At 48.9% G+C, this 140,343-nt stretch overlaps 5 protein-coding genes across 22 annotated transcripts in view; 4 read left to right on the top strand and 1 right to left on the bottom strand.

The window, feature by feature from the left end:
* LOC115615266 (peroxidasin homolog) overlaps window positions 1–11,403 on the top strand; it is a 44,520-nt gene extending 33,117 nt beyond the window's left edge. Inside the window, 16 exon segments of the mRNA XM_030503208.1 lie at window positions 1–34; window positions 1,822–1,930; window positions 2,680–2,837; window positions 3,859–4,388; window positions 4,390–4,641; window positions 4,643–4,804; window positions 4,807–4,914; window positions 4,916–4,936; window positions 4,938–5,368; window positions 5,828–5,962; window positions 6,599–6,807; window positions 7,606–7,720; window positions 8,055–8,084; window positions 8,086–8,146; window positions 8,485–8,602; window positions 9,921–11,403. The exon segment at window positions 1–34 is cut by the window's left edge and continues 123 nt beyond it. Of these exon segments, the coding sequence (XP_030359068.1) occupies window positions 1–34; window positions 1,822–1,930; window positions 2,680–2,837; window positions 3,859–4,388; window positions 4,390–4,641; window positions 4,643–4,804; window positions 4,807–4,914; window positions 4,916–4,936; window positions 4,938–5,368; window positions 5,828–5,962; window positions 6,599–6,807; window positions 7,606–7,720; window positions 8,055–8,084; window positions 8,086–8,146; window positions 8,485–8,580 (2,451 nt within the window). The 3' untranslated portion in view covers window positions 8,581–8,602; window positions 9,921–11,403.
* Window positions 11,404–13,020: 1,617 nt separating this feature from the next.
* Window positions 13,021–21,248, top strand: LOC115615265 (tyrosine-protein kinase Srms-like). The gene is made up of 8 exons (XM_030503207.1): window positions 13,021–13,696; window positions 15,944–16,065; window positions 16,877–17,043; window positions 17,938–18,076; window positions 18,666–18,824; window positions 19,768–19,949; window positions 20,118–20,274; window positions 20,647–21,248. Exons 1-8 carry the CDS (start codon window positions 13,341–13,343, stop codon window positions 20,838–20,840), a joined length of 1,476 nt encoding a protein of 491 aa, XP_030359067.1. The 5' UTR covers window positions 13,021–13,340; the 3' UTR covers window positions 20,841–21,248.
* Window positions 21,249–24,948: 3,700 nt separating this feature from the next.
* PPDPF (pancreatic progenitor cell differentiation and proliferation factor) lies at window positions 24,949–28,019 on the bottom strand. 3 transcript variants are annotated; one of them, XM_030503203.2, is made up of 5 exons: window positions 27,867–28,019; window positions 26,710–26,799; window positions 26,044–26,121; window positions 25,503–25,599; window positions 24,949–25,311 (listed from the first exon to the last, which is right to left on the bottom strand). In XM_030503203.2, exons 1-5 carry the CDS (start codon window positions 27,997–27,999, stop codon window positions 25,200–25,202), a joined length of 510 nt encoding a protein of 169 aa, XP_030359063.1. In that variant the 5' UTR covers window positions 28,000–28,019; the 3' UTR covers window positions 24,949–25,199. The 3 variants fall into 3 exon arrangements, with proteins under 3 accessions (XP_030359063.1, XP_030359065.1, XP_030359064.1); XM_030503205.1 differs by having other exon boundaries at window positions 26,710–26,792; window positions 27,867–27,981; XM_030503204.2 differs by lacking the exon at window positions 27,867–28,019 and adding an exon at window positions 27,394–27,524 and having other exon boundaries at window positions 24,954–25,311.
* A 5,434-nt stretch (window positions 28,020–33,453) lies between these two features.
* Window positions 33,454–47,137, top strand: EEF1A2 (eukaryotic translation elongation factor 1 alpha 2). The gene is given in 10 exon segments (XM_030503202.1): window positions 33,454–33,889; window positions 35,155–35,364; window positions 39,003–39,182; window positions 40,170–40,382; window positions 40,385–40,467; window positions 43,989–44,097; window positions 44,100–44,139; window positions 45,341–45,597; window positions 45,669–45,903; window positions 46,783–47,137. Coding segments are annotated over 9 exon segments (1,536 nt in total). The 5' UTR covers window positions 33,454–33,889; window positions 35,155–35,220; the 3' UTR covers window positions 47,058–47,137.
* An 11,433-nt stretch (window positions 47,138–58,570) lies between these two features.
* Window positions 58,571–131,748, top strand: KCNQ2 (potassium voltage-gated channel subfamily Q member 2). Of its 16 annotated transcripts, XR_003994009.1 has the most exons (18): window positions 58,571–58,956; window positions 81,043–81,133; window positions 82,326–82,452; window positions 83,548–83,723; window positions 84,798–84,923; window positions 87,700–87,810; window positions 88,472–88,567; window positions 89,278–89,372; window positions 92,390–92,419; window positions 96,662–96,730; window positions 98,632–98,661; window positions 103,934–103,987; window positions 111,194–111,417; window positions 111,989–112,097; window positions 112,600–112,731; window positions 120,373–120,496; window positions 121,216–122,891; window positions 126,440–131,748. XR_003994009.1 is itself a non-coding variant. In XM_032920277.1 (17 exons), the coding sequence occupies exons 1-17, from the start codon at window positions 58,661–58,663 to the stop codon at window positions 121,918–121,920; spliced, it is 2,646 nt and encodes an 881-aa protein (XP_032776168.1). In that variant the 5' UTR covers window positions 58,571–58,660; the 3' UTR covers window positions 121,921–131,748. The 16 variants fall into 16 exon arrangements, 14 of the variants coding, with proteins under 14 accessions (XP_032776168.1, XP_030359092.1, XP_030359089.1 ...); XM_032920277.1 differs by lacking the exon at window positions 103,934–103,987 and adding an exon at window positions 115,253–115,360 and having other exon boundaries at window positions 111,992–112,097; window positions 121,216–131,748; XM_030503232.1 differs by having other exon boundaries at window positions 111,230–111,417; window positions 121,216–131,748.
* The last annotated feature ends 8,595 nt before the right edge of the window (window positions 131,749–140,343 follow it).

Below are 140,343 nucleotides of genomic sequence, written 5' to 3'. Positions count from 1 at the left end.
TTCACCTCCAGCGCTATGCAGCTCACCATCACTGGTAGGGTATCTCCTGTGGTCCTCTCGAGTCTTCTCTTGCTCTTGTGTAAGTAGGGGATCTCCTGCATTGACACAGAATCACAGACTGGTTTGTGTTGGAAGGGACCTTAAACCACATCCAGTTCTAACCCCTGCCATGGGCAGGGACACCTTCCACTAGAGCAGGTTGCTCCAAGCCCCTGTGTCCAACCTGGCCTTGAACACTGCCAGGGATGGGGCAGCCACAGCTTCTCTGGGCACCCTGTGCCAGCGCCTCAGCACCCTCACAGGGAAGAACTTCTGCCCAAGAGCTCATCTCAATCTCCCCTCTGGCAGGTTAAAGCGTTCGCCTTGTCCTGTCACTAAATGCCTTTATGCAGACACACACAGAGGTTTAATGCACTCCAGGAGGAGCAAAGAGCATCTCCTAGGGGACGATGGAATCACAGCCTGGTTTGGGTTGGAAGGGACCTTAAAGCTCTGCCAGGTTAAAGCCATTCCCCCTTGTCCTGTCCCTACAGGCCCTTGTCCAAAGCCTCTCTCCCAGTTTCCCGTAGCCCCTTTAGGCACTGGGAGCTGCTCTAAGGTCTCCCCTTAAGGAGCCTTCTCTAGGCTGAACCAGCCCAGCTTTTCAGCCTGTCTCCAGAGCAGAGCTGCTCCAGCCCTCGCAGCATCTTCACTTTGAACGGATCTTTGAACATCTTCACTTTGAACAGATAACTGTCATTCCTTTAGCTTCTTTGCAGCCAGGTCCCTCACAGGCACGATGGGGCTGCTCAGTTGTAAAGCCCATCCACCTCCCAGCTGCTCCTCACTGTTTTCTCAGCTGAGCTGCTGTTCCTCCCTGCAGAGCCAAAGGTGTTGGCTTAAACCACCTCCTGCAAGCTGAGCTGTTGGCGTGAGCGTAGTTATTGCCTCTGCTGGGAGGGAGAAACTGATTAAAATGTGCCGACACGCTCTGAAGCCATTGTCTGACCGTAACCTCGCACACCGGGGGAGGCAGGAGGAGAACAACATTGTCTCTGCAAATGCAGGGTTTAGATGTTTACTCAGTCCCTGGGGAATGGGAAATAAGTCTCTCGTTTTCCAGCTACTGCTCCGTGCATTAGGGAAGCTGTCATGAATAAAGAGCAGTAGCTAGTCAAACCAGAGGTCAAGAGTGGGAATTGTGCTACTTGGAGGGTAAGGAAGAACTGACAAGGAAAAAAAATCCAAGGTGAGCAATAGGTGAAAAATATAAGTTAAAGGGCTAATCCTCAAGCACGCAGGAATAACCAGCATGGATATGGAGTAGTTTATGAGATTAATTCAGTATCACTTTCTATCCAGGGATTGCATGCAAGGAACTGAGACTAATCTGAAATGTCTTTGTTGTTTGGAATTATTCCTAAGATAATTTCTGTGATTTATTCATGGCTGGTACCTCATTTTCCAGCTGGCTCTTGCATGCACTGGGAGCCAAAGGGGAACCGGTTTGGTGAGCTGTGACAGAGGCCCTGGCTTACAAAACACACTGAATTTTAAGAATTCGTGTGTTTACTTCTGAAGGTATTCAGACAGCAGCTTGCTTTTTTGATTTAAAGTGATGTGTCTGATGTGTTGACACTGAACTTGAACTGAGTTGTTCCACAAATGGAAAATTAATTTAGGAGCAATACATTCAAGTGAATTTCATCACTTTTAGAAGTTTCCTTTATGGGAAGTAACTACATTCTTTTGGGTTAACCCACTGTGATTTTAACATTTTCTTTTCCCACTTTAACCAAAGTATATTTAGGATGTTTTGTTTTTGCTTTCTGCTTTGGAAAGCCACGGACGTCGGTCGGAGCGGCGACACGTTTGTAGCCACATCGATACGAGAAGCCATCAGCAGCGTGGACCATGCCATCAATTCAACACGCACGGAGCTGTTCAGCAAGTAAGTGTGTGAAGTGCCACGGTCTGAGACTTGAAACAGAAAAGAGATTAAAAAGGCAATAGATGAAGCTTTCTCAAACCTCATTTTATCATTGACAATCCACAAATGAAAGCTGCAGTATTGTTTGAAGTATTGGAGATGGAAACTGCATCATGTAAGGATGCAACAGAACTTCATACAGGCATTTAGGATTCTGGAAAAATCTGATACACAAATATCACCCTTTATGTCACTTATATCTGCAACGTAGATTTTGTCAGCTGAAGACCAGCGACAGCACATGGAAAATAATCAGCGTAGTCTTTCTATAAATGCCAGTGGCTTTGTGTAGGGAGAACAGAAGTAATGATATAATAGTTCTAACCATTTCCTCAATGAAAAATGACTTCTTGAGTGAACGGTAACTCCTCCTTTTCCACCCCAATGTCTGTTTTTACTGAAAAGATAGATAGTTTGTATTAAGCCCCAAACCTCTGGGTTTCAGCTGTTGAAAAGTGAAAAATAAATTACCATGGCAGAAAATAAAACAGAGATGCTGAGGAAATTAAATACATGTATTTTCCTGGGGAAAAATAGCCTTTCTTTAATCATCTGTAATACTCAGTGAAGCCACATCGATCTTGTGCACTAGTTTTGGGGTCAAACACCAGATGAGGCTTAAAGCGTGTCCCCTGCTGCCTACAGGGACTCGTTGCTCAGAACAGAGTCTATGTTCATGTTCCTGCATCATTTCTAACTCCTTAAAACAGGCGCCCCAAGACACCCAATGACTTGCTGGCTCTCTTCCGTTACCCCCGGGACCCCTACACCATTGAAACAGCCAGGGCAGGCGAGATCTTTGAAAGGACCTTGCAGCTGATTCAGGAACACGTGCAACAAGGGCTGATCGTGGATATGAACGTCACAGGTAGGAGAGATTTTATTTCCCGTCTTAACTTTGTGCATAGGATGAAATTACGACACTTTCCACTAGACCAGGTTGCTCCAAGCCCCATCCAACCTGGCTTTAATGATTCCTACCTTCCAAGTGGCAATGAGAACAACACTGCGATTTCTGCAGTATTTGGGTGCTGTAGCAGAAATGGGGGGATATCACTCTTCTGTCTCTCTACAACTCAGCTACAAACTCAGATGGGTTCCAGCCACCCAGGTTCCTTTTATCGAGGCAGGATAGCAAGCCACAAAGCAATGCAACACAAAAAATACTTAGTGAAGTCCAAGCATCCGGCAGCTGGACTCCAAATCTTACTAGCTGGGGGACTTTCCTTTCCATACAACAGACATTCCCCTACACCGCATGTTTCTACCTCTACGTGTGAATCAGCATGTAGCAGGCATTTATGTTTGGGGCCCACAAATACAGTTTTCCTGCCTGGATGGATTCCAGGGTGTGAGGAGTCTCTCTGCAGGCTGCAGGTCTCGTCTGGGCTGGTTGGACCGCCAGCCTCTCCTCCTCATTGCACTGTCAGCATCCACACAGCACAGCATTATTCAGCGCTTTCGCGTGGCGTAGCACCCTGGCAGTCACCCACAGCTTCCCTGCTGCTCGGCACGTAGGGTTTGGATGGTTGATAGTGCTCGAGGTTGCAGTAATACCTATATAACCCATGTAAAATAAACCTAGAATGGGGACTGAGACCACCTCCACAATTAGGTCTATAAGCCACAGCATTTCAGGTTTCTGTCTCTCTGCAGTTTAGTATAAACTCTTTCACCTTCTTTTCTTTTGTGGGGCTGATATAATCCTGTGCTTTGTTTGCCTTCCATAAGCTACACAGCAACACCATGATCAGAGACCTGGCCTTCCTGTGCCCACCTTGACAACCCCAGCAGTGTGTTTCATACAGAGCCCTTAGATGGGATGGGAGGAACCTGATGGCTACCAGCAGCGACGGTCTGACCTTGGTTGCTTTCCTTTTCCTTCACAGGCTATCGGTACAATGACTTGGTGTCCCCTCACTACCTGAACATGATTGCCAACCTGTCGGGCTGCTCTGCCCACCGCCGCACGCCGAACTGCTCGGATATCTGCTTCCACAAGAAGTACAGGACCCATGATGGCTCTTGCAACAACCTCCAACACCCGATGTGGGGTGCATCCCTCACAGCCTTCCAAAGGCTCCTCAAACCTGCCTACCAGAACGGATTTAACCTCCCACGGGGGTTTTCCTTGGCAGAAGATGCCAGGGACCTGCCCCTTCCTCTACCTCGCCTTGTCTCCACCACCATGATCGGCACTGAGACCATCACCCCCGATGACCAGTTCACGCACATGCTCATGCAGTGGGGCCAGTTTCTGGACCATGACATGGACCAGACGGTGGCAGCCATTAGCATGTCCCGCTTCTCAGATGGAGCACCCTGCAGCGAAGTGTGCACCAACGACCCACCTTGCTTCTCTGTCATGGTCCCTGCCAACGACCCTCGTGTGAGGAATGGGCGCTGCATGTTCTTCGTCCCGCTCAAGCCCTGTATGTGGCAGCGGGATGACCTCCCTACTGATGAACTCTGTCTACGCCAGGGAGCAGATCAACCACTTGACATCTTACATTGATGCTTCCAATGTTTACGGCAGCACAGAGCAGGAATCGCAGGAGCTGCGGGATCTGAGCAACCAAAATGGGCTGCTGAAGCAAGGCCAAATTGTGCCCAGCTCGGGGAAGCATCTCCTTCCCTTTGCTGTGGGGCCACCCACTGAATGCATGAGAGATGGAGAACGAGAGCCCTGTGCCATGCTTCCTGGCAGGAGACCACCGTGCCAATGAGCAGCTGGGTCTCACAGCCATGCACACGCTGTGGTTCAGGGAGCACAACCGCATCGCCACGGAGCTGTCAGCCCTCAATCCCCACTGGGATGGAGACCTCCTGTATCATTGAGGCACGGAAGATTGTGGGGTGCGCAGATGCAGCATATCACCTACACCCAATGGCTCCCCAAGGTCCTTGGGGAAGCTGGGATGAAGATGCTGGGTGAGTACAAAGGCTTACGACCCTAATGTCAATGCGGGGGATTCTCAACGCCTTTGCCACTGCTGCCTTCCGCTTCGGGCACACCTTGATCAACCCCATCCTGTACCGGCTGAACGAAACCTTCCAGCCCATCCGTCAAGGCCACATCCCCCTGCACAAGGCCTTCTTCTCCCCTTTCAGGATCATGCAGGAGGGTGGGATTGACCCACTCCTCCGTGGGCTGTTTGGGGTCCCTGGGAAGATGCGGGTCCCCTCCGAACTCCTCAACATGGAGCTGACAGAGAAACTCTTCTCCATGGCACACTCTGTCTCACTGGACTTGGCTGCTATCAACATCCAGAGAGGCCGAGACCATGGCATCCCACCTTACAACGACTTCAGGGTCTTCTGCAACCTCTCGTCTGCACAGGAGTTTGAGGACCTCAGGAATGAGATAAAGAACTTGGAGATCAGAGAAAAGCTCAGGAGGTACTGTACTGGCCTTGGAAGCATCAGAAGCCCTGGAAATCAGGCAGTGAAAAGCTTCTGCTCCTTCCAGGACACCCATCAAATAACCTCCCCAGATATTGCTACCCACAGATGCTGAGGTAGGGTAGTAGCTGTGGTTTAAGAACAGGGTAAGACAAATGAGGTCTCTCCAAGTGATCAGTCTGGTTCTGAGTGGAGTGTCATCAGGAGCTGCTGAGGTGCGGTTTGGGAGCAGATTGAGCCTTGAAGCTATTTTCCAGTGAGACCAAACTGCATCCTATCTACACTGGCTGCCTTTTTCCACAGCAGGCCTTTATCCCATTGTCCTTTAGATAAGACCTTATAAGTATTGTCCAGATGAGCTCCTCGCATACAAGTTCTTATCATGGAATCAGATTTGCATTATCTCCACTCTTTGATAGTCTTTTAACTTCTTTTTTAATATCTCTTATCCTGCAGTTTATATGGAACTACAAAAAACATTGACCTGTTCCCAGCACTGATGGTGGAGGACCTTGTCCCTGGTACCAGAGTTGGACCAACGCTGATGTGCCTCTTAACGACACAGTTCAGGAGGCTGAGGGATGGAGACAGGTATTGTCATCGGAGTCAACCCAAAGCTTTGGTATTCTCTTTGGTGGGATTTTCTTCCTACAGGAAGGAACAGAACCTGTAATTTTGTATTATTTCTTGTCTGATGATAGGAGGAACATTCCTCTGTCCAATGCATTTCCAAAAGGACTTGCCACAGTTACTGTCAAAGTGTCCTTTCATGATTTCAGGATTCTCATTTCACTGCAGGACACTGGGCACCATTGAGGATGTGCCAAATGTCTCCTGAAAATGCTAGGAAATGTCCTCAGGAGCCTCCTTCTAATTCCTATTTGCAGCTTGTGTGAATGAGACACGTCTTTGCCTGGTGATGCCCTTAGGTCAGGAGCATTGTTCACCCATGTCCCAACCTGCTACAGCAGAGCTGAGCTGCCTGAGCCTTGGGATTCCCCTGCAAGGGGCTGTACCTGCAGCTGGTGGCACTCTGGAGCTCCAACCAGCAGCTCATGGGGGTTCCTGGGTTCAGGAAAGGGCAGTCTGGGTTCTCAGCCACCAAAAGCTCCTTCTGAGATGTGTGGTGCTGCCAATAGATGTAGGTGAACTCTTCTCCCTCTCCCAGCCTCACTCCCCATCCTATTCTGCTATTCTGAGTCATGCTGTGATTACAACTCACTGCAGATTCTGGTATGAGAATCCCGGAGTCTTCACACCAGCGCAGCTGACTCAGATCAGACAGACATCCCTTGCTCGTGTCATCTGTGACAACAGCGACCACATCCAGCAGCTCCAGAGGGATGTCTTCCGGGTGGCATCGTACCTGCAGGGCATGGTCAGCTGTGAAGAGATTCCTGCGGTGGATCTCCGCTTGTGGCAGGACTGTTGTGAGGGTAAGGAAAGAGGCTGCTCTAGCGCTGACTGCTGTGGGGATGGCCCTGGGTGGCATTTGTCATATGCCATCAGGAGCTGGTTTCATGCTACACCATGAGAACTGTGTGTCAGGAAACGGATGCAAAGAGAAGAACAGACTGGAAGGGTCCAGAACAGACTAGAACAGAGCACAGTAGAATAGAAGAGTCCAGAACAGACTAGAAGGGAGCACAATAGAATAGAAGAGACTAGAATATTTCAGTTGGAAGGGACCTATAGCAATCATCTAATTCAACTGCCTGACCGCTTCAGGGCTGACTAAAAGTTAAAGCAAATTAGTAAAGGCTTTGTCCAAATGCCTTTTAAATGCTGGCAGGCATCGGGCATCCACCATCTCTCCAGGAAGCCTGTTAGCTTCATTGAATCTGGCTGAAGGTGCACCTAGCTGAGGGCTTCTGTTTCTGGCAGCAGCCAAGAGCTGAAGCCTGGGGGAAGAGATTGAAGCAGGATGTAGGCATGGTGATCTCCACTTCAGAGGTTCATTTGGGAGTGTGTAAAATGGTACCATTAAAGCACAGATCCTGCCATGGTCCCTTTATGTTGTGTCTGTGTGGGCACAGGCATCAAGTTGACGCATGGGAAGCCATGCATATGTTGCATACCCTGTTACACACCTTTGTTGTCTCCTCGCCTCCGGCATGAGAGATGTGTCAAGGATGGATGGTGAAGGAGGGCAGTGCTGCCTTATGCTGCCTGCCATCCACACAGTTCTGCTTTAAACACAAGTGCTCACTGCAGGTTTTCCCTTCCTTCCCAAGACTGCCAGACACGGGGGCAATTCAGGGCTCTTTCACAGCGGTTCCGAAGCAAGAGATCTCCTGGCTTCAGCTACCCAGAGGAAAACCCTGCCAAGCAGAAGCCTGCCTTGCCCAGGTGTAGTATCACTGCTTGTCTTACCTCTGTTCTATGAAGTGTAAGAATAGTTTTAATAACTCAGTTCCTTTGGGCCTTTGAAATCATCATTCTGCAGAGGTCTGGGGTCAAGGGTGTTGCAGTAGATAGATGCTGAGCTCAAAGTCCTCCAACACGCAGTGCAGAGCCCAACTCTGCTATTTAAACATCTGGGCTGAATGATTGGCATCTCTTGGCAGGTGAATTTGGGAGTTGGGCCCTTCTGTCTGCTGCTGATGTTGGAGAAGGCAGAATGATTGTCTCATCCAGGAGCTGATGTTTGCATAATCCCTTTCACTTTTATCCCTGACCCCAGAAATGAGGCACCTTCTCCAAGCCCTTCCTCCAGAGGAATCTCGAGTCCTTGTGGCTGAACTGGAGAAGACAGTTGCTTCCCTACGGAAACAGGTAAAACTTTGTTCTCCAGTGTTTGTCTTCAATAGAGTCACCCCAGAAGCAGGGTTTATCTTTATGCTATGGGCAGCCTTTGCAACTTCTATGTCTTCCAAAGAGCAACCGTGCAATCAGGGGGAACTAGTGACAGGTAGAGAAGAGGTGGAGTGGGGAGAGAAGAGAAGCCAAGCTCTGTTTGCTCAGCCCTCAACAACTATAAGGTAAAATGCAAGTTTAAACCTCAGTGAAGGCAGCTTGAGCCAGCACTTTCTCGTTGTGTTTGGGACAGGTTAAAGATTATCTATGCAATGTGCAGACTCCTCTTAGAGCTGCTGCTTCCTCATTCCCACCAGGTGAACGCACTGGAGAGCCAGCTGAGGTGGCACCATGGGAACACCAGCACGCATGGATGGGGGAAGAAGACTGGAGATAAATGGAGAAAAAGATGACCATGTTGCCTGTTTGTATAAGGTCAGTGTGTTTGTTGTGGGCTGGGGTCAATGTGGGGCTGCTGAGAGTGCAGTGGGGCACCTCCATAGACTTCACATGAGGAAGACACTGTTGCAGGAAGGAATGAAGCAACCTGGTGATGAATGGGACAAGATGTAATAGGCTCAAATGCATCAGGTTAGACACTCATTTCTACCATAATGATTAGTGACTCACTGGAATGGGTTGTCTGGGGACGTGGTGGCGTTATCCATTCCTGGAAGTCTTTCAAGAACTGGTTTGGCAAAGATGGGGAAAGACATAAGTATAGGATGGACTAGGTGGACTGGGTGAGGTCTCTTAGGCCTGTTCTCCTGGGACTCTGGGTTGGTTTCTTCTAACAACACTTAATATCCCAAAGCCCAAATCCAACAGCCTCCAAAGGACCTTTGTGGGGAGGGAGATATCACAGAGCTCAGTGATGGAGTTGATGAACTGGTTCCTCCTCCGGGTAGCAAGGACATCTGGGCAGATGGAGCAATCCATCATTTGCTTACATGCTGGCAGAGATTTCCCCCTCAACATCTGAGTCATTGTGCACCTCTCTTCTGAAGGCACCACTTGTTGGCTCAGCTTGAGCCAAGGGAGCGAGGCTGTTTAAAGCATGTTTAAAGTCACTGTCAACAGCTTGCCAGCCTGATGACTCCTGCTGCTGCTCAGCAGTGGCATGGCACTGCCAGACCTCTGGTCCCTGGTGTTTAGGGGCTCACAGAGCACAGACTGATCTCCTTTAGCCCATTTTCCATGGAGATGCAGCCTTGAAAGAGAGGATGAACAACTCGCTGGCACCTGCCAGTCTGGAGGAGGTGTGTAGTGGTTTTTATGTGTTGAAATGATTACTCCAGGGATGGGAGCAGAGAAGAACTGCCAGGCAGTCTGCCCTAGAAGGAGCATCTTCTGGAAGTTAGATTACAGGATAGGGCAAGCAAAGGCTGGTCTGTGCTGATAATCTCAGTAGAAAGCAGGAGGGGAAGGCTGTGGGCTGGCCACACTGATTTCCACTCTGATTTGGTCTGTTGGTCCTTATAGATTTTCCAGTTGAACAGCAATTCCCCTTCAGAAATTCAACATAAATTGCAGTGTGACATGAGTTGCCTTTTCCTTGCCATCATTTCAGGTCCATGAAGAGCACTCTAGGGTTTACAGAGTCCTTGAAATGCATTTCTCTGGGTATAAAGTGCTGTGGCTGTTTTCGTGCTGTGGTCACACATGCCCCAAACCTGCCAGACACTGTACAAACAGCTTGCTCTGCCTCCTGCTGCCTCCCATAGAGATTATCTGCTTTCTTGTGCCATTTCAGGTGCCCTGTGACCTGCACTCCTGCTCTCCACCACCCGGTCCAACCCACTCCTACAGGGCTCAGAAACAGCAGCGTGAGACCCCATGATGCTCTGCCTCCTCTCACACCTCCTGTACCACTCCCTGTCCCAGGATGACTGTACTTCTGCCTGTATTGAACCCTCTGCACTGACTGTCTACAAGCTCCTCACTCCTTGGACCTTGTCCTCCTTTTCCTCCTGGACCTCACAACTGCGCTCGTCACCATGGATGAGCTCTGCCCTCTTTGATGGTGATTTGATGCCACTTTCTTCCACAGTCCCCAAGAAATGGAGAATAATTGAAGCTGCTTTAGTGCTGTTCTGCTCTCCTCATCCCACGCAATGCTGTCATCATCCACCACTCCTTGTATGAAGTGTCCCATGGGCACCCAACTGAAACAATTCATTAAGAGGCAAAACCTTTCTCTGTGGTGCCGGGAAGCATCTGGAGAAATTGAGAAAAAATAAGTAACATTAAATAGAGATGAAAGCCAAAGCAAACCCTCAGCCATCTTCTCATGCCAATGGAAAGAGCAAGAGGAACCTCGGGGTCGTGGCAAGCGCCGTTTGGGCAGTCCCTGCTAGCAGCAATGAGGTGAACCCATGGTCTGGGGAAGTCTCCTGGCTGTTTGGGTGCTCCAGGATGGGATGGAAGAACCAGCAGACCACAGACACCCACTACAGACCACGGTACTTCGCCAGCCATTGGGTAATGGGTGGTGCATCCTCAGTTACGTGACCCTGCAAGTGACCTGCCATTAAATACCCAAAAACATTCTCCTTGGCATAACCCACGTTCTGCAACTTTCTGCCCCATTCGGGGTTTAGTTGGATTTATGTTTCTTTCCCCCAAATAAGGCTCTTTGCTGGAAGATATATTTCTAGTGTAAACATAACAGGACCTGGAACAGAACCTCCAATAATTCAGTGTAATGGACACTCTCATTAGTGGAGGGGAGCTGCTGGTTTCTGTCAGTACAGGAGAACACGATGTGCAGTATGTGACACAGATGAATGCAAAGTGCTGTTTGTGTTTATCGCTCCCAGGAGATCTGCGACTAAGCCAGGACTATGTCACCAGCTTCTCTGAACAGGTCTTCTGGTTTTGTTGCTCTTTGGAGGTGCTTTTTAGTGGTGCTAGAACTAAAGTCCCTGTGTATCCACCAGAGCCCCACATCTGTGGGCAGGGTGGGTTTTAACACATCTTTGTAAAGGGACTAAAGGGAAAATACTTGATCCATCAAATATCTGTGCCTGCCTTATTTTTCTCACTTCTGCATCCTCCTACTTACCTTCCCACACTGCAAGGACCAGAAACTGTTATGAACGTGCTTTTTCTTTTCTTCTGTTTAATTTTTAGGTGTTTTATAGTACCAAAGGGCTACAAAGCAGCAGGGATGCTCCTGGAACTGAATAGGAAATAAAAAGGAATAAAAAATAAAGAAGGTTGTGATTTATCAGCTATTTCCTGGTGTGGGGCTCTGAGCTCTGTGTGTGTCCTGTGCAGACGCAGGTTTGCAGTGATGAGCGTGTGTTATGCATGTCTGGGAAATTCAGCTCAGAGGCAGTATTTAGTCCTCAGGGATGTTTGTCATTTTGAAGCACTCTTTCATTTAGGTGCAAATCAAGATCTGAAGCTTTGCGTGTTCTAAATCAGCTGCGCTTGTCTATCCCTTGTACCACTAGAGAACCTGGCAAAGGTCAAGAAAGGTAAATCAGGCTCCAGTCTCCTCCTGCAAACCAGAAGTTTACCAAGTCCTCATTCAAAGCAGTAAGGCATAAATGTTCGGTGCTTGATCTAATCAGATAATCTCTAAATGCAAACCAAGCAGCCCTGCTTGGTTTTCCTCCTGACGGAGCATGACGTGAGGAGCAGACCTGTTGGAAGCGCTACACAAGGACAGCAGTTGGGATGTCCCTTCACTCTGTGTTGTAAAACCCTTCTGTGCTCCATCCTCTATTCCTCTCCCCATGGTGAAGTGGGAAAAATACCCTGAGAAATTGCAGGAAATCCCTCTCCAGGCGGGGGAAGATCTTGGGGGAATTATCCATACATTCAGGTGTGACTTTGGTAAGTAAGGAGCAGGTATTTTGTTGAAGATTCCCTTTTTCCCTAGTTCCCATCTGTGCAGCAACGTGCCGGGCATGCTCATGGAGCACTGTGTGCTCCTGCCCTCTGTCTGGGAGAGGGGGAAGAAAGAGCTGATCCCAAACCAGCTATTGAAATCCAGCTTTTGCAGGTTATTTGGGCATCGTGGGACACACAGGACATATCATGCCTTGAGCTGTTAACCCAGGGACGGGCCCAGTTTGTCCTTCAATCTGCAGCTTAGACCCTTACAATTAATTTTCCATTATCTCTATTTCTAAGCAGCCTCTTTCAAAACTCAACTGCGCACCCAGAATGAGCCACCCAGGCCAGTTACAGCCAGAGGAGGATCGAAACAACGGGCTCCAGGCCAGGAGCAGGGTTGCCAGGCACAAAACTCCCACTAATTAGAACAGTTAAATGACAAAACCCAGGCAGGGGCTGGGGGGGCTGGAGTTGGGGTTTCTCGCCAGAGCAGCATCTTCAGGCAGCTTAAAGTGCATGTGCAAGGTGGAAATCTCCACCCTTCGGCTGATCCATCAGACAAGGACCTGCTGATGGTGAGGGGGACCCATTTGTGCTGGAGGCTGAGCAAGCACCAAATCCTGGGTCTGGGAAGTGGATTCCTGCAATGAGGAATTAATGGGAGGAAGTAAATGCATTAGCCAGGTAACCTTGAGAGGTCACTGCAGACTAAAGGGAAAAAGGATTGTGTGTTACAAACCTCACACTATCCACCCAGCGACTATCCAAACCACATCTTTTCTAAGGTTATTCCCTTACTTCTGTTTGAACTCTCGCACACTTGTGGATGCAATTATTTTCCTATGGAAAATAGAACAAACCCAAACCCTCCCACACAAGTGAGATCAAGACTATTAACTGGAGTCAGCCACTTGTCACAAGAGCTGCTTGAAGAGCAGAGAGCTGTGTTTACCGGTGCTGTGGTAACAAGCAGGAGAGCATGCTTTACAGTAATAATTAAAGAGCAAGCAAAAGCTCTGCTCCTTCTTGGAGAGCAGCGAGCACAGCTCCAGCTGTGCCCAGCTCCCAGATGTGCCCGTGGGTCTGAGCGTGGGCCTCCCGCCTGCAGACTCGTCCCACAGCCAGACTCGTCCCACCAGAACAACCAGTTTCACTTTCAGGAATAGGAAGTTCTCTGGGAAGTGCCGGCGAGCGCCCAGACACGCGCCAGGGACGCGGGACGGCGGCATGAGCTGCCTGGCCAGCAGCATGAGCCCGGGATCACCCCTTCCAATGGCCTTGGGAAGCACAGTGGCATAGACCATCGTGTCCACCGCATCCTCCAGGGATGGAGCAGTTTGTCCGGAAGCGTTTGACCTTCCTGACATCCTTCTGGAACAAGCTCCGTCCCCGCTCCGTGTCGGAGAACTGCTCGCTGGGGTATCTTGGTTCCGATTCCGTTTCACTGCACTCGGAGGCGAACTCCATTCCCTTCATCCCCAAGTCCTCTCTTTTCATCGCTTTATACGCTTTCACAGCCCGGAGTGAGGAGGAACTGAGTGTAAGTGCAGGGGACAAACTGCGTGTCCTCAGAGAAGAAGGAGAGTATGTGTTTGCCCGGCGGCTGCTGGGGGAGCCAGCCATGGGCTATGTCCCCACTGCTTACGTGGCCAACCTCAGCCAGGGCACCTCTGCTCATCGACCGTAAGTATCTGATACTCTGGACCTGCAGGGGGATGGAGACTGGACCAGGGTAGCGTGTCCCTGCCCAGGGAATGCTGTGCTCACCCTCTTCGACAGCAGGAGTACAAGCTCCTCATCCCTGGTTCTTGCCATCAGTGGTGGTGGGACTGAGAGGGGATCTGCTCTCCCCTGGGCATCTCTGCTCCTGCAGTGGGGTGGAGGTATTCAGCACATCAAGCAAGGGTTGGGCGATGCACCAAGGGGCAGAGATGCTGATCCCCATTCCCGGGTGTATCACCCTCACATAGCATGGGGTGGCTCTGGGTTGGGATGCTGTGCATGGGTGCAGCTCCGAATACACGGGCTCCCGCTTGTTCCAACTCCTTCCCCTCCTGCTCTGCATTAAAGAGGAGAGAGAGAAGCTTGTACTTGAGCCCTGCCAGCTCTGAAGGGCCCGGGAGTGCAAGGAGAAGCAGTTTGGATTGGGACCTGCTGGGAAGCTCTGTAGGATCAAGCCGTGGTGGTGCTGCCGCCCGGCTCCAGCTTATCCAGGGCCGGGGGTTCCCCTGTTGGTGCCTCTCCCACGGGATACTGAGCTCGAGTTGACGTGTCAGCCCGCCCTCAGCTGGGGAAAGCCCAGGCTCATCATTGCATAAGGCAGTCTGGTCCTGACACGCTGGAGAAAGCGCCCCGAGACACGGCTGCTCCCTCTGCTCCAGGCCCTGAGTCACACAAGTGATGGGATGGGGCGGGTGTAATCACCCTGCAGAACCCTCCCAGTGCTCACCCTGTGCTTCCCAGGAGCAGGGGTGAAGGAAAGGAATAGGGGGAGCCTGGGAAGGGGCCCTGATGTGCAGGGGCAGTAACTGCAGCTGGTGGGATGGGAGAGGCCCTCCCTTGCTTGTCTCCCTGTGTGTGCTTTAGGGGAAGGTAAATCCAGTCTGTTTTGGACTGTGCTAGGATCACATCAGTGAGGACCATGGGGTCAGCTCTCTGCTTTCATCCCATTGCGCACAGTTGGGCAGGCTACAGCTGAGTGTGTGTGTGCACATGTATGTGTGCATGTGTGTGCACGTATGTGTGTGCACGTATGTGTGTGCACAACCCAGCCCCATCCCAAGGACAGGTCAAGGGGAATGCTATAGTGCAGGAGGGCAGCAATCGTGCGGCTCTGCAGCCGAAGGGAGCCAGGAGCACACAGACTGTGCGGAGCCGCAGGTCGGAGCTGGGTGGTAATTTGTTCAGCTGATGGAACCCCATCATGTATAATTTCCCGCTCAGCTCCTCAGACTCTGGCAATCTCAGCTAATGATGAAACCTTCGGCTGCTCGCGTCTTGGCTGTGCTAGGCTGGGTGAAGTGACAGGACAGGACAAGGGGAATGGCTTTAACCTGCCAGAGGGGAGATTGAGGTCAGCTCTTCAGCAGTTCTTCCCTGTGAGGGTGCTGAGGCGCTGGCACAGGGTGCCCAGAGAAGCTGTGGCTGCCCCATCCCTGGCAGTGTTCAAGGCCAGGTTGGACACAGGGGCTTGGAGCAACCTGCTCTAGTGGAAGGTGTCCCTGCTTGTGGCAGGAGGTTGGAACTGTGTGAGCTTTAGGCTGCTCCAACCCAAACCAGTCTGTGATTCTACAAAGCAGCCTCTTCCCAGTGTTGCCATGCATCCTGCTGAGTCAGGACCCAGCCACCCATCCTGCCTTTTTGTGCTGGAGATTAGGTGACAAATCTCAGAGCTGATCAGGCACAGGAGAGGGGCTTGGCTGGATTCTTCCTCCTGGCTTGGCATTGCTGAGGCCCCCACCAGCGCTGCCATATCTGGAGCAGCAAAGGGCAATTCCCAGGGGTGTTTTCATTGCTCATGGGCTTTGAGAGCTGGTTGTGTCCAGGAGCTGCAGGTCAGGAAGTGCAAAGTGTAGCTGTTGCTCTTGTGGCAGGACACAAGGGTGCAACACAACCAGAGCATCTACCATGCGGGAGCTGGTGGCTGGTGCTTTCTTTAATGGCAGGCTGTCAGCCCAGGTTTTGGGATGGAGCTGAGACCTGGCCATCTCAATACAGCAGTGACCAGATACTGCTGGAGAAAATCATCTACAGGCAGTAAGCTGCTATAAAATGCAATAAGGACCTGCTAAACCCAATCCAATCAAGCAGGCATGAGCAAATGCTCCCTCCATTCCTGGCTCAGAGGATGCTGGAGCCCTTGGGGTGGATGCAGCCCTGTTCGTGCACCATCTCTTTGCCCCACACTAACTCCTCTACTCTTCCCCTTAGCTGGTACTTCAGCAAGATCAGCCGGAATGAAGCGGAGCAGCTCCTCCTCTCACCTCCCAACCAGCACGGCTCCTTCCTCGTCCGGGACAGCGAGAGCAGCAAGGGTGAATACTCTCTCTCAGGTAATTTTATGGCAATTATCCAGAGCAAATTAGCACAGGGAAAAAGGAAGCTGCTGTTCCTTAGGGGCAGCTCCTGGCTTGGTCAGCGCAGGGTGAAAAACACGGAAATATGTTCAAAGCACTTTACAGCATCTTGTTAAAGTGACTTGGCAGCTTGCTAAAAGCGTGGGGAAAGCTAAGAGATGCAGGTATGGATTGCTGAATTACTGCGGCAAAGGAAAGTCCATTGCTCCCGTCCAGGCTATGAAAGCCATAAACAAATCACAGTGGCTTAATGATGGTTTCATGGCACCAACTCCCAGGATTTCATTCCAGCGGCTTTTGTCAGCTGAGAGTTGTCTGAAAATATGCTGCCACTGCAGAATACCAGGGGCTGGGCTGCTCCCACATACACACATCTGAATTCAGGGGATTCAGACCAGGCAGCGCTGTTGTCATCTGGTCTGATCCATGTGAAAACTCACAGTGAACCCCACATCCACCCATCGGTCCCTGGGGCTGTTGAGGTCCAGCCCAATCCTCCTCAAGCAGCAATAAGTGGTCCATCTATGGGGGATCACCTCCATTAATAAAGCATCATCTCTCTGGGACAAACAAGCCCTGCTCACCCATGGCCAGGAATCTTCTGAGCCAGGAGGTGGGAGCAAAAGGGACGGTGTGGAGTGGGATGTAACACTCCAGGGCCAAGTTGTGTTGCTTTAGGGTGAGTTAATAGAGCAGATGCCTGGAAAGGAGAGAGGGTCAGCAGGGAGGTGGGAATGGACTGGAGATGGCATGAGATGATTTTCCCCCATCCTGGGCTTCCCTGCAGTGCGCAACCACATGAAGGTCAGTCACTTCCGAATCTGCAAGAGCCCCGGGGGCAGCCTCTACATACAGAAGGGACACCCTTTCCCTGACATGGAGGAGCTTCTCGCCTTCTACGTCGAGCACTGGAAGGTCATCCAGAGCCCCTTGCTGCAGCCCTGCAGCCCCGCGGTGCGTACACCAACAGCACAGCTCAGCCGAGGGCCCTGGGATGGAAACAAGGGAAATTAGGGAAAAATAGAAATAATCAGTCTATCCATTTGGGATTTGAGCTGTATTAAGCTGAATTTATAATACACCCTTAGTGTAGCTGCCAGCTTCATCTTTTATCAGCCATGTTAAGGCTGGGCATGGCATTTAGATGTATTTGTGACCAGCCAAAAGGCAATGTCTTCTCCATCTCGAAGACTAGAAACCACGTTGTTACAAATCCCTTCAATACTGAATCTGGACGTATCTGCACTTCCAATTCTTTTTCCTAGACCACATTGCTTTTATATAGCTCTCCTGTCAATTAGCGTGGCAGTCATAAATCCAATCAGAGTATTAATCCCAAATTGCTGACTCATTTCCTGATTAGAACTCCATCCACCGATTATGACTTGGAAATAACAATTAAATACGTGAACAATGCTAGAGGGAAATGGAAAGGTAAGAGATAAAAGAAATGCTTAATGAGCTGAAGTCTCAATCAGCCATAATGTGCAGTAATATTCGTTTACTCATTATTATTTATTGGTGGAAATGGAGAAAAGCCATATTTGAGGTCTAATGAGGAGTGAATTATGACTTGAATTCCTGATATTTCATGTAGGCTCTAAAAACCTTCCCCCTTGCAGACATCGGCCGCCAGCAGATCTAATGCAGAGGATGCCCCACATCCTTTGTGCCCCCAGTGAACAATTAGCAGAGGGAAAAGCAATGCACAGGCTCAATACAGGTGGTGGAGCACCATGTCCTGCTCACTCCTCCGTGCCATGGTGGGCACCAGAAGCTGGTGCAGGCTCCACCAGCAGGTCCCGGTGCAGCCTGGCTGGTCTGAGCACCCAATGTCCGTGTTTGCAGACACCCCCCGAGAGGGACGGGTGGGAGCGCCCGCGCTGGGAGTTCACCCTGCGGAGGAAGCTGGGCGAGGGATACTTCGGAGAGGTGTGGGAAGGACTGTGGAGGAACACGGTGCCGGTGGCCATCAAGATCATTAAAGGTAGGTGGAGGAGCAGATGTCAATAGTGGCCAACTGGGTCTCTTGTCCATCGACACATCGGCCATCCCCTTTTGTTACCCAGTCCTCTTGGTCCCTGTGTCTTGTCTTGTCAAGTGAACTGTGGTACGACCTGGTAAGTAGCCACTGGACTAACTCTGTTGACCCACCTCAGTTTGGATGCCAGGTTGGATGGAGCTTGGAGCAACCTGCTCTAGTGGAAGGTGTCCCTGTCCATGGCAGGGGGTTGAAACTGGGTGAGCTTTAAGGTCCCTTCAACCCAAACCAGTCTGGGATTCTCTGATTCTGTTTATAAAATAGCTCCATCCAGTGGGTTTGTGATAAATCATGTCAAGTCAAATGGTTTGTGATAAGTCAAGTCCTGATGGGACTGTGATCCTGAAAATGAGATCCTGATGGGAAAACATCTCTTGTGTGTTGGATCTGAGACATAGGGTGTGCAGACATGAACTTTGAGAGCAGGGGTGGGCTGTGAGGAGGAAAAAGGTCTTCATCCCAGTCAGACATGCTGTGCTCCCAACATCCACATGAGAAAGCAGCTCACAACAGTCGCGTCGGCTTTCTCCCCCAGCTGACATGAAGGCAGAAGACTTCACTAAGGAGATTCAGAACCTGAAGCGCCTGCGGCATGAGAAGCTGATCCAGCTGCACGCTGTCTGCTCGCTGGATGAGCCCGTGTACATCATCACTGAGCTCATGAGGAAAGGCAACCTCCACAGCTACCTCAACAGTGAGTACCCGCACCGGCACCATGGGAGAGGGCTCTTGGGGCAGTGCTGCTCTGTGGGTGCTTTCCATGTCCCAGAATAGCCCTACAAACCCAAGTGGGGACCCTAAGAGTGAGCCTGGTTTCAGTCCTGGTTGGTAATGAAGAGTAATCCATGGATGCTTGGTGGAGATGGTCTTGGATGACCCAAAGACTCAGTCTGATGTGATCCTTTTGATGTCCATGTGGGCTGGGTCCGTATCAGTCCCTGGGAGCCCAAGTGTGTTAGTAGGGATCTTCATCACTCCATCCACCCATGATCTGCCAGCTCCCACCAGTGCACAGAAACCCCTCTGCTGTGTTTGGGCAGCTCTGCCTTTGTTAGGAATGAAATGGCCAAACCTGGGCTGGCAGCATGGTTGTGTTCACGTGCAGAGCTGGTACCAGGCCATGGTCACTCAGCCATCAGTTTATTTTTCCTGGCCTTTCTTTTCCTGACCCAGTAATCAGTCTTGAAGGGGAAACAAGACAAACCTCTTCCCAGCAAGACCTGTTTTTCTACTGGTACCCCCTCTCCTCCTCCACACTGACCTCGTTTTTGGCTGGGGCTCCAGCAGCATTTGGTGCTGGAGGAGCTGGACCTCACAGGTAGGACAGGTTGAGAGGCTTGGCTGGAGATTTGCATGGCAGAAGGTCACCTTTAGCTGTGAACAAGCCATGGATATCTGCATCCTTATTGCAGCAAATGGTGCTCTTCAGAGCTCACACCAGTCTCACTCCTGAGGAGCACATGGCTGTGCAGAACTTCCCATGCAGTACCACCACGATGTTTAGGCAGGACTTCCATGTCAAAGTTTTACACGTTCCCCTTGACCAGGGACACGGGACCAGATCTCCTTCCAAACCAGAACACCCAAAATAGATGTTGCTTCATTGCCCACAATGCTTGGTTCATCTGGGTTAACAGGTCCTGAAGGGAAGTCCCTGGGCACCTCCCACCTGCTCAACATCGCCTGCCAAGTGGCGGATGGGATGAGGTACCTGGAGGAGAAGCACATTGTCCACCGGGATCTGGCGGCCAGAAACATCCTGGTGGGAGAGGAACTCACCTGCAAAATCGCTGATTTTGGACTTGCCCGGCTCCTCAAGGTCAGTCAGTGGGATGCTGTTGTCCTTCCCATCACCCCAACCCACCAAGCTGCTCCATCCATGCTGGAGCTGTTCCACCACCATCCCCCTTCCCAGTCCAAAGCCTCAAAAGCAGCAGCTGTGGTCATGGGTACCACCCCTCATGACCCATCTCTTGTTGCCTTTCAGGATGACATTTATTCCACCAGCAGCAGCACTAAGATCCCGGTGAAGTGGACAGCCCCAGAGGCAGCCAACTACCGCACCTACTCCCTCAAATCCGATGTCTGGTCCTATGGGATTCTGCTCTATGAAGTCTTCACGTATGGACAGATCCCATATGAAGGTAGGACTTCCAGCCACCCTAGTGCCACTCCATCTACATGTTGGGTAGCTTGCACACGGTCCCTAAAAGCCAACACATCATGAATTGTTATATTGTCCCTTCCATAAAGGATGTGGAAGCAGCTCCTAGAGCCATGAGCAAGTTGTTGTCCACTTTGGGGATTGTTTAGAGAGATTTTCAGTGCTTGCAGAGTGGGTGCAGGAAAGTGGTGTAGGGGCTGGATGATCTCCTGTAGCCTCTCCTCTACCAGCATCGTGGTAGACACACATCATTTTACAGCAGCACAAGCTGACATCTGGACCCACTGTAGTTGTACTTTCAGAGCATCCTTTGGGAACAGCAGATTCAGAGGCATCTTCTCCTTCCTTGCAGGGATGACCAACCAAGAAACCGTACGGCAAATCACCAGGGGCTACCGCCTTCCGCGGCCCAGCTCCTGCCCTCCCGAGATCTACGGCATCATGCTGGAATGCTGGAGCGGCAACACAGAGGAGCGTCCCACCTTCCTGGCCCTGCGGGAGAAGCTGGGCTTCATCTACAGACGGCTGCTCAGCTCCCTCTCCTGAGGGACCCCTTCTAACCATCCTTCCTGCACAAAGCTCCTCCAGGCCAGCTCTTGCCAAGAAGCTCCTTCCTTCTGGTTTGCCCTCAAATAGGGCTCCAAGGAAAGCATGTCCCCCCCCAAAACCATGGTCCCTCTCGGTCAGGATGCAGGGAGGTGGGCCAGGGAAAAGGCAATGAGTGGTGGAGAACCCATTGCCAGTGCTTGGCTGTGTAGCAGTCTGGAATAGCCCAATGGTAGTTGAAGGCATCACCCAGAGTTTACATGGTCATTCAGGCAGCAGGGTGGGAGGCCCCTGCTGCTCCCCATGCCAACGTGAAGGTTTGCAGTTTGTGTTCAGTTGTGGCTCTGCTTGATTTCTCTTGTAGTGTGTGTCTGGTGTGTTCATCAATAAATGTGTGTGCATCATCCATTGCTGGATGCTCTGCCCTCACCACGCTGCTCCCCTCCCTGACCATGAACCAATGGTTTGCCACCAGTCCCACTTCTGCAACCACAGATAGAACCATCCTCATGTCTCTTTGGTCTCTGCTCATCCTGGAGTGCATTAAACCTTTGTCTGTGCCTGAACAAGGGATAGGACAAGGGAGAATGGTTTTAACCTGCCAGAGGGGAGGTTGAGATGAGCTCCGAGGCAAAAGCTCTTCCCTGTGAGGGTGCTGAGGCGCTGGCACAGGGTGCCCAGAGAAGCTGTGGCTGCCCCATCCCTGGCAGTGTTCAAGGCCAGGTTGGACACAGGGGCTTGGAGCAACCTGCTCTAGTGGAAGGTGTCCCTGCCCGTGGCAGGGGTTGGGACTGGATGAGCTTTAACATCCCTTGATTCTATAAAGACTGCTTCACCCTGCTTTGCTCTTTATCACACTCAGTGCAAAGCCAAGCAATGCTCCAGTGGCAGGGAACTCGATGTGCTGTGGCTGAAAGGCAGCCTGGGTGTTGGTTTCCTCTTAACAAGCCCATTTGGCCTGAAGACCAAAGCCATGTCGAGGTGATGGGCCGGGACATCAATGTTGCGTGCACAGCAGGGCTCTTGCAGCCATAAAGATATTATATTTACAGGTCTGGCTGCCACCAGATGGAGCTAAAAATTAAGCAGGAGGAGAAGGGTGAGCGTGGGGTGATGGGGTGTCGTGGGGAGCAGTGGTCCATGGCTGGGGTCCTGCAGAAGCTGCACCGGCCCCATCAGACATGAGACCCCAAAGCATCTTGCTCTGCTGTAGCAATGCCATGATGGGTGGTGTGGAGAGGGGACATGGGGACATCGTGCTGGCCACAGCAGTGTTTCCTTCCTCCTCCACTGCATTAAAAGCTGATGTGCTGCTTGGATTTGCCGTCCAGCATGGTCTGCTGGGTTCTGGCATTCCTCTAAGTCATTACTTGCTTTCTAAAAGTAGTGGATTTGGGGTGGGTGCCCAGATTTTCCCATCTTTTCCCAGGATCCCAGCCTGGGCAGGACACTGCAGCTTCCCCCCAATATCAGGGCTGCTATGGGGACCATGGGGAAATCCATCCCACAAAAGCAGAGCGCCAGCTCCTTCCAAACCCCTCTGGAATGGGCATTGCAAATGCTGCTGTTAGAGGCATTTGTCTGCTCTGGTTTCAGCCTGGCATTTGAAATCAGTGCCAGGCTAATGCGATGCCTTTGTGCTGCAGTTTGTTTCTATTTATAAGGGTCCACACTGGCCTTTGAAAGGGTGAGGGGGAAGCAAAATGCTGGAGAGGTGAAAAAAAAGCCCCAAGAAGCAAGAGAAGGCAATGAAAGGGAATATTTCTCACTCTGGGGTGCTGTGGGAGCTCAGAGGAGGCAGCAGGGTAGCACCAGGGCTGCTGCAAGGGCCGAGAGCAAGAGGAACACACTGACTGATTTAATCCCAAATATGTGAGTTACTCAACAGGGAAAACACGGGATTTTGTGGAGCAGAGAGGGGATGCCTGTCCCTATGGAGTTGGTGCTATGGGAGATGGGCGCTTGCCCCTCTGACAGCAAGGCTGATGGAAAGGGGGGGGATGCCTAGAGAGGGGTATGGGGTACAAGGCTGGCGCCATCACAGCAAGAGCCAGAGCAGCTCATCTAGAGCCCAGGAAAGCGCCAGGAAAACCAGGGATGCAGGATTAGTGCCTTTGCCCTGCCACAGCCTCCCCCGGGGTGCCTGAGGACAGTTTGACTCTGTGACCACGAGACCAACAAGCAAATGCAGTACTATTGACTTTACCTTTGTGTGTCCACACTTTAATCTGCAGCCCATGAGGCTCCAGGCTTTGTCTCTCCAAAATCTGGGGCTTCTGCTGGGAACCAGCAGTGGATGAGACCCAACTGCTTCTATGAAGGATCCTGGGAGTGAGCAGCAGCCAAAGGGCTTTGGGACATGGACAAGCGTGTTTGCTGGTACAGCCAGTGCCGCCTCTTGTCTTACTCAGAAAGTGAGTTTTTGCTTGATTTTCATGTGTTTTGTGACATTTAAAGGCTGCCACGTGCCTCCTGTGACACACAACCATGTGCAGCACCCACCACCACCAGGCTGTTTCCCAGGATCTAACCCATGTACCCAAGGCTGCTGACTCCGGAGACCCCCACACAGCCATTCCCTTTGGATGCACACACGGAGTGGGAGCAGAGGTCCCAGTGCTGCCCTGGCCCCTCATTGGGACAAGGAGGACACAGATGCTCTGCCCTGAGGACGAGGACCACAGCCTGGAGATGCGGAGCTCAGGACAAAGCTAACACAACACTATTCCTTACCAGAAACAAGGAGCAAAGCTGGACGTGACCCCGGATGCCTCTGCAGCATGTGTGAAAAGCGGAGCAGCCACGTTCCCTGCAGCTGCCTGAGCACGGCCTTGCCCTTCGCCCCTGCCCACACAGGTACAAAGTTAAAGTCATCGCTCAGGGGTCACAGAACCACAGAATAGTTTGGGTTGGAGAGACCTTAAAGCTCATCCAGTTCCAACCCCCTGCCATGGGCAGGGACACCTTCCACTAGAGCAGGTTGCTCCAAGCCCCTGTGTCCAACCTGGCCTTGAACACTGCCAGGGATGGGGCAGCCACAGCTTCTCTGGGCACCCTGTGCCAGCGCCTCAGCACCCTCACAGGGAAGAGCTTCTGCCTCAGAGCTCATCTCAGTCTCCCCTCTGGCAGGTTAAAGCCATTCCCCTTGGCCTGTCCCTACAGGCCCTTGTCCAAAGCCCCTCTCCAGATTTCCTGTAGCCCCTTTAGGCACTGGAAGCTGCTCTAAGGTCTCCCTGGAGCCTTCTCCAGGGTGAACAAGCCCAGCTCTCAGCCTGTGACCCCCAGCTGCAGCACCTAATGCGTGCAGTGACCATCCCATGCCTCCTGCTGGGGCTGAAAGCAGACCGGAGCAGGAGATTTGGCACCTTTAAATCAAGCCCTGCCAGGATTTTGTTTGCCTCAGGCAGGAATCCAGGACCTTGCCCCCTTGCACGCAGGAACCTGCAGGCTCTTGTTTTCCCTGTGCTTTATCAAGCAGCACTCCCCAGCTATCAGGCTAATCACAGAAGGGTCAAACTGACTAATTCCAGGCAAAAAATCAACCAAAGCACCAGTTACGGCATTACAGGACGTTGCCCAGCTGGGCTCTGGTGCTGCCATCTGCACCATGAGCTCCAGACTCACATCAGACCCATGAAACAATCCTTTATCTCTCCCCTCATTATTGAGGGCTCCTTTGGCAGCCCCTGCCCCATTGTACCAGCTGGAGATGGGTCTTGCAATCGCATTCCCTTGTTACTTTGCATCCAAATCCTTCCCCCAGCCCTGACCAGACCCAGTTCATTCCCAGACACTCATTCCCACCCCAAAAGGCACCGGAGCAGGGCTGCAATGTGCTTATGGAGCAAAACAAGGGCAGTGCCAGCAGGGACAGGCTGTGCAGCCAAGTGAGGAGGGAATGGTGGGGGAGGCATCTGCAGCATCTCCACAGCCCAGCCAGGGCTTGCTCACATGCCAACGCACACGCACCAGTGCATCACACTGGCACCATTGACATTACCAGACCCTGCTGCTGCGGGCACCGGCTGTGCTGTGTCCTGGTCCAGCCCCACCAACATCCACAGCATCACTCTGCTCTCCCACCCTGGATGAAGAACAACCCACAGAGGTTTAAAAGGCTGCTCAAGTTTATTAGTTGCCATTGTGCCAGTACGAGGTAAGTAAAACAAGTTACCATGTCCATGTGGAAAGGGCATCGTTACGTTGAGGAGTAAAAAGGCTGGTGTGGGAATCCTTGGGGGGGTGTTGCATTTTATCATCACAAAACATCACCTTTGCCTTGCAGAAGCCAACCTACTCTACGGGGGGGGAAAGGGGATGTGCCCGCCGGTGTGGGAGCAGCACCCAGCACCGACCCGCTCAGGCTGAGGGCCCGGAGCTGGGCTCACTCATGTGGCGCCTCCGTCCTGCTCCTGTGGCTGGCTCCAGGCCACAAGCCACTGGTCCTGTTGTCACCCGCAGTGCTCCAAGGCTGTAAGAGAGCACAGAGAGGGTCAGGGCAATGCCGAGGTGTTGTGGTGTTGCTCTGTGTTTATTTGTGCAGCAAAGGAGTGGGTGCTCTGAGCATCCATTGGGTCAGGATGCACCTCAGGGATGGCCCCAGCTGCCCTGGGTGCTGCGCTGGTGTTCCCAAGCATTATTCCATCCAAGCAAAGCACTCACCTCTCCGGCGACTCCGACACGGTTGTCATGGCTGGGTGAGTCGTCTTCCCAAAGAAGAAGCTGGCCCACCAGTGACCGGGATCAGATTTGGGCAGACCTGGAGGACAGTGCAAGGGAAAGCCCAGGTCAGTGCAGCCCTGCTACAACCCCAGTGTCATCCTGAGGCCTCTTGCTGTGGGGCCCCCAACATAAAAAGGATGTGGAGCTGTTGGAGCAAGTCCAGAGGAGGGCACGGAGATGCTGCGAGGGCTGAAGCAGCTCTGCTCTGGAGAGACAGGCTGAGAGAGCTGGGCTGGGGCAGCCTGGAGAAGAGAAGGCTCCTTAAGGGGAGACCTTAGAGCAGCTCCAGTGCCCAAAGGGGCTACTAGAAACCTGGAGAGGGGCTTTGGACAAGGGCCTGTAGGGACAGGCCAAGGGGGAATGGTTTTAACCTGGCAGAGCTTCAAGGTCCCTTCCAACCCAACCCAGGCTGTGATTCTATCATCCCATAGGAGAGGAGGAGTGGGATTTGCAGTGGAGGGGCTGGGATGGTGGCACTCACCCGGGGGATGAGGGATGACCTCCCCTGAGTACTCGGAGCTGCCGCAGGAGCTGTTGCTGGATGTGGAGCTCAGGCGCCCTGTGGAGCAATCACAGCCATCAGAGCCAGCACTGACCCTTGGCCATGCCATGGGAAGCAAAGCACGGCCTTGGTGATTAGACTGAGCCGTGTCACCCCGGGGACATGCACAGCATTTGCCCAGCTTTAGTCCAAGTGCTACACGCTGTGATCCATAAGGTCCCTTCCAACCCAGTATTCTGTGCTTCCACAAATCCTGTCACTGCTTTCAGCTCAAGAGGAACACTTTAATCCCCTCCGGTTTAGGCAATCCACTAAACCAGGAAGTCTCTCCCCTGCAGAGGTACTATTGCCCAGGCTGGTTTTGCAGCTCATTTCCACAACCTATTCCCATACACATTTGAAGCCATCACCTCCCCTCACCTACAACAATGGAAGGAGACTGAAAGACCCATCTCCAGCTGGTACAACGGGGCAGGAGCCCCAAAGGAGGGTCCGAGCACAAGGTGTGGGGCTGCTGGTGCCCCCCTTCCCCAGCAAGGAGCCTGCTAGCACTTATGGGATGCCAGCTGAAAGCTTCATCTCTGCTGCAGCCACATCACCCCAAGGCTGGCTGAGCACCCAGCCCACCCCAGCACCCATCCTTACTTCTGTAGTAGTTGTGTGTGGCCATGAGCGAGCCGCTTGATGGGATGGATGCCATGGTCCTGGATCTTGGATGTTGTGCAGATCTAAAACCTGGGAGCAAAGGGGCAGCCGTTACTGCAGAGTTTAAATGGTACCATTATGATTTCCTGGGACACGTACACCCGCACAGTGGCACTGCACTGGGTATGGAGGATAGTGCTCGCCATGCTACACATGGTTTAAATCCACAGCTCTAGAGCTCTGGCCAAGAGCTACGGCCAAAGCCAAAATACTTTCCTTTGCATAGGGCAGGGGCTTGGCAAGTTTGCACAGCACCTTCCCCAACCCCTTCCCTGCTGGGTGTTTTATTTCCTTGCAGAAATGCACTTCTCCTCCTTGTATCAACAGTTGGGAGTTATGAAATCTCAGGCGGGGATTGCGTAAGGAGCAAAGGAGTGTTCAGCTCGGGGCATATAGTGAGGGTTTTAATGTGAGGGATTCCAGCCCCAGCCTGCCTGCAGCAGCACCTCACCACCCCGAACTGGGACAAACCCGCCTGTCCTGCACCATCAAGCACAACGCAGTCCTCCTCCTGCAACATCCGCTTCCAGCACAGGCAAGAACATTCTCTCCCTGGCCCAGTTCTGAGCTGGGGAAGTATTTTCCCCCTCCTGGCACAAAGCACCCTCCTGCCAAGATGCTGACCCTTCCCGTGCCCCACGATCTGGTCCATTCTTCTCCAAACAAGCTCCAAGAAGGCTCAGCCAGCCAAAGGGAGCGTCTGCCAGAAGTCTGTAGGAGGACATGGAGCCGCACTGCCATCCGGAAGAACAGCGGAAGCACCGACATGGGCTGTGATCCGGATGCGGGGGGCACCCAGCACCCTCCCCACCACCCAACTCCTCCCCAGCTCCTCGTGAGACTTCCCCTGCTTTAACGATGCATGCACTTGTTAGGTGTCCCACTATAGAATGACCTCCACGTACCCATATCCCCGTTAATGCAATGATCCTTAATGGGGAAACTGAGGCACGGAGCCGTCTCCCATAAATTTCACCCCCAAGGGACTCGGTACACCCTTGCAGTTGATCCCTCCCAAACATCCCACCCCAAAATTGCTTCAGGGCGCCCCGTTTCCCCCCCCTTCCACGGAGGTTACACTACTGATGGCAGCGTACCTGGGCTGGGGCTGCGGCGGGGTCCGGCGGGCGGGCGGGCACTAGGGCCGCGGGGGCCGCTCGGCGGCGGCGCTGTGTCCTCCGCACCGCACGGCCTGAGCCGCGGCGCTTCAGGCCCCGCCTCCTGAACCATCCTTATATGGGTTCTGGCCGCGCCCCCTAGGGGCGCTCCGCCAATCGGGACGTGGGGGCGCGGCCGAGCACGCGCTTTTCCCGCGGGAAAGGGGACCTTCGGCGGCAACGTGGGCACGGCGCCGAGCACTGGAGAGGAGGACGTGGTGGTACCGGGGTGGGATGGGGGTATCGGGGGGGTGTCCCCTGTCCTGCCGCGGACACCTTCTGTGTCAGTCGGGTAAGAGCTGATTCAAGCGATAACGAGCTGATGTTACCTTTAAAATTAGTTGTAAAGGGAACAAATAAATGCCGATGTATTTGGAGGGGTTCTCAGCACTCTGGGCTGAAGAGATTTGGGACAAAATACTTGATTTCAGAGGAAAAAAGCCTGCAGCAAGGCCAAAATGAGGATGCTGGGTTATATCAGCAAGGGCATCACCAGCAGAGATAGGGATGTCATCGTCCCATGCTGCTCAGCACTTCTCCAGCCATCCCTGGAATACTGGGTTCAGTTTTGGTCCCCAGAAAAGATGTGGATGGGATGGAGAGGGTCCAGAGAAGGGCCACAAAGATGATCCAAGGACTGAGCAGCCGCTTGAGGAAAGGCTGAGTCTAGTTTCCCAAGACAAAGCCCGTCCTGGGTGTGTTGAGGAAAGAAAGATCTATTTCATCCATATTGATCAAGAATCAGTGGTTTTAAAAGCCAGCAGGTAATAAGATTTGGATTGATTTTTCTCTATTTAGAGCCTCTTGAGTTGACTGTGACTCTCCTTAGTTTGCTATTGAGTTTCTGGTTTCTGTCTTTTTGTTTTAAATCCAGCTCTCTGGGCTCCATGTCACAGCTGGCAATGGGCTTTTGTTACCTGCTGGTTGCATGTGCTATGGGAAATAGCCTTTTGTGTTAATTTTGTACTTGGCAGAAACATCTGGAAGCCAGCAAAGGTGCGGAACTGAACAACCTGCAGCCTCTGGACTCCACCAGCGATCATGGGACATCACAGATGGGTGTTAGTGAATGCTGGGGTACCCCAATGGCAGCCAACAAGGCTTAATGCTGCTACAGGATTCCCTCTGGGGATGTGACATCCCAATGGCTTCAGGAATTTCAATGGTGAGAACGTTACCCAACAGCCCCATTGGAGCTCCCCATAGTGCTGCAGAGCCTGGTCCTGCACACTGAGGGGTTTCCTGAATTCCCCCTGTGTGGAGGACCTTTCTCTGCAGAGGAAGGAGCCGGACAACCTGTGCTCAGGCTTTGCTCTCCTGCTCCTCCTGGCCTGCATTTCCCGGCTGTGTAGCTCAGGGCCAGGTTTGGGATGTGGAAGCATCCACCCAGCACAGGCAACTGCTGCCACCTATGGATGAAAAATAGCCCAAATATTCACCCCAGATCCTTCCTTAGGACCAGCTTCTCCTCCTTCCCCAGGGCCTTTGCAGCTTCAGAGGATGGAGCAGGAGCAGCTGTGAAGGTTGTGTTTGTACCAACACAGGTACTTGGGCATCTTCTCTTGTCTGCTCATGTTTAAGTTGAAAAAGGGGATGTCCTGGAAATGCAAGGGGAGGTTTTCCTTAAACACAGCACTTGAGGAGCATATTTTACCTGCCAGCCTGGGATATATGCAGCAAAATGACCCAAGTACCACCTTGGCAGGAGAATAAACCAAAGTCAGCTAAGCCTTAGCAACATCCTCTGCTTCTATGTGGTATTTTAATAAAGGACGGTGAGTTATTGAAGCCACTGAGTTACCACCGGAGGAATTTCACTCCATGACTGCATGTTGTCCAGCCATTATTGAATTGTTTTAAAGGAGAAGCTGTCCTGCTGTGTTCCCAGGGGAATGTGGGCACCAGGAGCTGCCTTTGAACCCATGGCTCCAAAGCTTCCCATGGCAGAGCTGAGGTTTAGGGGTTTACAGGCACCAGGAATGGGATGTGGCTGCCCTACAGTGAAGGGGTTTCCTTGTCTTGACCCCACAACTCAGCCGTTTGGTGGAAAAAGGGTTTCTGGAGGAGCATCCCCATGGCACACCAGGAGCCATGAACCATGGTGGGTCCTTGGGTGCAGCCTGCCCTGCACATGGTACACTGCTATCCCATTACGGGTGATACCAGACACCATCCTCAGCTGGCCAAGTGGCTGAAGGGCTTGGACATCTTGTTATCCCTTCCAAAGCTTATTTTTAAACCTCTGGCTCCAATTTAAAGGTATCAGCAGCATGTGCTGAGCCCAGGACCTCAAAATACTCCCTTCCTCCTCCTTCCCCTGGCTTTTGGTCCCATCATTTCTGCCTTCATCTCTCCTCTCCAGGTCTACAGTGTGAGAATGAGCTGAAAAACCTTCTGGTGTTCAAAGCTTCGTGAAAGAACTGGGCTTGTTCAGCCTGGAGAAGAGAAGGCTCCTTAAGGGGAGACCTTAGAGCAGCTCCAGTGCCTAAAGGGGCTACAGGAAACCTGGAGAGGGGCTTTGGACAAGGGCCTGTAGGGATAGGACAAGGGGAATGGCTTTAACCTGCCAGAGGGGAGATTGAGATGAGCTCTTGGGCAGAAGCTCTTCCCTGTGAGGGTGCTGAGGCGCTGGGACAGGGTGCCCAGAGAAGCTGTGGCTGCCCCATCCCTGGCAGTGTTCACGGCCAGGTTGGACACAGGGGCTTGGAGCAACCTGCTCTAGTGGAAGGTGTCCCTGCCCATGGGTGAGCTTTAAGGTCCTTTCAACCCAAACCATTCTGTGATGAGGAGAGGATGGTCAATGTCTTGATGTTTTGAGCTTGTCAGTAAATGCTGTAACATCTGGGTGCAAAGTCTCTGCAAAGCGTCCAAACCTGGTGTGGAAGAAGCTGGAAGCCTGACCATGGGAAGAAGGAAACCTAACAGCATTCCTCTCTTCTGCAGAGCTGCCCTTTAGAGGACAACTGCTGCCCTGCACACCTCTGATCTGCTTTTCCAATGACATGAAGCGCTGCATTTCCTCCTTTCAAGGAAAATATTGCTTTGCATGGGAAGAAGGAAGAAAATAGCAATTTATATCCATTCCTATGTCCTGCCCCGTAGTGAGAGCCGGGCTTCTGGAGCAGCATCAGGGCAGGCATCCCTTGGAATGTCTGCTTTGCCCAAACCCCCACCTTCAGAAAAGCCCTGATGCATTTTATAGTGACAGAACCACGAGTGCTCAGTTAGCTGAACATGTTACTCGCGGGAAGAAACACCCCCGGTGTGAAGGCAAATCCAGGCAGACAGCCTGGGGTGTTCATATCCCAGATACATACAAATTACCGGCACTGCGGATTCCTCACTCTCCCAGTCTCACTGTGCAGGGCCTCTCTGGGGGGGAAAAAATAGAAATCTCAATTATTATGGCTGGGAAAAGGGAAATTTTAGCTTAAAGCATCAGATATTCATTTTGGGGCTGTGGGGCTGGATGGGATCAAAGCGATGGTGAAAGGGGTATGAGGTAACTGCCATGTGAGTGCATCCTGCCCATTTCTTCTCGGGGGGATTCCTTTTTCTTGAGTGACCCCAAACTGTTTGGTGACGCTTTTTGGGATGGGGGAATGAAGCCTAAATAGGATGCATGGGAATCATTTCAGCTGGGACCTGTATCTGAAACCAGATGGATGGAGATGAGGCGCTAAAATTCAGCCGCCCTCAGATGTTGCCTGCTCAGGTCTCTACTTTTACATAGCTGAACACATAAGGACAGATTCCCACCATTTTCCAAGAGGGAAAACGGTTCCACTCAGGTGTGAAAATTGAGCCTGATGGTCCATAGGAACCACATGTGTCTGGTGGAACCACTTTCTCTGGGCAAACCACTGCGGCTTTAAGCTTCTCAGAGGCTGGGAATAAAGTGGCTTAACGGAGCCAGGATTAGCCAGGTCTGTCAGCCCCCTCTCCTGCTCATGTCCATACTATTTATAGTCCCGTGGGCCATCGGGCTCTGTTTCATCGTACAAGTAAAGCATGGTGCACTGCCCGTTTCTCTTATCCCTGCCTGGGAAAAGGGTGAGAGTTCAGATTCCCTTTACTGCAGAGAGGAGAGCTCCATCACATGCTCACATAGCTGGAACACAGAGGGATCTGGGATTTACTCCATCTCCACTAAGGCTGAAGCCGTCATTAGCAAATGTGGCCCTGTTGAGGGCAATTCCCAGGCTGCTTGTAGGTCTTGTATAAAAAGAGGACATTATTTCTTGGCAAAGCACTGAAATATGGATAGGAAGAATAAGGGATTCCTATACCCATCCCTCCTCTGAGTTACCGCACTTGTGTCCACCCCTGACACATCCAGACCCAGGGTAACTCTACTACCTCTATCCCAAAACAAGGCTGGGTCAATCACTTTAAATTCTTAAAGCCTTCCTCTTGGAAGTTTATTTTTCCTGGCACTCAGCGCATTTATGTTGCACAAGGAATGCTGCGTAGAAGTAAAAAAGATCTTTCCTATCATCTTTCTAAGAAAATACCAAGGAACTCTTAACATTCATAAAGAAATAAAGTCTCCCTTTAAGTGTTAATGAGAAGTCAGTGACATTTTAATCTACATGATGCGTAAGTTTTTAACCCTTGGACTATAAAGGTAAGAGTCCCTTCATAGAAGCACTTAAGAGTACCTGATTTAGCTGTTATATTCACTGGAAGAATGGTCTGGGCCATAAAATTGGCCTGGACTGTTACATAGCTTGATGCAAAATTAGCTTTCTTCTATATTTTGGGACACAGAAAATTTTGCATTAGCCTTGTGATTGTGCAGCTGACACTGGGATAAATATTCCCTGGTTTATGGGAAATCTGGTTTTATGCAAAGAAAGTTTCATGATGTTACTGAAGGAGAGTGCTTGTGGTTTCCTTGTCCTCCAAGGACTTGAATCCCATTAAATGAGATGCTGTTAATAAACCTTGAGCCTTGGGCAGCCGTTATACATGTTGCAGGTGTGTTCGCCCTGTTTGCTGTGCAGGGACCCCCCTCTCCTCACAGCACGTGTGGGAAACCAGCCCTTCTGCTCCACTGGCCCCTGAGGGCAGAGCAAGGGCTGGGGACTTAGTGGTCCTGGGCCCCCCTCTGATCCCAGCCCTGTCCCTTGGACCCTCAGACTGCCAGAAGGGGTCCAAGCCCCACTTGGCCTCCATCTACACTGCTCCCCCTGCACTTTCATCATATCCCCTGTCCTCAAAAAAGCCCTTCCTTCCATCTCCCTCTATTTCTCCATCTTCCTCCCATCCCTCTACCTCCGATCTCTCCACCTCCTCTATCCCTCCATCTCCTTCTTGTGCCTTCATCTTCCATTTCTCACATCGCTCCATCTTTTATCCTTCCACCTTCCTCCCATTCCTCTATCTTTCATCCTGTTATCTCCCTCTGACCTCTGTCTTCCACCCTTACATCTTCCCATCCCTCCATCTTCCACCTCTCCATCTCTCCTCCACTTCTCCATTTCTCCCATCCCTACATTTTTCCCATCCCTCCATCTTCATTCCATCCCTTTATCGCTCATCCTTCTCCATCTTTCTCCTATCCCTTTACTACCCATCCCTCCATCTTCCACCCTTCCATCTCTCCCCCACCTATCCATTTCTCCCATCCCTCCATTTTTCCCATCCCTCCATCTTCATCCCATCCCTTTATCACCCATCCTTCCACCCCTCCATTTCTCCCATCCTTCCACCTTCCCTCCCTCCCATTCCCATCCCCATCCTCCGTCTCTCTCTCCCCGCCTCGCCCCGCTCCCTCCCTTCCTCCCTCCTCCTCCCCCCCGGCGCGCCTCCTCCTCCTCCTCCCCCGCCCGGTACCGCATTGCCGTAGTGCGGGGGGGCCGCTGCATTGCGCTGCCGCCGTCAATAGGTGGGCCCCTCCCGGGGAGATAAAGCCGCCGGAGCCCAAGCTGGCAGCCTCTGCCGCCCCGACCGCCGCTCCGGTAAGAGCTCCGGGCCCCCAGCTGGGATCGGGCCGCTCCGCACCGGGGGGGAGGGACCGGGCTTTGGTGGTGATGGGGGTCCTGCCCCAAGGGGTTCGGTGCGCATCCCCCCATGTGCTATATGGGGTGAGGGGTACCCGGGGTAGGGAGGGAGAGGATGAGGCTGGGCCGTTCCTTCATCTCGCAGGTGCCGCTTCCCGCAGGTGGGAATTACCCTGCTCCCTCTGCCCAGCCATTAGCGCCTTGGGGAGGAAGAGGAAAACAACAATAATGATAGAATCAAACAAAACCCCGGTTCCCAAAGCGACCCCCATCACACACCCTGGGTTCTGGGGTGCACCCGGGGCAGAGGGACCCGGACCCGGGTGCGGGTATCCCTGCGGAGCTGCAAAATGGCCAGATCCGGGCGGGAGCCGCTCAAGGGCAGCGCAGGGACGGAGCTCTCGCTGCCCAGGGAGGCTTCTCGCAGCGGGATATCATTGCCCGCATGACTGAATCGCCGTTAGAGCAGCAAACTCCTCCTGACCTCCTTTAGTTTTATGGGCTGATTCGTGAAATGGGATTTGATTAGACATCAAATTAAAGCTCCTGATCGTGCCGGCTTTGCGCAGCAGCCGCAGAGCCATGGGAACGCGGGGAGATGCCACAACAGCTCCCTGGATATATCGATTTGTGTTTTCATCCTTTTCCCTCTGTTTCATCCTGATTCATGGTTGCAGAATATAACAAATCCCCCCCACTGCGGGCTCAGCCCCACTCCGGGGACCAGGCGAGGGCTATTTTTGTCCATCCCATTTTGCAGTCACCATGTTGTCACCCGAACCATGCATGGGTTGGGAATGGTGAGGGCAGCTTATAGGGCTGGGCACCCACAGCTCCTCCCAGGGGCACCTACAACATGGAGTAGATGCCCTCAGGTTTGGAAAGACCGAGAAAGCAGCGGTAGCAGCCAGAGGAAGGTTTTCCAGGGAGGAAGGGCACCTTTGAGGCACCGATGACGTAGCCTTGGGGTCTCCATGGAGGGCAAGACGTTGACAGAAGTGGTATCTTGCTGAGACTTGGAGGATGTACATGCTGGCCAGAAATAGCCCGGCTGGCTCCATCCCAGCACGGGCAGAGCTGCCAGACGAGGCTGGGCACCCCCGGCCAGGATGGGGCACATGGTCCAGTGGGAAGGTGGGACGAGGGGAGGAGAGTTGTCCCAGATGGGCTGGGAAGGGGTTGTCACGGGGGCTCTTCTGATGCACCTGCCTCTTCCCCTGCAGCCTCCCAAACCCCACAACTGCATTCCCATCGCCACCCGCCCAGCCAGCCCCGCGTAGCCCAGCAGCATGGGGAAGGAGAAGACGCACATCAACATCGTCGTCATTGGGCATGTGGACTCTGGGAAATCCACCACCACCGGGCACCTCATCTACAAATGCGGGGGCATTGACAAAAGGACCATTGAGAAATTCGAGAAGGAAGCTGCTGAGGTGAGGAGCCCATCCCGCAGCGTTCCCCCCATCCCACAGTCCCATCCGCAGGGATGCTCCACACTGACGCCCCAAAAGTGCTCCTTTTTCCCATTTTCCTGGCGCTGCCCTTCTCGTACCTTCTCTTTCTCCCTTTGTTCCCATCTATTTTTTTCCCTCCGCGCCCCTGGGTCTTCCTGACTTCTCTGGCCTTGGGAAAATAGGGCATTTGGGTGCTTGCCACCCTCTTCTCTGGAGCTGGGGGACTCCCTGCTGCAGGCTGGTAATGAGAGCATAGGCATGGTGAGGTCTGCGAGATGGGTTAGGGAACTGGTGGTCATCACCAGGATTCTGGAAGAGCCACAAACCAGGGCATGAAATTCCTTCTAAATATTGTGCATGAGGAGGAAAACCTGATAATCCCTCATTGCCCAGCGCAGGACTCTCGGAATTTCACTCTGAAGCATCTCCTGCCAGTGCCTGCTGGGCACAAGGTCCAGCATCAGCTGGACCACTCCTTTTGATTCAGTTTAACAACCCCATTCCCGTTTTTTCTCAGGCAGGGGGGTCTGACGTGTAGCAGGATTGGTAGCCCTTAATACAGAAAAGCTGGCATGAGGCAGAAGCATTTAAATTAAGTTCTTTTGTTTAACTCTAATGGTGGCATTTATAGCGATTTAATAGTGGATGCCGTCACTCATAAAGCACCACCCAATGCCTATAATGTGGCAAACGCAGAGATTAAAGAGGAAGAAATAGTCTTGGGAATCAAAATGTGAACTGGAAGCTCTCAGAAATTAATGATGGTAAATTCTAGAGAGGTGGGTGAGCTGGGAAAAGCCCGGCTGTTATTGATAGGGCAAATCTGCTCTCTCAGAAGATGGCTTGTCGTCATCATTCCAGGAATCTTTAATGCAGATGTCCCTCCATATTTTTTTTGGACAAAATCCCACATTCAAATGAAAAAGAGGAGGTTTACTGCCACTCCTAATTAAGCATTTTGCTGTCTGTCTGTCTGTCTGTCTGTCTTAACCCTTTAAATCTGCTGATAGCATCAGAGCTAAAACACTCATTTTCCTGCCTCACTGCCAGCCCTTTTCCCCAGCCTTTAAGCAAAGATCTTCCTTCATACAAAATGATCCTTCTCCCACCCTGTTCCAAAATGATCCCCCCATAGATTCCCCCCCCCTTTACATACAGATTGGATATGGCTTGATGAGGTTATCATGGATGTGATTGCGGCTATTTTAATGGAACAGACACTTCCACTGACTTGCCGGAATATGCGGGGACTGGGAGCTGCTATTAATAGCCTATTGACTGAGCTTTCCGACTCCATTTTCTGGTGCAGGGCTGGGGAAGGGTTTTCTTCCATTAGGTGGCATTCACAGGAAATGGAAGCTTGCCTGCACCCAAAAAGCCAACAAAAAACCCCCACGGGCTGATAGGGGGTTTTATATAAGAGAAAAGAGAAAGGATTTTTCTTCTTGTCTTTTGACTCAAAGGTAACAGGATCTCCCAAAGACGAGTTGTGCTATTAAAAAATAAAGGAAGAAAGCAGTATTTGCGGTCTCCAACTAGAAACTGTCCCTCTGCTGGGGTTCAGTCAAGGGAAATCAGGCTGTTTCTGGCACCCGAACAGGGAAGGTATTGTGCCAAAGCTAGATAATACCCTGTTTTTTTCAACAACAGCTCTGGGTAACTGAATATACCCCGTGAAAGGAGGGAAACAGTTTGCTAAATAAAGGATCTCATTTGTCTTCAAGTTCCGTACAATGCCCAGTTCTGGGGGGGGGTTCACACGAGATGAGAGGCTCTGTGTGTGTGTGGATGTGGTTGCCTGTGATCAGGTGCTGATTCCCATTCAGTTCCTGTGGGAGAGCCAGGGGGTCTGCTCTGTGCCTCAGTTTCCCCATGCAGAAGAGAAGGAATAGGCTGCTGATGGGGGGAAGGCTGTGGGATGTGCTGATTGAGCTCCTGCCTAAGATCTACCTATTATAAAGCACAAAATCCTTGGTGTATCTCCACCTTTTCCAGCACTAAATAAGCACGCTCTAATGATCCCCTCCCTTTTTTCCTTGGCAAGAGAGGGATTTGATGTGCATGCTGGAAAGGGTTAACCTCCAAGCTCCTGCTCTTCCCCCTCACTAAGCCTGATGCCAGGAGGATGCTTAGGAGCAGGGATTTGATTCTGGATTTTTCCATGCCTAGACTGCCCTTCCTGCAGGCTCAAGAGCTTGCAGCTGCCCATCAGAGATGGGGCATCACCCTCTTGACTGGCATCCCCTCTGAGGAGGAGGAGGTTTGCTCCTGGCTTGAGGATTTTGCCTGTAATCCTCCAGAGCAAGCTGCAAAGTCATCGCAGCGCTCGGCTCTTACGTAAACCAGGCAGCACCACCAGCTCAGCACGTTAATTCCTTGTGCTGAATTATGCGGACATGGGGCTGGAATGTGGGAGACGGGAGCAGAGCAGCCCCTGGGCATGGGGTGGGCAGGATGGGTTGGGATGTGATGCTGCATTAGGCTTCTTGGTGAGGATCATCACTGAAGCGTTTGCTGCCTGCAGTTGGGAAGCGCTTCCCTCCGGAGCAGTGATTTATAATTGGCCAGGATGCAGTTTACGCATTGATCCTCCAGAAGGAACTGTGGCTGCAGAGGACACTGGGATGGGTGGGTGGGAGTGGGGTATTGCAGCTCCGTCGTCGCACAGTGGTAGGTGCCCGTTAAGTCATCTGCGAATGACCTAAATTCCATTTTCCATCTTAAAAAGCCCCTTGCATCTGAGGCCAAGAGCTGATGGTTGATGCCCATTAATCCTTTGCTTCAGCCAGGCTCCCCAGACTGCCCCAGCACACGGCATGGTCAGCAAAGGGGGGTCTTGTCCTGCCTCATCTCCACGTTGGCAGGATCCCAGCTCAGACTGGGAGCATCATCCTCATGCTGGGGGGGAATTCCACCTCTCCATGATGTCAAAGAACACTGACCCAAAGGAGAAAGCGCGTCAGAAGTAGCGCTGTAGTTTTACCAAGGAATGTGCTTTATCACAGGATGGATTTACTGTAGCTAATCTCACCCAGCAGGGTTTTATGCATTACAATGTTGGCTGAGATTTTGGCCATTTGGCAACGACAGTTGGTCTGGCTGCAGCTCACAGGAGCTCGCCGTGTGAATTTGCACACTCTGTGGCAAGAATCAATCCTGGTTCTATTCTGCTCATAGCAACCATCTCGCATTTTAATTTCCTTTTAACCCCTTCTCCTCCTATAATGAGTTCTGGGCTCATTCATGCAGCAATTCCCTTTCCCAGTAACCAGGATCAGTTAATAGATTTAAATGCAACAAGAAGCTTCCATTGCTGCTGTGGAGTTCTGTAGCATCATCATTCCCCAGCAGCAGTGCAGGAACATGGTGTTTCATGGAGGAGACCTCATGGGTTACTGGCTCCAGCTCTTGCCCATCCAGCCCCATTCATATTCACAGCTCTTCTGGTTGAGGAACACATTGAGTATAGCATCTCCTGTATTTACTAGTGAATGGATCATGGCTGCAATTGAATTTAGGGAATTTTGCCTCCAATGTTTGCAATATGACCATCTGTCTACATGAGTCTGGGATGTGGTCTTGAGTTTCTCACTGGTTCTTGCCTTCATGTTGGCCAGATGGGGAAGGGGTCCTTCAAATACGCCTGGGTGCTGGACAAGCTGAAGGCCGAGCGTGAGCGTGGCATCACCATTGACATCTCTCTGTGGAAGTTCGAGACCACCAAGTACTACATCACCATCATTGATGCGCCTGGCCACAGGGACTTCATCAAGAACATGATCACCGGCACCTCTCAGGTGAGAAATGGTGGCCAGGAGGTGGGGGACTGCTGGAGATGGGAAGCTGAGACTTGCTGACAAGCTCAGGGTCATGTAGGTGCTGTTGGAGTCCTTTTGGACGTGGGTAGTTGAGACAGCAGACATCAACAAGCATTGAGCAGGGTCCATGCAAGCGGTTGGGGTAGCTCCAGGGGACCATGGTCCTGCACATCTCTGGGTGTGGGGGAGAAAGGGCCTCCTTGGGCACAAAGAGGTGGGGTTTTCCACCCCATTTTCCCTAATTAGAGGGAGGTGGGATGCTGTGATTTACAGGCTTTTGTGTGAGGATACCTCCACATTATTTTAGCCAACAAAACTTCCAACAATCCATTAGGTTTTATTGACTAAAGGAGACCCCATGAACCTTTTCTGCTTCCTTTTACTTGAAACATCTGGTTTTGTCCCATGAACCACATATTGCCAAACTCAATGGTCTACGCTTCCAGAGGAGGGTGATTTCCCCTTGTCGCACTGGAGGACATTCCTACATCTCCCTGTGGTTGATGGGTGCTGGATGAACCTCACTGTGTGCCCAACAAGATTCCCATTGCGATGCCAGTTGGGCTGGGCATGACTTACTGCCAAACCCAGGCGATTCTGCTGTGGGGCTCTGGGTACAGAAGTATTCTGGTTGCCATGGTTGGAGTCTCACCCATCACCCAGGGAGATTATTTGCAAGACTTCAATAGTTTTAGATAAGGCCTTTTCTGAGCATCTCTGGATGATCGAGATGAGGTCCTGGTTAGAGTGACTCACTCTGATTTCCAACCCACATTGCAAAGCCATGCCTAGTGAGCAAGTCTGATAAAACACAGTAAGGTCAGTTTTGAGGTAGATCTGCAGGGTTATGGGTAGCAACTGGTGGGAAGTTGGTCCAAGCTGTGAGTAGGATTCATCAGGGGCTTACTCAGGGATTTACTCACCAGGAGTGGGGGCAGAAGCCATTCATTAGCTCTCTCCTCCCAGGCTGACTGTGCTGTCCTGATCGTCGCTGCTGGTGTTGGTGAGTTTGAAGCTGGTATCTCCAAGAACGGGCAGACCCGTGAGCACGCTCTGCTGGCCTACACCCTGGGGGTGAAGCAGCTCATCGTGGGCATCAACAAGATGGATTCCACGGAGCCCCCTTACAGCGAGAAGCGCTACGATGAGATCGTCAAGGAGGTCAGCGCCTACATCAAAGAAGATCGGCTACAAACCCAGCCACAGTTCCCTTCGTGCCCATCTCGGGCTGGCATGGAGACAACATGCTGGAGCCTTCTCCAATGTAAGTGTGCATTGTGTTAGACTTTTCCCCCCTATCCCAAGCGTCCTGGTCCAGGCTGAAGCTGACCTCTGTGCTGTGAAAACCACAGGCATATTCATGTACTCATCACGGTAATGGCCATGTTGCCACCATAGATGTTTGTCACATAGCTCTGGTTGCACCAAGCTGGGATGAATGGGTGCACTGTTGGTGGGCACACTGGTTGCTGTCCTGTGGCCAGACACCCCAGCAGCTAAACATGAGCATCTTCAGGAGATGATCTCCATGGCTTTGCCTCTGGGATGTGATTTGAAGGTTCCGCATCATCAGACCCATGGTAACATCAGAACCAGCCGCAGCAATTGTCACTCTCAGCAGGAACATTGTGTGTGGTTTTAGGACATTGTTTCTGAGGGAAAAAACATGATGTGGTCACAGGCTTGGAAATGGCTCCCACCATGCAGCAGGGCTCCCTCGTTTTGGGTATTGGCTACCCTTTCCCATCAGAGCTATACGCACTATGGTGGCTGCACCTTCCAGTTCCAGTCCCAACATCTCACTTCTTAAGGTGGCTTTTTCATGAGGAGGTACCAGGTTTCCATACCAAAACATGATTTTCTGGAGCATCCATTTGGGGCTGCTCCTTGTCAGTCCATTTTTACAGTGCATCAGTGATGGTGCTGGTGGGAATACAAAGGCAGGGTGCTCTGGGTGGGGCTCTTGCCCTTATTTCATATGACAGCAGGAGAGAAAGAAGAGGTTTGGAGAAGGATGTGGGTTCTGGTCATAGGCTGCATTTGTTACTCCTGGCACTGTTTTTTTGGGGAAAAGCCACCCCAGCTTTTGTCTTCTAAAGAAATGATGGGCTGGAAAGTTCTCGCCAGAGGAAGGTCCTGCTCTCTTGCTGCTTCTGGGTGACCTTGAGCAAGTTGCTTCGACAGAAATCCTCAGCAATCTCTTGTGCAGCTAATGGGAATTTGATGCTTAAGGGGAATTTAGGACTTCACTTATAGATTATGGGTCAGAGCCCTGTGACAAGGCACAGAGGCCAATGTTTTGAGTAGAGCAGTGGATTGAGGGAGGTCAGGGATCATGAACCTGTGCTAGAGGAGTGCTGCAATGCAAACTCACACTGTCCTGAAACACAGCTCATAGGAAGGGCAGCTCTCTTGGGGCTGATTGGAAGGAAGGGATTTTTGGGGTGCTTGGGAGATTCCTGTTCCCTGCGGAGCAGAGCTGGGATAAAGGTCAGCCACGGCCATGCCAAACCGAGCCACATAGCTCCTGGGTGCCTCAAATCAGACAGGCTCCAAATGTCAGCAGCTGCTGGGCCGGGAAGATGATCCCAAACAGCGCTATTAATAGAGGGGAGGCACAGAACAGGATGGGGCTCATGGCCCCCTTCCTCTCAGAGCATGTGCTCAGTGTGATGTGCTGCCCAAGAGAAGGCAGGAGCCAAAATAACTCAGCCTCTTTGCTTGTGTGTCCATCAGGGGACTTATCAGAAGGTGGGGATTAGAGGCTGTGACGTCCCGACCAGCTCCTGTCACTCCGGGCGAGGGGGATGTGGGTGCACATCAGGCTGGAGCCAGCTCTGCGTGGGACACTCCCAGCCCACATCCCTGCTGCAACATCAGCCTAAGGCCAACCGCACAAAATGGTGCTTGGGAATGCAATTGCATCAGAGTTTCACATTTGAGGGTTTTGTGGGAAGCAGCTTTCTGTTGCTGCAGCCGACAGAATAGGGATGTTTTGATGGGTTTGGGAGAACTTTCATCCCATGGATGCTGCAACCTGAATGCACCCAATCTGTGGTGGCAGAGGAGTGTGGTTGGCTTGGGGGTGAAGCCTCGATGCTCGGGGTGGGTGTGTTGGGATTGCTCGTCGGGCTGGTAAAAATCAGAGAAGGGGAATTGCTCTGTAAAATGGCACACTTGGGGGTGGGCAAAAAGAGGTTGGGAGCTCAGCTGGATCCTGTTTAGCCTGTCTGGCTGCAGTGTTTTGGTCAGATCCTGCTTTTGCCATCAGGAGTGGTGGAATAGGAATCGCTTTTTGGGAAGCAGATTTGGGGAATACATAAGAGAGGTTTTCCTTGGAGTGGTCGCTAGGAAGCAGCACAAACCAGGTTTTACAGGATGCTTTCTCACTTTGGGGCCATAGCAGAGGTTTCCCAGAGTGGGATTTACTACCAGAAATCATCAAAGTGTGAAATTTATATCTGATGTGGCTTGGATGCCAGAAGTTTCCTGGATAAAGCATAGAAAGGAAAGGAAGCTGACCTGAACATGCTTGGTGCAGGCTGAATTCCATGGCTGGACCTGGGCTCTTTCCCTTGGTCCTTCCAAAAGCAGTGTAGATTGCAGGATACAAAGCCAGCCTTGGCATAGCTGTGTCCTCCAGCGATGGCTGTGAAACTGGGGCACTTTGGGGGGTGCTGTTTCACCCCTAACCCATCCCCAATCACACTGTGCCACTGGTGTTGGTACCTAAGGAAAAGGCCATGTCCATAACATGTGCGATGGAGCTGCACACGAGCAGAGTTTTACATCTGAGTGGGGAAATACTGTCTAAACCTCTCTGTGCAGAGGCAGGGGAATGACCTTGCATTTGCTGATCCCTGTTTGTTGTATCAGGGGGGTTTCAGACCCAGGACTCAATTTGTCGTGCTGGCAAGCCCCAGGTATTGCTACAGCTTCCAGATGTGCAGCATCACCCCAAGAAAGCACTGTGGTTCCCCGTATCAAACCATGGCCTCTGCTGAGCACATTTCCATACCTCTCTGCCTCTTTTCTGGCCAGTTTTAGCTTCAAAGTTCCTATTTATGGCAGAAGAAGAGATCATCTGTGATAAACAATCCTGACCCTCTGCGGCCCTGGTGCAAGCACCAGGTTTCAAGCATCCTCCCAAGCCAGGGTTTAAAATCCAAACCAAGCAGGAGCGAGCGGGGAGAAGTGTCTGTCTGGGGCTTGCCTTGAAGAATCTTGGTTCCCAGGACTGAAGGTTGAGTGCTTTGTAAGCTGGGACTTGACATGGAGACCCCTGTGGTCCTTGTGCTGGAGGCATCATTGCTGGAGGGCAGGATCCCAGGCAGCTGGCACAGCACCCGTGAGTTAGTGTTGGAAAATGGGGCTCTGAGTTTGCTGGTTTAACCAATTCCATCCTTTTTCTCCTGTTAATGGCTGTTTGGCATGTTTCTGGAAAGGGGGGAATTTGAGCAGAGGGGGTGCAGAAAAGTCTAACAGGGATGGTGGAATGGCATCCTCCTCAGCCTCAGGTAAAGCCAGCATGTGGCTGGACTGACTCCCATGAAGGTTGTCCTGCTGAGAACATCTCTCTGGGATCATGTCTGGATTCCTGAGGACAAGCACACTCAGTGGCGTGTTGGAAGTGCTTCAATGCCAGGTTGGATGGGGGCTTGGAGCAACCTGCTCTAGTGGAAGGTGTCCTGCCCGTGGCAGGGGGGTTGGAGCTGGATGAGCTTTAAGGTCCTTGCCAACCCAAACCAGTCTGGAATTCTATGTTGTTGCTGGCTCTGTTTGCAGATGCCTTGGTTCAAAGCCTGAAGGTGAGACGCAAGAAGGCAATGCCAGCGGGGTGTCCCTCTTGGAGGCCCTGGACACCATCCTGCCCCCAACCCGCCCCACAGATAAACCCCCTGCGCCTGCCCCTGCCAGGATGTCTACAAGATTGGAGGTGAGTAAAAGCCTTGCTACTGCTTTAAACCAGAGTCTTTGTTTCCGTGGGATTTAGGAATGACATTTGCAGGTATTGGGAAACTGGAGATTGGGACTTTCAAACTTGAGATAATGCGTGGGGAGAAAGGTGGTAGCTTCAGCCACCAGTGGAGGCTGGTGGCGTGGCAGCTTGGCCACGGTCTGCTGGTGCTTCCCAGATGCTAGTGTCCATCAATCCAGCACTCATATGCTGAGCTGGACCATGGTGCCAACCATGTAGGGAGCACAGCAGCCAGCGCGTCTGCCTGTCCCTCTGGAGCAGTGATGGGGACACTCTTCTGAGCTATAAATACCCCGTGAGCTCTCTGACCTGCTGGCAGCAGCAGGCAGCCCTGCTGACTCCCTGGCACAGCCATTTCCAGCCCTTTTCCACTCTTTTCCAAGGACACGTGCGCTGCAGAAACCAGGCAGGGATTGAACATGGGTGAACATGGGTTTTAACTGGCTTTTTAACGCAGTATTTTGCTTGCAATGGAGATAGGTTGTGAGAAGGTCTGTGTCCTCCTCTAGCTCAGCTGGGGCAAAGAGATATGGTTTTGCCATGAAGCAGGTCCTTAGAGAGCAGAGACACCATGGGAAGAGGGGAGGTGGAGGCAGCAGGGTGGATGTAGAGGAGCAAATGGGTCCATGAAACCTGCCCAACCTCTTTGCAAGGTTGTTTCTCTTAATGATTCTTCACCTGACTCCAAAGGTGGGTTTTCCCAAAGTCTGATGACACAGGGTATAAAAGGTCCCCTTCATTTAAGCGGCCACCCTCATTCTCTGGCACAATTGAGCCTCATCCCATGCTGATGATGTGGCCATCAGGGATGCAGAGCGTGTTGTTGCACACACGCTTGGTGGATGTGCCCAGTCCTCCCTGCAGAAGCATGCCGCCACTTATACAAAGGAGGAGATTTCAGGGCACATGGATTGCTCAGGGCCTTCTGATTATGGTGTTACTTGTTTTTTACAAAACATTGGGGTAGAAAGGGGTGGATCTTAGGGTATTTTGAAGACCCTAATGTTGATCTTGGCAGCTAAAAACTAGAGGGTTTGGGGACAAGAAGCAAACATGATGGAAAGCGCTGGAGATATCTTGCTTTTGCTGCAGCCAGGCTCTAGCCCAGGGGTATTCCAAGCAGATTACATCTTGCTTTGCTCTGTCCTTGTCTCTGAAGGTATTGGCACAGTCCCTGTTGGCCGAGTGGAGACCGGCATCCTGCGGCCTGGCATGGTGGTCACCTTCGCACCCGTGAACATCACCACTGAGGTGAAGTCCGTGGAGATGCACCACGAGGCCCTGAGTGAGGCTCTGCCTGGAGACAACGTTGGCTTCAACGTGAAGAACGTCTCCGTCAAGGACATCCGCCGCGGGAACGTGTGCGGGGACAGCAAGTCGGACCCGCCGCAGGAGGCAGCGCAGTTCACATCTCAGGTCAGCACCGTGCGTGGTTTCACACTGTCCCCCAGCTCCCAGCCTTGTCCTGACACCGCTCTGTCCCTCAGGTGATCATCCTGAACCACCCCGGCCAGATCAGCGCCGGGTACTCGCCCGTCATCGACTGCCACACCGCACACATCGCCTGCAAGTTCGCCGAGCTGAAGGAGAAGATCGACCGGCGCTCCGGCAAGAAGCTGGAGGACAACCCCAAGTCCCTGAAATCGGGTGATGCGGCCATTGTGGAGATGATTCCTGGCAAGCCGATGTGTGTGGAGAGCTTCTCCCAGTACCCACCCCTTGGTAAGGGACTGGCTCTTTGGAGGTCTCTTTGGAGGAGCACGAAGGGTCTGTGGATGTAGAGCTCACACCAGACGCGCTGAGCCTCTCCCAATATCCCCAACAGTTGGACCTGGAAGGGAGCTGAGGATGTTTGTTGCTCCCCCATAAATCTGGGGGTGCAAACTGATGCACAAACTGTGTTAGGGCGTGGGTGGGTGGGACAGGCTCTGTGCTGAGCTGGGTTTCTGAAGGCAGGGATGGGTTTTCCCTCTGGGAGCAACAGGAGCTTTCTATCAAAGGTTACTAAACCCTGATAGCTTCTGAATGCAAACCCATTTGTCAGCTTCCCCATCTCTGCCCTAAAACACAACTGGTCAGGAGAAGAAAGAGGGAAGTTTGCTCAGAGAGGTCACCTCTTAACGCAGGGAAGTGCTTGGATGATGTTGCACATCTGGAAGCTTTAGCAAAGGCCAGGAACAGCCGGGGCTGTTAAGCCTGGGAGAAGAGAGGCTGCGTGGAGACCTCAGAGCAGCTTCCAGTGCCTGAAAGGGGCTAACCAGGGGTGCTGGAGAGGGACTCTTCATCAGGGGACTGGTAGCGGATAGGACAAGGGGTGATGGGTTTAAACTGGAAACAGGGGGAAGTTCAGGTTAGATATAAGGAAGAAGTTCTTTATTGTGAGGGTGCCGAGGCACTGGCACAGAGAAGCTTGGGTGGCTGGGCCCCTATGGCCCTGGCAGTGTTCAAGGCCAGAGTTTGGACACAGGGGCTTGGAGCAAACCTGCTCTAGTGGAAGGTGTCCCTGCCCGTGGCAGGGGTTGGAAACTGGATGATCTTAAGGTCCCTTTCCAACCCAAGCCATTCTATGATGCTGATGTCCCCTCACTCTCCATCCCACAGGCCGCTTCGCTGTCCCGTGAGCATGCGGCAGAACCGTGGCTGTGGGAGTCATCAAAACGTGGAGAAGAAAGAGCGGTGGGCCGGGAAAGTCACCAAGTCTGCCCCAGAAGGCCCAGCAGGCTGGGAAAAATGAATCGTGGGCTCCCAGTGCATTGCGCAGAAAACCATCCCTGACACCAGGACGCTGCCACCGTCTCCCCCGGGCGCACGTGTGCACATCAGCTTGTAAGAGTTTATATGTCAACGACTGGATGCTCACCATTAAGGTCCAGTGAAATTCTTTAAAAGGAAAAGCATGTTCCAGCGTTTGTGAGGCTTCATGTTAATTTTACCAATAAAACTGGTACAACATCCACAGTGGGAAAAAAAAAACACCCCAAGTAACCCCCTCCCCCCCCTTCCCCAAAAAAACCCCAAAACAAAACAACCAATCCAAAAGGTGTGTGGAGCTCTGTGTGTGCGTCTGTCATTTGGAGAGGGCTGGGTTTGGGTGGGGTTTGTGTGGTCCCACTTAGAGCAGAGGGTGGGAATGGGCAGAGGCAAGGCTGGGATGGAAATTTGGAAGATGGGGGAGATTTGGGGCACCCATATTCTAGGTGGCACCAAGGCAGGTCTCTCGCCCTGACCAATGGAGGTATCTGGGCTGATTCCCCCAGCCTGGAGCAGGGGCTGCTCTTACAGCAGTTCTGATGCTCTGCTTAACTTGCTCAACCCTCTAATATCAATTATCAGGGCTTTTATTCTACTTTTCTCCGTGCAAAATAAGCTTAAGTTAACCTCCTAAAGTTTTCCCATATAAAGAAAGAATATAGCACACCCCAAACCCTCTGGAAGGGCTAGAGCATCCCTTTGATTCTTTATAATACCCCATCACTTTGGGAGAGGTGGCCAAGGCTGCCTTCTCTCTACACACTCTTCACCTCACCTGTGACAGATCCCCAGCCCTTTCCAAACAACATAACAGGAATGTTTCTCTCTGAATGAAGCCAGGTGTTGGAGCCCAGATGTGACTCAGGACTCCCAAGAAGCCCCAAAACTCATGGTCTTCACCCAAGGTGGTGTCTTGGCTCCCACTGCAAACTTGCAGCCCAGGGCAAGGTTTGCACCTCTCTGTGCTCTACCTGATGGCAGCTGTCCCAGTCCAAAGGGTTGTGGTTGCCAAGTGGTTGGGACTGACCAAATGCAACAGCCAGGAGCTGTGACGGGGAAAGGGTGGAAGCACTGAGTGGGTCGTGGTACAGGGAAAAGGAGGGAGGAGGTGTGATGATGCTGTTCCCACCCTGCCACAGCACTATGGGAGCATTTCCAAGGGACATCTCCCTGACGGTGGGGTTAACAGCGTGATGGAGCATCCTGAGGTTGTCTGTGCTCATGGCTTGGCTTTTAGGAGAAGCCACAGTGCCGGGAGTGGATGCCCATGGAAGGATGGCATCATGCAAAGTCCTTCCCAGGAGAGCTTCAAAGCACAAGTATCATCACTGTTTGTGTTGCAGGAGCCCTTAATGATCCTAATTAACACCTGATGCTCTGCAGCACTAAGTGCCCCCAGGCAGAGCCTCAAGGAGCTGATACCAAGCTGAATTACAGAGCACTGCATGAAGTCACCGTGTCCTGCTCCCTCGGCATGTCCCCATCCCATGTCCCAGTCTGACAGCAAATGGACATGTGCTGTCACTGAGCCATGTTCCGCAAAACTCTATGCACAGGCCACTGAGACTCTTCACCTCTCTTCACACCCTCAGCATCCACTAGCTTCTTCCCTAGAAATCGATTTGATGCCCAAGGTCTTTGCAGTATTTGGGCTCTATGAAATGCCATGTCCTTGGCATGCCATAGATTGGAAGGGGACCTGGGGATCCCTCCAGGCACAGCACGACCCCAGGAGAAGGCTGGTTTCCCACTGGTAGTTTAATCTCATCTTCTAGCTCCTCCTGCATTTCCCAGCTCCCAAAGGCATGCTGTCCTTGAGCCAGCCCAGCAAGTTGTGCCCCTTCCTGGGTACTTCCAAGCAGGGCAGGAGAACACCATGATGTACATGTTTTTTCTCCATCCTTAAAAGCAGCAGAAACAGGAACTCCTGTGGGAACATCCCTCCTATGCTGTTGAGGAACCAACAGCGCTCTGGTCCCTGATGGAAGCCAGTCCCTGGCACAGCAGGAGTGGAGACAACCTTGTGGTGAGGTGAGAGATGGAGAAGAACAGGCACAAAGTTTGCACCTGGTCCTTTATGACTTTTTTAAAGCAAAACCAAGTCTGACAAAAACATAGCTCTGTTTCCATAGAAATCTGCCAGGGGAGCTGTGGAGGATGCTCTGGGAGCGATGCACGAGTGGTGCGGTAATCACCAGTGTGACTGCAGAAAAGGGAAATAGGAACCCCAGAGGACTGAACTCAAACCTGCTGATGGCTCACAGCATATCCACATTTTCAGCCTGATTTCAGCGTAGTTAGTACCCCAAGTAACCTGCAGGGTCAGAAAGGAGAGATAGGGCCTGCAGTGAGATATCTGCAGCTGCAACAACAGCAGCATCATCCTCCCCTGTTTTGGGAGATTTGGGTCAAGTTCTGCATAGAGACAGAATTATGAGAAATATTCTGATTTAGACCCATTTCAAATCAGAAAATCAAGTTGCTGAATTGCTGGGGCTCTCAAATCAAAATCAAATGAAGCCTGGACCTGCCTCCACCCAAACCTTGGGCTGGAAGACTCATTGTAGATCTGAGTTTTGCCATTGGATCAATGACCCACCATGTGCAAGTCACTGCCTGACCCCACCGGGCTTGCAGGCACAGAGGGGATGGTGCTTTGCTTGGCACAGGTGACCCATTTTGGGTTCTACTTCAACGATAAGCAGCCCAACTTCATCCTGAACTGGGTCACAGATGGCTTCTGGCAAACCTTGCAGCAAACTCAAGTCTATTCGAGAGCCATCAGCACCATGTGAGAGCAGGTGGGTGCTGCGTGGTCCATGGCAGGTGATATATAGGGCAGTGCTGGCGAGATGCGTTTTAAAGCACTGATTTCTCCTCCAGTTCCTCCCTGCCATGGCCAGGAGAGCCAGGACCTCACAACTGGGAACTTGGAGGCATTTTCCCTATCAACTTCTTCACTTTTTGGAGGCATTTCCCATCACTCTCCTCCCTGCAGGCGTCGCGGTGGATGCTTCCCCTCAGTAGCAGTCTCAGTGATGCCACCTGGTGGAAATAGGGACAAAGTCCTTCTGGAGCAGCTGCCAAGGAGAGGAAATCCAGCCCCACGTCCCACCTCTGCAAAACCTGGCACGCAGCGCATCCATAGCGAAGCAAAGGGAGCTGCAAAGCGCTTATCGTCATTTCTGTGGGGACCAGAGTCTGCAAATGTGATTGTATTACCTGAAATTTAAAGCTCGTGAAGGGGAAAATTGCCAGAGGTTGTAGGAAAGTCAAGAAGGATTAGGGCTGGCTCTGCTGTCCTCCTGCGGATCAGCTCTTCAAGAGGTTGCTTAAGAAACCAATGGAGCTGGAAGAAAAGGGAAATAAAGGGAGGTGCAGGGGGGCTGGATGTGGATCCGCATCCAGTTTCCAAAAGGGACATCATCTCCACAATGCAAGCACACTGTATAGCACTGATACCTCATTGGGGTTTCCTGATGGAGAAGGAAAGATCCCATGAATGGGACCATCCTCCAAAGCATGAGCAGACACCTCTGCCCATCCTTAGCCTGGTGCTGGCTGCTCTCCTGGCACCCACTGGAGAAGGAGCAATGAGTAACTTCTCCTTCCTTACCTCTATCCCACGTGCCTCGTGTCTGGCTGTGTGATGTTAATAATTTAAGGTAGGTTTCCTTCACCCACTGGAGCTGATTGGCCAACTCAGCAGGCACTTGGGATGCTCTGAAACATTTATAAGGCTTTTGCAAGGCTGCAAGCGGAATCCATGCTGCGGATGCTGAGCTGGGTGAATTCGAGCCGCCCGCTGTCCTTCCGCACGCAGAGGCGGGTTAAAGCATCAGCTGCATGGCCCTGCATAAACCCAGTGCAGGCAGCACGTCACCAGGCATGCATGGCAGCTTGGACATGCAAGAAAGCCTCTCCAGTTAAGGATTTCCTTTCCCATTGCTCCCTTCATCTGTCACCAGTCTCCCAGTGTGTTTTGCTGAACCTTAACCCCACATGGGCAGTGAGGTCCTGCCTGTTGAGTTTAAAGTCTTGATGACATCTGGAGCATCTCAAAAGCATTTGAAAACACATTGCACTATGGGGGAAGAGCAAAGGGAGATCTCTTGATCTTCCATCCCATCCCTGCTACGTTGGAAGCTGATGCCACTGACTCCAGAGAAGCCAAGGTACACTCCAGACCCCTCAACACCAGCATCACCAGAGGATGCCACTCAGGTGAGTCCTGCCATCGCTTGATGCTGACGGAGATGCTGAATCATCTATGGCAGAGGTGGAAATGACGCGGATGCAGCCTGAAGTCCATGATTACGTGACCTCAGAAAGTGAGTTCATCACTGACCAACGTCTTTGCCTGGGGCTGTGTCCCAACAGCAGCCACTTGCCTTCTCCTTGGGCAGTTTTGTAGCACATTTCACCTTGCAAAGCTGCTCTGCCAGTGGGTAGCTCTCCATCCATCCAGCACGGACACAAGTCACTGCTGCTCTGCTCCTCATGTTGCTGGGCTTGGCCTCTTTCCTGGAGCAGACCTGCATGATGCTGATCCCCTGGGTCTGGGCAGATGGGGCTGGGGCACTCACACCAGCCTGGGTAGTGCCTGGACCTGCAGTGCTAAGGGAAGCTGCAGGCAGGAGCTTTGCTCTCCCTGGGCTTTTCATCCCTGGGACTGGCTTTCTGTACAGCAACCTGGTAACACAAAACCCTCAGAGTAAACCTTCTTGTGTAACACATGGTGGGACATATCAGGAAAGGGGGAAAAGGGCAAAGAAGAACCTCAAACATCTGCATCCCCCCATTTGAGACCCACATTTTCAGTGGGAGCCTCAGTTGGCAGCCATGGGAGCACAGAGCAGCAGCTCTGGCCAGGGCAATGCACCATGCCCCATCCTCCTCTTGGCTTGTGCCTTCACCCCAGTGCAAAGATATTGCTGATCTGAAGGAGAAACCTGAGCTATAACACAGCTCAGGCTCCAGCTCCCTGCCAGATACCCCGTCCTTGTGGGGTATCATTGAACTATAACTCCATCATAGAGATACTTCAGCATCTTCAAATGATTAATTCCAGCTCCGTTCACAAATGCTCCTTTGCTACCTGTATATTTAGGGTGGTCTGGTTATACCCAGTATAAATGATCTCTAATCACCTCTTGTCTGGCACTATTTTCGTGCCTTAGATATGCTAAATGCTTTTGGCAATCCCAGCCAGCCGCAGCGAGCGCCTGCCCAGCGAGCACTTAGGAGTGATGAGTCTGGAAGAAGCCAGCCTTTGGGATGGGGATGCAAGAAAGGGGAAGAGGGGAGGATGACCCCCAAATATCACCTCTGCAGGGAGATGATGGTGTGACAGCAGCCACTTAGCAAAGGCTGCAGGTGTCTGTGTTTTGGTGTGGAGTGGGAGTACAGGCAATTTGCCCCCTGTGACAGCCCCTGCTCACACATCAGCGTGATGGAAAAGGAAGATCCTCTCCGATGTGTGCCAGCTCCAAGGACACAGCACTAATTTCTTCCCCAGCACAGACCTGAAGGACCGTGGTAACAAGCGAGGGCAGCCTGTGCCAGGCAGGAGGTGGCTGTGATTAATGGAGCTGCACTGGCCTCTTGGATGCTTTGAGCAATTCCCATTAGAGCAATTGATGGGAAGGAAGCGTGCTGCTGCAGGTCAACGTGGTTTGGTGCCTCAGGACACCTCCAGCCATAGATCTCCATGGGGATCATGGGAATGGGAACAGGGAGGGGTGGCTGAGGCTGGCCACATCTTGAGGTGGATCTAAGTCCCTCTTGCAGGGTGGCCTGGGCAGCTGAGCCATTGTCAGCAGCTCGCTGTCAGGCTACAACCACAGCTCGCTTTTAACACCACCTCCCCTGCTCTGCCCACTGGCTGCATGCACAGGCGAGTACACAGAGATGCTGAATGAGAGGCTTTGCAGGCACAGCCTGAGCGTCCGGATGCCCAGAGGACAGGAACATCCTTTGGAGCAGTGTGAGCAAGACGAAGTTGCAAGGACAAAACAGGAGCTGCATGAAAATAAGGCTTGGGAGTGAGGAATGTCATCCTGTAGACACAGCATCCCCTGTCACCCCGGCTCAGTCCTGCCTGCCGTGTCAAACATCCAGGCACCGAGATGCTTAGCAAAGCCTTGCTGCCTCTCCAGTGCTCCCCACATGGGATCCAAAGGGAGCCCACAAAGAAGCAGTGTCATGAGCCGCAGAACGAGTTTCCCATGGATTCGTGGTTTGAAAAGTCATAGGTGGGTTCTCTGATGTCCAATACAGCTGTGTGCATGCATCAGCACTCCCTCGGTGGGGAGACACCAGGGTTTCTGTCCTCTCTCTGATCACGTATCCTCACTTGTAGCAAGCTGAAATGTCCCCCCTGCATTTAATAAACTGAGATAAACATTGCCCTTAAGCTCTGCAGTTATTAAAGGTAGGAAGAAAGAGGCAGATTCACGCACCAGCTTCCCTCAGGACCTTGGGCTAAAGATAAATAAACCAATAACCCTTTTCCCTTCATGTTCTCTTGATTTCCCAGGTGCCCAGGCTGAAAGATTGAAGTGAGCCTGCAGCAAAACTCATGGTGCAGAGGAACTATCAATGTAGTTACTTTAGGACTTTTCCTGCCTATGACACACTCTGTGCCGTGACAGCAGCTTAGGGACAGCCACATCTCCCTGACAGTTTCCTAACTTGCAGTTTTTAACCTGAAACCTGGGTCAAAAGCAACCCCCTTAATTAAACCCAAACCCTAATCCTCCCTCTAACATCTTTAAAAAGGAAAAAAAAGTTACATAAAAGAATTGGAAAGCAGACTTTTATATTTAGAAGGTCTTTTACATCTTTCTTTCAATCACGAAGTTTGGAAGGTCCCTCCCCTCCTAACCCAGGACACCTGGGACCATTTGGAGCCTATTCATTATAAGTACAGATTAAAGCACAGATGTGCTCCTCATCTCTCACATAAGAGGTGTCAGGGCTGCTAGCTATTTCAGCATGGGCTTTTTCTTTCTGATGACAACCTCCAGGCCCTAAATATTCATATAGGTTTCAATTCAGCTTTGGAGTTGATGGGAGGTGGGTGCTTGAGTGGGAACAAAGCACCTAATGGGCTTTATGGAACTGGGTCCCAGCCAGGATGCAGTTATGGTCCTTGGAGGTGTTTTACTGCAGAGCAGAGTCACGCAGAGCTGAGCCCCAAGCTTCTGAGAGTTGGCAAGGCTGGAAGAACTCCCATGTAAAACCAGGTTAGTTTTATTGCTATGAAGCTCTATGTTGTGAAGAGCAAAGCGCTGGTTTGGAGAAACTGGAAAGGTGGTTGCTGATGGGAAGTCTTCCAAGTCAATGCACATCCCTGAGGGGTCACACCAAGGAGTTCATGGTGACGTAGGGATGGAGGGACAAGGTCTTGGAGCAGCCTTATCTCAAGGAATGAGGTCTAAGAGCACAGAGATGACAGCAATTTGAGTCACCAAAGCATGTAGCTTATGGTCCTTGTGGGTGCAGGAGGAGGCAGCAAACCAAGGAGGTCAGGAGGAAGAATGCGAGTTCTGGGAGACATGAGGAATGACTAAGAGAGCTAAATTTATGGAGTCTGGGAAAAGGAAGGCTCAGGGGCAACATGGTTGCAGGCTAAAAATACCTTCAAGGTAACACTATAAATGAAGAAAGGGAATTGCGCGTGGTCTCGAAGGAGGCTGGGCAAGAGGCAGAGCTGGAGGGAATGAAGGAAGTGTGGGGAATAGAGATGGGGAAGGAGACCTGATCTATTGGGATTTGCCAGGGGAAGGAAGGGTCTGTGCAGGTCTGAGCAGGGCAGAAGCAAAGCGGTCACAAGGTGTTGGGGAAATGGGGTGGATACTGGTCTCTGTGTGACCAAAGGGCTTGTTTTCAGCTCTATGTATGCTCTGGGTGTAACCCAGCTGAACTCCACAGAATTCACCCTAGCTTTGCTTTTTTCCCCTTCCTTCTCCTTCCACATGCCCAGTCAAGCAGCTGTCCCTCCCAGTAACTGGTTTTCTATACAGTCAGACCTCCATAGCACAAATGATTTAGATCTCAGCAATTTTAATCACTCTTAGAAAGGAGAAACATAAACTTTCTAGTAGAGAAGGGAATGCATGTGTTTTCCTTTGGGGTTAATTCAATGTAACTTGAGGAGATTTCTGTGGGCTCAAACCTTAATGCTGCAGAAGCATCACCTTCTAGGTTGAGTTCCCTGTATGGAACCAACCTCTCTTGGGTCAGGGCTCCTGATTTCAAAACCAAAAATGGTTTGGCATATGATGGAAAGAGTAGCCAAGCGGTGAATATACATGTCTGATCAATTTGGATTCCTGGGCTCTCTTTGCTGTGCAGAGAAGAGAAAGAGAATGGGGTGGTGAGAGGTGAGGGGTGGCTGAAGCAGAGGAAGGAGATGGGTGGGCAGGAAGATGGGGCTGTTCATGCCTTTCCACTTGGCAGGTTAGTTTTCCTGGGATGGTGTAACCTCGTGTATGAAGGGAGACAAAGCCATCTGCTTTAGGCTTTGAAAATAGCTCTGGGAGAAAGCTGAGAGTGATAAAACCCAGGCTACGGGTAGCACAGCTCACACAAACCAGCTGGCTGGGCATGGAGGAAGGGCTCTGGTTCAGTGCTTCAAACAGAAATACATCCCTGGAGTCATTCTACATATTTCACACCAGTCATTTCTTACTACATCTCACAAACTGCCAAGGGACAGAGCCTGGACTTGCTGTATCTTAATAGAGCTTGATAGATTTCATCTTACCTTCAGGGTCTAAGCTATCGGCCACGGTATTTGTGTTTTAAAGCCATCACTGGTGCTGAAAGCAAAGAACTGACTCAGTAATTCTGTTGGTTTGTGGAGACATAATGTCCTTGGATCAGATAAAAGCACCTTCCCAGTACTGCTTTTGTATACCTCATTAATTCCCAGGGTGTTAGTGGCTGTGCCTTTTCTTCTGCGCCCAGGAGAAGCAGCAACACAACTAACTTCATCTTTGAAATACCTCCATGGAATCCTGTCTGTAGAGAAGGAGTTAGAGATGCCTTAAGAGCCTGAGGTGTGGAGAATGAGTGGGTGAAGTTAGAGAGGGTCATCATCCGTAATTTCAGGCATTTTCATAGACTCACAGAATGGGTTGTGTTGGAAGGGACCTTAAAGCTCATCCAGTTCCAGCCCCCTGCCACGGGCAGGGACACCTTCCACCAGAGCAGGTTGCTCCAAGCCCCTGTGTCCAACCTGGCCTTGAACACTGCCAGGGATGGGGCAGCCACAGCTTCTCTGGGCACCCTGTGCCAGCGCCTCAGCACCCTCACAGGGAAGAGCTTCTGCCTCAGAGCTCATCTCAATCTCCCCTCTGGCAGGTTGAAGCCATTCCCCTTGTCCTGTCCCTACAGGCCCTTGTCCAAAGCCCCTCTCCAGGTTTCCTGGAGCCCCTTTAGGCACTGGAGCTGCTCTTAGATCTCCCCTTAAGGAGCTTTCTCTTCTCCAGGCTGAACCAGCCCAGCTCTCTCAGCCTGGCTCCAGAGCAGAGCTGCTCCAGCCCTCCCAAGGGCTGCTTTGTTCATACAAAGAGCTTGCCCGCAAGATCTTGCTTATCTTTGAGGTTTTACCTTCCTTCCAAGTGAAGCAATGAGCCCTGAGAGCTGCTACAACCACACTGAATCCTTCCACAGCTTGGGAAGGATGAAATCCCATCCCCTTCCTTGTTCTACTCCTGGTTTTTGATGGGCTTGGAGATAGATGATACCCGAAGCTGTGCTGCAGTGTGACGCTGCAAATGACCAACTAATTAGGCAAAGAGGAGTGCAGTGAATTGAGATTCTTCTTTAGGGCTTTCAGACTATTAGTAATCTTGAATTTGTTAATTGAAAATTGCTTCCTCTGTTTGTTGTTGGCCTTTTTGTGGAGGGGGATATTTCCTGCTGCTGGATCTGTATTAATGCACTTTGTACATGAGTGCCAGGCACATTTGTAATCGGCTGCCCTATTAGAGAACACTAATGATCTTGCAAGTGTTCACAAATAATGAATAGAATGGCCCTTCATTGAATTGAGGAATTTATTCACTGTCATACTTGCAGATCTGGTTTTCCAGTCTTTAACCCAGCTTTAGTTTCCTGCTTGCCTTTGCCTTTCCTCTTTCTTCTCTTTCAGCCATGTGTTGGAGAGAATATGGGTCACAGGAAACATGCTGTCCATAAATATGTAGGGCTGCTCCACACTGGCTTTTCCCTTCACACACATGGTAGGATTCAGCAGTAGTCTTAGTCTCAATGCTCCTCTTGTCTGTTGTTGAGATTCTGCTAAGGCATAAGGAGAGAACCAAGCTGGTTTTCCTATCTTTAAATATAAGAATTATAAGAAGATATATATATCTTATATATATAAGAATATATATAAATATATTTAAATAATTCAGAGCAGCAGGATCGGTTTTCCAAGTGCTGCCCCTCGCTAGAGAGGGAACTGAAACACATCCCTGTGTGCTTCCTGCAGCCCTGAAACTTTGGGCAGCTATTTTGCTGCTTCCCTCCTGACAACGCGTTGGGAAGGTTCTTTGTGGTGAAAGAAGCAGCTCATTGGAGCTTGCAAGTTTATTTACATACAAAAAGCCTTGTCCTAAAGCCTTGTTTACTTACAAAGAGCACGCAGAAGTGGCAGTTCACAGATCATCCATGACTACTTAGGTTTAAGGGATAGAAGATTCACTGCAGTAGGAGCTGGTGGTTATGGGTTTGATTTTGTTTGGTTGCAGGTCTTCACATTGCTCTACGATGACCCTTTCCCATGGAGGGTAACTGTGTGAGGCAAGTAACTCCACCTTATCTCAGGCTTCTGCAGCGTGTCTGGCCTCTCCTGAGTCTTGTGAAGGTTTGTTAGGTGGAAATATTCCTTGGGGCAGCAGCCAGCCATTGTTTATGGGGGGAAATGGTAATTCTGGGCCATAACCAATAGGGTGTGTTAAAGAGCTGATCTGGGCCAACACATCTGGAGATGGACTTCCTAAGATAGGAGCTTGGTCGCCAGGCAGCTTGGTGACCACATCCCAGTGGTTTTGGTGCGTGAAGTAAGCTGAGTTCGGGCTTCTGAGTCTTAAGAGGGCAGGTTGGACCTAGGGGAAGTGTGGTTGAAGAGCATGGGATTGCACAAGGGGGTTTTTGGAGGTTAAGCAGGTCTGGTGCCCACGTGGGCATGTGGAGTTGTGGCATAGGTACCCTGGCTTGGGGGTGGGAAAAGGTGCCAGACCTTGATTTTAGAGGGGGATGATGGAGCCTGCTTTTTTGGGGGGAATACGATCCTGGAGCCTGGTTTGTGGGGGGGTGGGGGGGGGACGCGATGCTGGAGCCTGCTTTTGGGGTGAGGATATGGTGCTGAAGCCTGCTATTTAGGTAGATAAAATGCTGGAGCCTGCTTTTAGGGGAATAGGATGCTGGAACCTGCTTTTAGGGGAGGGATGCCGGAACCCGCTTTGCGGGTATGATGCCAGATCCTGACTTTTGGTGGGCGAGGCCAGATCCCGCTGTCTATCTGTTGGCTGGGGGGTGTCAACCCGCGTTTTCCGGGGCGGGGGGACGCCAAGGGTTAACGGGGCGGGCTGCGGGCGGGGCGGGCCGGGCTGCAGCCGCCTCCTGCGGCTTCGCCTGCGCCGGGCGCGGAGCAGCGGCGGGGAGCGCGGGCGGAGCCCCCCCCGCAGCCCCCCGCCGCCCCCCGGCCGCCACCATGGTGCAGAAATCCCGCAACGGAGGCGTTTACCCGGGGCCCGCCGCTGAGAAGAAGCTCAAGGTGGGCTTCGTGGGGCTGGACCCCGGCGCTCCGGACTCCAGCCGGGACGGAGCGCTGCTCATCGCCGGTTCCGAGAGCAGCAAGCGGGGCAGCATCCTCAGCAAGCCCCGCTCCGGGGTGTCGGGCAGCGGGAAGCCCCCGAAAAGGAATGCTTTTTACCGCAAGCTGCAAAATTTCCTCTACAATGTGCTGGAGAGACCGCGGGGCTGGGCATTCATTTACCACGCATACGTGTGAGTAAAAGGGTGGGGGGTGTAAAGCCGGCGGGGCAGGGAGACCCCCGATCCGCTTCGCATCTGCCTCCCCATCTCCTTTCCTAAATGAATGCTGAAGAGGAGGGATGCTGCGGGTGCAGGGAGGGGGTGCCGGAGCTTGATGGGTATGCTGACCGCCCCCCCCGCCCCGGCAGCAGCCCATCCCCTGCATCCCTGGTCCAGGTCCGGTCGGTGCCAGGGATGCACCGGGGTGTGGAGGCAATCCGGGGAGGGGGGTGGGATAAGGGAGGTGGATCTTCCGGAGGGATGCAATGCACCGGTCCCCTGCTCCCCAACCCCCCCCTCCATGCCCGCTCCTGCTTGCGGGGGAAGGGGCTGCTCATGCGGTCGGTGCAGCGGGAGCGATGGGTAGGGACTGTTCCTCCGTCTCGCTTGAAATCACCATAGCAATGCTGTGAGCAGAGGAACAAAAAGCTCTGCTCAGGCACTGTCTCTCCTTCCCTTCCCCCCTTTCCCAGCGCTTCTTCTCCCCTTTCTCTCCCCCCGCCCCCCCAAGCCCCATTGTGGCTGCTGTGGGGCTGGCGGAGGAGCCGGTGCTGTGTCTCTGCACCGGGGTCTGGAGGATTCCTTATATCCCCCCGTGGAAAGCGGCTGAATTGGAGATGTGTCTAGAAAGAAATGCTAATCAGCGTCTGGGGCTTCCTGGCCGCACAGCGATGGAGCGGTAAACAAAGGAGCATCCCGGGGTGCACATTTCCCTTCCACCACCCCGGGTTTTGAAGGCAGAAATGGCCACATCTCACCCGCCGTTTGGCACCAGGATGCTCACCTCTGAAGGCATTGCTGCAGAGGGAGAGCAGATGACTTCCCGTTGTTCAGAGGATTGCAAAGGGAGGGTCAGGATAAATTGCTGTGTTACTGCAACTCCCTTCCCTCTGGGACTTTCCACAGTCCCACCAGGCTCCTCTGCAGGGCTGGGCTCAGGCTGGGGTGCTCCTTCCTTTGGTGCTGATGGGTTTGTTTTGTTTGTGTGCTTTTCATTATGGCTAAGGCCTGTGTCAGCCCCAGCAAGAGGATTTTTGGGGCCTTTTGTGGGTTTTTCCTCCCCCCATCCTTTTGCTGTTATGCTATTCTCAGATAAGGTGCTGGGATGTGCTTTCTGGTCCTCAGCCATTTTATACATTGAGGTCTTCCAGGGAGGTGTTGGAGAGGTGGAATGCTGGCTGGGTGGAAGGGGGAGATTTGCCGTGCTCTGCAGTGAGTTGGGGTCCTTGTGGGCAGCTCATCCCCAACGGAATCGTATCATCATAGAATCCCAGACTGGTTTGGGTTGGAAGGGACCTTAAAGCTCATCCAGTTCCATCCCCCTGCCACAGGCAGGGACACCTTCCACTAGAGGAGGTTGCTCCAAGCCCCTGTGTCCAACCTGGCCTTGAACACTGCCAGGGATGGGGCAGCCGCAGCTTCTCTGGGCACCCTGTGCCAGCGCCTCAGCACCCTCACAGGGAAGAGCTTCTGCCTCAGAGCTCATCTCAATCTCCCCTCTGGCAGGTTAAAGCCATTCCCCCTTGTCCTGTCCCTACAGGCCCTTGTCCAAAGCCCCTCTCCAGGTTTCTTGTTGGCCCCTTTGGGTACTGAAGGCTGCTATAAGTAGATATAATACAAGGAAATGGGAGAGGACAGGAGGGAGCATCTATGGAGCTCAGTTGCAGCTACAAAGAGGAGCGTGAAGTCCAGCGCTTGTAGGTGGCTTGTGTCACAAAATCCTCCAGACTCATGTGGAGGGGCCGAGTGCTCACATCATGAGCCGCGTGCTTGCCTGTGTGTGTGCTGAGGATGGGGACGTTGTGTGCCACGTGCACTGTATGCTGTTAAATACAGGTGGGACCTCAGCTTGCGGACCTTGGGGTGGCAAAGACAGTGATGGAAGGTGCTGAAAGGCAAGTAGCAGGGGTAACCCTGACTGTGAGGGCTTTGTAAGCATCTTTGACTTCTTCAGCTATGTCTGAAGACCCTTAGATCACCTTAGGGCGTATGCTTGAGCAGCTGGGACATGTAAGTGCTGCAAAACCATCCTCTTGACCCCCCCACCCATGCACCCATCGGGGAATGGAGGCTGAATTCAGGCCTGAGGTGGTAATTGCATTGATGTCTATGATGCACCAGTGATATAACTAATTTCTTACACTGTATCAGGAAGTTATATGGACTCCAGTATTCTGAACTATACGTATCATAGGTTTAGCCTTGGCAGTTTGCTAATCCATTATTTAAAGAGCTGAAGGATATGGTAAACATCACAGAGAATCACCAGATAAACCCATGCACCAGTTACTGCCCTGTGCCTGGGTGAGCCTGGCATGACCCTGCCACATCTGTGTGTGTCTGAATGGGGCAGGGAGGGGACTGGAAGTCTGTAATCCAATCAGATAGGACTCATTAAAAGCTTGGTGGCCACTCATTCAAAGATGAGGGTGGAGAGACTGGCTTAAGGTTATAAAGTTTGTATGGAAGAGCTGGAGCTGCCTTTGATGTCCTGATGGCCGGAGCAATGTCCTATCTGTGCTATTGGGTTCATGCTGTATCCTTCTGCCCCAAACCCCATTTTGTGCCAAAGCCTTGAGCACAAAATCTCCTTTAGCCTTCATACTGCAGGAGTGGGAGTCTTGAGGAAGACCGAGGAAGGCTTGAGGGAGCCCTGTCCTGCTGCTGTTTCAGCCCCCCCTCATTGACCTCCATCTACCAGCACCCCATTTCTCTGCTCCTTTGATTCTCAGGGGCTTCCTTGCAGGAAGATTTAGGACCTATTTCCAACATGAATGAGTCTGTGAGCCTGCAAGGTTAGGTTTTACCTTGTAGAGATGCTCGTAAGCTGCATTTCTAGGTGTGGAGCTGCTGTGCTGCTCAAGCAGCCTCCCTGCACCTGAATTCCAAGACACAAACCATGGAGACCCTTCCAGCATGGAGATGTTATAATAAATGAGAGGTGCCTCTGCATCGATACCTCTGACAAATGCCTGTCTGCAGAGGCCCATCTCCAGGCTGGTTCTGTGCTGGGTGATTGATGCGCTGCCTCGAGATGCCTGTGCAAGTTGCATTTATTTCCAGTGCTGCATCCTAGATCCAATCCATCTGATTTCCATCCCCACCTCTTCCTGCTGTTGTCATTCGTTCCCCTTTGCACCATTTCATGCATAAAGCGGTGAAATTCAGAGCAACTCCCACCCCTCCAACCCCAAACCCATCACTGTGGTCTCATCTCAGATGTTGCTGCTGTAAAAGCTCCGTGAGCAGCAGCACTGTTTTCTATCACTGTGTTGTGATTCATTTTCATACTGAATAGCTCTTCCTACACTGACACAACTGGATGACCTGCTCATGGGAGCTCTGGGTGTATGTAGGTATATATTATATGTATTTTGCACAGCTGCATGGGCAGCTGAACCTGGTGAGTCCCATGTTTGAGTCTGGCTCCCAGAGGTCTGAGCCTTCCCTCTCTCTCATTCTTGCCCAATATGTCTCTCTGCACCTTTCTTCTCTCTTTTTCCTACCTTTTGTTTGACAGAGCCTGGGCAATGCAGCACATGGCCTCATGGTGCTCAAGGTTGAGCTGAAACTTGAAAAGTTGAGCCCTGTCTAAATAGCAGGCCAGGCTTTTCTGAGGGATGCAGCAGCACTTAGATCTCAAGGTAGTTCTCTGCCCAGGGAGGCCTTTTGCTTCCAAAATGCTTCCATTTGCTTTCTTTGAATCATTTAAGTTATCTCTTTTCCTTCTAGTCCTTTTACCTTGGTTATTGTAACCTGTGCTGTGTGCAGTGATGCTGAGTTTGAAGTGCTGTGATACTGGAAAGTGATTTTTGTCTCTACTACCATCGTATTTCAGGAGATGAAGATGGCACACTGTGTTCTGTGCCAGCCCAAGATACTTGCACTGGGCACCCCCATAGCCCAATGCATCTGGAGACACATTTGCTTATCCCCTGAGTGAGCTGCTCAGGTTTGGTCCCTGAGCTGAAACTGGGGGTGATGGATTTGGAGTGGAAAATAGCCCGTATTGAGGCACTTCTAAAGCTGCGTGCTCAGGACCAGCGCAATTCCTGCATTTCCTACTTGGAATTTACAACCCTAATGCGTCTTTTTAACTGCATCAAAAATAGTTTGGGTGCATTTTTTATCTGCATTCTGTGCACCATACATCCAGTTAATTAAGCAAGTGCACGGAATTAAATTATAATAAGGAAGAACATTTCCTCTGTGTCTAATTCTATTAAAATTTTCGTTGTGCCATCCCCATCCCATTTGTTTTTCCCTTTTAACCCAGCCAGAAGCCACTTCTCTCTCCAGAACATCTCTTCTCTGCACTGCCTGCATCCTGGCATGGCCATGGCGGGAGGAGGATGGAGAGTTGATGCATCTCCACCAAGTTGTTTCCTTGAAGGTCCAGGGTTTCTCAGTGCCTCTCTTGTGTGTCCTTCCACTTGTCAGGGACTGATAAAAACACTATTATTATCTCATATAGATCCATTCCTGGATAATCCTTTGCATCAGATTGAGCGACTCTGGGAACCTCCAGCCTTTTTTGTGCTGCTTTGGTGGGGTTTTTAGGCAGCTCTTGTGTTTTCTTTTGTTTTCCACTTGAATTTTTATACTTGTTTGCTCATTAAGGGTAGATTTAGTTTGTCAGTCACACTTACCCATCCCCAAGCACTGAGGGGTGGTGGTTCATGGCAAGCCCTCACTCACAGGCAGTGATATTACTGGCACGAATGATGCCACCCAATTCAGCATCATGCAGCGGTGACATGCAGGGATCTTCTGGTTGAGAGTATAGGATGAAGAGGCTGATACAGATCTCCCACGTTGGGCCTGCTGGGCTTTAACCTGGTGGCTGTGTCTGCCCTGGGGACCAGGGACACCTTCACAGTGGGATGCCTCATGAGCTCCTCTCCAGCTGCTTAGTCAGAGCTTGGTGGGAACAACCTCATTTCAATCGCTTTAATGTGTCACGTTCCGGTCGCCACATTCACCCCACACTGACATTACGGAAATGAAAAACAAGTCGACCTCCTTTTTGTGCTGCAACACACCTCGACCGTATGAGTCTTGCTATGGCTCTGTTTATTGTAAGAGGAAATAACTCAAAAAGCAAGCCCCAAATCCTGTACTAAAGGGAAGACTGCATCTTTTTAACCAATGCCTGTTAGCAAAAATCAGATTTCTTGATGTTTTTTCATTGCAGCAGAGGGAAGGGATATTAGCAGGGTGAAATGCTGTTGGCTTCGTTTGGTGGGGCATGGTGAGAAGGGCAAAGGGTTTGCCTGTCAATTGGGCATCACTGGGGCTTACCAGGTTACAGAGCACCTAAGTTTGGTATTCGGCTTCTGGGATTTAAGCAGTAAACACTTAGCTTTACGTAATCCTTTTAAGGTAGCCCAAATGCTAAGCTGTTTTCTTAGTTCTTGAGGGACAGATTCCTGTTTAAATTGTGGTGGGGGGAGATGTGCTGGTCCCTTTTTCTGCTATGTAGAGACCTGAGAAAGATGGAGAGTGGTTCCTACAAACCAGTAGTAACTGGGACTGCCGGGTGCAGCAGCAGCCTCGGCTCTGTGAGCCCTGTGACTGAGCAGTCACAAGGCTTGTTTCAGGATGTACAATGTCCAGATGCTGCAGGTGGAGCAGGCTTCCAGTTTGAATGTGGCGATGCTGAGATACCTGCTGGGTTCCTCACACAAGTCCCACAGGAGCTTCAGTGCAGGTTGGCCTTCTGGAGATGCCCATTTCTGTTGGTGACCAAGGGAGCCAAAGTGAAAGCTGGGTGGGATGAATCCAGACAATTAGAACTCAGAGCCTGGCAGAATTTCTAATGGAAAACTGGAGTGAGTTGAGGCATCTCCTGCCACAGCCTGTAGGAGCTGGGATGTTCAGAGCCAGAATTACACTGTGGACACCCTGCCAGGTCAGGTCAAGGGGAGAGATGGGGCTGATCCATAGTGGAACGGGGTGGCCAGGATCTGAGATCCACATTTACTCAGCCATGTTTGAGAAAACCTGTACAGCAAACCCTAATCAACTCTTGCAGACCTGCAGCCCAAGACCCAGGGGAAATCAGAAGGTAATCAAGCCTCATTAATACTGATTATAGCTCCTAAGCAGCAACAGTGGTGTTTAGGCTCTCAGAGGGGAGTTCCTGTGGTCAATCTTCATTCAGAGATACTTCTTTTTCTAATGCCTCCCCTGGGAGGGTGGAACTGGGCAAAGAAACAAGAGGACAAGCAAGGTCACAGGGACCGACTGCCCCTGCTTGGATTAGGAGGTGGCCGCTCTACATCTGAGCATCCTGGCAGCCCATTGTGGCTGGCACTTGGTCTCTTCAGGACACGATTGAAAGAGGCAGAGATTTTGCCTTCAAGAGGGTCTTTCCCAGGGATTCACAAATTCCTCATTTGGAAACAAAGCCTGATGTGCCTGGAAGTCCTGCTTTCTGGTTTAGAGCTCTGCCAGCCCGAGGAGGTGACAGTGTCAAAGCAAAATACATCTGAGCGCAGCGGGGCAGGCAGTCCCGATGCAGCTTCCACACGTGTATCGTCATTCTCTATAAAGTTATGATGCCAGGAACAAAAAACCCCAGCAGAAATCCTGACTCAAAGGTGTGATTCATGTACTCCTCCATCTCGTGTGTGAATGCCATCTCTTGTGTGAGTGCCATACCAAACACACAGGGTACCGGCTGTGTGTGCTTGTTGCGACTTCGGTTTGATGCAGTGGGAAAAACTAATGTGGGGTACAAAAGAAACAGGAAAAACTTCAGTCGGATAACAGTTAAAATGAATACCAAAGGGAAGGCAATTCTCTGTTAATATTACAGCAGTGTGCAAGCACCTCTAATAGAAGCAGAAGTTACAAGCTTCTGTTCTGTACATCAAGCCAAAAAGAGCCAAGTCTTGCTGTAAGGACTTATTGTATTGAACAGAGGAGACAGATGAAAGGCATAAAGTAGTTGTCAGGGGACTGCTGGTAGATGTTATCTTTGCTCCACTTTTCTTCTTAACAATATTTTCCCAGCTTTTTCTTTGCCTTTGAATTGGTGGGTTGGTTTCTTTTTGTGTTCCTTGGGTCTGCCAAAGAAAATGGGGTTGGCTTTGGCTGGAGCAGACTGTCAGACATGGGCCCAGCCTATCTTATTCTGGGGACTTCAGCATTGTGAACATTGGGCTAGGAGGATGAAGGCACATCTTCCCAGGGATGTGGAGCACCCGTCCTGGGGCAGTTTGCTGGGATCTTGCTGTTCATTACAAATGCAGCATGTCGAGGGCTGTGAATTGGTCTTAGCAGCTTTCTTGTTGTGTGTTACATGTGGCAGTGAAATGACAGCACTGGGAGTCTGCAAGTACATCTCAAAGTGGCCATTAATTGACTTTATGCTCGCTTGGGGGTTTGTTACCTGCTCTGAAGAGCATAGTAAGTTCTCCACCTTTCACTCAAGAGGAGAGCAAAGGAGTTAAATAAATATCTGAATATTATAGCTGGACAAACAGGGAGTGAGGCTGCGTTGCCTCCTGCTGCTTCAAGCCATATGGTGGTTAAGCCTGAGTGCTTCCAGGAGGAGCAGTGAAAACCAAAACCTCTCTCCAATAACAAGGAGTACTCATTGCTCTTGAAGCAGGTAGGCTGCACCAAGGGCTTAGGCTGGTGTAGCCATTGCTTCATTGTTGGACACTGGTTTAATTCTATGGTTATTCATCCTTCCTCTATGCCTGGCAAGGCTGAGAATGCCATGTCTTGTCCAGTTAACCTCTCCTTGGGCTGTCTTCCAAGTTTCCTGGGGTTTATTAGCAGTGATTCGTGCTTTAAGGACTAGTGAATTTCCTGAGTCATCTCCTGAGGCAGGGAGCTATTTATTTCAGTGTGTGTGTGTTACACTCCCTGGGAGTGGGTGTCTCTTCCGCTTTTGGATCCTGCCCTGACTCTATATAAAGGCTCTAGGCTTGAATGAGCAGCAAAACCAACCCTCAAACTGGTTCCATCGTTTGGAAGATCTATGCTGCTGATCCCATCCCTCTGGCTGAAGGACCATGGCGGTTTGGAGTGTGGGTAGGAGCTTGCATGGGGTGTTTGTCCGTCTTGGGCTTGCATTGCTGCTAGAACAGGTCGTAGGGACACAGTGTACTGCATGTCCATGTCCAGGAGCAGTTCTTGCTCTACAGAGGCTCATGACTAAGGGGAAAGCATGATTTGTTCCTCCTTTTCTCCCCTGAGGTTGATCAGTTGATGATGTTGGGTGTTTGGTCAGTGGGATATTTCTTATTTAGGAGAGATGAGATAGTTCTCAGAGGTTGTAATTCTCTGTTGGTATCAGATAGGGTCTTGAGGTCTCATGAACAAATGAGACAGGCTCCTCTGAGACATTGCCAGTGCAGGAGCTGCCAGGTTTGGAGTAATTTCAATGTCATTTCTCCTGGGATAGCCCTTTTCAGAGCTATCCCCTTCTTGCTTGGTGGCCTTGCAGGAAGCTGCCTCACTGCATGTGAGTCTAGGGGTGCAAGGAGAGCCCCTCACATAACAGCTCTTGGGGAAGCTGCAGAGAAGCCAGCATGCTCATGGCAATGTTGATTCAAAAGCTGACTTCACACCCAATTAAGCATCATCCTGAGCCAGAGGGACAAGTCCTCATGTCATTATGTCTTGAACTAAATTGCTGGCACTTCATGAAGGCTCTGTCTCCATCGCCTGAGGGACCGATGCATTTAATCCGTATCAGCACTAAAGAAACTTTGTTAGCGTGACCTCGTGGCTCGGTCCTTGTGGCTCCTGGATGCACATCACTGTGGTTGTCCTTTTCTTAGTTATGGCTATTCCTATAGGGAAGGAAAAAGACCTGGAGGAAGGAGAAATTCCTGAGCTCTTTGTCATTTGTCAGGCATGACATGAGTCATGGAATTTTGCACTCCATGTTTCTTCTTTTTCCATGTTTTCCCCTTTATCATCTGATGTTTTTAATGCTGTTTTTAATTAGCAGCTTCTCTCTTTGCCGTGCCAGCTAATGAGGGGTAGGAAGAATTCTGCGTTGACCTTTTGTTGCTGCTGATGTTTTCCTTTTCTGCAATAGAAATCAGATATAATGTGAAACCTTCTCTGAGCTGCCTCTCTAAGCCTTGAGCCCGCGCTCCCCTGGATGCTTGTTTGTGGGTGGTGTGATTATCTTGTGTCATGTTAAATGGCAGAGAGTGAGCTGCTGAGGCTCAGTCTGTGAGTGGATGGGTCTCCCGTCTAAGCCCAGGATAAAAAACCCCATGTATGCCTGAAACTTGGGTTTAAGTTGGTGATGGATTAACCTGACTTAGTATGGGGGAATGATTTGAGGGTGTGAGCATAGAAGAAGGTAATGGAAGTGCCTGAATAAGACAAGTGAATGGGACTCTAGAGATGTGTCTGTCCCATTGTTTCTGCTGGGAGTTGGGGATGAAAAAAGCAGCTGTGGCTGCCCCATCCCTGGCAGTGTTCAAGGCCAGGTTGGACACAGGGGCTTGGAGCAACCTGCTCTAGTGGAAGGTGTCCCTGCCCGTGGCAGGGAGTTGGAACTGGATGATCTGTAAGGTCCCTTCCAACCCAGACCAGCCTGGGATTCTTTGTAGACATCTACAAGTAAGGGAGACATCCCGGCATTGCGTCTCTACCCTGTGCTTTGGAATAGCCAAATCTGGGAGACCTGCTAGTAGGACAAGACACGCTGCCGGGGGTTGACTTATCCATATGCAAGAACTTGGGCACATGGGGAGCAAGTCCATTGAACTCCATAAGCCTGCCATAGGTGCGTGTGTGGCATGGAGCCCAAACCTCAGCTCCCTGCAGAGAAAGGGGCTGCGAACCTCCAAGACGAGTCTCAGTCCTACCTAACCTTGCTCTCTTGGCCCTTCTCCACATGAGAACAGATGGCTGTTAAAAACCCCAGAGAAATTCATTAAGCTAATGGATTGCCAGCCCCCATCTGTGGCCGGGGAGGCCCATCTACCCTGCAGCCACATCCCCATGGGATGTGAGTCAGGAAGAGTGGCTGGAGCCAAGCCTGACCCTGCAGAAGCATTCCCTGCCAGCTGCAGAGGGCCGGTGGGATGAGCATCCATGTGTGAAACAGGCTGGTAGAGCAGCCTAGGGAGGTAGCACAGACCTGATGGGCTGCATTGCTTATTTTAGATTTGCTTACAGAGCAGCAGAAATTAAATGAAGATTAATTAAACCTTTTTTCTCCTCTGCCTCCTGCTTCCTCTTTGCTGTTTCTAGGGAAGACTGCAAAAATGCGCTAAAGAGAGGAAGCTAGGCTCTGAGCATCCTTTCTTGAATGCAGTGTATTGGTCCCATGGGACTGCAGGGAAAGGCCCCGTAATTACGAGGAATGTCCTGTGAGGCTGGGTTACACAACCAGGATGGAGCCGCTTTTGGTTTAGCGGCAGGCTGATGATGCTGTAACTCAAAATACTACCTGGCTATTATCCATTCATTGCTTTTTATCACTGCCGGTGTCCTCCACACACAGCGCGGACCACTCGCGAGGCTCCGAGCCAAGAGGGAGGGAGGAAGGAGAGCGCGGATCATAAAAGGACCATTTGATATTCACAGTGCCTGCTGACATAATTCCCAGACAGCCCGAGCACATCTCAGAGCAGGCTGACGAGTCACTAGGGAGATCTTGCTACGGTGCCACCAAGTGAAGGTGACTTCTTCCCAGCGCTGGCAGGAGCAGGATGCCCTGATGGAGAATTCGTGCTGCGGCGTCTGCTCCGCACCGGCTGCTCCTGCCTGGGTTAGGAGCCAAGTTAGCAGCCAGGAAAGGGGTTTAGGACTGTTGCGTCTGCCTTGAGATGTCCTTTAGGGGAGGATTAACGTGTTGGCTGTGGTGTTGGGCATGTCCTGGTGTCATGCTGGACGACATCGCTCCTGCATGGCTCTGTGCTGTCATGTAGGATGCTGATGTTGGCTCTGGTCCATGGTGTGCTTTGTGGTGTTTGTGCTGGGATTCATTGTACTCTAGATGGGTTTATTGGTGGCTGAGGGCCATGGCATGTCTTGAGCTGTGTGTGGGCTTAACCTCAGCTGTGCCCCTGTGTGCTGGGGGAATCATTACCCCCATTTTCCCCTCTGGGAGCTGAAGTATGAGGAATTCGGTGACATATGATGCCCGTGGCATAATCCAGCATCCCTGCTCCCTGTGCTGTAACCCTGGCCTCTCCCTCCAGGAGTAATCATTTCCCATACAGAGGTGACTTCAGCATGTATCCTTGTTCCGTCAGGCCTTCCTAGGCTTTGAATTATTAAATATTGTCTCTGATGTCCATTATAAGGTAGCACAGTACTTATCAGAAGAGAAAATACTCTGTTTCCGTACTTTAACAATAGGCTTCGTTGGCTTGTGGGATTTGCAATAAATGAGAAGAGTTAAAAAGGGGCAAAATAAACCTCATGAGAGTCTGAGGTTGGAATTAAACACAGAGCAGTAACGTCTTTGTAAGAGGATGCCCAGTTTTCTGTCCCAGTATCTACGTAGTCGCTGGTCTGTATCTTCTGTCTACAGCAAAATCACATGCAGATCCATTAGCATTAATAGGCTGGAGAGTGTCTGCTGCCGAGACATCCACAGTGCTGGATTAGGGATTGTGCTCTGGGGGTGCCCCTTCTCACCCCCCATCGCCTTCTCCATCAGCTGATAGAGACCCCACAAAGCAGCCGGGCCATGTTTGAGCGATGATGGTACATTCAGCTTTGAGAGAGCAGCAAGAAGGTGCAGATGCAGAGGAGGAGACCCGTGGCCAGCTGCTGAGCTCAGCAATGGGCTCATTAGTTCTGCGAGCCTGGAGCCCTGCCTGCAGCTTCTCTCATTTCCAAGGTCAGAGTTTTGCTCCCTACTTGTAAGCAATCGGGTGGTACCTGCTGCTTTGCAAGTGACTGGATTTGAGCAGTAACCCAGACCATGGTCCTGCCATTAGTCCCTTGCTGTAGAAGTGCCTTGCCCCACAGCTGGGCACATCTGTGCCTGCCCAGGCACTGTCTGTACTATGCAGCTGCAGCATCCCTGAGCAGAGCTGCTTGATGTGACCTACGCAGGTGATCCCTTGGTTTTCCCGTGGAATAAACCATGGAAACTGGCTTGAGAAGGAGCTGGAAGTGAGAAGCAGGGTCTTGCTGCTGTCAGGCTGGGTCTGATTCCCTCTGAACCCCACGGGAGAGGCACCATCCCCTTCTCCCGCTCCCGAGTTAAGCTGTGACAGCTCTCCCAGCCAGCAGTATGGCACGATGCTGAGGGAGCTGCTGCGGGACTTGGATCGTGCCTGAGAAAAGGGAGTTAAAAGCATGTTTTTTTTGCAAGCTTTTGCCTGCCATTTTAAATGGGAAGGATGTTTCCCTGGCAACGAGATGGATGCTTCCCAGCAGAGCATATGGCTTCCATCGACTTTGATTTACCGGCGTGTTGAAATGGCAGCTAGATAATCTCTCTTCAGCTTTTGTGTGCCCATAGCCTGTGTCCCTGTTACTTAGGAACTTTAAAAGACCATGCTTAGGAACTTTAAAAGCCCCTGCAGCATTGGCCTTGCTCCTGTCCCATCCTGGGGCTAGAGCTGGTGGGGTCCCATATCAAGGCTGGGTCTGGGGACCTTTGCAAAGAGGGATCCAAGCATCTCCTTGAGCACGGAGCTGCAGAGTGGGCAGGAAAACCTTCCCTGCCTCTGCTGCCTTCCACCAGCCAAACAGCTCCTCCTCCTCCTCAGCAATACAATCCACAGCCCTCTCTTCCTATTCTCCTGCCTGCTTTAAATCATTTTTAGATGTTTTGCACCTTTCACCACACAATCATCTGCCTTCTGCAGCTTTCTATTTATTGTTGTGTTTACTGGCACAGGGAAACCAGGAGAGGGAACAAACCTGTCACTTGCTGAGCGGGGGAACTTGGGGGAGATGGTTTCTGTGGCTCTCCCAGGCTCCCTGCTGTGTGCTGACCCACCAAGCTCACACAGCAGCCTCCTTCAAGGGGCAAAACCGGGGTGTGCTTCTCCTCCTTGCAGCCCGTCACTGGGCATCTCAGTTCTGGGGCAAAGTTGATGAAAATGGCAAATTTGGTTAAAGTTCTTCCCTGTGAGGGTGCTGAGGCGCTGGCACAGGGTGCCCAGAGAAGCTGTGGCTGCCCCATCCCTGGCAGTGTTCAAGGCCAGGTTGGACACAGGGGCTTGGAGCAACCTGCTCTAGTGGAAGGTGTCCCTGCCCGAGGCAGAGGGTTGGAACTGGATGAGCTTTAAGGTCTCTTCCAAACCAAACCAGTCTATGATGAGATGCTTGCAGGAGAATGTCCCCATTGCTCATGGGGAGCAGTGCAGCTGGGACAAACCTCTGGCTACAGCTCAGGGAAACTTTACTTCTGTAGAGAGGAGATTGGTGGAGAAGGACTTTGAATTCAGGGCGGCAGCTCCTGGAGGAACCCAAATAGTTCTATTAGTGGCAGAGTTAACCGGAGCTTGACTGGCAGCAGTTGTGATGCTCTCCCCTCCCTGTGGCACCACTGGCTGTTTCAGCAGTTCTTTAGGGCTAAAGAGCACTGCCTTTTGCAGCTCTCTGGAGAGCCGGGTTTGTTTTGCATCCCTTTGCCCTGAGCAGCTCCTCCGGGCCAGCTTGTCTGCACATCAAGGCGCCACTCCCAGCACAATGGGTCCTGTACCAACAGGAGCAGCTTCATGGATGTGAAAAACATCAGGGCTGTATTCTGCTGTGGAGGAGCATGCTGGCTGATTGGTGTGGGGAGGGGATGCAGAGCTCCCAAACTGGCCACTGGTCTTTTATTTCTTGCTGTTGGACCTAATCCTGTGTTTTTCCTGCATCTCAAACTTGGGTGTCCCTCAGGCATCACAGGGTTCAGACCTGGATGAGCTGGACACCCCTTCCACGACAGCGCAGCCCCTTGGCTTTACCAGGCTGTGAACCAGCTCTCTTGTATCTTGGCTCCAAGCTCCTTCCTAATCACAAGCTGGGACAAGAGAGGTGAAATTAAACAGATGGTGAAATTACCAACTCTAAGACACATTATACGGGCAGTTTGCAAATACTTCTTTCTTCTCCCCAAGACTCAGTCAATTAAACTGATGAGCAAATGAAATCAGCAGTGCTTCGGGAGTGCTGTGGTTTCCATTTCCGTGTTAGCCCTTAGCCTCTGGCTCTGAGAAGCCACATTCTTGTCCTCTAATTACCAAGGCATGAAGCTGGAGATAGATCCTGATATGTGGCCGGGGCATCCGTGTGCCTTTGGCGTTTGCTGGTATCTTGGTTGTCCTTTGCTGTTGGCTGAGAGGAAGTGGGAGAGCAAAGCTCTGGGGTTCTGCCTTTACAGGAGCATAAACCATGGGCTGAGGCATGGGGGAAAGTGAGGGTTTTAAACTCAACACAAGGATTTTGAGCCATTTAGATGCCTGCTGTGGGTCTGAGATGGTTCATGCAGCTGCTGATCTTTTCTATCGGCAGCTCCCTGCAGATGCTCTCGGCGACGATGCTCAATTTTGAGGTGCTGTGATTCTTGATGCTGTAAAACTAATGCAAAGTCAAGGAAGTGAAGCTAAAAGAGCTCGGAGAGATGGAGCTTGTCCTCCATGGGCAGGAAACCTCAGGCTGAATCGCTGCTTCTGGGGCAGACCTTTGGAAACCGGGCTGCTATTCCTGTCTGCAGCAGGACCCAGCCCTGTCTATTTGGAGACAATCTTCCTATCTGCAATTAGACCAGAGCCTATTTTTGTATATCCCATTCTCTAGAGGAATGTTTAGATGAGATTCAGCATTATGTTTTACAGGGTCATCTTGCTTTTAACCCAGTTTTAGAGCTCAGTTAAGTCGGGTCAAGTGACTTACCTGAGTAAGTTCAAGGTGCTTGACACCTCAGTATGAGGACTTTTTATTCCTGTGTGCTCCAACCATGCAGCAGAGCCCTTGGCTTCTTGAGGTTTTTTTTCTCACTGCAGAAAAGCCCGGAAGAAACTGAAATAACTTGCTCTTCGTATACAGATAAAGGTTAGATGAGGAAGGTTTGTATTCCTGCACTCACTAGTAATGATCTCTCAGAGGCAGGGAGGAAGCAGAGGCTCTTTTGGGGGAATACCCTGTGGGATGAAACCAGCGGCAGCGCTCAGATTTCAACCTGAATAATCCGGGTATTGCATGAGACAGCAACTTTCCCTCATGTTAAAATCAATGAACACGCTCTGAGTAAATGCCTGCGCAGATGTTTTAAAGAATTACTTAAACGTGCAATATTTCATGCTCTTAATTTACCTCCCAATGCACCACAATCGCACCCTGGTCCTTAGGGTTCTCTCCCGTGACCCGTTATAGTGCAGCTGCATGAATATATTCCTCCCCACCAAGGTTTTAAGAGCAAAGCTCAGCCTGACAGTGCTGGATATGGCAGGTGCATGGGCTTGATGAATACTTCGGGTTTGCCTCCAGACATCTGGCTCCTCCGAGGCTGTGTGCACAGGGCCAGAGAACACACAGACAAGTGTTTCGCAGTGATTCATGTTAATAGGGACAAAGAGGAACATTGCAGTTAGAACTTTGTATGCAGTGATTGTTATTAATAAGGCTTTTATTCTGAGTTGAGTTAAATGGTCAGAGCCTGCCTGTGAAATACACCCACCCCATTCCTTAAATTTAACCGCGGAGTTAAATGGTCAGAGCCTGCCTGTAAAATACACCCACCCCATTCCTTAAATTTAACCGCTTTTCCTGCTATAAATGATTGGATCTTGATCTCCATTTCCAGACAGCTTTTGTTCTGCAAGGCTTCAATCCAGAAAAGCTCTTAAGCTTCTAAGTGTGGAGATACACAATTCTTTGCTGGACTAGGGACAAGATATGTCTTGCAAAACCCATTTCTGCCCAAATTCCTGTGGTTCATGCATTCAGGTCAGGGCTCTGGCTCTGGGCACTCAGGGCAGATGATGCCATTTCTGCTCCCTGATGCTGTTATAAGCAAGAGGGAAAGCCTGGATGAGCTGTTGGAGTGGGAACTGATTTCCAAGGTGGTGGATGTTGAAGGAGACAATATGTGTGAAGCCATATCCTGTTCTTTTTTTCTAACTGAGAAATGCACTACCTAAATAGAAGGAAGGCTGGGGAAGAGAAGATATTTTTGTGACTCGGTTGTGCCACTTTACCACGCTGACACAGTAAAGCTGTGACCAGCTATTCTTTCTTCCTTAGTTTGCTTGATGGAGTTGTGAATGCTCCTTATCTGCCCATAAAGCAGAAAACAACCTTCCCCCCCCAAAACCTGATGCAAAGGAGATCTCATTCCCTCTCCTCCTCTGGGATGTAAATGTGCTGGCATGTTTCAATAGCTGCAAGGGGAGCCGGAGCATGGAAGCGGGCACTGTGCTGAGCCGATGGTGTTCCTGCTCCCAGCCACATGGCTGGGAAAGACCCCAGACAAGGAATAGCTGGAAAACCTCCTCCTGTTTTTTAGCACACAACAAGGGGAGCAGGTTTGCTGCATCCACGCACAGGGCTGGGGGGCATGTCCTGCAGGCTTGCAGGTGCTGGTAGTGGTGCAATAGAGCTGATGAGGGAAGGAAACTTATTTTCCTTCTCATCCCAGTGCCACCCCTGTAACATGGTTTGGGATGTCTAAGATCTGCTCCTCTATATCCTGATTAATTCCCACATCCCAGAACACCATACAATGTAGCTTTGCTGTCCACAGCACAGCTTCCTCTGGGACACTGCTTTGGTCCTCTGGGGATGCTCCATTTACAGCATCATCCTTAGCACAGTTTATGGCTGTGTACAGACAAAGTGCTTCCTGTTGTAGCTGTTCAGCTGTCAACTCGGTGCATTGAGAAGGCACAGGAACTATTAATGTTGTCCCAAAGAGATCTTTGCTAAAGATGTATTAAAAAGTTTATAAACCGTGAGAACCCCTGCCTTGGAGCCAGCCAGTGCGTTGCCCATAAGCAATGTTATTTCCCTGCATGGATCCTCTGGGAGCCTCCAGGCTCCTCTAAGGAGCAAGATCTTGGGTGAGAGGACAGGGCTGGGCATGGCCAAACCTGCAGGGAGTGAGACACCATCAGGAGCTGATTTTGGAAGGGAGAGCCTTTATTAAGGCACAGGACTGAAAGGCAGGACTCCCTGCTTCTATTCCAGCTCTGCTAGTAACTGAAGTCGCCTTGGGAGATGATTTTGGCTGAGACTGAGGGATGTGGAAACCCAGAGCGAGGCATTTGGGCTCATGTTTAGCCTTGTAAATGAATAGGTTGGTGGCAAATCGCAGCAGGATTGCTGACATGAATAAAGATGAGGGATGCTCCTGGCTAAGGGTAGGTGTGATACCCCTGGAAAAGTCATGGTATTGTCAGTTTTGCTTATGATTCACCGGAGATTTAAATTGAGCTGTAAATGCTCCCATTCTGCTAATGAGGCTCTGTGAGTGCTAAAAGGCATTTGACAATCTCTGTCTCTCTTTGCTATGGATGTTGTTTCACCTTGGTTTATTGTCGTTGCTGCATTATCATGGCCTTTGATTAACCTTGAAGTTTTAGGTACTTAAACACTGGTGTTCTACAGAGACCACAGCAAATAGATTGCTGGGATTACAGATGCCCATGAGCATTTTGGGTTTACTTTAGCACAGTTATCAACGTCTTGTACACATCCCCAAAGTAATTTAAGTGTGTTAAATGTTTTAAGTTGTTTTCCATTGTGCAGCTCTCCAATGCCTGTAGTAAATACTCCTTCCATTCCAGCTCTTTCTAATTAAACCAATCCTTAATGCCCTTTCCCCATTCCAGGGAAAGCCAGGGAACACAGTGCCTTCTTACCAGCTTGTGCCACCTCTTTATATTGTATTGTATCCATCTCCATCACATCCAGGAATCCAGTTGCTAATTATTGGTGTTCCCTCAGAGGAAGCCCAATGGTTTTACATGTCAGGGAATGTTATTTGAATACAACTATTTCAGGAATAAATTTAAAGGTCTTTTTAAATTCTTATGTAAATGGGTGTGTAGAATCCAAGGGGCTTTCTTTTGGAAGGCAAATGAGATGATTAACCTGAAAAGCTTTATGCTGATTCCATCATGTGCTTTTACTGAGGGGAAAGAAAAGGACAATTTTACCTCTTTCAAGTCATTTTAAGTATTATTGTTTTCCAAGGGGGAGTTCAGTCATTTCGCTTTCTGTTGCTAACCCAAAGCACGGTGCACATGAAATCTGGATATGCAGATTTTGAGCTGGGATTTATAAATTGCCATAAGAAGCTTGCACGGGTGTTTAAAGTCAACATAACCTTTGGATGTAAAGCCAGACTTTGGATTTATCAGTATTAGCAGCAGTCAGATTTGCACAGCTGAGTCTTGGCTGAGCTTAAAGGTCTAAGCAACAGGCATGGGGGATGCTGGAGCTGCAGAAGGTGCTGGGTTGCCCATAGGAATGAGTGGTGGGTGAGAAGATGCATAAACATGAGGTATCCTTCTTCAGGAGGCTGGAATCAGCTTTCCTCATGCCATCACTCTATGGAGGACACAATGGTCCAAAACCACAACGCTGCCCTTTGCATCCATCCAGCCGTGCATCAGGTAGGACCCAGCTCTTGTCTGCTCAGGAGGAGGACACAGTCTTCTCCAAAGCTCTAAGCAGAATTGGCATCTTTAATACAAAAATCATTAGATGGGATAAAATTAATGGTCCTTATTGCACATTAACATTACCCAGAGTCAGACTGCAGGCGTAATTTGCTTTGATTAGATATGTGGCTTTAAAAATTAGATTTATCCCAACCTCTACACTATTTATTGGCCTGTTTCCCTTTCCCTAGCTGTCCATTATTTGTATCTGGAGCCCTTTTCTGTGCTGTCTGGGTAGATTAGGTGAAATTAAAACAGAATCAGACTTCCTGTTCCCTGCTGCCCTCCCTCAGTGGCAGCTCAGAGGATATACATCATCTCCAGTATGGACATACCTTTGAGCTTTCTTCTTCCACCCCATTAGCAGGTTTGCAGATCCTTCAAAGCTTCCCAAGAGCCATACAGACCCCAATCCCCGAATTCAGGTTATTTGCAGAAAGGTTTTATTCTCTTAGTCTTCTTTTGCAGCCTCCCAGAGGTTTGTGGACCAAGCAGGGCATCTGTGCATCACCATGGGTTTGTTTTGGGATACTTGTGCAGCTCACGCTGTGATGAGCCAGTGCCTGCATCCCTTGCTGGCAGGACCATTCCTTACCCAGTGGCTGAACATCCCCATAGGGACTGAGATGGGGAGATTTGGTCCATGTGGGATTTGGTCACGGAGCTCCCATGCTTCGTTGAAGAAGCTGGCGCCTTCCCCATTGCCTCCCATGCTTGGCAGTGCTGTAATTAACGCTGGCCCTGCAAGCGTGACCTGCATCGGGTCTCCCTGGCAATGAGAGCCCTGAGGAGTGCAGAGCTGGAATTACAGCAGCACCGAGCTGGCCCTGGGGAGATGAGGGGAATGGAGAGGCTGGGATGAAGCTGCAGTGATGTGCTGGGATAGGGAAGAAGCAGCACTAGGAGCTGCCCCAGCTCTCCCCACATAACCACTTGTGGGCACGATCCACTCTTGGGGTTTGAAGTGGTAAAGCGATTTCTTTTCCTTTTCTCTGCCCCATCAATATATGTCAAGTGACAACCTTAATGCACAGGAATCCTCTTTGTTGTGGTGTTGTCCCTGCCAGGACTCATTGTTTGAGTGTGGCTTCATTCTAGATCCATCCAAGGTGGTCACCTTAGCAAACAGTGTGCAAATCTATATTGATTCTGATGCTTTCAGCACCTCATCGGGCACAAAAATACAACCCATGTTCTACTTCTTTTATCAGGAGATTCCTGCTGATCCCTTTCCATTATAATTGCTTTTTGTTTTCGTCTTCTCTTTCTTCTTTCATTCATTATTCATTTGTTTCTCACTCCAACATAGGAATTTGCAGCACAATCTGGGCCACCCTGGATCAGAGCTGCCTGACCCAGCCACAGCTCCTTCCCTCCAAGCAGCGCAGGGCTCCGTTCCCCCCTGCCACTGCATGGGCAGCAGCTTCCAGGGCCTGGCCCAGGCAATCGAGAGGATGTAGAGATGGATGGAGTCCATTTAGATTCAAGACAGGTTGTTTTCTTCATGGCAAGGGTTTTAAAAGACCAGCTTGGGGAGAAAAAGCATTCTGAGACCCACAGAAGACATCAAGGGACATAATGAATGGGATTGCAAAGGATGTTTTCTTACTCTCTTGTGGCTGTTTCAAGCCTCTGGGTACTAGACCTGGTGTGAGAAGAGGAAATTTACAGTGAGAAATCAGGCAATTGTCCTTATCTGGTCTGTGCTGAATTCATTTTGTTGCTGACAAAGCTCAGCCTTTGGGAGATGGCTCTGAAGGTCCCTTACCTGCAGCAGGCAGGGATGTTTCAGCTTGTGGTTCGGCTAAATACTTCAAATCCCCCTATTTTTACTTGTTACTGTGACATTAATGGTCATTGCAAAGCCACAAGCAGAACCTGGTGGCGTGAAACTCCCTTTTCCTTCTCCAACACAAAGGAGCAGCACCCACCAACCATGCCTTATAAATATTCAGAATGCAGTTTGTAGGAATGTGAGACAAAGCCAGACAGATGAATTATTTAATGTTTTTAAAGAATGCAGCTTGCAGTTTCTCCTTGCGCTGGCCTACTTTAGTGTATCAGTGAATTGATCTTTACTAAATTAATTTCCTTCCTCTTGTTGGAGTGAGCAGTGGGCACCACTGGTGGAAACCTTCTCCATCCATGAGCGGATGCCAGGGCACCTCCGTAGGTCTGGAACTGGGTGTTGAGTGTTGAGGGTCGAGTTCCTGTTATTTATCTGGTGCCTTTTGATTTGCATTAGTACATCCAACACTCGTGGAAAGCACAGAGTTGGTAGTTTTAATGGACAGCCTGTGAATGGTGGTGGTGCAGCACTTCTGAGGCTGCTTTTGGGATAGTCCATGGAAGTGGATGTCGTGAGACCTGGATGCGTGCTCTAAGGGGGTTTTGAGGATCTTCCCTGTTTCATGATAAGTAAGTGGCTGAGAGGGCTGATATCAAAGCTGGGTCCCCTCTGGCTTCATACTAAGACACGAACAGCACCAAGATCCCATGCCTTGGACTAGACCAAACCCTTGCCATGTCCCATGTCTGGCCACAGAAAAGCAGAGTGACAATCATCCACCTCCCAGTGATACTACAAGTCACCAGCCATTCCAGACAGTAAGGGGTTAATTTGGAGTATCTGCCTAAGAAAGGAACACTAAATTCACCCCAAAATATCCTACTATGGCAAGGATGGGAAATGCAGTCCTACTCCAAGGGTGTCAAGGGGAAATGGCTTTAACCTGCCAGAGGGGAGATTGAGATGAGCTCTGAGAAGCAGAAGTTCTTCCCTGTGAGGGTGCTGAGGCGCTGGCACAGGGTGCCCAGAGAAGCTGTGGCTGCCCCATCCCTGGCAGTGTTCAAGGCCAGGTTGGACACAGGGGCTTGGAGCAACCTGCTCTAGTGGAAGGTGTCCCTGCCCGGGGCAGGGGGTTGGAACTGGATGAGCTTTGAGGCCCCTTCCAACACAAACCACTCTGTGATCCTGTAATTCCCATTTAAGCTTTGGTGGATGCAAATGCATCCACAGAGCACCAGTGGAGTTTTCCCTGGGTTTGTGTTGAGCCTGTGCTCCTGCTCATCAGCCAGTCAAGTCAGCTATTATCACATTAATAAATATCCCTGCTTGTTTGCATGCTGGTGGAATGTGTGCTGCAGTAAGAGCTGATGGTTCCTTTGGGGATATAACGTCAGATGCCATCAGAGCTGCCAGCTGGGAGGGGAACTGGATTGGAACCTGCCAAACTGGGAACAGTCCAGTGGGTCCATCCACACGGCACCCTTCCAGTTAGTAAAAGCAGGGACTTTCCCATTTTACATGGCATTGTAGCAGCATCACAGTAAATACTCCTGGAGAAATATGTCCAAAAATGCTCTCTGGACTAGTTCAAAGCATGAAAAGTTCCTGCTCTGAAGACTGATGTTCTCTTTTTGTCTCTCTCTTATTTTTTACTCTTGTATTTTATAGTTTTCTACTAGTTTTCTCCTGCCTGGTGCTGTCAGTCTTTTCGACCATTGATGAGTACCAGAACAGCTCAGAAGGGGCCCTTTACATCCTGGTAAGTGAGAGGTTACAAATGAAGTCGTCAGTGAGGCATTAAAACAAAGTCAAAACAGCACAAAAACCTGAAGCTGGGGGTGTTTAACTGAGGCAAGAATTTAACTGTCCTTTGCGAGAAGGGGGCCACTGGGACCTGTAGGGAAGAAAAAGGAAGAATGCGAAAAGGAGGAATCTGTGTCAGGAATAAACTAAAAATATTCTTAAGGAGCATTTAAAATCCTTCTTCCTAAACTTTTCCTTTTATCTGCATTTATCTTCAATGGCAAAACACTGATCCCGACTGAAAAGCCCTTTGATGTCAAGCAGCTCCCAGTATTAAAGCTGCGGATGCTCTCCTTAGGGAGCAGCTTGTGTAGCTGCCTCCTCTCCCACACTACAGCATCCCTGCAACTATTTGATCCTCAAGCTGCAGAGTTTAGTTCCTTAAATAGCCTGGCATCCCTCACACTGGCAACGTGGCTTCTGCCATTGGGAGCCAGCAGAGATCCTGCACACACCGCCAGGCTGCCAGATCCACGTGTCCCCTTTCCTTTTGTCTGTCTTCCTCTTCCTCAGTCCCTGCCCTACATTGACATCAAAAGGTGCTGCAAACTAAATTAGGGCTTCGTCAGGTTTGACACCTGAAAGCTGAGGCATGAGCTGCTAGTAAAGAAGTTGGAGGGAAGGGAGCATGTGGAGGATGTTCGGGTGGTGATGGATGGAGCTGCGACACACAGCATCAGTGTGCTCACTGGGCATTGAGGTTAGAGGGTCTACACCCACTGCACCAGACGGGCCAGCACACAAACAGGCTGATTTTATAGGGAAAAAACTCAAATTCCCTGCAAAGAGTCTTAGGATGGAGCAGTCAGTGATTCCCATCTCTGGTCTTCTCTGTGCTGCTCAGCATTAACCTAGTCAAGTCCTGGGGATGAATGGTGGGGAGATAAGCAGGTACTCCTCAAACATAAACACGATATGAGAAGATGTAAAGCTCTAGTTCATGGCTACAACATGCGGTACCTCTCACCACCCCAGGGGAGGGCGAGGGCAGATGTGACAGTGATTCAAGCCTGGGCTCTGTAATGGTGCAGACAGCTCTGTGATGTGTCTTGAGGTGTCTGAAGGTCAGGTCATGGGTTTGTGCTCAATTCTGGAGCCTGCTCCCCATGGTGCACCTTTCTCCACTAACAGCACTGTCTTCCTTGCAGGAAATAGTCACCATCGTGGTGTTTGGGGTGGAATACTTTGTGAGGATCTGGGCTGCCGGCTGCTGCTGCCGATACCGGGGCTGGAGGGGGAGGTTAAAGTTTGCCCGCAAGCCTTTCTGTGTCATCGGTAAGATAAACTAGAAATATTCTTAAGGAGCTTTTAAAACCATTCTTCCTAAACTTTTCCTTTTATCTGCATTTGTCTTCAATGGCAAAACACTGATCCTGACTGAAAGGCACTTTGATGTCACGCAGCTCCCAATATTAAAGCTGCAGATGCTCTCCTTAGGGAGCAGCTCGGACATGTTTGTTGTACCCCAGGCATCGCTGACAACTGCCCACAGCCATGGGAAGGGGGTTTAGCCAGGAGAAGATGAGTGTAGGGGCTGGGATCCTGCAATCCTGTGTCCAACCTCAACACTGGATCACTTAGAAGCCATTGATATCTGTGCATCTCACTTTGCCTTCCCTGGTGCTGATGAGCTGCCTCACAAGGGAGTTTTGAGACTTAATTAATTCTTGTTTGTAATGTACTTGGTGATCCTTTTGTGAGAGGGGCCATCTGTGCATAGCAGTTATTTGTCATGGGGTAAGGAATGGGCAGAGAGGCTGTGCCGTTCCCTATGGAGCCTGCTTTCGGATGTCCAGAGCTGGCAGTGGTCATATGCAGGATTTTAGCTTGTTCCACACAAAAACACTCCTATAAAACTTGCATAGAAAACTAGGGAAAGAGGGAAGTTTACAGGATCTTTTGAATTTGAGATATATAGAGTGAGGCCTTTTTTCTTGGGCTTTCTTTGTCTTTGAGCACCCTCTGATGCTATAGCGGACCTCAATTTTAATTCCCAGTTTAGACAGAGGAATTCCCACCTCTAGATAGTTCTGCAGCTGATTAAAAAAGGGCATGCATTTTGCAAGGATTTAATCCAGTTTAGCAGTGTTAACACTGAATCATGTAGGAATTCAGGCTTTGCAGTATTTGACTGATTTTCTATGGGAGTGATGAGTGTGGAGAACGAAACTAGGATGTTTCCATAAGGTGTGTAGCGGCTCCTTTCATCCAGGTTAAGATTGATGCTATGTCCTTCCAGCACAAGCTGTAACTGACACAAGATCACTTCCACGCAGAGCCTTCTGCTGCCAGTGGCAGTAGGAGTTCCCATCCTATTCGGTGGGGGTTCAGCAGCATTCCTTCAGCTTTCAGTGCCCTCTCTTTGTGCAGACATCATGGTGCTGATCGCGTCCATCGCCGTGCTGGCGGCAGGGTCCCAAGGGAACGTCTTTGCCACCTCAGCACTCAGGAGTTTGAGGTTCCTGCAGATCCTGCGCATGATCCGCATGGACCGGCGGGGCGGCACATGGAAGCTCCTGGGCTCTGTGGTCTACGCACACAGCAAGGTGAGCAAGTCCCCAGCAAGGACATTGACCTGCTCTTCATGCTTTTCTCCTACCAAACACACTGCTTTGGTTCAGTTCTCCACACCAACCATCTCCTATGCCTCAGGGGATTGGAAAGATGCTGTATGTAACACAGGGAGCAATGCAAAGTCAGATACATAAGGTCTGATGGAGCTTATGTGAAAGAGAGAAGGGAGAGATGCTGAGATGTTTGCAGGAAGTATCTTGAACGTAGAGACCACCTGCACACTGATACAGCTCATTTCAGAGTTAGCAATTAGCAGCAGCCTCATTAAGCACATATGGTGTTGTGAGCTCTTTGTCCAGGATGCACTTCAAAGTGGATGTGTTTCTGAAAACCCATCCTGCAAGCAGCAGCCTCTCACAGACACACTGGGTGCCTCTTGCCAATGTAAGATCACAGACCAGTGGTAGAACCAATCCCTGCTATAAGGCACCTTGGCCTTTCTTTGCTTTGGGAAGAGTTTGTCAATTGGGTTTTTCTGTTTCCTGCTGCCAAATATACGAATTTAACATTTCTCCTGTTTCCTGCACTTTTCCCCCTGAAAACCTTTGCCAGCTTATCCAGAACTGAGTAAAAATCATAGGGAATTTGTGGATGTCTTTTGCTCATCCTTGTATTAACTTCATCCTAAAATCCTGTGAATTCTGACTTAAAGCTTCCCTGAAACTGGACGATATTGTACCCAGATTCCAGCTTTGTAGCTTTTCCCCAGTTAGTGGAAGGGACCTGCCCTAAGCAGTCCCCAGGGATCTGGGGGACCCCATTTCAGTTTTAACCCCACTTGCTTGGGTGAACTGGAGAAACGGGTTTATTTTTTCTTTAGTCTCAGTTCCACATCTTGAAATAATGAAGCTATTGCCACTCCATTTCCTTCTCTGTTTGTTGTATGTATTTAGATGATGGGGATTGCCCTCTGTGCGTTAGCATCTCCAACCAAAGCCTAAAGTAATGCAGGGAAAGTTCAGATCCAACCACAAGCAACGCAGCGTTTGGAGATAGATGCACACCAGGATTGAGTTATTCTCTTCTATCCCTTAATGTTCTTGCAGGAGCTGATTACTGCCTGGTATATTGGCTTCCTGTGCCTCATTCTGGCCTCTTTCCTGGTATATTTGGCCGAGAAAGGAGAAAATGAGCACTTTGATACATACGCAGATGCACTCTGGTGGGGTCTGGTAAGTGATTTTCACAAAGCAGCTGCTGGTTATTAAATGTCCATTAACCCTCCATCTTCTATCACTTATGTGAGGAATCGACTTAGGGATTAGTTAACATTTCTATTAAATGGCTTCAGGCTGCTTAATTTAGCTCTTTTCTTAAATAAACCTCATAGAAAATGTTAAGAGATCACATTCCTTGAGTTGCCTAGAGCTGCAAGGAAACTGGGAACTCATGTGCTTCCAGTCGTGGGATTTAGCTCTGTCGTGACAGTAGAGACAGGTCGGATAAAGACCCCACGGGTGCTTTGATCATCATTTTGACATGTATTTAAAATTGAATTATTTAAAATGATCCTTGGGTAACGCACTGTTAAAGACAATGCAATAAATGTTATAAAATTAATAGGATCTAAGTACCAGAAAGACTTCAGCACTGAAAGCTCTTCCCTTTCACATCTTTGCTGACAAAGGAGGAAAGGGCAGTACTTCTGGTTTGCTCTGGGAGTGCATGTGCATGTGAATTATTGGATTACCCGATTAACAAAGAGAATTAATGACATTCTAATCTTCTTGTGTTATTGTTCTTCTGCTCCGACACTGTGGCGCTGGTTTGGCCTTGATTACAAAGCATGGAATGAAAAGCCCAGATCTGATCAAATCCCAATAACAGGCTTGGGGTGGAATCGGCTGATCAAGCAGCTCCTCTGTTCCAACAAAGGGAAAGAAGCAGTAAATTGCTTTTCAAGGCCCTTGGTTATGACAGGAAAAACAAAAACAAAGCCTGATTTGACATAACTAGAAAATAAACAAGGAGGAAAAGGTGACAGCCCAGATTAGAGCTCTGTCTTGGGAGAAGCATGTGCAGATTTATCCCTCCTGCTTCCCAGGCTGCACAAGCCTTTGGCAGAGGATCACTGCTCCCTGTTTCAGGATGTGGAGGTGACTGCGTTGCCACTGAGAAGCTCAGAGTAAAATTGGAGTTCCATTAAGATAAATAGGTTTTGTCATTGTCCAACTCCTGGATGCAGTACAGGCAGATGTTAAGAGATGAGCAAACTAAATCAAATTTCAGGTTCAGGAACTCATCCCTTGGTCAGATCTTGATGGATCCAATCCTTGTAGTTGTCTAGATGAACTAGAAAGAATTTGTAAACCAACTTTGCAGTGATTATGGAGAGAGCATTGCTTTGACGTTGTGTTTCAGTCACCAGTAGCCATGTAGCTGCTTTTTCTAACCACTTTGTCAAACTGGCATCTAATTGATAGGGCTTTTAGTGGGTCCAATTAAACAGTGCTTTGGGATAGTTCTTCCATTTGTGTAAAAGTGATTTTATTCTAAGCTGAATGCATGAGGTTTCCAGAGCTACATCAGCACAGTGTCAACTCCCATCCCTGGGGCCAGCTCTGTCTGTGGAGGTTATGGGATAGGATCAACTTTCCACTTGGCACAGCGGGGTCCAGTTTGGGCAGATGTATCCAAGATGTTCCTAATCAGATCATCTCTGCTTGCTTTGCCCTGCTAGTCCCAGGCTCTCCAAATCCTCTCAGAAGCCCTGAGGGATACCCAGCATAGAATCCCAGCCTGGTTTGTGCTGAAGGGACCTTAAAGCTCATCCAGCTCCAACCCCTGCCACGGGCAGGGACACCTTCCACTAGAGCAGGTTGCTCCAAGCCCCTGTGTCCAACCTGGCCTTGAACACTGCCAGGGATGGGGCAGCCACAGCTTCTCTGGGCACCCTGTGCCAGCGCCTCAGCACCCTCACAGGGAAGAACTTCTCCCTAATGTCTCATCTACATCTCTCCTTTGTCAGGTTAAAGCCATTCCCCTTGTCCTGTCCCTACAGGCCCTTGTCCAAGGCCTCTCTTCAGGTTTCTTGTCAGCCCCCTTAATGTACTGGACATTTCCCACTAGTCCAAAATGCAGTGGGAAAATGCATCTTTTCCTGCAATTTAAAATTCAGAGGATTCTTTGTCTCCCAACAAATCTCTCTGCTCCTTCCCCAAAACCCACAGCAACTTGTCAGCATTCTTTTGGCGCATTGCAATAATACTGAGGAGGGGAAAAAAAAACATCCCTAAATTAGGTTGCATGAAGCAGCCATAATTCGTCCTGTCGGCATAATTTGCTGTTTTTAAATAGGAAGGGAGACTGGCTAGTAGGGACTGCTGGGAAAATCGGGAATAAACAGCATCGGGTCTTTCTGCATGCAGTTAGCTCTGTCGTCTTCTGTGTGGTGCCAAAAGGGAATTTGGGGGAACGGTGCTGGTTTGCTTCCCCTGCTGAAGGCACAGCCCCATCTCCCGGGGGAGGCTCCGAGCTGCCGCAAGCCTCTGCACCAGCTGGCAGCTCTCTGTGTCCGCTGAAGGCAAGAAAATGCTCCCAACTGGTGTGAAAACTCGGTGTATTGAGGAGGAAGACGGCAGCACTGTCCTGGGCATTGGGATATCACTGCTTCCCGCAGAGGTGCCCATCATAGACTGGTTTGGGTGGGAAGGGACCTTAAAGCTCATCCAGCTCCAACCCCTGCCATGGGCAGGGACACCTTCCACTAGAGCAGGTTGCTCCAAGCCCCTGTGTCCAACCTGGCCTTGAACACTGCCAGGGATGGGGCAGCCACAGCTTCTCTGGTAGCTGGGTTCCTCCTGAGTGCCTGCGCTGCACCTCGACTTGGTCAGCTTATGGCACACGGTGACCATGGGTCCTCTACATCCCACTCTGATGTTGGAGGAGGTTTGTGTGGGTTCAGTTCTAAATCTGACCAAGGGCTGTGTGGTGTTCTCCTCCCTGCAGATTACTCTCACCACCATCGGCTATGGGGACAAGTACCCGCAGACCTGGAACGGGCGGCTGCTGGCGGCTACGTTCACCCTCATCGGCGTCTCCTTCTTTGCCCTTCCTGCTGTAAGTGGAGGCTGCAGTGTCTTTCTGTTAGGGGGTTAAGCTCGGCCCGCATTGTTCCCAGCCCATGGGGCTGGTGGCAATGGAACAGCCACATCCAGGGGCATGATGTGTTCAGAGACTTCCTGACTGTGACAGCTCCATGGCTTTTGAATCAAAAAAGAAGGGAGAAGAGGGGAAATCCTGTCTGAGTACCAACACACTGGGCACTTTGCATATGAGCAAATGAGACGAAACTCCGGGTTTGGCTCTGCACAAGTATTTATTGAAGCAAAACTATTTTTTCCAGGTGTGATGGTGCCATTTCATCAAATTACCCCCATCCCTTTCACAGAGCGCTTCAGTGTGTTGCACAGATCTCATTTTCCCCTATGTGGATAACGTGCTGGATGCCAGCAAGGTGCGGTTATTTTGTGTTGTATCAGCTGGCTGGAGGTGGTTTGGGAAAAGCAGCAATTCCAGTGAGCACCAGCCAAGTCTGCTGCCTCTTCATAGGAAGTGCATTGGCCAGGGCTGCCTTGGATGGAGGCTTCTTCCTTCTTCCCCAAGACATCCGCAGCAGAAAATGACCCAGAACAAACCTTTGGAGGGAAAGCTGGCTGCAAAGTTTAAGTGAAAGCTTAACAAACACCCGCTAACTGCAAATGTTTGTTCTCTTCCCCAGGGCATCTTGGGTTCAGGGTTTGCTCTGAAGGTTCAAGAGCAGCATCGACAAAAACACTTTGAGAAGAGGCGAAACCCAGCAGCAGGCCTGATTCAGGTGAGGATCACATCCAAGGAGCCTTAAGGGGTATCTCGTCCTGGTTTTGGGGGTGTTAATAGTCTTTTAGGTGTTGGGGTGGAGACAGGCAGGTGAAAAATGGGCTGTATGTGTAAGGTGTGAGACAGCAGCTGGTGACTAGTCTTGTGTGGGAATAAATGCCAGGAAATCAGCCGTGGAGAAATAACATATGTGGTAGGAAAAAGAACAAAATGCAGCCCAGCACAACAAGACAAACGCATTAGGACAGTCTGGTTTTACCCAACTTTTTCCCCTTCCCTCCCCACCAAAGAGAACATTTATACTAATATAAAGTTACAATTGCGAGCATTTTCTTTGTGGTAACAGATGTCTGCACAGAAGGTTGGTCTTGGTGTATATCTTGGAGATGTGAAATTAGTCATTTTACATTCCCCTGCTCCTTTTTCTCCACATTTTTTAACTCCCTGATGGGCAGCAAAACCTATTTGATACCTGACTTCAACCTGACAGTGGGTGCCTGGTACCTGCATCACTTTTCGCTGGGCTCATGTAGCCAGGAGTATCATGGTACCACCCCAGATTTGTCACGTATCATACCAAGGAAAAGGGAATAGGTCAGACCCATCCCACAGCAAACAGAGGGAGGACTCGGTGTTGGCCAAAGGCTATAAAACCAAAGGCAGTGCTGCCCATACCTGGTTCACAGTCCCACTATGTCCCCTCCACAGGCGGCTTGGAGATTTTACGCCACTAACCTGTCCCGGACGGACCTGCACTCCACTTGGCAGTACTACGAACGCACCGTCACCGTCCCCATGTACAGGTACCTCCTCCTCCCTCTTCCACTGCCTTCCTCATGACGCCACTGTCTCCATATTTATTTTTGTTATCTGGTTATACAGTTTCGTTTATTACCTATTTTTTGGTTGGAAAGGTTGATTTCAAGAGCCGGTATATGCTTTTTCTTTTGGAGTTGTTTTGCTTTGTGGTTGTTTTTCTGCATTTCTTTTTGACTTGATTTTAATTTCCCTGTTGGTTTTTTTCTTTCTGTGTGTGTGTACATGCTCTTCTTTTCACCTTTATTTCTCCACGGCCGCTGGTAGTTGCGTGTTGTTGTGACAGTTGCTGTGCCCAGGGGTGAAGATCTCCCTCCCGAGCTGCTCTGGATCGTAGGTAAACACCGTCCTCGCCCTATGTGCAGCTCCTCTCACCCACTCGGGCTCTCCTCGCAGCTCCAGCTGGTCTCTCATGGTCCTTCTGCCTTTCAGCAAACTTCTGTCCCGGCATTTTCCCTGGGTGCATTTGCCCTGGATCCCCCCTTTCCTTTCCTTATTTTTTCTCTAAGAGGAGGAAAACCAAATCAGGATTCAGTGAGCATTTTCCTATGTCTTGCATTTCATTTATCTGTCACAAGCAAGATCACGTTGGACGAGGCTTGGAGCAACCTGCTCTAGTGGAAGGTGTCCCTGCCCATGGCAGGGGGTTGGAACTGGATGAGCTTTAAGGTCCTTTCCAACCCAAACTAGTCTGTGTTTCTATGATCTGTTGACACAAGTAGGGAAGGACGGTGGAGCCGTGATGGATAATGCTGATAAAGCACCGTTGTGTTTTAGCAGCATCCATCTGCCGTGCTTTAAAGAGAGGTAACTCGTCATCATACCCAGGAAGCTTTTTCAGCTGATACAACACAGGTTAGAGCAGTATTCTGGGAATTCACAGCCTCTTAGGATTTGGAGCTTATTGGAGATGGGGACAGTTTCCTGCCATGCCTCGCTGCCCTCTGGGATGCGGGGAAGCATCGCATCCCCCCTGTCATTCTCATGGTTGGTGGCATTGAGGTGGAAGCTTCTCCAGAAGCAAAACGTTGTTGTTCATTTTCCACTCCACGCTGTCTGCATCCCTTCTGGCATGTTTTTAGGAGCTAGTCACGTTGTTGTGGTCAGTAAGTTTTCATTGGATTCATTCCCAGTGTGTGTCTGATTGCTTTTTTCCCTAGAGATTTATGAACCAGCTTCAAGATTTTGCCTAAAAAAAACCACCAAAACCAAACAACCACCCAACAAAACAGAACAAAGCTGTTTTCCAATAGCATTAATCTCGCCCATTGAAACTCCCCCATCTCACTGTACATTAGCAGCACTGGCTGAGATCTGCTACTGGAGAGGATGAGGATGGAGCCTGGTCCAAAGTCCACTGCAAACTGCAGGAAGCCAGGGGTTGATTTCAGTGGGCTTTGCTGGGTTTTACTGCTCTTCGAAAGACTGAACTTACCACGCAGACAGATATAGAGTGACACCCTTTTGCATGAGGATGTCCTGGGGTAATTACCTGCTACTTAATCCACTTGTTAAAACATGTATTTCCCATGGGGCTAGTACCCAGGAAGAAAAGCTGAAGAGCTGCAGAACAGCCTAAATAAAAGCTTTGATGAGGAAAAAGGACAGAAATGTAGCTTAGTGAAGAGCCCAGCTCTCCTGAATGAAAAGCCAGGACCAAGTTGTAGCAGGATGGCAGCAGTTTTACTGGTTGGGTGCTGCTCCCAGGGTCGATCCCAAGGAACAGCATCACCCTGGGCTTCCCTAGGCACAGGTTTCTTTGCTCTCCCCATTTCACCTTTAAATCCCAACCGCTGTGTGTGTGCAGGTAAAGTGAGCATCACCTAGGAGAGTGAGCCATGGGTGCACTGATGGATTCAGCTCTTGGTCAAATTGGATATTTTTACCAAGAAAGCAGTGAGCTTCTTTTGTATATATTTTGGATGCAGTCAGATAAATCGGAGAAAAAATTAAAAATGGGGTAACTCTATGTGCTGGCTGCAGCTTCCATCAGTCACACTGTGCATCTATCCTTATCTACCCACTTCACTAAGCCAGCTCTGCACTGATGCAGCCATAGCAGCACGTCAAGCCCAGTGCCGCATTAAGGCAATGGCTGCAGACATGTGGCTGCAACAGAGACCATGATTAGGAAGTGGGTTGGAGGAACACAGTATCCCCGTGTCCTTCCAGGGTGCCAGGGCGTGATCTGCGATCATCACTACGTTGGCACCCTTTCTGCTCAGCATTGGGCTGCTTGTACCTCATAGCAGGAGCCCTGTGACTTGAGCTCTCTTGTTTTCCTGAGGCATCTCTGAAATGACTAGCTACTTGATATGAGAAAATCATTGCACATGCCTTGGAGGAGCTCACGTGTCTCCAGAACATCACTCAAATCATTGCAGTAGAGCTAGTCTCACTCGTTTGGGGAAAATAAGGCGGCCTCTTGAGAGAAGTTCAGATTTCATCTTGAAATTGAAAATGTGGTAGAACCAAATCTGAAATAAGCACAAGGCTCCTATATGTACAGGTATTGTAATGCACCCAGGCATCATGACCTGTTCTGCATCAGCCACTGGATTTGCTGGATAAAAGATTGCTTTTTTTGTCACTACTGAGAACAGGGCCTTGATCTAAACTGCATTCATATATTGGTGTTCATTAAAATACCCCACTGGCACATCCAAGCCAGCAGCTCAGCTGAAGGGGTTCCTGGCTGATGGGACCGAGGGCTTTGGATGTCCCATGAAAGGCCTCTCAGTGGCCCCCCTATTTTCCCTGCTCTTTGGTGCTCATTTGCTTTCAGAGTGAGGTACCAACTGCCTGTCCCCAAGGGTGACGCGAGGGTGACACGGGCGCTTCTGAGCAGGCTCAGCACACGCTCTGTGCTCACCTCTAAGCCTGGTTCATATGCTAATTTTCTTTATTCTGTTTCTTTTCCCCTTTCCTCCACCCCACCTTCCCCCCATCCCTCTTTTTCTTTCTCTTATCCCTTTGGTTTTCTTGGGTGAAAACACTTGAAAAGCACGCAAACGCAAACGTACGGTGCCTCCAGGTATGAAGTGCATGTGACTCTGAAACTGTGTGTCATGTCACTCCTTGTTCTTCGTTTGGGACTGTAACATGCAAAGCGTTTAATTACAAAAAAAAAATGAAGGAAAGGAAAAAAAGAAACCTCTGAAGATCAGTTTATTCAAAGCAATGAGTGAAAGCCCAACCCAGACTCCCCATCCTGCTGCCTACAGACTAACCCTATGCACCTCTGTGTATGTTTTAGCTATTGGTACACACACGTGTTGGGAAACCATCTGCCAAAATGATAATTTAAGGAAAGAGAATGGGAGAGTGCTTGATAAGCTTGGTGTTTTAAGGATGATTTTGTGATGGTCTTACCAGCCTCCTCTGATTCATACAATGTTTAACAAGAAAACATTCCTGTTCATACTCCCATTTTCCCTCTGCCACCGCTCCTGCGTGTTCCCCTTTCTCCAGCCCTCTGCTCCCATCCTTCATTGTGTCATTTGTCTTGCCCCATGCTGTAGGAGCTGTGACCACCAGGCAATGCTTGGTTTCCTGAATTTGCTGGGTGGTGGCACCATGGGATGCATCAGTGGTAGCATGGAATGAAATCACAGTAGCAGCTGTGCCTGATTTGAGAACCACATCTGGGAGAGAAAGAGATTGGACCAGATGGTCCAATCCAGTCTGAGGCTGGACCAGAGGATCCTTGAGGTCCCTTCCAACCTGGTATTCTGTGAATACTAAACTGAAATGATCATTCATTTCTTCTAGTAATCCAGTCTGAATTTTGGGAAAGGGATGTCCCATTTCAGCAGGACTTTTCCATTCAGTTTTTTTCTTCCCAGACCTAGAGGAAGCCCCAGTTATTAAATCTGCAACTTAACCTTTTGGGATCAATCCAAATGCAAAGACCTGTATATGGCCATGTAAGATTTATGATAAATAATATTATCTTGGGTTCTGCAGAAAAGAATAGTTTTGAAAATCAAGGGCATACTTTGGATGAGGTTCGTGTCTGAAGGTGTAGTCAAGTCAGTGTATTAAGATGGGAAATAAATAGCTTGCATTTCAAGACTGGGGCCAACCTCTATTCTTAGAGCAGTTTAAATCCTCTCTAGATGCATTAATGCTCTTAAAACTGATGTAATTTAGCACCTGATTTCCAAACCTGGTTCCAGTTTTAACAGATGCAAGTTTTACAGCCTTAGTAAATCACACTTCACCACTTTGTGGGGTTAATTTAGAGCAAATTGCATCAATGAATTGCATTCATAATATTTTGAATGCACTTTCCTGTTGTGCTGAACAACAACCTGTTATGAAGATTGGACATTTTAATGCTGCTGGCAGTCAAGTAAGAATGTACCACTTCCATCCCATTTCTTATAATAAAGTAGTTTATAAGTTTCATAAGTGTCCTTAGTTATGACAAATAGCTTAGGCTGGAGACATAAAGGCATTATTAGGGTAAAAATTGGCTCCTCATAGGAACTCCAACACAGCATTGAGGCTCATTTATGTCCCCATCCCACTCCAGTATCCATCTCCTTGTCACCTTCTTACTAATTGTTCATACTGGGACTTTTCAAAATCATCATCCTCATCTCTGTGCGTGTCGTGGTGTGTGTATGGTTCTATGTACGCTCCCACCCTCTGTTGCGTGCTGCTCCCTCCTTGTGTTGTGGGGTTTGGATGATGTCCTGGCTGGAGGCATGATATCCCTACTGTCCCCAAGTGCTTGAACATTATCTGTGCTACCAGGAATAGCAGATTTGCCTTCCCTTTGGATAGAGGAGCTGGAGGTAGTGTGGTGTTTGTGCTGTGCTGGGCGGGGTGATGGAAGCTGGCAACTCAGAAGTGTTGCTGTGGTGTGTAGCATGAGCTGTGTGTGTTCCTGTGGCGTGCAGATCTTCTCACCTAGCTCCCCTTTAACCGAAACATGCTTCCCTTGCTAACAAGTGACACACGGACCAGGAGGAGAGAGAGAAAACATTAGATGCCCCAGCCCAGAGGTCCATTCTCCATGTCTCTGGAGGGCACGGTGGCACACAGGAGTGCAGGGTGCCCTCCATCAGTGTTTCATAGCAAAGCTCAGTCAAAGTGCTGAGCAGAGCCCTGCCTTTTCTCTGAGGTTCTGGTGAAATGGTGCAATGCAGTAGCTGTTCCCCAAGCTGCTCTTGTAATGGCAGGTTAGGCTGAGCATTCGATTCAGATTGAATTTCAGGTCAAGAACGTGGATGAGTTTACACCCATTTTTAATAATTGTTTCAGTAAAATAGTGGGCATTTTCCACCCATCACCCTGCCACAGGAACAGTGAATTTCTGTTTCCTTATGTGTCTTTTTACCTTTGCATGGAAGCATCTGTGGTGGCCCAAGAGGTGGCCACCTTCAGCACAGTGTAGACCTGTGTTATGCAAAGGAAGGAGCTCCTTTTGGGATCCTGAATCCTTCAATCTAGTGAGCTAATGACCTCTGAGACTTGGATCGGTGGGAGCCCTGGATTTGTGATCCTGGCTAGAGAAAGTGGGGCTGTTATCCTGGGTATGGACCTCACTGAGAACCTACTGCACCAAAGAACAGTTGTGCACCCTCCGTTAACTGCTAAGTACACTTTGTGCTTGATTTTATACACCCATCTTGGAAGGAATCTTCCAACCCTGCGGTGGGTTTGAAGGGAGGAGACAGCCCAGCACTCGTGTGCTGCTCCACTGCACCAAGGTCAGCTTCCTCCTGGCTTCTTGAGTGAAGGGAATCATTAATTCATCAGATCAGGATGTGCTCTCTGGATGGCAGCAAACAGAGCTGGCCTGGGGAGCCGAGCCAAAATTTTCAGGCCTATTTTTACTCTTTTCTCCATTCTTAGGATTGGAAAATGTTCTGATTGCCTCAATCTTGTGAGCACCAAGCTTGCTCTGCTGAACAACTGGGGGTTTTTTTTGAGGATGAGTTTCATGATGCAGAGGAAAGGCTTTTCCACTTGGGGGTTTTTTTTTTCAGTTAGAGGAAAACTATGAAACTATTGGTCTCATAATGGCTGAAAAAACATAGGCATGAATCTTTCTGCCTTTATTTTACAGTAAGCAACAACACCTCAGCCAAGACCAGTCTGCAAGCACTTGTGCTCCTTTCCTTCCAATCCAAAGTTGCCGTTTTGGACCAGTTTGGGTCATTCTTGCTTACATTAAGACCTTGGTGGCTTATTTTCCAGCAGAGCCATAAGTATATATTGCCTTGGGGTTGTGGCTCTTTGGTCTATGGTCCCATCTCCATGGACAAGGGCATGCTGGTGGCTTAGAAAGGATTTTGCAGCCAGCCATGGGATGAGCTCCATCGGCCTTGAGCCTGAATGCGGAGTCCCCAAGTGATTTCTTAAGTAGGTGCTGCTCTTCCCAACCATGTGCAGCATTCTCCATCCTCCCCCCGACACCTCCAGCTCATATCTCCCTTGGCTGAAAACCTGTGAATATCAATGTTAAATATTCATGGAGCAAGCCCCAGTCTCCCAGGGCCTGAGGGAAGAAACCAGAAGTGGATGTGGGAGCTAATTCAATGGCACAAAAGCAGGACAGGCAACAGGGTGTTTCTTCATTTATTTTACTTTTTAATTGACCAGGATTCCCATTGTCAGGTTCTTCCTAAGAAAAGAAGGAAACCCATCCCTCCTAGAATGCAATGATACATGGTTTTGCCTCATCTGGGAGCAAAACCTGGTATGGACAGTAGGGAATTGGTTGAGCTTGACCCCAGAGCACACTGCTCCCAACCTCGGGTCCCTGTTTTCTCTGCCCCATAAGCTGCTCCTTTCCATGCCTCCCCACATTGCCAGGAGCAGCAGGGTTGAGTTTTCCCATTTGCCTCCGAAACTGGAGCTTCTCTCCGCTTAATAAGAGCTAAAGTGCTGACCTCCACACAGAGCAATGCCAACCAATAGACTGCACATGGTGAACCAGCTCTCCTGCCAAAACACCATGATGCTGCACAGAACCCCTGGCAGCCGCTTGTGTGTTGGGACATTCCAAATCCAGCGGTGCAGACAAGTTTCTCTCTCTCTTTGCTGTCACCCTTTCTCTCTTTCCCCACCGCTCTGCCTTAGGACACTGTTGGAAGTAGCAGCCAAACCCCCCTCCATCCTTCCCGAGCTGTCTCCCAGTTGCGCTTGGTGGCACTAAGCTGGTTCTAGCTGAAAGGATGGGGCAGCAGGGAAAGTTTCCAAGATGGGAGGCTCTGAAGTCAGCTCTGCTTGGATATTAATGGTCTTTGTTTTCTCCCTCTAGACTAATCCCTCCTCTGAACCAGCTGGAGCTCCTGAGGAACCTGAAGAGCAAATCGGGACTGACATTCAGGTTAGCAGCAGAGTTAAGCAAGCTTGGAAAGCACACACTTTGCAACCTTTTCCTTTTGTTTTGTTTTCTTTTTTCCTTTTTTCTTTAGTGTATTTTTCCTTTCTGCCTTTTGCATATGGACAGCCTTGAAGATGTGAGAGGTTTTGGCAGCTGGTCCCCCGTGGGTCGTTCAGTGACCTCCTCCCCATCCCTCTCCCATGCTGTATATGACTTTCTTCAGCCTAACTTGGCTCTGGAGTAATGCTACAGTGCTTGACTGAAAACACAAAGTCGTATTTACAAAGGGTCTGATCGAGGTAGTGTTCCCAGTTTTCCTCTGACCTTTATATTCTTCGCCACCCTCAGAGAAGACTCAGGCCCACGGTGTGTTACTTCATTCTCCATCCCCAAAAGCAGGCAAGGTTGTAGTGGTGAGAAGTTTTTGCTATACTTGCTATGGTAAGGTGTATGTGATGGTCCCAGAAGGTCAGGAGTCCTGCTTGGGAGGGGTAATTCTTGGGGTTTTTAAGCAGGCAAGGCTGCCCATTTGAGGAATGGGGAGTCTCCTGGGAGACCCCAGGAGGGATGGAGAGGTGCTGGCCATGCTGGTGGGCATCAGGGCAAACTGGGGAGGTGTGGGATGGGACCTGCCCTGGGCTGTATGTCTCTGCAGAGAGTAGAGATCTGTAGACCTGTGGCAATATGTGAGTGTTCGAGTTAGCGACTGAGATTGGGCTTCCAAGCTTGTCTGAGCAAGGAGCAGATGGTGGAGGGGTATTGTTTTAGTCTCTCCACACTGCTGCCTGCAGCTTAAGGAAGAGGGGTCAGGCTCTGTGCAGGTCTCAGTGGTCACTGGTGGATGGAGGCAGGGCCAGGGCTGGTGCAGCATCACTCAGAGAGTGAATTGAGCTCCTCCTGCCCAGGTCTTCTCACAGTCCAGTTTGTCCCTTAGACTGTCTGGTGTTAGGGGAGGCAGACCCTTATTTGCTGAGAAACAGCCTGCTCCCTCCCATGGGGCTGCAGGGGCAAGGCTGCTCCAGGGCCCCAGAATAAATGCAATTTCCCAGTATGACAAAGCTGTGAATCAGAGTAGTTAGAGGCAGAGCAGGTTCTCCTCATTGCTGGAGGGAAATGCCACCAAGATGCCTGGTCACTGAAGGTGAGGTATTTATTTCATTGTGGCCTTAGCCTGGCTTGCAGTGTGATGCCTACCCTTTTGCAGGTGTTCAGCTCACTTTGTCCTCAATGTCAATCAGATGGTTTGGGATCTCAGTAGGAAATAATGTACAAAAATTGTGGCATCCCACTGCCTCCATATAGCCTTTGGCAAAGTAGCTGCCAAAGGCTTTGGAGGCAGAAACCCCACCTGGGGTGTTGGGATGTCAGGGCAGAGATCCATGTTCCTTCCCACCGATGTTCCCTTCCCAGCATCATGCGTTAGCACTGCAGCGTGAAGCCATGCATCAAAAGATGTGACATGAGCTCCGTTCCAATGGCCAGGGAGGAAAAGCACCAGGGTCCCAGGAGCTGTTCAAATCCTTCCCTATGTGCAGAAACACCTCAGGGCGGTGCATTCCCAAATGAAGGGGGCCGCTCTCTGAGCCCACAGAAGTCCTCCTGTGCTCACACGAATCACACGACCGTCAGGTGTCTCAGTCATGCATAGGCACAAGGATGGGTTGGGATAAACTCTTCAACCCTGTGCGTTGTATGTGTCTTCTCTGAGGTTGTGTGAGTCTCCAGTGATTTTCTGTCCGGGCCAGAAACTCCAGGAATTAAGTGCTCCTTTTCCTTTCTTCTGTCCACAACTTTCACTCTAGTTGTATTGTTTGGTATTGTCCTTTCGTTATGTTTTAACAGTGAAGCAGCAACATCTTTTGCCACCTGACACCATGCTAATGTACTATTGCTTCTGTTTAAAGGAAAGAGCAGCAGCCTGAACCATCGCCAAGGTCTGTATCACTGCCAACACGCCATCCCCATGCATTACCTGTAGATATCTATGTACGTGTGTGCGTGTGTGTACCATGTCGTGGTGCCATCGAGGGAAGCATTCTAGGTATTAACGTGCTTTTTCTGTGCTGTGGCAGTCTAATGTATCTCTGTGTTTGCTGGACCTTAAATCATATCTTCCTTCCAGTTTGCCTTGGGCTGTAGCTGCAAGGATAGTGAGGCTGTGGGGGCTAGAGAGAGCGTTGGGCAGCACGGGCAGAGCTGGCAGGCACTATCTGGGGTGATGGCAGGGCTTTGGTTTATGCTGCTTTATTTCTGTTTCGTTGCTGGAGTCGTAGCTGAATCAGTACAATGAGGCCTGATGAGCGCCAGTGGCTGGGTGATGCTTTGCCTGTGTCTCCATCACCCAACGCTACGCTGGGTGGAGGTGACATGGGACCATGAAGCCACCACCATGTCACCGAGTTAGCAACTTCTCTTGAGCTCCTCTCGCTGCAGGGCACTGCACGGGGCTGCGTGGACCTGCTGCTCCGTGGGACACAGGAGGGCTCTCTGACACCGCACGACGTTGCATGGCAGAGACTCCCTTTTCTCCAACCCCGTTCCCTTTGGCCTCGCAGCCTCTGGATGAAGCACGGTCCCTGCTCCGTCTTCCCTCCACGCCTGGAGTCCATGGTGCAGAGCGTGCTCAGGCGGGCGCCCTCTGAGACGTGGCGAGCACCTTCCAAGGCCAGCCATAAACCTCACCTATGGGAGAGCTTTTCTCTATTCACATGTCCTAGGGAAAGCAGCAGGGCTGGTATTTGGGATATTTTTCAGATACTTTTCATCCCCTTAGAACTATTGAATTCTGGTATTTTGTGTCCTATATTTTCCAGTTCTTTTAAGAAGTAATTCTGAGACTGAATCTCACTTTTTGTCTTGGGAGGCAGGATGCAGAACTGATGATCTGTGGAGATCATCTGCTTGGCTTTTCAGATCTTCCGTCTCATATCTTAAAACGTAGCTTACAGCCTAAATGTTGTAAATAATATGTTTTTCAGAAGCATAACTGGAGCCTGGCATTTTGCAGATGAAACTTTCTGCTGTGCCTTTTAGCTTATAAGAGGCCAGAAACTTAATTTTGCCCTGGCATAAAATCCAACCAAAGATATCTGGGTTGATACGGTGCTGACTAAAGGAAAGAAGATTTCATCCTTCCTTCCTTACCCCCGACCCCCACCCATTTTTCTGTCTTTCATTTGAGCTTTTCCTTTGCAAGCAGAACCCCCGTAGCACTCCAACCACTTTCCTGCCAAAGAAACCAAATCTCCAAGATCATGTTTCAACTATCCAGATTATGTTATTTTCCCTACATGGAGTCTCACAGCTAGAGCAGAGGCAGGGTCCATCCAGCTTTATTAAAGCAGGGAGAATAGCATGGAATGGGCTCTCTGGGAGCAGAGCAAGGCTGAAGTCTTGGCCACCAGCATGGGGTGGACATCAGGAGGGTCAGCTCCATAGCTGAGGAAATCTGAGGACCAACAGGGTCACAGCAGCCAGCATCCCTCCAATCACAGGAACCACTCTTATTTCTGAAGCACTAGTCTTATTTCCTACTTTTGAATCTCAGTCCTGTCTTGCAGTGTTCACTTTGTCCAGTTAAAACACTAGGTTGGATATAATATTTCTTTGTAGAGGTTGCAGGTTTTTCCCTGATCATTTTCCACGTTGCTTTCTTAATCTTATGTCACAGAAAGAAGTAAAAATAGCCTTTCACTGTCCTTTTTCAGAGTATTCTTTACTATGTATAGCTCCTTCATCAGAGTCATTCCCAAATGCTGCTTTCCTGCTCCTGCAGTGTATCTGTGTCTTGTGGCACAGGTGGATTTTGTTGCCCCCTGTTGTAAGATGCTAAACCTGATCTTGCTCAAGCTGAGGGTCTGCAGTTGCCATATATATGGCATTAGAGTACTTTCCTCATTGCTTGGTTCTTTGCTGCACCTCTGTGTTTTGTTAGGGCAATATCAATTCTCCCTGCTCCCATTGCCCTTTTCCATCTGATAACATTTTAGAGCTCAGGAAGGAATTTTGCACAGTAGTCCTGATATTCAGGGCGTCCCAAATCACCTATTTTCCCAAGCTAAAGTTTCTGGATCTTCCACATTCACATCCCAAATCTCCCACCCACTTTTAATTCCCAGCAGCCTCCCGGCGATGCTCAGTGTGTCATCCTGCCTTTGGAAAAGAAAACTCATCCTGTTTCTCAGCCCACCCGCCAGTTAATCATCCAGCTGATGCCCGTCTGTCACTGATGACTGTTCCACTTGGGAGACTTCTCGGGATGAGCTGTCTCTCGTAGCAGACCCCAGCACCACACTTCAGCTGGTAAAGGATTTGCCACTTTCCATCGATGTAAGAAAACATACAATCTCTGATCTGGAGATAGCTGGATCTTCCTCCTGTTGTAGTTACGTGTAGGGAGTGGCTGATTTCCTATATCCCTCTTTCCATAACTGATGCACCACAAATTCCTCACAGCAAACAGAATAGAAACAGCTTTTTCACTCTTGCGTCTTCATCTATTTTAAGTTAGAGAAGGGATGCTAGCACAGCTCATGGAACGTGCTGTGCAAGACAAGCATTGCTTTGCAAGGTCAGGGCACATCCCAAATGCCCCACAGCCATCAGGGTCTTGCCCGTGCACTGTCAGTGATGCTGCTCTCTGACTCCGGTGCTGCTGTAGCCATGCTGATTTCTGCCCAGACAGCACTCAGGGAGCTGCTGCCCATGGTGGGAGGAAGTGAGGAGGTGATGGGGTTAGTGTGGTGGAGGCTTGGGATCACCTGGAATTACTTGTGTGGCTTTAGATTTGGTCTTGTAAAATGGGACAGCCGATCTGAGAGACAAGTTATGTCCTTTCTCTATTGATTCTGCTTTGTTTTCCACCATGAGCTCGTCTGCATCCGTCTAGTGCCAGGAAAGCTCTGTGCTGACCTGCTTGGAGGGACAGGAGCTCACCTCCCCAAGACATGGAGCCCAGGCTTTGATGAGCAGAAAAGATGCTGGCCTTTTTCTACATGCTACAAACCTCTTTCCCCTGTTTATTTCCCTCCCTTTTTTTGCTTACAAAGCTTCCTCTGTTGCCTGTCACTTTGGGTGCTGTGTCCACCCTGTCATCTGAAGTGGTCCCTGCCCTTCCCTGGGCTGGCTGCTGCTCTCATGCACAATCTGAGTTCTCTCTGCCCCATAACCCCAAGGAAGGAGGGTTGCTCCATGGTTTTCTCACCCCACCTGCTGTGTAAAGTTAGCAAATCAGAGTGATAACGGGGTTAATCCTCTGTTAATCAGGCTGGAAATTCGCTGTGGCATCTCATCTCTGTTTATTTTGTCTTCTGATTGTAATGTCAAAAAGACAAACATATGGTTAGGCAGGACTACGGAGGCTCCGATGTGAAATGTGTGCTTTGGATGCTCTTTAACAGATGGCCTGATAAACATCTGAAGGTATCCATGACCACGTTTCTTCCTCTTGCATTTTCCAAACTATGATTTGGTGAAAAGCTAAAAATTAATGAGCCAAATGATCATAATACATTTGTAACAGAGAAAAAGAAACAGAAGGGTTCCAGGGAACTGGGAAGCTAAAACTCAGATTACTTTGTCCAGCATGAGTTCAGCCCTGTAGGCACAGAGAGGAACCTCTTTGGAAGGTTGTCCTCAGTTGTGGTTTGTCCTTGCCTTGAATGAACTCAGCAAGACCTTGGCCATTGTATTGAGTGAATGCTGGACAGGGTCACCTTGTAACGTGTCTGTGTATCTGTGCGTATATCTCTATTTCAGTGTTTGTGTATGTCTGTCTGAGATACACACAACATGAATCTCTCTTTTCAGGGGTGTGATTAAGGCTTTTGTATGCACTGGAGGATGCCTTTGGTTGACTCAGTGGGCCCCTGCTCATCCAGCCTAGAGTGTATGAGGTGTCGCTAACTACTACTGCCGATGGAGAACAGTGTCAATCACAGGAGCCCCGTGGGCCACGTTAGCCTGGGTTGGCATTTGACTGTCTAACCCATTAAACTGGTGTCGGAGACTCATGCTGGGACTGACAGTAATCTGGAAATAATCAGTTGCCTTCTGGGGAGCAGATTATTTGCACAGAAGGGACTGCAGCTTTCCGTAGGGACTGCAGAGGAGACTAAGAGGAAAGTGACCCCCGTGTCTCCCTCAGGCTCTGCATGCTGAACATCCCGCTCCCATACCGCGATGCTCCAGAACAGCCCTGGTAGCACCACCAGTCCCCGGGGCTGCCTGGTGATTGTGGGGTCCCTTTGTGGGTACCTGAGGAGTCCCCAGGATGCTGAGGGTGTTGTCGGCTGAGTTTGCATGGGATGCTGCGGAGCAGAAAGAATTCCTGCTAATTCCTTCTGTGTGTACCCATGAGCTCCTCCGACTGCCGAGTTCAAGTGTAAAACGAGGTCGGATTTTTATGCCCTTCAGCCTTTTCAGCGTGACCATGAACTCAGCAAGCGATACCAGGTGGGGTGATGGGGGCCACGTCATTCCCCTTGAGCAGGTAGAGGGCTGCTCCATGGCGTGGAGGACCCTGGTCGTGGTGGCGATCTCCGGGCAGGGCAGTGCCTGAGCAGTGATTTGGGATGGGCTCAGCAAAGCCAGTTACTCCCCAGAAGTAGCAGGGCTCGTCTAAAAAGTGCTATGAGAACATGGATGTTCAAATCTCTTCCCATAAGGGACCGCACCACACCCTGTTTTGATCTGCTTTTATGTTTTTAAATGCCAGGCTTAATATAATGCTATTTCCTGTATGAGAAGTGCAAATAATTCACAGATTAACTAGCTCTTTTTTGTGATTTTTTTAAGAAGAAATTTGAACCTTTTAGATGTTGTTGGACAAAACAAGGTAAAGTTTTGGCTCTCCATGGCTTAGACAAGTTTAAAATTGTCTTTTTTATATCTGTTTAGAGGAAGAAGAATACTTCTTGTTTTCCCAATGCAGATGATCTCCCTGCAGTCAATTGTAGCTAAACTGACGCCACCAGTTCAATGCAGAATGTGTCATTTCTAATAGTGACATTTATTGACCACAGTGAGACAAATCTCAGAAGCCCTCTTGATTTTCCTCCTTTATATTCACTTAACGCTCAAACAGATAAATCCTGTCATGAACCCGGCCCTCAGAACGCCTGTCTTTTAAACCTAGAGTCAGTAATCAAAAGTTTCCTGTCTGGCATTTGCTTCCAGGTCTAATTTTTACTCTCCCCTCATTTCCAGTAAAAGCAAACCGTGCAGAGAGTCACTATGCGGATGCTGCTCAGGAAACTCTAGGTACCACGGGAAATGCGTCGCACGAAACTAATCAAAAGCTGCACGGCTCATTCTCCCTCTACCCTGCTACCACCCGTTCTGATCACTTCTCTGCTTAATAGAGGTACTAGATGAGTAAAAAACAAAAGGTGCAAAGAGCCTCCCCATTGCCTGCTCAGAAATGAGCTGCTTCCTTGTCTGCTCATCATGCAGAACACATGAATCAAAGAGACGAGGATGGGGAATTTGGTCTGGGTTGAGCAAGCCAGTGTCTGCTCAGCAAGGAAGGAGGCCAGGAACTGAAGTTGAACAAATGATGGAAAATTACAAATAAAAAATATTAAAATTTTAATTATTTTCTTTTTAGAGACCCCTTCCTCCCTATCCCATCCCTTCTCAAGGTCCAGGGAATCCTTGTGAATTGAATTGCGCTGTACGGCAACATCAAATCGGTAGCATGAGAAATACCAGCTTCCTACCTCTGCTCAGTCACCGTTCCTTTGGCTCTCTGAACACTACAAATTGACCTTACCTAGTCTTGTGGCCTTTGGAAGCCATGGCTTGCCTATCTAGCACCTCTACTACGCAGCTAGAGAAGGACTAATCTCAGCCTGTCCCACCAGATGAGGGGATACGGGTTCCCCTTAGTGTTGACATTGGCATTGTGAATGGTTCTGTTTCTAGATCCTGTGGGAACAGATAGATAGAGCAGAGGGTTTCGCAGGAGCAGTGTTTTCATCTTTTTCATCAGGTTGATAATTGTTAGGTAGCTTCAAGAATTCCCAGTGAGCATCCCTTAGTGCATCTATCTAAGGGTACCTAGACACGTATATCTTATTTTCCTTATGCATAAATACATCTACTTCCATGCCTGCACTGGAAGAGTCTCTTCCCCCACCCCAGACACTGCTTCTCAGCAGCAAACATGCACCTTCTTGAATTACCAAGCCCGGAGTTTGCATGCTGTGAATGCTGGCAGGAGAACCCCATCAGCTCTTCCCCTAGAGCCAGGCAGGTGGAAAGCAAGCCCAGGAGTGGCAGGACACTGAGTGATGCCGCATGTTTGTGAAGTCGGATTTTTGCATGCTCTTCTTTTTGGAGTCCGTTTTAATTCTCAAAATCACCAGTCTCTCTATCCCTCAGAAAGCCAACAAACTACAGATTTAAAAGTATATGTATCTCTGATTTTCTCCATTAATTGTTCCAACCTGTATCTTTTCTTTTCTTGCTCTTTATTTCCCTGCTGGCAATTTTTACTATCTGTCAGTCTAGAGGCCGGGACTTACGCCTGAGACTTGTGTGTCCCAGAAGCAGCGCCGTAAATCCCATCTCTGAATGGGTAACAAAGAGGAATGGAACATTATCTAGGCTTCATAATAAGCAGATCTCCATAGTAGGAAATCCTCTCTACCTGGATAAATAGCCTGACTCTTTGAGTTATCCTCCTGCTGCGTGTTTTGACAGTACTGTGGCCTTCCTTGAAGTTTATCCTTGAAAGGTCTGGTTTAAATATTGAGTGATCATTTGCACAGGCAGCATTCAATACAAATGGCAAAGATTTGGTCAATAGTCTAGATGGAAAAAATTATCATGGTTTCTTTAGTGTTTCCATTTCCCAGGTGAGGTTATTTTATCCATGAAGGTGTAGTGCAAGCAGGGAGTCCTCCACAGAGGAAGGCTCCTTTCAGTTGCTTAACGTTGAGGTTGGTTTTGCAGAGATTAAAGCAAGCAGTGATATTTGTAATGCTGTCCTCTCACCTGTCCGTGTCCAGTTCTGTTCTCTGGAAAATCAGCCACTCTGATCTTAACGTCTTCCTTGCATGTCTTCCTAGGCATGAGTTTTTAATTGGTAAAGCCACTATAATGTTTTTCTATTTTCTACTGGATTCCTTCCTGCTGTGGTCCTCATGTCATCTCCCCTGTCTTGAGTTCTGCAAGGGAGGGGGAGGATGATACAAATCATTATCTCAAGATCTTCTTAATCCATTGGAGACCCTGAGAAGGAGGATTACAGACTGTGGTTCTTCCCAGTCAAAAAGGAGTCTTGAGCTTTGAAGTAGCTACAAGGGCATCTTTGTTACCAGCATCCATCCTGAACGTAGTGTTACACACACTGTGCTTTAGTAAAGCTATAGGTTAACCGTGAATGGACATAAGAATAGTTCAAATGTCTTGTTTTCCTGGACCCTTGGGCTCCCTGCCTGCAGTCCCCCATTGCACAGACTGAGGGACACATGCCAGCACTTTGATGTATCTAAAGGCTGAGTGCTAGAAGCCTTCACCTAGGATGCATATTGCAGAAGAACAGTAAGCAATGAGATAATCATGGAAAACTCAGTGTAAGTAAATTAATAGAAAACTCCTTAGAAGCCGTGGTTTCTTAATGCACTTAACCAATGATCTCTAGTCAATAAATGCAATAATGCAAGCATTTTTAGCCAGTAATGTAACTATACCAAGCCAGCTTAGCAGGTCTATCATATTCTGCTTTGTAAGAGACTTTCCTGGTGTCTAGTCGGAGAGCTGAAGGCACCACAGAGACCTGACAGTGGGAAGAAATGGCATGGAGACCAGTGAAGGAAGGGTGTTTGCAGAGCCCTTGACTGGCCTGCAGGTCTGGGTGTAGTGTGTTTATCTTAAAGTCTTGTTCAGGAATGATCAGCCAGCTCAAAGATGCAGTTTGGCAGCTCTGCTTTGCTCCTGGAATGCAAACCAGCTGAGCTGGCAAATAGCAAAAGGTTGTGAAAAGACATGTCTGATGTGATGTTTGGCAGCACTCAACTTAAGTTTGGGAGGAAAAAGGCTGTGTATTAGAAACAGAGGAGTGATTATAACAGAACGCTGCAAAACACCAAAGGCCAAGGTTAAAGACACATTTGGTTCCAGTGTCCCTTCACTCATCCACTGCCCCATTCTTGGCCAGGCTGCTGTGGTGGATGCAGGGATGGTGCAATTCTGGTCTTTCACATTAGGAATTCAGTGACTCCCTTCAACCCAAGCCTTAACACAGTGGTTGTGGGTGAAGGGAAGAGGGATTACACACTATGACATTGATTGTTGGCTGACCTTCAGTTTTCCTTTTGCCCAGGTTCTGCTTCTACAAACTCCGTTCTCTGGGCTGAATTCACCTTTGCAATGGCTTTCCTGAAATCACTGCAGACAAACCAGGTTTAAGCCTGGTCCTCTCTTGATTTTTGCATTAGTCATGGCAAGTTTTGCACATACAGGTGTATCTTCCTTGCCTTCATGTCTCCAGTAATTGGTTTCTGCCTCTTCTTCATACCAGTAACCAGACTGGAGCCCAGTGATAGCCACAAAGGTTGTCATTGGCTCCTGGCACTCCTGCCTGGTTTCAGCAAGCATTTCTCATATGCCATGAGTTCAGCACAAACTCTGGGTTAAAAACCAGCCTCATTTCCCAACAGGACATAACCTCTTCCTCCTTTCTATAGCTTCTCAGAAGAGTGAATGCTATTACTGGTTGAGTTCATATGCAGAGATGGATCTGAGTCCATGCTAGTCCAACTCCAGTGCTTGCTGCTTACAAAATGAAAGGAGAAAATGAAATAATTGCTCAACCATAGTTTAAAATCAATGTCAAGATGTTACAACTGATACTTTTTATTGATCCAAAATTACTGCTAATGTAATGAGTCCACATTTTTTAAAAGTGCTGATTTAATACTGTAGAGGAATGTGAAATCAATCCCAACCCAGAGGGTTTCAAACAGGAGCTTGAACCCCCAGCATCCTAAGGAGGCTGATGGCAGCTCATGTGAAGGTTGGTTCTTATGCATTTTGCTGCTGAGTCCTGGGTTGTTGGACCTGGATGAACATAAATGCTAAGCCCACTAAAGCAGTGAGCATCTTCCCATCAGTTGTGGGTCCTTGCATTGGTCCTTGTGTTTTCGTCCAGCATGGGCTCTCATTTTTTCACTGGCAGCAGAGAAAAAACAACTCAGATTCTATCCTATGTTAAATTCAAGTCAAAAGCTGAAAGTTTTGTAAACCTTCCCCGAAGTCAGCCTGGAAACATAGTTTTTTTTTTTTGTTATTGAATATGCTTTTAATAGATGCCAACTGAAATTGGTTATAAAGACCTAGGAACTAAAGCACTCCCTATTACGCTGTTACGGCTTCCCATAATCTTTATCTCTGGTTGCAAAGCCACAGTTTTCTTTCCCTTCCCATTCCCTGGCACAAGCAGGGCACCTGCCCTGTGCTCATGCTGCTCTTGGCTATCACGATTTCAAGCTTCAGTTCATGTTGTTGTGTGTGGTTGTATTACTGCTTTCCTCATGGTCACGTCACCAACCCATACACCTTCCACTGAAGTGAGGCTCATTTACCATCTACTTGAGTGAGAGCTAAATACCACTTCTCTAAGACACTCCACATCACTCTGCATGACTTTCTGGTTGAATGAGAACATGATCTTGGATTACCTGACTGCATATATCCCTATATATGTCTATATTTCTTTTGGACTCTTTCCTACCAGCTCCTGCAGACCCCAACAGCATTCTCCTCTGCAGAGATTGTACTTGCATGTGATTCCAGGTGTCATTTCCAATGAGAGACTTGCATGGCAGAAGGAAAAATCCTATTAATTGTTCATATTGTCTCATGTTGTCTATGTTAAAACAAAGAAGTTACATCAGGTGTTGGGTTTTTTTCTGAGTAGTGAGTATTCAGGAACAAAACTCACCCAGATCTTAATTGTTTATCAAATTTCTATGAGGTTTTTCAATGCGTAAATAGCAAGAGGCGCAGCACTATCAGGCTTTAAGCTCTTTGCTCATATTCCCCACTGAGTTCAACGCTTTCTGTTTTGCCTTTTGTGATTCTTGCAAACATCTGCAACACGTTTATTGTGGGGATGGAAAAGGGACCCCAAAGAAAAGGCCCTGCTTTACTCAGTGATAGACAATGGCTTTTACGCTGAGATCAGTGACGGGAGCAACTCAGCAGAGGATGAGGCACAAAGAGGTTGCTCTGAATTCTGAATCTTGGTGTGTTGCTGATTCAGTTTTATACAACTGATGTTTAAAAAAGACCAGGTAGTTCAAAGTATTGGTACTACTGAAATGCAGTAGATGCCAGGACTATTCTTCTATGAAATCAGCTAAAATAAAGCCAAACCAATCCAATTGGCCTATTTTGGATCAAATGACAACATTTCTACCTGGTTTTGAATCCAAGAAACTTTCAAACCTTTGGCTCATTATATATGATGATTTTGGTAGCATCAGTGACTAAGGCTTGTATCCAGAAAGGTATTTGGGCATATGCTTGTTCCTAGATTCCTGTGTGGATTTGTAGCTCTGATTTTCAGCTCTGCTGAACATCTGTTGGTCCCATGGCTTTCAGACAGACCCTGCAGGTGGGCAGCACACTGGATGTGAATCTCCAGTATTTAATCTGAGTTAAAAATGCAGCATTAATTGGAATAATTCTGCCTTTTCTAACTTGGTCATGAGCAAGTTTTATTTTCTCTCAAATGTATTTTTCAATGTGAAGCTGTTACTCAGCCAATGGCCACAGATAACCCTGCTCCTCATTCCCTGGGTGCTGCATCCAGGCATCACCCGGCATGATGCTGCGCAACTGGAAAATGCTGCCTCAGCACCTTTCCCTCCCTGTAAACGTTCAACATCGCACAATGTAAAGTGACTTTGTAAAAATAGCACCTTCTTACTCAACAAATCTGCTCCCTATGTGTCTCCGAGTCACGTCTTCTTCCTTTACTGAAGCAACCAAATGTCTGTTCCTGTCAGCAGAGTACAGCTGGGGAAAAGGGAGGTGGATTTTGCTTTGCTTCAAATATCAGCTAAGTTCTGACTGAAGAACCTCATTCTGGTTTTGAAGGCAAAGCAGGACTGTTTGGCTCGAAGTTTTCAGGTGGCGTTGCTAAGAGACAGAAAAAAACACAGTTCTTTGGTTGGTGACCTGGAAATCTGATGTGGAAATCAAAATTCCTGCAATGTTCTTCCTGTAAATTGAGTCAGAGCATTTGCAGCAAACCAGTAAGTGGCTACTGCAATGGAGCAGAGTATTGGGAATTAAACAGAGTATTGGGAATTAAATGCACTTCTGATTTACCTATATATAGTACTGGCTGTATGTGCAGGTGCCTTGCACTGGTTGTCTAACCTCTAATAGTGTAGTTTAATAATCAATTGCTATTCAGAAAATAGCAAATGATCCAATACTGTTTGCAGTTGGTTTTCCCCAATGCTGTCTCTATAATGTTTGCCCTTTCATAAAGATTCACAAATTCTTTTAGTTTTCCCATTTTCCTGTGAAAATTCAGCATCTTCCTGTGGGTGAAAGTGTTTAATTACAAATTTCAGAGTTTGGGAAATAATCAGAGCTGGGTTGTCACCAGGCTATTCCTCAGTGAGATCGTATCTGTTTCTGGAGAGATCTTTTCAAACCAGAATTACAAGGTTTAAAAGAAATGGGATTCTAATAGAAAAAAACAGCAATAAAATGCCATACTCTGAAGCTGTCAAATTTGGCTTTGCATATTTATGACACCCATAGCAGACCTGCAGATAGATGTTAGCTTATGGATTGAATCGTTATAGGATACAAAGGAGTTGCAGATTGAAGTGTTTGTATTTAAGCATTTAAATATGTAACTGGAAAAAGTGGAACTCTCTGGAATATCTAAAAAGGGCAGTTCATGTTTTAAGTGGGAGGAAATACAGGAGCTGAAGGAAGGGAAAGGACAGGGCTGAGCACCAGAAGTGAAGCGTTTGTAAGAAAGTTTAAAGTTTAAGGTTAAAGGCTTTACTAAACTGGTATTTTCTTACTAGATACAGGGTTGTGGAAGGCAGTTGTGAAAGAAAAGCTTCCTCACTCGTGATTGGAGCCGATCAGTGATTTAAGGAATCATAACCTCATTGTTTAACGTCATTCTGTCCCGCCAGCCCTGGCATCCCACGAGGGGCTTCTGTTCAAGTCCTCATTATTTTCTCTCTCTTAATGATCATTCCCATTTCACTCATTATGGCGGAAACATTTCTACGATGCTTTAAAAAATTCATAAAAATATATATATTTGGAAAAAAAAGAAAAAAGCCAACAGCAAAACTACATCTCACTGCTGCTTGGAAGTGCTCTTGGTTTCTAATGGCTGGTGGGGAAGGACTGCGTGGTTTCCAGAATGACTCCTCCTGCTGTCTCCTTTTTGTCTTTGTTTCAACGTGTTTCTCTGAACAGTCAGAAGGTCAGTTTGAAAGATCGTGTCTTCTCCAGTCCCCGCGGTGCTGGCACCAAAGGGAAAGGCTCTCCACAGGCTCAGGGCATCAGGAGGTCCCCCAGCGCTGACCAGAGCATCGAGGACAGCCCAAGCAAAGTGCCCAAGAGCTGGAGCTTCGGAGACCGCAGCCGAGCCCGGCAAGCTTTCCGCATCAAGGGAGCGGCGTCACGGCAGAACTCGGAAGGTGAGGGCTTGGGATGCCTCTGGGCACACCTTAGAGCAGCTCCAGTGCCTAAAGGGGCTACAAGAAACCTGGAGAAGGGCTTTGGACAAGGGCCTGGAGGGACAGGGCAAGGGGAATGGCTTTAACCTGCCAGAGCGGAGATTGAGATGAGCTCTGAGGCAGAAGCTCTTCCCTGTGAGGGTGCTGAGGCGCTGGCACAGGGTGCCCAGAGAAGCTGTGGCTGCCCCATCCCTGGCAGTGTTCAAGGCCAGGTTGGACACAGGGGCTTGGAGCAGCCTGCTCTAGTGGAAGGTGTCCCTGCCCGTGGCAGGGGGTTGGAACTGGATGAGCTTTAAGGTCCCTTCCAACCCAGACCAGTCTGGGATTCTGTGATCTAGAGATGGATGAGCTGCACTTGGCATTGTTGGATGCCACCTTAACGCACTGTTGGAAATGCTCTTATTTGGATGCTCAGCAAAGACATCTCTGGTGCTTCCCCTGGGGTTGCTGTTTGTGATCTGATTCATCTTTCCTTGCACGGCACCAGGAAATAGTAATGGGTTTTCTTTATTCCTCCCTCTCCTAAACCCAGAAGCAAGCCTCCCTGGAGAAGACATTCCTGATGAGAACAAAAGCTGCAACTGCGAGTTTGTGACGGAAGATTTGACACCAGGGCTGAAAGTCAGCATCAGGGCAGTGTGGTAAGAGAGGGAAAGGGGGGAAGCAGCCCGGAAAACTAAATAATAGGGGAAAAAGAGACATTTCAAGTCCAAGCAGAGGTGGCAAGTGCTGAGATGGCTGTGCTGCAGGCTGCTTTCCCCTGGGTGGCCTGCCCTCTTTTGCAGAAAACACTGCCAGAAAGGGCAGTTTTTGCTGAGGAAAGGAATAAATAGAGAAACAGGAAAATCCCCTGCAGGGATGCATCCAAATGCTCATTCTCACCAACTTTGAGGTTTAACGCTGACGTTTACAGAAGCAGTGCAGAGAGATGTACTGCTGATGGTCCAAGGGGCATTGGGGGACCACAAGCCCCTGCATCACCTTCCCCTCTCCTATTGCTGCATCCTTTCCCAAACCCACAGGGTTGGGATTTATTCCATTTTCCTTCCAAAGCATCTCCCTGCGGTGTGTTTTATCTGCCATTAAGCAGGTCAGGCTGCAGCCCAGGGGCTATATTTTGTCTTTCCTGTCCTTCTCCTTCAGCATTATGAGATTTCTGGTCTCCAAGCGCAAGTTTAAGGAGAGCCTTCGGCCCTACGACGTGATGGATGTCATCGAGCAGTACTCAGCTGGTCACCTGGACATGCTCTCCCGGATTAAAAACCTTCAGGCCAGGCAAGAGACCCCTCTCTTTGCTTCAATTTTTCACTGATTTTTGGTCATTGTGGAGGTGTTGGCAGGAGACAGACACTTTCCTTTGCAGCTACAACTTATTCTTTTTCTTCCTAAGAGGAAACCACAAGGAAAACATCAATGCTTGTGGCTGGAACCCACAGGGATGAGCAGGGCAGGGACTGCAAACAGTGGTGTTATGCCACTAAAACTGTTCCACCCCAGGATATACACACAAAAATCATAGAGTCATAGAATGGTTTGGGTTGGAAGGGACCTTCAAAGGTCATCTAGTTCAACCCCCTGCAATGAGCAGAGGCATCATCCTACTTCACTTCAGATGTTTCTATCATTATAGTGTGTCCCATAGGTAAGGCAGGTGCTGTATTTCAGCTTCTGTGCTCAAATTTTAGGGGAAGATGAGTTGGTTTTAATAGGGGAAAAAATGTGGAAAAGGGACAAATGGAATCAAAAAGGGCATTTAAGATTTCAGTTTCTCCTGAAACAAACAAACACAAAACAGATCAATTTTGTCCCCTGAACAGAGGATCTGAGCTAAGCCTTTTTGTCTGACCGCTCAGATGATGTCCTTCTTTGAAAAGGAGACCCCAACACCCCCCAGCTTTGTCGGCTCAGCAGAAGTAGCCCCAGTTGTGCTGAGCTCGAAGGACGCCCAGAACAGAGGCAGGGCTTGGCCACAGGCTGTCTCCAGTCAAAACAATAACACCATTTACTTCTACACTTGGAGAATGATATTATTTCCCTTGATAGATGTGGCAGCCCAGCTTCACCTGGAAACCATGGGGGAAGTTTTTCTTTCATTTCAAACCCTTCTAGGTCCCTGGTAGGATAGGAAAATAGTGTTAGGAAAAAGAGGAATCTCTCTTCTGCTGTGAATCTCTCAGAGACCATTTTAACTCTGCTATTTTTGATGTTCAAGCAGCAGAGAGAACTTTCTCAGCGTTGCTTCACACTGTGCATTTCCCAGAAGGTAGATTCTCCCTCATGGTGGAGACTAAAATATCCTGGAGAATTTCCTCTCTTTCAACCTCTCACCCCCGTTCCGTATGAAGTCAGTGATTACAGATCCAAGACATGGAGCTGAATCTGGAAGGGGAAGAGAAGGAGGAAGGGCTTGATATTTCCTAACTTTAATAAGCTGAAATGAGAGGCCTCCAGGCTGCCTCTCTGGTAGGGAGTGAGCCGTCAGGGTTGTCATCTCCACTGGCTCTAGGGGGGACATGAGTTTTCAACACCCAAGTCTACCATTGCTGATCCTTTGCTGCAAAGGCAAAGTAGTTTGGTTGGCTGTTTAACTGGGGAGGTTGGGGTAAGGAATTGCAGCTTTCAAAGACCAAACTGAATTCTCCCCTTAGCTGTACCCGTGGGACTGCAAGGCTGAGGTTGCTGAGGTTGGACTGGGCTAGGGTTGCCATCCACCCCATTGCAGGGAAGTCAGGAGGACCAGGAGCTGCTTCAAAAGTGTGAAGTACTTGGGTTTGGAATCCAGGGCTACCAGGCAGCTTCGCTGGTTTCAGTGTCCCCACTGAGCAGATCAGTGATGGGAGCAGATCCCTTTTGGGGTCATCCTTCAGAGCACTCATTGTGATAGCTGGGTGAGCACCAAGAGGTCCCATGGCTGGTCAGCTGCCCAGTGCAACTGAAGGGTCACCCTATAGACAAGGTGTGTACCTGGGGTGACCGTGGCCAACGTTGGGGCATGACTAAGTGGCCTAGAACAGTGAACCCATATGGTGGAGCCCAGGGAGGTTGTCACGGGGCCCTTTGGAGAAGAGATATCTTTATTTTCCTTTCCTTCAGCAATCAAAGCAGTGTATTCTCCCTGCCAGCTCAGCTCAGCTTAGCAGGGCTGCCTGGGACCTCCCATAGCCAGGGCTTTGGTGGATTAAAGCTGCATTCAAGCAGCTTTCTGGGGTGTTTACATGCACTTTCCTCTTTAATCATTAATGCCTCTGTCACTGTGTCTGTAATGTGCTCTTTTCAGTGTTGTGTTCACACTGTCTCGTGTCTCATCCTGACACCTTGCCAACCATGGATGTCTCCCATTCATTGAGTATACAATCCTGCAGCGTATCTCACAGAGTCTCAACAGCTCGTGCTTTTCTGACCTAGCTGAGGATGCGTTATCTAGCACTGGAACTGAAAAGAGAATGAATATATGTTGTTTCATATCCAACTGCCTCAATGGGATATCGCTACACACACGCAAATATATTCCAGAGGGTATCTGGGGTGGGGGGACCACCTGATGATGTTTCAGTGGTGCCTGGATCTCCAGATCTTACCCTGAAGAGGGAAGACTGTGGCTTTCACTGAGAACGAGGTGGTAGGAGAGAGCCTTCTGTTTCCAGTGGGATCTACGTTCAATTTCTCTCTCTTTCTCTCTCTGTCGTTCTGTTTTTCAGTTGTTTCTTCCTGCAACTTTTTCTGACCAACTTTTCTCTCCATGTTGCTTCATTATGCATTTTTGCTGGTGTCTTTCTTTTCTTATTTACTTTGCCAGGATAGATATGATTGTGGGTCCCCCACCCCCTTCAACTCCCCGGCATAAGAAGTATCCAACCAAAGGACCCATGTATTCTTCCAAAGAATCTCCCCAATACTCGCCTAGGTTAGGATTCACCAAAATGCCGCTTTCTCTGGATTTTTCATTTGCTTTATGTCAAACCCCTTTCATGCCAGTTATATGACGGCATTTATCACTTGGGTATTTATTAGCAGCTTGCTAAATCGTGACTCAGAAGGGGTTGCTACTCTGGGTGTGCTCTGATTTACTTTCAGGAATGAGACTTCAGATTAAGCTAGCCAAAGGGGAAAAAGGACATTCATAGAGTCATCAATAACCATCAGTTTCTTCAGCTAGTGTGTTTTCTATTTTCAGTCTTCTTCTAGGTGTTAGAAAGCAAAATTACATCTTTTTTAAACCTCTTATTTTGTTAGGCTATCTTCAAATGTAAAAGGTGGAATATTTACCCACAAAGCCAACTTAAACTGAGCAATCTGCTCTCTAAAAGGCAAAGCACTCTACACACAAGGAGAGGAGCCTCTGCAGCTCTTCGTACTCTGAAATGAGTTTAATTCAGTGGGCAAAGTAAGAATGAAGTGTTTCATACCCGGTGAATACAGTGGTCTCTTCCTTGCTGATACAACTCTACTGACCATGGGGGAGGAAATGTGTTAAAATATTACTATCACGGGATTCATATTAAAATAATAGTAATAATCCTGATTTTTACAACCAAAAAGAGCAGGAGTCAAACCCAGCCCTCAGTCACACAGCGAGACTTTTCTTATTGCCCTTATTAAAGCCTCTCATTGCCTTTATTAAAGTCTCTCCTTAGGTAAAACCTCACCTGAAGCTGATGCCACAAGGAACGTATTCTCACTGAATTACCCATTTTAGGGCATTCTGAGGTCTGGTCAGCAGGACCATGAGCTGAGCTGTATTTTCACCTTGTACTGAGACCACTGGAGCCCAAGGCAGGTATAAATACTTGCCAGAAGGTGATTTTCCATGCACAAATAGTAGGTGATTTTTAAATGCAGGAAGCTTAGTCTCAAATATTCTTTTCTAAATATACTTGCCCTCCCTAAGAGCTAATATGTGACAAAGCTCTTGATTTTGATTTAAGCTGCTCTGAGTAATCTTCGCTAGAGGAACGTGGGTAAAAAGAATGTTGAAAGCTTACCTTTTCCCACTCAGCCAGCTCAAAGATTGAAAAAGAGGGATTTTTCCAGAAGCCCCAAGCTTTATGCTTGGAAAATAGATGCTCTCAGAAAAGCATTTTCCCCATTTCTCCTCTGTGCCAAATGATGAGGCCTAAAAGTAGTCTGTAAAAATGAAATAATTTTATCTGCAGAAAAAAACTTGATTTTAAAATAACAATGCATATTCAAATTGTTTTGTTGTATTTAACCTATGAGATTAAGTGTGCAACAAGCCTTCACTAGGGGCATATCCCATGAGCTATCTCGACCCCATGGATTGCATTGTTGGGTTCTAGTGACAAGGACTCAGTTCAGCCAAAAGATTTCTGCAAAGGCATGTGGGTGCTGGAGGATGTCCATTGTGGTTTGGCTGAAGGTGTTTGCTCCGTGCTCTACACACAGACAATTGGGGTTAAATTCCCTTAATTTAAAATAGAATAGGTGCAACCTCAGCTCTAATTTTTAAACAACAGATATTGATCAAAGTATATCTAGAGCTTTATTGCCAACTGAGGAGGTCAGTCGCCAGTCCTGTGACATGGATGAAGGGGGTTTGGCTTCACTGCCTGGATTGTGTACAAAAAATTCTAAGAAAGAAAGAAAAAAATAGAGAAGAATTGAATATCTATTCCCAAACACTTCATTTTTATCTCATTTGAGCCGTTTGACCTTTTTGATGTCTGCTTCTGGCCCGAGGGTGACATATTACACCTCTTTGCATGCACTGTTAGCATGAAGCATAATGAAGCATGAGAAAACCTGCACTGTGGCTGATGCAAGACCTTACATTTTTTTTGTGTCATTAGAAAGAAGGAAAGATACTAAAGTTCACTGTAAGGAGCAACCCCCTTTCGCTCTCCCTCCCAAACTAAGGCCCGCAGAGCCTATCGAGAACAGCAGATGGCACAGTTTGTCATGTCAATTCAGAATCTCTGAATCCTCTTCTGCCACAAAGGGAAAAACATGAGGCTGGCTCTTCTAAAGCTTCAGCTGAATTCTTCCCTCTGCACATGTGTATCTGACACAGAGTGTTGGGAAGACAGAAGGGATGTAGTGCAGAAGTGGGGTCTGGCATCTCAGGAGATACGTGGTCCTTTGGCACTATCCGCCTCTGCTTGCAAACGTGGAATATGTTCTCTCATCCTTTGAGCTTTGCTGCCCAATTTGGACAAAACCTCAAACTTATAATAGCTAAAAGGACCTCTTGCTCTTTGCAGAGCTCAGCTAGGTATGGGTGGGTTGGGAGCTCAGAGGAAATTTCTCTCTTCTCTTGTACCAGATAAGGCACAGATGAAATCTCTGCACTTTGCTGAGTAGGTGCTCTCTCCTCTGGTCTAACTTTTGCCGTGGGAAACAAAGGGCTGGGAAACCTTGAGCCTAGTTTCTCCCATTAAAAGAGAAGGACATGGTTCACCTTCTTCTCCCCTCTCTGCACTGAAGTCAATGGCCCACAGCTGCCCACCGCACCATCCTCAGTGCAGAGCCTGCCCCCAAGGTGAGATCTGGCTCTCTGGTTTCTCAGAGGTGTCGAAGATGACCACCTCAGGAGTCGGGACTGTGTTAAAGTGTAGATACAAAGGGAACGAATCAAGCAGGAACTCTGCTGGGCTCCGATGTCAATGGTATGTGGGCAAGGGCTTCTAAATGCTTTATGAGTGAGCTTTGTGAAGGGCTTCAGTCCTGCTTTTAAATCGCAGCGGGTCCACAGGCAAGTTGTGCATAGCCTGAAGGTGTTGGAAGAAATTGGTGCTCTTCTATATGATACTAGTGATCATCTGGCATCCTGTGCTTCACATGGGTCAAGTGAAGTTCACTTCCTGGATAGCTTTTCTCTTAAGGGCATGGAAGAGACCAGAAGTCCTTCCTCAGTTTCCGCAGGATTAGCAGTAGGGCTGCACAAGACTCTCTCAGCTATTACGATACACAATAGCATGGCAACATTCAGTTTTCCTCTGTGTAACAGTCTGTCCTGCCTCCCTGCTCTACGCAGCAACTGTTGAAGGACATCTCATTTCCATTAGTGAACACATTTCAGTCTTAGTGCTATGCTAGATGGGACACAAGGACCCCCCAATTGATCTTGGCTTTATGCAATATTCAGTAGTGTTTAGACTTTGGGCCTCTTTAAACTCATGTTCATTGTTTTACTAGTCTACTTGCTTGTGCATACAGGAGAGGAGTTCGTACAGTGGCTGTACTACGCCTTGACTTGTGATTCCAAACCAAGGTAGCCCGAGGTATCCAATTTAGTACCTCTTTGCTTACATGGTAACAACATTGTCATAGGATTTCTTGTGCTATATGTCATGTCAGTAATTGCATCCCTTGTGGGGAGTTCCTGTACATGTCAATAATTTCCTTCTCCCATTACAAGAGAGAAATAAGGCATGCGTATTCCTCACACTTGTAATTATAGCACTTGGTGCTCCTTGTACTCCTCTGCTTATATTGCTAAGCAAAGGATCAAACACAACTTTTTAAACAGAATGGCATTCAGTCACATCCCTGCCCAAATGAAGTATCTTCTGGGATCAAACATAAACTCCAAAATAATTGTTGGCTTGTATTTCCTGTCTTTGGTGTGATGTGCTCATCCACTTCATCTCTTTGAGCCAGATCATCTGGTGCTGTAAGCTGCTGTTGCTCTAATATAAGCTAAGGGAGCCGCGCTGGTCCGTACCCACTGGTATCTGTCCCTTAATGTCAACAGCCAACATACGTATGAAGTCCCTGTCAAATGTAAAGAAAACAGGTAGCTCTTGTGTTGGAAATAGCCTCACGTCTCATTCCTTTCCTTGGTTTTTGTTTGTTCATTTTCCCCTGTCTGTCTGTGTTCAGCTCCTTCCTTTTCCTCCTCCTGGTGCATGGACCCATGGCCCACACGGCAGAACTGCGTAAGGAGCATTTTGAGTTTCCCGCTCAAGAATCCTCAACTTGGTTTCAGTCAGATGAATTAACCCTTCTTTTCCCCTGCCACCCTTACGTTTGGTGCATTATGCAAGAGTGAAGTTTGCCTGGCATAGAATTAGGTTATAAACTGGGCTGCCATTAAGAAGCTATTCCAAAACTGACTTTTGAGGGATCAAGAAGCTCTGGTGTTTGCTCTCTGGAGAATTTATATTTGATGCCTCAAACACAATTGACTTCCAGCTTCCAAAGTGGCTCTGCCCTCCTTATTCTTCTGCATACAGAGCTCTGTATCAACCCAGGTATTTCTATGTTGGGAATCTGCAAATGTAATGTGTGTAATGAAGTTTGTGCCAAACGATGTACTGCTGGCAGGAGTGTTCTCTGTTGTTACCAGCTTGGAGCCCTGCTAATACAAACCATCTAATGATACAGGTGTGAATTGCAGTAGCATTGAGATAAGACAATAGAAATGTTTAGTGAGTTGTGACCAAATTCGGCCTAGATGTAATTCCACTAAAACAACATTTCACCTCTTTGGATCTTAGGACAAGTGTCGAATTTTCACGGGCATGAAGATTACACATTTACATTTGCATTGAGGAGAAGAAACTGCTGCAAAGACTGAGACAAAATCCCATTGACACATGCTAGACAGAAAATGTGCTCTTCCCCCAAAAAAGAGTAATTTCTCAGTACAAATAAGAAGTGAATTGATTTGGAAGATATTCTTTGCAGTGGGTAAACTTACTATGCATAATGTGCCAGGTTTGATCTGTATAAACAGAACTGGATAATTCCAAACTCTGCTAATACCGCTCTGAATTTTGCATCTGAATTAACACTTCAGTGCCACTGCGTGTCTGTGAGTGATTTGGAGTGGTAGTTGGGAGAGAGGCTGTTGCTTTGTCCCATGGAGGCGCGGCAAGCGGAGCCCTCCTCGTCTGCTGCCTCCAACTGACTCCAGGTCCTTTTCCGGGGCTGGGGGGGATTTTCTGATCCCGGTAGAGTTGACCAGATCGTTGGGAGAGGATCCTCCATGACCGACAAGGATCGGACCAAAGGGCCAGCGGAGGGGGAGCTGCCTGAAGACCCCAGCATGATGGGCAGGCTTGGGAAAGTGGAAAAACAGGTAAATTGGGCCAGGAATGGGTTCTTGTTAGAGGGTGTTGCATGCTTTGTGTTGGTTTCTTCTTGCCTTGTTTTTCCGCAGTGGGACATGAACATTTAGAAGAAGTAAGAGCTAAGACTGTTTTCAAAATGAAACAAGGTGGATGTTATGAAAGGGCACTTAGAAGCTTAAGTACTACTTTCAAAACAGGCATTTTGGAGTCTCCTCGTATAGTCTACCAAAAGTCAACATTACTTCTGAAAATGGGACATTGGTTTCTTTGCCACCACACTAGACATGTTTCAGATGAGGCCATGAGCCTGGCTACTGGAGCTGCTGGCTGTGCCGAAGATGAAAATCTTCCTAGAAGATAAGGCTCAGAAAGAGCCTAGAAGATAAGGCTCCCCCATGGCCATCTGAGCCCAGGCAAGTGCCAAATGCAGTAAGGAGCAGAAGGGATGTGAGGCTGCTCCGCTTTGCTGGAATTTGGTGCCTGTCAGAAAGATTATAGGAGCTTAAGGAAAACCCTGAAACAAGGTGGAGAATTACATGCTTCAGAGCAGGACAATTAAATATTTACTGAATGTTTCAGTTTGGTGTGGGTCAGTGTAGGCAGAGGTCATCTATGAAGCCCATCCTCACACTTGTGCCCAGATGGGTTGGCAGTTGCTTGTACTCAGGGTATTAATGTGCTTCAACCCATGTGCAGTGTGTAGCAGTGGAATGGTGGTGTTTTGCAGGTTCAGTCAATGGAGAAGAAGCTGGACTTCCTGGTGAACATTTACATGCAGCGGATGGGCATCCCACCGACGGAGACAGAGGCTTATTTTGGGTCCAAAGAACCAGACCCAGCACCTCCCTACCACAGCCCCGAAGGCAGCAGGGAGCACATTGACAAGAACGGCTGCATCATCAAGATCATCAGGTCCACCAGCTCCATGGGTCAGAAGAACTTCTCTGCCCCGCCAGCCCCGACCAACACATGCCCACCTTCGACATCATGCCAGCGGCAGAGCCACGGCTCCTCGCCCGTCGGAGACCCCGGCTCGCTGGTCCGCATCCCACCTCCGCCTTCCCACGAGCGTTCCTTGTCAGCATACAGCAGCGGGCACAGGGCGAGCGCGGAGTACCTGAGGAACGAAGACATTACAACCAAACACCACGAGAGTGCCATGAGAGACAGCGACACGTCCATCTCCATCCCCTCGGTAGACCACGAGGAACTGGAGCGCTCTTTCAGCGGCTTTAGCATCTCCCAGTCCAAAGAGAATTTGGACATCCTTAACAACGGTTGCTATGCAGCCGTGGCCAAAATCAGACCCTACATTGCAGAAGGGGAGTCAGACACCGATTCTGACCTCTGCACGCCCTGCGGTCCTCCCCCCAGGTCGGCCACGGGTGAAGGACCCTTCAGTGACATGGGCTGGTCAGCCTCCAGGCAGTGAAGCCTTCTTGCAGCCACCGAGCCACATCTGTGCGCTGGCAGCTGCCCATGCATCGAACTTCTCAAGGAGATCGACAGCTAAGGTTTTCCTCCTTCTAGGACATCCTTAGCTGGCAGATACTTTCTTACTCTGGGGTGGGCGAATGAGCAGGTCTGAGCCTGCATTTGTGGAAGAGGTCACGGCGGTGAGCAAACTGGAGCCGTGAAGTCCAGATTTCTTTCATACTCTCTTTCTAAGATCGTTGGGTGAAATTATTTCATGATGCAGGGTAGGCAACTTGCATTTCTTGGGAACCTTCAGAAGCGCAGGGCAGGAATAAACCACCCGGCCAGGGCTTTTGGAGGTCATGGTTACAAGTGTTAGGTGGGAATTGCCACATCATGGCACTGGTGATTCCACCTTGTAGGTATTTTGGAGTTGCGGAATGAACACGTGTCTGTTCCTGGCTTAGATTTCAGGTCATGTGTAATTACTGAGGAGTTGTTATTCTATGGTTCCTCATTAACTGTCAGGTAGGTGGCATAATTCCAATATAATACATGGAAGTGTTGTGTAGGCCCCTGGAGGAGAGGGATGGTGGCTGGAATATTTGCATGAGCAGACAACGTGGCCTTAAAGTGGGATAGGTTAGGATACTGCTCTGAACCAGAACGGTTTGGAAATTATCCCATCTTAGGAAACTGAAAGAAGAGAGGCAACCCAGAGGGCAAAGAAATGAGGGAGAGGAGGAGCAGAGACTATGGGCTGGAATTTTATGTTTTAACCATGTATTATATTTAATTATCTCTCCTCCCATTGACAACGGACCTGGAGGTGCTTTGGAAGCAAAGGGAAACCAATGGCAACCCCTCTGCAGGGCTGCCATGGTGTGAAGCCATTCTCATGCCCAGCAGCGCTGTTGTGGAGGCACCACAGCCACCAGGCCAGCGGGACAGGGTGGATATGCAAGACATGGTGGTCCTCGCGTTGCTGTGAGTTAAGTGCTGAGCTCCATCCTTTTGAAGTCCTGTTGGTCAGAGTGGGCACTTTTCTTACAGTTTGCATTGTGCCTGAACACTTTTGCACACACTATGCCCCGTGAAAATCTTCCCTTTCTTCTTCTGCCCTGCCAAGAATCCCACACCCATGTTCTCGGGACATCCTTTGGTTTTGTTTGGACCCCTCAAGCTGAGTTAAGAGGTGCTTCTTGGTTTCTTCATGGTTTTTCAGAAGCCTCTTACCTGTGCTTGCCCACAAATTGTGCCAATCCAAGGCTGCCCCGTTTCATTGTGGTTAAAGTAGTTTCTCTTGGAAAGGTCATTGTGCCATTACAGAGAACCTCAGCAGTGCATTCAGCTGGGGGAAGGTGAGGGGAAAAGTGATGCTCAGAGTTTCTTTTGGGACCAAAATGAAGTCACTTTACATGGATATGTTGGTAGGGGGGTTTTTTGCAAGGGGGTGGCTCAGGAAAAGTTGTGTTTGGGATCCATCTCTAGGGCTGGGACACCATGGCTGGCATTTTGCCTCTAACCTTCCCGTGCATCTACAGCCCAGATCCTGTGTGGGTTTTCTGCTGGCACCATGTCTGTGGTTTCAAACCCCCATTTTCCCTGTGTTATATCAAGAGCCTGTTAAGGATATTTACGTGGCAACTTCATTTCTATGTAGCCTTTGAGAGGTTGAACATTGGCTTGCTTTGGGTGAAGGGAGAATCACAGCCTTTTTGTCTCCTGTTTGCTTGTCTAGAGGCAGCGACCAGGGGAGACCCAGGACTGTTGGGGCCTTAGGGAAGATGTAGGTGCAGACAGGAACTAAACCCATCCTTTTGCTAGTGCTCAGGACCAACACACAGGTCTTCACATGCGATTGAGGTGTGGGGAAAGGCTCTGCACAGGTTTTGCTGCCATTTTTCACCATTCAGGAGGGGAGAACATTTTTCTCAGAGGGAACCGAGGCTTCCAGCCATGCTCATTCCTTTCTTTCCCATTTGATCCATTTGTTACCTCCTGCAATTTTTCCCTCTCTGCTTGTGCTCCCAAACTCCTTTTGGCTCCGGATTTCTTTGTGCAAAGTGAACCCAGTGATGCCCTTGACTTCCATACAGGGAAATCTTTGAGTGCAAAAAGGCTGCAAATTGTGCAGTTTTGCCCCTGGCATGTTGCTAAATGAGATGTCTTTTGGTAGAGCAAGAAATGTCAGCAGGTCCCCAGTCAGACTTGGTGGCATGGTTTTTGTAGTGGCCACAGAATGGAAATTGTGTCGGGTGAGGTAAAAGTCAACATTGCTCCAACCAGCTGCTCCCTGCAAATCTCGTCCAAGTCAGAGATAACACAGATTTATTACCTTATTTGTTTGCAATTGCTGTTGGAGGACTGCTGGAAATGTAGCACAGGGTATGATATAAAGGCAGAACGTCAGGTGAGGATGAGGTCATGCAGTATTAAAGATGAGATCTTTACTATAGGAGGCAAAGTCAACAGGACTTTGAGGCACAATTGCTGTGGGATGTAATTTTCCTCTTGTCCTGATTTTGAAGCCCCATTGGCTCTATTTTGAATATCCATTTCTTACTGTAAAATCCCTTTCTCCTTTCCAGATGTTAGACCCTTGAGAGCAGCAACTGACAGTGTGTCCTCTGAGTTTTCTACAGGCTGAAATCCCAGCAGTCTTATCTCCTTTAGGGACTGCATGGGAAGAATGGTGTTTTCCCTCTTCAAATTAATACACCAGAGTTTATAAAGATCTTTTGACTTGTAGCTTTAAAAGGATTTCTCCCGCGATCACTGATCACAGAAAACTAGTTTTATATAAGGGCAGCACAGATTGTGTCTTGCTGCTGCAAATTCTGCATAGAATTTTTTTGCAAGGTGTAAGAAATATCTCACCTTTTCTGTGTCATCATTTCAAAGAACTTCTGACACACGCCTCCATCCACAGTCATGTCATAAATCATTACTTCTCATTCAGCCAGGGAAAAAGACCTGAATTCTTGGGTTAACCTACACCAGAATTAACTCTAAATCATGCACCTTATTTCTATGAAATGATTTATGCCTGCATAAACTAGAACAGAGCCTGCTCATTGCTTATTGACATAAATAATTCCATTCCTGCCCTAAATCATAGCCAAATACTCCCTGCAAAGTCTTCACTCTCAGTCATTTAGTTCTCCCATGCCTGTATCACACACTCCTCGTGGTGATCTCCCACAAGAAGTCTTAACCATTAGATTAAAGGAAAATAAGTCAGTTCTGTTTTGCTAATAGGGCAGTCCCAACGATAAAGACCTTTTAAAGGATGGACAGGCAAAATTTGTCCCTCTGCTGAGCCTCTCTCAGGCTGGTCTTTGCTCCCTTGTTCCTCCCAAGTTTGTTCCTGTAGTTTTTGGAGGACAGAAACAAGTTTTAGTCAATGCCAGGTGTAGAAAGGGGAGACCAAAGGGAGTTGAAGAAAGGAGTTAAAGCCAAATTTCCAGCAGGCCAACTTGGGCTGCTCCAGGGATGCCCATGCCCGTGCATGGTTATGTGCACAGAGCCTGGTTTTGAGGTGCGTCTGTGCTGGATGTGAAGCCATGGCCTTGGAGCAGTGCCTGGGATCTGGCCTCCAAGAAACCTTTGGGCTTATGTTTTTCAGAATCTGGGTCTAGGTGTGGAGAGAAATACTGCAAATGCCCCCAGTTGCGGGATGGAGCATCCCTGAGGCTGGGACCTGAAGCCACAGTTAGGTATCGGGTGCTTCAGGTCCAAGCATGGGTTCAAGTTTTCTGAGGAGTTCATGTCTCCAAATAGGAGATGCTGCAGTCTGTGTGCAGGTGACCTTTCATATGTGACCCCAAGACATAGGAGCAGAGCACTAGCCATAACTCAATTTCCCAATATTTGGGAAGGGACTTTAATGTTACTGAAGTGCAGATTTTGTATGTGAATTTCCTTGTTGGCTCATTTTCTAATTAATAACTTTTAAAACACAAATGCCAAGGAACTCACTGGAAACAAACCTCTTGTCCAGCTCTGAAAGCCGTTCTGTTTCTTTAGACAGACTATGGGATACATGAGGTAGATCAAATGCTGCTTACTAGATCCAAATAAATTCTGCAGGGTCATTGCTATTTACAGGTAAATGGGTATATTTTTACTTTTTTAATTGATTTTTAAGATTTTAAATTATATGAGTTTTTAGAACAAGTTTGTATAATGTACCTGAGAAGCCAGAGCATCGCCTCAGATGCAAACGCTCCCCTTCCTAACCCAAAAGAAAAGAAAACCACATTCACTCATTTTCTCTCAAGAGGGAGCTGCTGCAAAGCTCATTTCCCTCAGATCACTATGGTCACAGCAGCATTAGTGCTAAAAACAAAATGTATTAGAAAAGAAACTGAAATTCCTAAGGAACTTGCCAAAGAGTTGTCCCATATAAAGACCCTTAACAGTGAGTATGCTATTGAGAATGTTAAAAAGCCCAGGAGCAGGCTAAGGATTTCTGTTTCTCCATCCATGCTTGTGTGAACCCTCATGTTGAGCCTTCATCCCTTTCTTCCCAGCACGCCCATGGTCCTCCAACCCGTGCCTGCATGCCCATGGTCCTCCAACCCGCGCCTGCACGCCTGCATCCTCTCATCCACTCTCCGTCATGGGTGAGCATCTTCTGTTTCCATCAGCTTCCTTCTCATGAACCAGAAACAAGGAAATCAGATACAAAAGCTCCTTCCCCTGCAGGTAACATTGAGGCTGGGATGAGGAGGGCTGTGGCATGGGGGTGAGGGCAGCATCCCCCTCTCAGCCCTGTGTGGGTCACTGCTGCTCAGCGGTGGAAAAGCTTTTAGCACACAAACACCGCAACTTCTCTGCGTCACACAGCAAAACGTGCTTAGAGCACGGGTGTGGGATTGTTGGGTTTTTAACGTTAACAATAGGGGTTTTTTAAAATAATAAGGATAATAATAATGCATAGGAATCTTCTTTAGTATATCTTAGTGTTTGATGCCCCAGTGACACAATACTGCTTGCCTTATATTGCTTGTCTAGAGGGAGAGGGATTACACACGTTTTGATACAGTATTATTCACGCTTCTGATTTAGGTAGCATCAAGGAGCGGCTGCTGCAGAGTGAGCAGCCGGGTCCTTTTTACCATATGAATGTGCTTTCTGGACTCTCTCACTGACTGTACTCTCAATTTTGCCTGCTACTGCATGCAGCCTGAGATGAGTAGACAGCAGTATGCTCCAGCTGTATCTGCACTCCCAGATTGCTGTAGTACCTGATGAGGTAACGTTGCTAAGAGCATCATTTTTGGGAGAGCCCGTCCTCCCATTAACCCATCATGCAGGGTGCTGCGGTGCTTCTGTAGGTAACACTGATATACCAAGTGTCTTTCATGCTGCCACTGATCATTGCCCCATCCCTCTGATACAGCATGCACAAACTCCACTTCTACTGCTTGTAACTAAAGGGGTAAAAGCAACTATGTTTGTATCTGTGGGCCCTCGAAGTATGTGGGGAGGAAGAAATACGGATTGTGTTGGCTGTTTATAACAACCTCCTTTACATCCAGATGCCTCTGAAGAAGAGCATCCCAGGTACCCCGTTCTGAGGGTTTGGAAGAGCAGGCAGTGCCAAAGATGGATGCCTAGTCTTTGTTTGGAGATCCCATTTGAATCCCCATCTGTGGGACTTGCCATACGTCTGATTTAATTCTCATGGGGTTCTCTTGCCTGCATCCAGCTCTGGTGTGCATGTGCATTCATGCCTGCAGCCCATCCCGAGGGGCAGGGGGGAATATGATTCCCAGACTTTGGAAACCCTTCCTTGGATATATCACCCACCCATGTCTACAGCCGTTGGGGGTCTCAGGGACCCTGCAGCTGTGCCATAGCCATTCCTTGTGGAAGCATCTCTTGGTCTTCTTACGGAGAGGCTCTGAGCTACCTTCAAATGTCCATAAATGTTCTGCCACAGTTCTCCCTGCCGTAACACCAGACTGTCATGAAGCTTGCAGGGTTTGCCCATCGTGCTGGTGTTTGCAGTCTCTTGTATCTCTTTGTGCTGCTGCCATAATCTAGTTTGACACTGGTTCCATATCCTCACCTTCTTTGTCCAGACTATATGCAAGTGAAGATGTAATGCCAGAACTCTACTCTGAGACTTGCTTTTGGCCTGGCATCACTAGATACACCAGAGAGCCTTCATGTTTTGTTAGCATGGCAGTTTTGCTTTTTATTGGCAGGTTTTTGCTTCCTTATTGAGCCACCGTGGCCTCAGCATCCCTGATTTGTTCCACTGGAGCCTTTCAGCGCAGGGCTGGAGTCTATTTACAGCGCCCTGGAAGGGTTTGTCCCCTTGGCTTTAGCTGATTGTGATGAAACAGGGATGAGGGTTCAGTTCAGGTTTTCTTCTCAAGCTGAACATCTCAGAGAAGAGCTCACAGTCTCTAACAGTGTTGATGCTTTTGCTCCCTGCAGCAAGAGCTGCTTTCAAGACCCCAGTCCCCCTCAGCAGCCCACGCTGTGGACTTTGCATTCCAGGCTCCAGTTTGCTAATGGGTAGAAATGGAAAGCAGCAGGTCCAAGCTGTGCCATTTCCAAAGCTGCCAGTGAACCTGGAAGCATCTTTCCCTCTCCTAATTCCTGTAAATACAACCGCAGATGAATTGTTCAAGCAGCATCTGTTTGCCTAGTTCTGAGAAACTTGAGCTAACTGCAAAGCTTTCCAAAACTCCGTGCCAAGCTCAGGCTACATTTCACCTGCAGCTACGCCTATAATTTTAGGGCAGGGTTCATGGTTTCAGGCAGAAGCCATGCCAAAATCGCCAGTTTGGATGGTTCTGGCCCAAAACCAAGGCTGAATGTCACGCTGCCAGTGAAGCGCCTCCCCTGGAATTTCAGCTCCATTTGACATGAATGGCTGTGGATCTGGGGAGATGCTGTCTCCTTCCTATTCCACACAAGAAAAGGTCAGCACAAGCCTTGCAAGCCAAGATGAGAAAATGCCTCCTTATTTTAGCATGCCATGGGCATTAGCAGCATTTCATGGTAATCCCTTAAACCTGACCAACACAGTGGCCATGCCCCAGTGTTTCGCAGTGATGCTTGTGAAAGGGATTTATTACAGATGTGGATATAGAGGGGATCAGTCCTTTATCATCTCTGCAGACACCATGTTGCTGATGACCTGAGGAGAAGTCATCAAAGCTGGTGACAGGCCTTTTCTGTCCTGCCTAGTCATGATCCAGCATCTTTCATGGGGCTGAAGATATCCCATGCTCCTGTCAACAGGCAGGATGGGGACTTTTCTGTGCTGGTTACTCTTTCCCACAACTCAAACCCTAACCCTAAAATTTGATATTTCTTCACTTTTTCACACAAAAAAAATCACACACAGAGACTGAGACTTTCAGAAACACTGAGGTAAAACAAGGTATAGCTGATTAATGACAGAGATGTTGTGATTTTAAATCAAGAGCAGACTTTAAACCTAGTTGCAGTTGCTGTGTGGTATATCAAATGCTTTAGGAGATTCAGTAAATGATTCTTATAACTGTTTTATTCTTTTCTCAGTAATTCGTATAGGTGGGTGCCACTGTTCTTATACAGCAATGCTCCACACACTAAAAGTATATTCCTATTTCTCCAGTATTATAGACATTGTATTTATGAGATTTATCTTGCTTGGTGTCACTTCGACACACTATCCACGTGTACTGCACACAGATTGCACATTACATGCCAAATGCTGATAGGTATCACTACATGTAATAAGCATTATGTGCTTTGAACAGACACCTGCCTAGTTTGTGATGTGACTCGAATGACTAGAAAAAGCGAAAAATGAGGATCCTGTTTTGGTAAGGAATACACTGCATTTGGATGCTTCTTTAAACAGATTTTACTAGGAAGCTAAAATAAGTAAGATTGCCTCTGCAATGTTACTTAAAAAAATACCTGAACAAAGCAAACACAGCCAAAAAAACACTTAACAACTACTGTATTTCTATATATTCTTCATTGCTATTCATCTGAACTGTAAATTCTGTACAGGTTGAATGAAGTTCACAGTTTATCTTTGTCATAACCTGCAAGATGAAAGGACAACACAACTTTGGCTGCAAAAGTGTGGGCACATTGTTTGCATACATGCATATTGCTGTACATGCCTGTGCATACAAACGTGCACACACAGATAAAGCTTTAAAACAGGTAAAGCTGCATCTGAGATGCACAGGGAGGGGAAAAGTTCTGTTTTGGGGGGTAGGGGAATGGGTAAATCAAACCAAAAGACTATTTTAATAATGTATTTCTATCAAAAATGAAGATTTGCAAAGGGGATTGGTGTGTAATCACCATCCCGAGGAGAAATCCCACTTCTGAAGGCAGCACAGGCCATGCATCAGTGATGCAGTTGCTTTAAATGATAATTTATTTGGCTTCCTTTCAAACAAATGAAAGAATATAGTGGCCAGTGCCAAAAAGCCCATTCCCAGGACATGTGGCCAAGCAGTTGTCCTACGCCATCGGAGAGCCAAGGGCAAAAGGCCCTGTGGCTCCTCCTCTTACTTTTGCCTACATCGTTAAAAAGCCCCTAGTTAAGAGATATTTCAGAAAAGAGTCATCAAAAGCCCATTTTTGATCTTAGAGTTATGAAAGAAATAACAAAGTTATAATCAATAAATCTCATTTTCCAAGCAGGACAGCCCACAGACTCCGACTGCCCCTATACAGAGATTTCACCAACCTCATCAAATGAAATCATCCTCTAGGATGTAATTTTGCCCATATTTTCGCAGATACAAGATCTCTATTGGGCAGAACATATCCTTCAGTGTTTGATCTAATAAAGTCATGAAGAACTAGTTTTTCCAGTTACATACTGCTGGATGCCATTGAAAAAAGAGTAATCAGATTTTTGCATTGGCCTGAAATTCATCTCTAGGTCCAAAGTTATCAGCTGGAAGAGCCACTTCAGCTCTATGTTTCTAAGCAAAGGGTACATCCATTGGTGGAGTATGTTGCCGTTTCCCTGAGATACCATGGAGCTGTCATGGTTTATAACAGCATCTGGCTCATTTGGGCTGAACTAGGCTAAAGATGGCTCATGGGTTTGTCCTGATGGTGAGCTGAGAGGTGAATCTCACTCCAGGACAGGCTGTTAATCCTTGGTGTGAGTGCAGGTTCTTCACCCCTCGCTTCCTGCTTGGAAAAACCCAGGGGTCGGCTGAGCATGGAAGTTTGGTTGTCCTTTAGAAAGCAAAGACAGCTGCTGCTTTGCTTCCTTTCATTTGCTCTGTTGCCTTGGCTTTTTTGCACTTTCGTTTCATCTCCAAAGAATCTCTCATAATGCCTTTGGTACTTCTGTACAATTTTAAAACGTTTTGTATGTATTGAATGGAAGACACTTGTAAAATAGCAATTGGACTTCTTTTTCTTCTTCTTTTTCCTTTTTTTGGTGAATGTGTAATTTCCTCTGTACATTTCAATCACGACTTTGTGCAATGTACATTTGATCGGGACAGATGCCAAGGGAATGACCTGTAGTTTGCCAAGGGAATAGCTAGAAGCTTTACGACACAGTCACACGTGGTTTTACACTAGCAATGTAGCCCAGACTTTTACACTGAAGAGTTGAGCATGATACAGCGTGTACCTTCACATGGATGACTGTGGCAGCTGCAAAACTGTCTATGTGTGATATTCCAAACAACAGCGACGGTTGCAAGCGGAAGGGAAATGGAGGAGAATTAAATAATCACAAGCATTAATTTAAGCCTCAAAGCATCAGAATGGAAAATTTGCATTCAGTAAAAATACCAGAGATTTAACCTTCATGAGATGAAATACACATTTATTTTTCTTTGCACTTCTTCTGTTTGCTTTCTTTCTTTATTTCTGGTCATTTCTTGGTGCTTCGGGATATATTTAATGGCTGATGAAAAGGAGCGAGATGGAGCCTGACCCTTCCTGGCATTAAACCTTCACACCTCCCTTTCTTATTTCTAACGTTAGGCACCATTTTCTTTCCTATGTATAACATCAAGCTCAGAAACCTCCCATGCCCTCAGTTACAAGGACACTCTCCCTTCAGTGTCCTTTAATAATACTGATTTTCTTAAGGTTAGCCATCAGCTGCGTCCTGACAGATAAAGGATGGTTACTGAAGCTCTTCGCCTCCCCATGCCAGCTCCTTATCACTGTGCTTAAAATTGAGGCTGGTGCCATTGAAGTGGGCTCAGAGCCAACGAATGGCACTGGGAAGGGACCTTAATCTGCCCCATGAGTTATCTTGCTTACCAGACACCAGTCCTAAATTAAGAAAGCACATGCTGGATTTTGGAGAGCTCTCCAGGAGTGAAGTGGATGGACTGTTTTCCATAGCAAGGTTGGTGATGAAACAGCAGTTTTGTAAGAGTAAAGGAAAAAGTAAAATCCCTCTCTCCACACTGATATCTATTCCAGAATTATGAAGTGCCAGCATGTAGCTGAACTGGTGCCTGGATTTTAAATACCCTGCCAGTCATTTGGACAAGGCAGTGAAAGAGGCTTGGCAGAATAAAGAGTGTTCTTCAGGCACAGCAGCCCCCTGGTTGTACCAGATTACTTGGCTCAAAGCTGCCAGCAGCTCCCATCCTCCCCAAAGCTATTAAAGAAAGCCAGGTGTGAGCATTTCCCAATGGATGCAGCACATTAAGGTGTGCTTAAATACATCGTTATATTTTGTCTCATTATATTTCACACCAACGTGATAAGCAGGAAAATTCTCAGCTGGCTAAATCATATTCCCCTGTCATCTGGATGGGCTCATGTGTTAGTGTATGCTACATCTCATAACACTTCAGCTGCCCAAACAGGGATGCTGATGGAGCCAGATGTGGTACCCACTGTGCCAGGGCAGAGCTGAGCTGCCCAGCAGACCCAGAGTCCTTGCTCACATTCCCCAAGCCAACAGGAAGATCACACAGTTGGAGGCATTGCTTTTTCTTGGCAGTGTGCCCCCAGTGCCCTGATGATCTGGTCCAGAGGGAAAACCAGGAGGTCCCTCTTTGCGGAGCAGAAATAGGTGCTGGAGCCTTAGAAGAGATTCATATGAATACACATCATCCAGTTCCCTTAGGGTTGCAGTTGTCCTGGCTATCAGGAACTACCTGATCTCACAGCTAAAGCTGAAGGGGTTATTCTCTGAAGTGTGCAAAGCTACTGGGTGGGCAACTACCCAAAACTCATGTTTTGGTACTAATGTCTCCTGGCCTCTTGGCCTTCAAGCTTAAGAGAAAATTACTTTTATTCGGATCCTTTGGGTGAGGATATTTTACCCTCACTGCGTTCTACCGCCCGCCATGGAGCAGAAGAAACATGCTGCTGAGCACCATGCTGAAAACCCTCCTGCTGCTGCAGAGCATCACCTGAATAGGAGCAGATTGACTTGCCGCCTCTCCCAGCTGAACTTCTGGGTCCTTCAGAGTCCAGAAAGCCACCTACCTGCTTTCTGGTAGGTAATCATAGGTAAGCACTAATTGGACAAATATAGTGGAGGTTCTGGGAGCTCCCAGGGAAGCATCACTTACAACCAGCGACCTCAGGGCTGGTTTTAATGGGGAAAAGCAGGAGATTGCTTCCAGATTAGAGAACGCACATCCCCACCTCATGTATTTCTTTTCTCCTAAATAAGGGAAGAAAACAGGGAAATTTGAGGTCTTCCATGGGTTTAGGAGGTCTCTCTTAGGACGTTTCACCCTTGCTGTTTGTAGAGTGGAAGCGGCATTGCTGGCAAAAATAAAGGGATTCAGTGAGACTGGTTTCCTAAATGGGCAAAATATGAATTCCTGTAAGGAATGGCGTAAGAGAAGAAAAAATGTCTTGGTTTTATTCTGTGATGTATTGATAGTATTGAATACATTAATCAGGGAGAGGGGACCAGGCAGGGACTCGGGTCTGGGGTTTGCAGACCCTGCAAGGGCAGCTCAGCCCCATCCCTGCAGGCATTTCCCTGGTAAAATAAGCACTTTGGGATTAATCTCCTGTGGAACGGCAGCATCTGACCACGGCAGTGTTGATGTGCCAGGCTGTGCAGTCAGGAGCCTCCCCCCAGTAGAGGGAGCAGGAGCTTTATTTCCAGAGTCCATAGCGCATCACTGGGTTAATATGGGATATTTATCAGTGCAATGGTAGTAAACTGGTCCTGCCTTCTCTCCCTTGCATTGCATCCCACAGATTATGGAGGCTGTGCTCAATTCATCTGTATCCAAAGACATGTGACACTGTCCTGTGAAAAAGGAATGAAGCTCCCCAATACCTTCATTTTTATTTCAGAGGGAGGAAAATGTGCACTATTTTTCCCCATCTTGCATTATTGTTTGCTTTCCTGCGTTGAGCAGTGCTGTTTAGCTAATGGCTATACAGCTCTTTGAAGATGTATGGCACTTTGTAAGGTCTTAGTATGATTACTCTGCATTAGTCATAAAAGGCAATGGTGCAATTTATCTTCTACTACAGCGTGGAAGCCTTTGGGACCAGCCAGAGAGCTGATTTACTCCATCTCTTCTTAATGGAGAGAGGGTTGGGAGGGTGAAGCTGATCTTCGAAGGAGATGCTATGTGAAGGCTATTGATAGGGTGTTTGATGCAGAAATGGGATGGCTGAGAGAGGAACAGAGGTAGGGTTTGTGCTGGCTGAATCTCAAAACTGCATCTCAATCATACCAGGTAAATAAGCCAGGGAGGGGGAAAGAAAAAGCAAGACCCTTTCCCATTGCTTTCATTTCCAATATTTCCAGTAACCAGAAACCTCCTGTTGCAGCTGATGGGATGAAAGCTCAGTCCTGTGCAGTGCAAGGAGAAAACTCCTTTGGAATGGAGGGGAATGGATGGGCCAGGTGCTGAGCTTTATTTGCCACTCTTGCTGTGCTGGGAGGACAGTAAAAGGAAGGAGCAGACTAAAGAATGAAAGAGAAGCCAGCCTTGGCCTGCCATGATAAAATACTGCTGGGGAGCTTCATGTTCTTGCCCTGCTTCCAAGCAGTTAAAATTTGCTTCCCAAAGTCTGTTTTCTCCTTCAATCTTCACAGATATCGATCTGTAGAAAAATGGATTTTAGAAGGAGGGGGGAAAACATCCCCACGACCTTCACATGTTTTTAATGGTTGGAATCACTTGAAAAATATCTTTATTGTAGCCTGGCAATTTTCTCTGGCTGCTCTGGAGCTGGAAGGGGGGGCAGTCAGTGGAGGCAGGAGGGCAACACAACCAGAATTTGCCTCTGTAATTAGAAGAATACTTATTCCACAGGGCATACAGTGATTTATTTGTCCTATTCAGCCCTTTGGACAAGAGGTTCAGATTGCTGGTTTGTCTGAATGTGGTTCTCTGTTGTCTGCTGGCCAATGGGTGCATCCCCATTGAAGCTACTCACATCTATAAGAGCTGATGAGGTCCTCATTATCCCTGCCTAAATGTGTTCCTCTAATCCATATCCCGTGGGATGTTCAGCATCCTTCTCAGGAGCTACACAACCGGGCTTTGCCCAGGGACACTCTCTCCAATGCCACATGTGGGACAGCAAGATGCTCCCAAGCACTGCTCACATCCCACTAAGTAAACCAGGTACCTCCTTGGTAGATAGCGGTACATGAAGAGCATCATGAGGCACATGCCTGGACTGGTGATCTAGTGGGAGCATCTAATACAGCCAGAGTCTGCTGAAGGCAACGCACAGACTTCTGTTCACATGGTTTTGGTAAAAGTTAAGACTTTTTCCAAAAGGTTTTAAGAAACCTTCCTAGTTATGGGCATTGTATTAAGGTGTAGCCAGAGAAATTTCCAGGTATCTCATAGCTGTGGTGGTTAATGAGATTTCTGGAAATTCGTGTTCTTGTGAGGAGTCCTTTTCATTTTTGTTCAAGGCTTTATTTGTGCTAAGCAGGAAAAAAAGAGCAATTTCTACAGAGGAAAAAGAGGTTCTGTTCTCTTGCCTTTGGCTAAAATATCTGTAGTAATGTTGGCAAAACAGAAGGCAAAACCCCAAGCTCTGTTTTTCATGGGCAAGTGGCCAGGCAGCCAGAGGGCTTAGGAAGAAAGCTCCAAACTGAGCCGTGATCTCTCCCTCCCAGGCACTGAAATTTTCCCCTTGGCTGAGGATTGTCACACGAATCTGCTTTCTTTGCAAGAATGTTTTAAAAGCATTTAATGAGTTCCCTGTTCAGAAATCAAAAGCCAACAATCACAGCCTACTCTTCACCTCTGAAAGAGACTGTCTCCAGTGTATCTCCCTCTTGAAGCAGTAAAGGGGGCACAGAACATAGATAAAGATCCTCAATCTGTTAGTCCTACTACCCCCAGCCGCCAGCTGTAGGCACAGTCGAGTAAATTTCCTTGGGGTCTACGCAGAAATACTTTGCTGGAGACACTCATTAATTTTCCCATGTAGATGAGACAGAGAGAAACTCTGATTGCTTCTTCAGATGTTGAGAGCTCCTGGGTTTTGCCCTATGTAGAGCAGCAGATGCAAACCCCTGCCCTATCTCTGCCATGCTACTATTTGCTGAGTGAATTAAAAGCCTGTGCTTATCGTGGGCACACAAAACAAGTGTTATCTCTGTAATGAGACTGTTAAACCACAGCACGAGCTTCAATTGCTCATGATAATAAAAGAGTGCATTAGCATAAGTCCATCAAGAGGAGATATTAAAAATAATTGGTTTAGATTTGGAGCTGACATCTGCTTTGGTTATAAGCTTTTGGACACTTTAGTTTTAATTGCACAGTTTAAAGAAACTGTCATCCAGTGCCTCTGGTCTTTCTTCAGTAGAAATTTCTTCTTAAGGAAGAGTTCTGTGAAAGTTTGCCTTTCTGTAAAGAAATGTGCAATAACAACAGTTACAGCTATTATGAGCTGTGATGGCGGCCAAGGTACCAAACTAAAAAGAACAGAAACTGGGTACCATTTTTGAAAGGTCTAAATCCCGTCCTCCAGATCTGAGCATGGTGTCTTGGAAGAATGAAGCATCTTGAATCTCAGTTTCTTTGTGTGCTGGAGATGCTGTTCCAGTTGGGGTTGTAGTTTTTAAAGTGATACCCAGGTACATCCTGTGGGGTCCCAGCCCATGTGCTCAGTGAAGCCACCACACAACAGCCTACACTGGTGGCAGAAGAAAAGTCTATCTCCTGCACAGTGAAGAAGCAGAGAGACAGAGGGAGCTGCTAGAAATGGCCCATGAAGTTTTCTGTTTCAGCAAGCAGATCACATGGACAGAACTTCAATTTAGAGAGCTGGAAATACACACCAGATGGAAGAGACCCGTTTGTGCCAGAGCAGAACTTGGCAAGTGACGGCTGAAACTGTTGAGATAACACCAGCTTCTGTTTCATTTGAAAGCTGTGTTGATTTCTCTTTTTAACCTGAAATCCTGTTGCAAAAAAAAAGAAAAAGACACTAGAAGAGATTTTACAGCACGTGAGGGAGAAGTTTCAGGTCACAAGTTGAGACAAGACCTTTGAACCTTCCGCTTCCAAAGCAATGTGAATCCTGGCCCATCCCTTGTCCTTGTCTTCCTGCTTTTCAAACCTCAGCCTTCCAGCACTGCCAGACATCTCCTCTTCTGCTGCTGCTTTCCAGCATGTCTGTAGCCAGTTCTCCAATCATCCCCTTACAGTCTTCATAAGCTTGGACCATCCTCTGTTGATTTCTGCTGCTGCAGCCCTTCTTTGGGACCCCCTGCCCTCCAAGGATCCCTGCAAAGGTCTCTTATGGCAGGCTGGAGCTCCTCCAGGTCACTGCTCCCATAGAAACTAGAAGAGAGACCCTTTCCAGCCCACTTTTCCCTTTCTAGCCCAATCTCTGGAAATAGCAGCCTGCCCACATATGTACACCTTGCCTGAAACGAGGCAGATGAAGCCTGTAAAACTTTTCCCCTGACATTCAGAGCTGCTAATTTTCAATGCAAACTGTTGCCTTGGTATTTGCATTTGAAATGAGTTTGCATTTCCTTAACTCTGTTGCCACCCCCTCTGGAGCTACAGAGACTCTGTGTAATTTTACAGGAGTATTGGAGACACCAGGTTGTCCCTGGGAGCTTTCCCCATGTCCCAGAGGTGTGCAGTCCTTGACATACCTCAGTAAAGGGATGATGTTGCCCTTCTGGGTGCTGCCAAGATTCATCCCAACAAGGAAAACTCAGTCCTCATAAACCAGTGGCTGGCGAAAAAGACCATTTCTGGCACGCTCCCTGTTCCCCGTCTCTTTGCTTATTTCCTGGTTTTGTGGCTTAGCTGCTGTAATCAAACCATTCTGTTTTCTCAAAAGCATGCAAGAACAGCAGGTCATTCAGCATGAACTGCTTCTACCAAGCATTATATCCTTCAGTAAGAATAAGATACAGTATAGATGACCAAAGAGACATAGTCTCCTTTGCTTGAAAACAGAGCACCATGAGAATAAAGCAGAAATAAAAGAACATTGAGGCTTCTTCATATCAGGTTCTCCCAACAATTCTAATCAAATTGGTGATGTCTTAGGGAGGGTGTGTGCTGTGCTACTACCAGCTAATATAAATGGATTTGTGCTGAAAACTCTCCTCAGTTTTGGAAGGCTAGGTTAAGTCTAGCTCCAAAACTATGGAGTCACACGCCAATTCAGTGTGGGAATATCCTGGAATGTGAAACTGTCAAAGGGACCGCATATCCCCACATGTAAATACACCAGCTGCATTCAGTTTATATGTGAAAATAAGGGTTTGATTGCACATATCCAACCATGTTTGCTTATAGTATGAAGACAGATTTGCAAGATGGGAAGTTACAGGGTATTTCATCACTCTCTTCTGCAAGGGTGTTTGCTGCAATAACTCATTGTAGCTATCAGGTCCCTCTGTTATTACAAACCTGCACAGAAACTCATGTAAAAGAAGAAGAAAAACATTGGGGGGAAAAAAAGCAACTTTGGCATGTGGGTGTTCACTGCAGATTGAAAGAGAAGTGAAAGGATTTAGTGCTAAGTGTAAGCACATTTCTCATGAAAATGAATCAATTCCAATATACTCTGGGTGAAGAAGGGATTTCATCCCTTGGTAACTTCTCCTGACATTGTAATTTACACAGACCCTGTCTGTGTAACCATTGAAGTGCTGAAATGAGTGTTTTCCCCCAGGAAGACACAGCTCATTTTCCCCGTGAGGCACCAGGCAGAGGCACTGAAGCTGGAGGAGACCTCTGGGTGCCTCCTGCTCCAACCCTCCTCCTCAAGCAGGGAGGACTATGACGTTAAACCCAGCTTTGAAGCCAGACCAAGTCGTTCAGGCCCTTTTGCAATGAGGTTTTGAATGTCTCTAGGGCTGGAGGCTTCACAGCCTCCTTGGACATCTCAAGGGCTCTGAGCAGGAGAAGGGTAGACACAAAGCTGACTCTCTGATGATGGCCCAGTAGTGGCTGTTCTTACCAAAGTAGAGACAGCACTTGGTTATCTAAACTGCATAGACCCATCCACAAGTGCTAGACTCTTCTTTTTCAGTTTTTCTGCCAAATCATGTAAGCACATAATCAAACTAAATCAAGTTACTGCACGATGAGTTTAAGCTTGCCAGATGAGCAGAGCAGAAAACCTTTTACATGCTTTTATCCCTTTGGACAGTGAACTGTATTTGCTTAAGCTTCTCCCATGAAGACAGTCTAATGTGATCATACTAGCTGGCACCCTGGACCAGTCCATGCTGATGTGGAGGCTTGGGTTATGGAAACAAATCAGGGGTCTCCCCTCAGTCCTTCCCTTTTCCTCTCTATACAAGATGAGGTAAGGCAAATAATGCAAAAGCAAATGCAGATGTTGGGATCTTGGAAAAAGCCAGTGCTATTCCCATTTACAGCACTGAATTTGGCAGTAGGAGATAGTCTGTGGGCAGTAAACCTTGGTTTGGGAGCTTTCATTCAGTGCTTTTTGCACCAGCAGAGTCTGATCCAGCATGAGAGCATCTGGATACAAATGATGTAATTCAGCCAGACAGCTAGGGGAAGGAGATACTTTACTGTCCTGAGTACCACAATATGGTGTGATTTCAGGCTCTGATAATGAGCATACAGTCATTTTGTCACACTGAGAGTGATTGCATTTAAATTCTTTCCCAGCATTACAGCTGACAGGTCTCTTCTTGACGGGAATCCCAAGGAACTGCATCAAAAGCCAGAATTCACCCATTGTGAGTAGAAGAGAAAATCTTTTGACAGAGAGATAATATCCAGCCCTAAAATATCCAAAAGACACCAACACAATGAAATTTCCACTCCACATGTCCTGGTTGCTGGCATAGACACAGCATCCACAGCATCACAGAGCTGGCCAGAAGAGTCCAGAAAGGTCTCAGGTATCTTCAGTCCTGGTTTCTCAGCCTAAAATGCAATGTTGCAACCCCTTCTGTTCACTCAGAATCCTAGACTTCATCTTTAAATTAAAAGAGGAGGTTACCATGCCTGGC

This window comes from Strigops habroptila, chromosome 13, assembly GCF_004027225.2.
Source record: "Strigops habroptila isolate Jane chromosome 13, bStrHab1.2.pri, whole genome shotgun sequence".
Taxonomy (NCBI): Eukaryota; Metazoa; Chordata; class Aves; order Psittaciformes; family Psittacidae; genus Strigops; species Strigops habroptila.
Note: the sequence above shows the minus strand (reverse complement) of the source record. Positions and strands in the feature narration are given on the sequence as shown.

Bases quoted from the DNA above. Each gene is read 5' to 3' on its own strand.
- LOC115615265 (XM_030503207.1), top strand. From the start codon at position 13,341: ATGGAGCAGTTTGTCCGGAAGCGTTTGACCTTCCTGACATCCTTCTGG. The intron at 13,697-15,943 runs GTAAGTATCTGA...TCTTCCCCTTAG, and splicing joins GGCACCTCTGCTCATCGACC to CTGGTACTTCAGCAAGATCA. The intron at 20,275-20,646 runs GTAGGACTTCCA...CCTTCCTTGCAG, and splicing joins TGGACAGATCCCATATGAAG to GGATGACCAACCAAGAAACC.
- PPDPF (XM_030503203.2), bottom strand. From the start codon at position 27,999: ATGGTTCAGGAGGCGGGGCCTGAAGCGCCGCGGCTCAGGCCGTGCGGT. The intron at 26,800-27,866 runs GTACGCTGCCAT...CTTTGCTCCCAG, and splicing joins CCGCCGCAGCCCCAGCCCAG to GTTTTAGATCTGCACAACAT. The intron at 26,122-26,709 runs GTAAGGATGGGT...ATTGCTCCACAG, and splicing joins CACACACAACTACTACAGAA to GGCGCCTGAGCTCCACATCC.
- KCNQ2 (XM_032920277.1), top strand. From the start codon at position 58,661: ATGGTGCAGAAATCCCGCAACGGAGGCGTTTACCCGGGGCCCGCCGCT. The intron at 82,453-83,547 runs GTAAGATAAACT...CTCTTTGTGCAG, and splicing joins CAAGCCTTTCTGTGTCATCG to ACATCATGGTGCTGATCGCG. The intron at 112,098-112,599 runs GTAAGAGAGGGA...CTTCTCCTTCAG, and splicing joins GTCAGCATCAGGGCAGTGTG to CATTATGAGATTTCTGGTCT.